General features: G+C 49.1%; 4 protein-coding genes and 1 pseudogene across 6 annotated transcripts in view; 3 read left to right on the top strand and 2 right to left on the bottom strand.

Annotated features, from left to right (window-relative positions):
• Window positions 1–28,811: 28,811 nt before the first annotated feature.
• sapcd2 (suppressor APC domain containing 2) lies at window positions 28,812–43,790 on the bottom strand. Of its 3 annotated transcripts, none has more exons than XM_052037293.1 (7): window positions 43,093–43,790; window positions 38,975–39,253; window positions 37,000–37,127; window positions 33,399–33,545; window positions 32,265–32,366; window positions 30,758–30,883; window positions 28,812–29,214 (listed from the first exon to the last, which is right to left on the bottom strand). In XM_052037293.1, the coding sequence occupies exons 1-7, from the start codon at window positions 43,391–43,393 to the stop codon at window positions 29,086–29,088; spliced, it is 1,212 nt and encodes a 403-aa protein (XP_051893253.1). In that variant the 5' UTR covers window positions 43,394–43,790; the 3' UTR covers window positions 28,812–29,085. The 3 variants fall into 3 exon arrangements, with proteins under 3 accessions (XP_051893253.1, XP_051893254.1, XP_051893255.1); XM_052037294.1 differs by having other exon boundaries at window positions 39,017–39,253; XM_052037295.1 differs by lacking the exon at window positions 38,975–39,253 and having other exon boundaries at window positions 43,093–43,787.
• Window positions 43,791–54,012: 10,222 nt separating this feature from the next.
• On the top strand, window positions 54,013–73,992 carry uap1l1 (UDP-N-acetylglucosamine pyrophosphorylase 1, like 1). The gene is made up of 9 exons (XM_052037279.1): window positions 54,013–54,400; window positions 56,840–57,044; window positions 57,529–57,704; window positions 59,399–59,571; window positions 60,385–60,578; window positions 65,057–65,197; window positions 66,358–66,546; window positions 67,280–67,346; window positions 72,734–73,992. The coding sequence occupies exons 1-9, from the start codon at window positions 54,127–54,129 to the stop codon at window positions 72,791–72,793; spliced, it is 1,479 nt and encodes a 492-aa protein (XP_051893239.1). The 5' UTR covers window positions 54,013–54,126; the 3' UTR covers window positions 72,794–73,992.
• A 12,990-nt stretch (window positions 73,993–86,982) lies between these two features.
• On the top strand, window positions 86,983–103,566 carry edf1 (endothelial differentiation-related factor 1). Its single transcript, XM_052037306.1, has 5 exons — window positions 86,983–87,098; window positions 96,512–96,563; window positions 99,091–99,251; window positions 100,703–100,796; window positions 103,148–103,566. The coding sequence occupies exons 1-5, from the start codon at window positions 87,021–87,023 to the stop codon at window positions 103,207–103,209; spliced, it is 447 nt and encodes a 148-aa protein (XP_051893266.1). The 5' UTR covers window positions 86,983–87,020; the 3' UTR covers window positions 103,210–103,566.
• LOC127582265 (eukaryotic initiation factor 4A-II-like) lies at window positions 89,184–93,583 on the bottom strand (annotated as a pseudogene).
• Window positions 103,567–124,322: 20,756 nt separating the features above from the next.
• The window catches only part of LOC127582305 (tigger transposable element-derived protein 1-like), a 21,387-nt gene continuing 2,087 nt past the window's right edge, over window positions 124,323–143,622 (top strand). The window contains 6 exon segments of the mRNA XM_052037484.1: window positions 124,323–124,375; window positions 132,822–133,042; window positions 137,561–137,709; window positions 138,846–138,981; window positions 140,102–140,196; window positions 141,189–141,297. Coding sequence (XP_051893444.1) covers window positions 124,323–124,375; window positions 132,822–133,042; window positions 137,561–137,709; window positions 138,846–138,981; window positions 140,102–140,196; window positions 141,189–141,297 — 763 coding nt within the window.

The following is a 143,622-nucleotide window of genomic DNA, read 5'->3' as shown; positions in this document are numbered from 1 at the left end:
ATGAAAACCTGCCTCCCCTCCATGGACTCTGACTACACTTCTCACCGCCTCGGGAAAGCAGCCGACATAATCAAGGACCCCTCCCACTCCGGTCATTCTCACTTCTCCCCCCTCCCATCGGGCAGAAGATACAAACACATGAGAACACGCACCACCAGGCTCAATGACACCTTCTACTCCGCTGTTATAAGAGTCTCGAACGGACCTCCATATGATAAAGATGAGCTCTTGATCTCTCAATCTACCTCATCGCAGCCCTTCACCTTTATCTGTTTACCTGCACTTTCTCTGTAACTGTAACATTATATTCTACATTCTGTTTTTCCTTTTTACTGGCTCGCTGCACCTATGTATGGAACAACAAGGACGGCACGCAGACAAAAGCCTTTCACTGTATCTCGGTACATGTGACAAGAATAAACCAATTACCAAGCCTGGATTAATTATCTGACTCACAAATCAAGTCGGAACAACTGTACCCTCTGGGGATGGCTTTTCCTTTGAATTCCATCTGCTTGCTCCAGAGGTGGTGTCAGTAATTCCTGTTAAGGGAGGGACACTGCTCCACCTCCCCATATTGATTCTCTAAAGAGAAGATTAGATGTCTTTCTGCATCATGCTACATTATAGGTTGTGTGTGACCAATCAGACTCAGGACTTCTCTTTGCTGCCTTTTTCTTTCAGGTTTAACTAATTGATGTTGAACCATTTAATTCACTTTGGTAACTAGACTGCCCTCTCCATTGGGCCTTGCCTACTCCACAGTAAGGCCCCTTGTACAGGGGTCTAACACACGCACCCTCACACAGTCCGTCCCATTACCCTTGCTGCCACATGGCTTGGCTCAGACAGGGACACTGGGTTTTTCCCAGGCTCTGGGTGTCCCTGAGTGTCTCTGGTTTAACATTCCCCACAACTCTCTCACGTGCTTGTCTCAACTTACCTCCTTTGCCTGTTTCTGGGGCAATGTGTCCCCCTGTTACCAGCTCCAGTGGAGAGGACCCAGTATCCTCCGAGTTGTTGCTTCTGCTTCCCGTGAGGACGAGAGGGAGCACCTTGTTCCGTTCAGTGGATCATTCCACCAACTCCTCACAGAGGGCTGACTTCAAAGTCCAGTCCATTCTCTGCACAACTCCTGATGACCGCAGGTTATGGGTCACATGTCCGTCCCCTTTGACATCAGGCTGGTCTGTAAAATGGCCTAAAATAAAACACAAAATGGTGGAATGAGAAACAGATAATGTGTCAGGTTTGGACAAAGGGTCTTGGAGCAGAAACGTTGGCCATTATTGCTGCTTCCTTCTCTCATACACAACCCAAATGTTTCCGCACTGTTCTGCTGGTTTCCACCCAGATCCCACTTTCACAGCCCATGCTTTGTCTCCTCCCTTCTCTTCCTCAACCTCACTACTGCTGGGCCCAGTTACAACTAGTACCTGCCACAAGCCCAGTCACCCACAGCCATCCTGACTACACATCCTCTCACCCTGTTTCCCACAAGGACTCCATTCCGTTCTCCCAGAATCTCCAGCTTCATTCTCTACCTTTCTGGCAACACCATCGTCCACTCCAGCCCTTCCAGCGAGCTTTGATCCTCAGCCGTGGGCTCCCCTGCTGTAAGGTCGGGGCTCTTCCCTTTCCCACGCCTCTGCTCTCACACCTTCCTCTCCTTCACAGGGCAAGGTAAAGCTCCCTGGCCCTCAGCTTCCCATCCACCACCTTCCGTGTTCATTCAGACAGAGCTCGCCATTTCCAACGGCGTCACTGTGACACAGTTTCCAACGCATTCTCCCCTCCCTCCACTTCCAGTGTTCCAAGGGGAGCAACTCCCGGGCTCCTCTTCTGTTCTCACCAGCACCCACTCCCCCTCCTCCAGCTCGAGCACCCATTCACTTGCTCTCCTTCCAACCTACAGGGCCCACTATCCAGCTTCCTCTACACTGGAGAAGCCAAATGCTTTGGAAAACACCTCCATTCACTCCTGAGCTCCGAGTTGCCAGGCACCTTATTCCTCTGTCCCACTCACACTCTGATCCCTCTGTGGCTTCTTGCTGTGAGTGGGGATGTGGCAGATGTAATGTAGGCTATGTGTGTTCAGCGGACCAGGGAGACCTTGGACATAAGACAGGATAAGATTTCTTTATTAGTCACATGTACATTGAAACACACAGTGAAATGCACCTTTTGTGTAGTGTTCTGGGGGCAGCCCGCAAGTGTCGCCACACTTCCGGCACCAACATAGCGTGCCCACAACTTTCTAACCTGTACATCTTTGGAATGTGGGAGGAAACCGGAGTACCCGGAGGAAACCCACGCAGACACAGGGAGAACGTACAAACTCCTTACAGACAGTGGCCGGATTTGAACCCGGGTCACTGGCACTGTAAAGCATCACAGTAACCGCTACACTACCACGCATGAGAGTTTTCATGCAAATACAGCATGCAGTTAGGAAGGCAAATGATATGTTGGCACATATTGTGAGAGGATTTGAGTACAGGAGTAGAGACGTCTTGCCCCAGTGATATTGGGCCCTGGTGAGACTGTGTCTGGAACACTGTATACAGACCCAGTCTCCCTACTAACACGAAGGTTCTCCAGACTGATTCCAGGGATGGTGGGCTTTCCATGGGGGGAGAGACTAAGCTGACCAGGCCTGTACTGTCCAGAGTTTAGAAGAATGAAAAGTAAAATGTTGATGCTGGAGGAGTAGATGTTCCCCTGGCTGGGGTGTTTAGAACCAGGGATCACTGTCTTAAAATAAGGGGCTCCACCGTTCAAGGCAGAGATGAGAAATTTCTTCACTAAGAGTGTAATGAATGTTTGGAATTCTTTATGCCAAGAGGGAAGCGAGGGCTCGGCGACTGAGACTACTCAAGACAGAGACCTGGTAGATTCTTGGATATGAAGAGAATGCAGGAATACGGGGTTAGAGCAGGAAAGTGGTGCTGAGGGAGAGATCAGTCACGATCCAACCAAATCACGGAACAGGTGCGAGCGGCCACACCGTCTACTTTTATGTTCTTATGCTGTGTACCGACCAAGTTCAAGGTAAGCTCAAGGAACAGAACCTTATCTTCTGCACAGGCGCGTTATGGCCTTCGGGACTCGTTCAACAGTTTCAGGAGAGGATTCTACTTCTCCCCTTTGCACCTCCCTTAACCCCCACCTCTGCCTTCATCACTTCTCTGGCTCCCACCACCACCCCTTACACCACCTTGTCTCTCATGCCTTCTGTCAATCACTGAGCTGCCTCTGTAGCTCCTTCAGCTCTGCCGCTGCGTTTTACAGTTGGTTTCTAACTTCTCCCAGACCTGATGGATCTCCTCCCACCTGGAATCCATCAGCCGGGAAGGTGACAGTAGCCACCCGTTGTTCCAAATAAAGTGCTCAAACTTACCCAGCAGATCCCAGCAATTCCAAGGCGTTGGCCTTGTAGGCCTGAAGTGAACCTATCGACACCTCCACTCCAAGGTAGAGCAGAGGAGCAGGAGATCCATGGACCCTGTTCACTTAGAGTCACAGAGATACAACACGGAAACAGGCCCTTCAACCCATCGTGTCCATGCCGACCATCAACTGTCCATTTACACAAAACTAGTCAAGTCAAAGTGAGCTTATTGCCACGTGCACAAGTACGGTGAGGTACAGGTACAGTGAAAATTTTGCTTGCAGCAGCATCTCAAGCATGTAGATTCAGGCAACAACATACAGAACATCAATTATACAAAACAGTGAAGAGAAAAAAGAAACTAGTGCAAAACAAAAACACAACCAGAGACAAGTCCATGGCAGTGCAAGAGGTGGTCCGTAGTGTTCCGTTGCTGAGGTAGGGCTAGGGTTGTGCAGTTCTGCTCAAGAACCTGATGGCTGTAGGGAAGTAGCTGTTCCTGAACCTGGTGGTGTGGGACTTCAGGCTTCTGTACCTCCTGCCTGACGGTAGCAGTGAGAAGAGGGCGTGGCCTGGTTGTGGGGATCCTTGACGATAGATGCCACCATCTTAAAACAGCGCCTCCTGTAGATGTAGTCAGTGGTGGGGAGGGCTGTGCCTGTGATGGACTGGGACTGTGTCCACAACTCTCTGCAGCCTCTTGGGTTTCTGTGCATTGGAACTGCTGCACCAGGCCATGATGCAACCAGTCAGGATACTTGCAACAGTGCATCTGTAGACATTCGTTGGAGTATTTGGTGACAAGCCATATCTCTTTAAGTTTCTAAGAAAGTAGAGGCGATGACATGCCTTCTTCGTGATTGCATCTCTGTGCCGGGCCCAGGACAGGACATCTGAGACGTTAACAATCAAGAATTTGAAGCTGCTGACCATCTCCACCTCTGATCCACCAACAAGAACCGGCTTATTGTCTCCCCACTTCCCCTTTCTGAAGTCAACGATTAGCTCCTTGGTTTTGTCAATGCTGAGTGTGAGGTTTCCATTGTGGCATCGCTCAACCACGTGTTCTATCTCAGTCCTGTCGCTGACTCATCATAACTCGGGATTCGGCTGACATTCACAAAAATGATTGGTTTTTTAAATCCTACACTAATCCTGTTTGATATTCTCCCACATTCTCAGCGACTCCTGCAGACTCAACCCCTCACCTACACACCAGTGGGGCCGATTAACCTGCCAACCCTCACCTCCATGGGATGTGGGAGGAAACTGGAGCACCCGGGAAAACCCACACGGTCACAGGGAGAACGTGCAAACTCCACACAGACAGCGCCCAAGGTCAGGATCGAACCCGGGTCTCTGGCACTGTGAGGTAGTGGTTTTACCCACTGTCTGACAGCTGAATGGGAATTACAGGGCTGGACAAAGGCATTGTCAGAATAAGACTATTTTAGCTATTCTTGTTTACTGTAATATTTATTGTTATTCAAAACTGTTCCTAAAGATTTTTAGGTGATTTTTATTTTTAATATGTTTAGTTTTTTACTTGTTTTATTTGAACTTTGATAACTTTCTTGAAGCATTGAGTAAACAGCAGGGACCATTGTCAAAGCTGGTCCACAGTGTGACTGCCAGGACAGGGTTCCGACAGGGTTGTGGGCAGGGTTTGCCTCAACCACACGCCTCCAGCACTGGGCACCACCCATGGCCTCATCCACCAGCTCCGGGGGATTTCATCAGCAGTCAGCCCGTTGCGTACCTCAGGGGTAAGTGGACAGTCAGCCTGCTCCCACTCCCTGCTCTGCTTCTCCCCACAGCTGCGACCACATCTGCTGGGTGTATCCAGCAGTTACTGCTTTTAATTCAGATTTCCAGCATCCAGACTATTATTTATATCTGTACACCATCCATAGGCTTGGGAGTTTCCACAAACTCTTCCTGCTAGTTAAAGAAGGGTCCTCAATCTATTTCCCACAAAATCTCACCGAGGCTTCCTTCAGGAAGCTGTTGTTTGGTTTTCCTGGCCTGAAGGTTTTGCCTCTCCGTGTTGGGCCAGGTAAGCTTCTCAATGTCAGTGCCGTGTCCTTTTACACGGCAGTGGAAAGATACTCCTGGTATTTTTTGCATCCTTGAATTGACTGGGATTAATTGTTTAACTTTTCTGTGGAGAGAATTAGTCTGAAAGTTTCTCGATCGATATAGTTCCATTAACAAGCCATTAGGATACAAATAGTAACAATCAGCTCCATCAGTTACAAAGGCTCAGGGGCTGGACCTTGCATTAGTCTGCAGGTCATATTCCAGAAACGGCAAAGGGAAGGTGTGGCAGAGGCTTTGTGCCAAGAGGGAGGTTGTTCTTCCCGGACAAGATTTATTCCTCAACAACTCAGTTTGATTGCACTAAGCTTCGCCAGATGACTAGTTATTTCTTCCTTGATTATAGGCCCCAGCATATCACCAACAACAGATGTTAAGCTAACGGGCCTATTAGTTACCCACTTTTTGTCTCCCTCCCTCTTGAACAATGGAGTCACACCAGCGGTTTACCAACCAGCTAACGTCCTCCTGGAACTCGATGAGTTTTGGACAACTTCCAGCAATGGTTCCACTATCCCCTGTAGCCACTTCCTTTAAAATCCTCGGGTGCAGGCTGTCGGGTCCTGGTGACGACTGGCTTTAGTCCCATCACTTTTTCCAACACTGGGTCTCTCGTTCCAAGTTTTACATGCTTTCCGAAACTAGCCCATCTGTTACTTTTGGGTGACTGCAGTGTTCCGCACCCTGGTGAATGACGCAAAGCATTGTTTAAATTAATTACCATTTCCTTGTTTCTTGTTATTAATCAGAATCAGAATCAGGTTTATTATCACTGACATATGTCATGAAATTTGTTGTTTTGCGGCAGCAGTAGAGTACAAGATTACCATGCTACCAAAAAATAAATAAATAGTGCAAAAGAGGAATAACGAGGTAGTGTTCATGGGTTCGTGGACCGTTCAGAAATCTGATGGCGGAGGGGAAGAAGCTGTTCCTAAAATGTTGAGTGTGGGTCTTCAGGCTCCTGTACCTCCTCCCCAATGGTATTAACGGGAAGAGGGCATGTCCCGGATGGTGAGGTCCTTCATGATGGATGCCGCCTTCTTGAGGCACCACCTCTTGAAGATGTCCTCGATGGTGGGGTGGGTTGTGCCCGTGATGGAGCTGGCTGAGTCTACAACCCTCTGCAGCCTCTTTCGATCCTGTGCATTGGAGCCTCCATACCAGGCGGTGGTACAACCAGTCAGGATGTACTCCACTGTACATCTGTAGAAATTTGCAAGAGTTTTTGGTGACGTACCAAATCTCCTCAAACTCCTAATGAAGTAGAGCTGCTGGCGTGCCTTCTTCATGATTGCATCAAGATGAGATCTCTTTATTAGTCACATGTACATCGAAACACATGGTGAAATGCATCTTTTGCATAGAGTGTTCTGGGGGCAGCCCGCAAGTGTCGCCAAGCTTCTGGCCCAGGATAGACCCTCTGAGATGTTGATGTCCAGGAATTTGCAGCTGCTCACTCCTTCCACTGCTGACCCCTCAGTGAGGACTGGTATGTGTCTTACTGATTTCTTCTTCCTGAAGTCCACAATCAGTTCCTTGGTCTTGCTGACGTTGAATGTGAGGTTGTTGTTGCGACACCACTCACCCAGCCGATCTATCTCACTCCTGTACGCCTCCTCATTGCCATCTGAGATTCTGCCATCAACAGTGGCGTCGTTGGCGAATTTTTAGATGGTGTGTACCTAGCCACACAGTCATAAGTGTAGAGAGAGTAGGGCAGTGGGCTAAACAGGTATCCTTGAGGTGTGCCTGTGTTGATTGTCAGCGAGGAGGAGATGTTACTACCGATCCGCACTGACTGTGATCTCCTGATGAGGACCCAGTTGCTGAGGGAGGTACAGAGGCCCAGGTTTTGAAGCTTGTTGATTAATACTGAGGGAAGGTGGTGTTGAACGCCGAGCTGTAATCAATAAACAGCAGCCTGACGTATGTTTTGCTGTTGTCTAGGTGCTCCAAAGCCCAGTGCAGAGCCAGTGAGAATGTGTCTGCTGTAGACCTGTCGTGGCGATAGGCAAATTGCAGTGGGTCCAGGTCCTTGCTCAGGCAGGAGTTAATTCTGGCCATAACCAACCTCTCAAAGCACTTCATCACAGTAGATGTGAATGCTGCTGGGTTAGTTCCCCAGTCTCAGCCGCCAGGGCTCCCACCCTTGCCTTAGCTACCCTCTTCTACTTCATACCTTCACAGACGCTCCAGATGTTTGTTTTGATGTCATCAGTTTTCTCTCGTAATCACTTTTTTCTGTCCTCATTATCTTTCCTGTCTCCAGTTGCTGGTTTCTGAAACATTCCAGTCTACCGCTGATCCTTGTCGCTGTGTGCTCTGGTTTTGGTTTTAATACTTTCCTCGACCTCTGCTGTAAACCACGGTTAGTTCATCCCTCTCAAGGGATCCCACTTTTTAATTGGGATGAAATCGCTGCTTCCCTATCTGCCACTGCTCACCCATTGGCTTCCCTTCAGCCTACTTTCCCAGTCCACAGCACAACTCCACCTTCATACCTTTCTAATTGCCCTTATTTAGATTGAGAGCGCTGGTTTTAGACCTGAGGTATCCGCCCTCAAACTGAATCAGGAATCCTACCATGCAGTAGGCATTTACTCCCTCAGGGATCCTTAACTACAAAATCTCTTATCAATTCCCCCTCGTCACACATAACTACATCTTCAATCACCTGTCCCTGGGTAGTCTCTGTAACATTCTGCTCGACAAGCCCTGACACACTCCACAAATTCCTCCTGCATGGTACACTTCCCAGTTTGATTACTCCAACAGGTCTACAGCGGACCCAATCTCACTGGCTCTCCATTCAGCTTTGGAGCACTGAGACAACAGCAAAACATACGTCAGGCTGCTGTTTATCCATTACAGCTCAGCGTTCAATATGCAGATTAAAATCACCCGTGATAGTTGCTCTTCCCTTCTGACACGCCTTTGGTGTTCCTCCATTTATGCTTTTACCAAACTTATGGCAACATTGTGGGGCCCACAGACCACTCCTGCCTGTGTCTGCTATCCCCTGCCAATCCTTGTTTCCACCCAAACCGATTTCACATTGTGACCCACTACATGCATCTCACTACTCAGCACTGCACTGATACCTTCTGTATTTAACGTCACTACCCCACTTCCTTTCCCTCCTGGAACATAGGATACCTTGGAATCTTGGGTTCCAGGTTACTGTTTCTCAGGGCAAGAGAGAAGAGCCTGCGCGAAGTTCAAGTTTGTCGTCATACACCTATATCCCTGGAGCACAGACGTCATGAAAGTTCATTTTTGCGGCAGCAGCACATACGTTACCGGCATGACAAACAGAAGTTAACACAGACTTAAATTAACATAAGTTACACGTAACCTACGTGACAAAATAAGCTAAAATAAACACAATGAAATTAGTGCAAGTTGAGAGAAAAACTGTCCGAGGTAGTGTTGGGGTTTTTCAGGTCGGTTCAAGAACCTGACGGCAGTGGAGAAGAAGCTGTTGTTGAACCTTGAGGTGTGGGTCTTCAGGCCCCTGTACCTCCTGCCTGATGGCAGCATCGAGAAGAGGGCATGGCCCAGATGGTGGGGGTCCCTGATGATGGATGTCGCCTTCCTCTTGTAGATGCCCTCGATGGTGGGGAGAGCTGTACCTGTGATGGAACTGGCTGAGGCCACCACTCTCTGTAGGCTCTTGCATTCCTGTGCACTGGAGCTTCCATACCAGGTCCTGATGCAGCCAGTCAGAAAGGTTTCTACTGTACAGCTGCAGAAGTGTGTCAGAGTCCTCGATGACATACGGAATCTCCTTAATCTTCAAAGAAAGTAGAGACGCTAGTGTGCCGCCTTCACGATTACATCTCTGTGCTGAGCCCGGGATGGGTCATCTGAGATGTTGACACCCAGGCACTCGAAGCTGCTCACCCTTTCCACCGCAGTCCCTTCAGTGAGGATGGTGCGTGCTCACCTGGCTTCCCTTTCGTGAAGTGCACAATCAGTCCCTTGGTCCTGCTGATGCTGAGCACAAGGTTGTTCCTGAAACACGACTCAAGCAGCTGACCTACCTCGCTCCTGTACACCACCTCGTCACCATCCATGATTCTGCCAACAACAGTGGTGTCGTTGGGGAATTTGTAGATGGTGTTGGAACTATCCTTATTCACACAGTCATAGGTATGGAGAGAGTGGAGCAGGGGCTAAGCACGCAGGCCTGAGGTGCACCTGTGTTGATGGTCAGTGAGGAGGAGATGATGTTTCCCATCCGCACTGATCGTGGTCTCTCAGTTTGGAAGTCAAGGATCCAATTGCAGAGGGAGGTGCAGAGGCCCAGATCTTGGAGTTTAACGATAAGTTTTGAGGGGATGATGGTGTTGAACACCGAGCTGTAGTCAATCAACCTCAGCCTGATGTAGTGTTCCGGTTGTCCAGGTGGTCCAGAACAGAGTGGAGAGCCAGAGGGATAGTGTCTGCTGTAGACCTATTGTGGCAATTGGTGAATTGAAGTGGGTCCAGTCCTTACTGAGGCAGGAGTTGATTCCTGAGCCAAAACCAACTTCTCAAGCAGTTCACTACAGTGGGTGTAAGCACTACTGGCTGGTAACCATTGAGGCAGGTCGCCCTGCTCTTCTGGGGCGCCGGTGTAATCAATGGCATCTTGAAGCAGGAGGGAACCTCAGACCGCAGAACAAGAGGTTGAAGATGTCCCTGAACACTCCAGCCCATTGGTCAGCACAGATTTTCAGTACCCTGCCAGGTACACCGGTGGGGCCTGATACCTTGCGAGGGTTCATCCTCCTGAAGGATGTTCTGACGTCAGCCTCTGAGACTGAGATCACAGGGTGGCCGGGTGCTGTCTGGACCCATGCTGGTGTGTCTCTGTTCTCCCTCTCAAAGCGTGCACAGAAGGCACAAGGCTCATCAGGGAGTGATGCATCATTGCCGTTTATGCGTTTCGATTTCAACTGGTGGGAACCAGAGTGACAGGTCATCAAGTGGAGCGGCTGTGGAGAAAGTAAACATAAAGTCTGCAAGCAGAGACAGAAATCGGCTGGTCGATGAGCTGGTGGGACTAATGTTCTGAGATGCATCTATTTCAATGCAAGGAGTACTGTAGGTAAGGCAGATGAACTCAGAGCATGGATCGGCACATGGAAATATGATGTTGTAGTCATTAGTGAGACTTGGTTGCAGGGGGGCAGGACTGGCAGCTCAATGTTCTGGGTTTCTGATGTTTTAGACATGATGGAGAAGGAGGTATTAAAGGGGGAGGGGTGGCATTACTCATCAGGGAAAATGTCACGGCAGTTCTCAGAGAGAACATACTGGAGGGCTCATCTACAATATGGGTGGAACTGAGGAATAAGAAAGGGGTGACCACATTAATGGGAATATATTATAGACCTCCCAATCGTCAGCGGGATTTAGAGGAACAAATTTGTAGAGAGATAGCAGACAGTTGCAAGAAAAATAAGGTTGTGATAGCAGGTGATTTTAACTTCCCACATATCAACTGGAACTCCCATACTATAAAGGGATTGGATGGGATAGAGTTTGTCAAATGTGTTCAGGAAAGTTTCCTCAATCAATATGTAGAGGTCCCAACTAGAGAGAGGGCAATACTGGATCTCCTCTTAGGGAACGAGACAGGACAGGTGACAGAAGTGTGTGTAGAGGTACTAGTGATCATAATTCCATTAGCTTCAAGATAATTATGGAGTAGGATAGGACTTGTCCTTGTGTTGAGATTCTGAACTGGAGTAAGGCCAAATTTTGATGGCATCGTAAGGGATCTGGCAGGCATGGATTGGGAGAGGCTGTTTTCTGGCAAAGAGATGCATGGTAAGTGGGAGGCTTTCAAAAGTCAAATATTGAGAGTACAGAATCTGTATGTTCCTGTTAGGATAAAAGGCAAGGCTCGCAGGTTTAAGGAACCTTGGTTATCGAGGGATATTGAGGCCCCGGTAAAGAAAAAGAAGGAGGTGCATATCAGGTATGGGCAGTTAGGGTCAAATGAGGTGCTTGAGGAGTGTAAGAAATGCAAGAGAACACTTAAGAGAAAAATCAAGAGGGCAAAAAGAGGACATGAGGTTGCTCTGGCAGACAAGGTGAAAGAGAATCCGGAGAGTTTCTAAAGCTATATTAAGAGCAAAAGGGTAACAAGGGATAAAATTGGTCCTCTTGAAGATGAACATGGTCATCTATGCATGGAACTGAAGAGATGGGGAGATGTTAAATGAATTTTTTGCATCCATATTTACTCTGGAAACAGACACAGAGACTGTAAAACTGAAGCAAAAGAGTAGTGAAGTCATGGAGCGTATCCGGATTACGGAAGAGGAGGTGCTGGCTGTCTTGAAGTGAATGAAGGTGGATAAATGAAGGTGGATTAATCCCCAGGGCCGGACAAGGTGTCCCCTCGGACCTTGTGAGAGGCTCGTGCAGAAATAGCAGGGGCCCTGGCAGAGATATTTAAAATGTCCTTAGCCACGGGTGGCGTGCCGGAGGACTGGAGGAGAGCTGATGTTGTTCTGTTGTTCAAGAAAGGCTCTAAGAGTAAATTGGGGAATTATAGGCCGGTGAGCCTGACATCAGCCGTGGGTAAATTACTGGAAGGTATTCTGAGGGACAGGATATATAAGTATTTGGATAGACAGGGCCCGATTAGGGATAGTCAACATGGCTTTGTGCGTGGTAGGTCATGCCTAACCGATCTAATAGAGTTCTTCGAGGAGGTTACTAAGAAAGTCGATGAGGGAAAAGCAGTGGACATTGTCTACATGGACTTTAGCAAGGCCATCGGCAAAGTCCTGCATGGAAGGCTGCTCCAGAAGGTTAAGTCGCTTGGATAAGGATGAGGATAAGGTAGCCAATTGGATTCAACGTTGGCTTAGCAGGAGAAGCCAGAGAGTGGTAATGGTAGATGGTTGTGTCTCTGATTGGAGGCCTATGACTAGTGGTGTGCCGCAGGGATCGATGCTGGGTCCGCTGTTGTTTATCATCTATATTCATGATTTAGATGATAATGTGGTAAACTGGTTCAGCAAATTTGCTGATGTCACCAAGATTGGGGGCGTAGTGAACAGCGAGGAAGGCTATCAAAGCTTGCGGTGTGATCTTGACCAGCTGGGAAAATGGTCTGAAAAATGGTAGATGGAATTTAATGCAGACAAGCGTGAGGTGATGCGCTTTGGGAGGACGAACCAGGGTAAGACTCACACAGTGAATGGTAGGGCACTGAGGTGTGCAGTAGAACAAAGGATCCTGGGAAGACAGATCCATAGTTCCTTGAAAGTGCTGTCACAGGTAGACAGGGTCGTAAAGAGAGCTTTTGGCACTTTGGCCTTCATAAATCAGGACATCGAGCACAGGAGTTGGGATGTTATGTTGAAGTTGTACAAGACGTTGGTGAGGCTGAATTTAGAGTTTTTTCAAGGTTGGTTCAAGCGTTGGCTGTGTTGCTCTTGGCTCGCTGAGCAACTTCAGAGAAATTCTACTAATCACTGTTGAAGTCAAAATTCTTCCTCACAAATACTGTCCTGACAAGTCATTCCACCTCTCCACCCTGCCGTCTGCTTCCTTCTCTCCCACCTCCAGCTTTTACACCCCACCTTCAGTTTCCCCTCCTCTGCCCCCACCCCCTCCCCTGAGTCCCCCTCCCCCTGAGTCTCCCTCCCCTGTCCCCCTCCCCTGAGTCCCCCTCCCCCTGTCTCCCTCCCCCTGTGATCCTCCCCTGAGTGCCCCTCCCCCTGAGTGCCCCTCCCCCTGAGTCCCCTCCCCCTGGGTGCCCCTCCATTGCCTCTATGCCCCTCTACCTGCCCCTGACAGGTTCTCCCCCTTTTGTCAGCACCTCCCTCCCTCCCACACTTTCCGAGAAGTCGTGTGAAGAGGAACCAATGGAACAGCCTCCAGGAACTTCTCCAACCGGAACTGTCTGACCAAATCAGAACTTGCCCACCGTGCCTTGGGCTTCTCCCGTACTTCAGTCAGGCAACAGGGTGTCCCAGTGTGGGAATGGTGGTGTGTCCGGTGTGGGAGTGGTGGTGTGTCCGGTATGGGATTGGTGGTGTGTCCGTGTGGGAATGGTGGTGTGTCCGGTGTGGGATTGGTGGTGTGTCCGGTGTGGGATTGGTGGTGTGTCCGTGCCTGAGCTGGGGGTCTGGGGTCAGTGACCACTGATTTCTGGGCCCCATCCTGTCTCTGGGTTCCATCCCCACCGCAATGCTCGTGAGCTCAGCCTGAGCCCATCACTGACAGATCCGGTGAGAGGGAGATCTCGGGCTAACACATTGCTCTCTATGTTTCGCCCATCTCCCTGCGCCCAACACCAGGCTCGTGATGTTTCTGGTCTGCGTGAGGGGCCCATGTGGAGAGATTGCCAGAGCCTTTGTTCTGGTGACTCACACAGGCCATTGACTGAGCAGCCTGTGGCAAGGACCTGTCGTGTGTCGGAGCAATCTTGGTCTAATTGCCCAGCCTGCCTTTGTGCCGCTCACACTGCTCCCTGTGTTGTAGGGGCTGCTTCAGTTCCCTGTGTAAGGAGTCAGGAATGCATTGGCTGGGTGGAGACCACAGGGCATGGATTGGAGCAGCAGTCACTCGGCCTCACTTTAATTCCGGAATTATTCCATGGACTTCAAACCCCAGACGTTAGGGGTCAGTGGTGAGCCCACACTGCCGCACTCTGGGGGACAGAGCCAACCCCCATGGCCGGGGACACCAGCTGCCTGTCCCACCTCCCCACAGATCAGCGCCAGGCTGAGGGGCCACAATATTCACCCACATTGTGTGACCTCCCCCAACCCCAAACCATCTCTTCACTTCGGCCCACCCAACTGATATGTTCATTTGACACCCAGCTCCCCGTCCCCCCCTCCCTGTGTGAACCCCTCTGCCGTCCCCCTCCCTGTGTGACCCTTCACGTCCTCCTCCCTGTGTGACCATCCCCCCGTCCCCCCTCCCCTCACTCTGAAACACTCGGCTCCAACCTCACGGTTTGGCAGCTGTTGGAAACACTCAGCAGGTCGGCAGCCCCTGTGGAGAGAGACACAGTTGAGAGATCTTTCATCAGACTGGTTCCATGTGGATGCTCCATCGAGCAATGAAAAGCTGAGCAGTTGGCTGGGTTCCCTTCTCCAGGCGAGTCTGACGCGTACTGCAGGACCGTGCCGGGGATGTCAGCACTGGCCACGTGATTTACAGTCGCTCCAGCAACCCGCTGAACACCCAGCGGTTAACAGGATTCTGTGCTGGGAGTGAGCTGAGCAATTTGGTACTGAGCCCAATACTCCGGCTGTGGTGTAACCAATGTTTCATAACGTTGTACCACAACCACCTTGCTCTTGTGGCCTTGCTTTAGTCCCCATCTAGTTCCCTGTGTTACTGACATGTACATCAAGGTCCCTCTGTTCCTCAAAACTCCCCAGGGCCCTTCCATTCACTGTGCATGTCCAACCCTTATTAATCCTCCCAAATTGCATCACCTTGCACCTATCAGAATTAAACTCCATCTGCCATCGCTCTGCCCAATCTATCAACTCATCAACATCATTCAGTAGCAAAAACTAACCTCCTCACCATCACCATCACCACCAACTTCCAGTGAACCTACTAATCACAGCTTCTACATTTACAACAAATCATTAATGTATCCAACAGACACAAAGCTTCCAGCACTGAGCCCTGTGCTACACCACTGGTCAATCACAGGAGCAACGCTCCACCATCACCCGCTGCCTCTTATTACTAAGCTCATTTTGGATCCAATTTGCTAAATTGCCCGGGATCCCATATTTTTACCATGTGGGAGGGACCTTGTTAAAGGTCTTTACTGAAGTCCATGTAGATGACATCAACCGTACCACCCTCATCGATAAACTCACAGTCACCTCCTTGAAAAGTTAAATCAAACAGGTCAGGCAGGATCTCTGCTTGACAAAGCCATGTTAATTATTATAGTCATAGCGAGAGATAGCACAAAATGGGCCCTTCAGCCCATCGAGTCTGTGCTGACCATCAAGCACCCATTCTTGCAGTTGTCCTACCCCTTTCTTTCTTTCCACATTCTCTTCAACTCCCCCCAGATTCTACCACTCACCTACACACTGGGGGTGATCTACAGCAGCCAATTAACCCACCATCCCGTACGTCTTTGGGATGTGGGAGGAAATTGGAGCACCCGGAGGAAACCCACTGGGTCACAGGGGGAATGTGCAAACTCCACACAGACAGCACCGGAGATCAGGATCGAACGCGGGTCCCTGGAGCTGCGAGGCAGCAACTCCACTTGCTTGATTAACTGCTACCTCTCCAAGTGCAGATTAATCTCGTCCCTCAGAACTGTTTCCAGTGATTTCCCAACCACTGACGTTAGACTCACTGCCCTGTGATGACCCGGCTCATCCCTCTGTCCTTCTTGTGTAAAGGTAACACATCCAGTGCCCTCAGGTCACCCGGCATCTCTTCTGTGGACAGAGAAGATTTGAAAATGTCTGTCAGAGCCCCGGCAATCTCTTCCCTTTCCTCTACAGCAGCCTCAGATACATCTCCTTGGACCCTGGGATTTATCCATTTTTAGTTCCCCAAGACATCTAACACCTACTCCTTTTCAATGGTAACATGTTCTAGAATCCCACCACCCCCCTCCCTGAACCGTCCAGCTATAATGTCTTCCTCCTTTGTGAATACAGATGAGAAATGGTCATTTAAATCCTTGCCCACATCCTCTGACTCTACACACAGATTGTCAGACCTGCTCTTTCCCTGATCACCCTCTTGCTCTCACTACGAAATGCTTTGGAATTAACCTTCAAAGTCAAAGTGGAGTTTATTGTCATCTGCACAAGTACATGTGCGCACAGGTGCAATGAAAAACTTACTTGCAGCAACATCAGAGGAATACAGCAGGAGATACACAACATACACAAGAAAAATATAAAATATACAAAATTATACAAGAAAGAACACAATTAGAACAAAATAACAAAGTCCATCGTAGTGCAAAGTGGTCACAGTGTTGCTGTACTGAGGCAGTGATTAGGGTTGTGTCAGTTGGTTCAAGAACTGAATAGTTGAAGGGAAGTAGCTGTTCCTGAACCTGGTGGTGTGGGACTTCAGGCTTCTGTACCTCCTGCCCGATGGGAGCTGCGAGAAGACGGCACGGCCCGGATGGTGGGGATCTTTGATGATGGATGTTGCCTTCTTGAGGCAGCGTCTCATGTAGATACTGCTGATGGTATCAGTATGAGATGAGATGTGCTGTGATGTATTGGGCAGAGTCCTCTCCTCTCTGCAGCTTCCTACGTTCCTGCACATTCAAGTTGCTGTACCAGACCGTGATGCAACCTTGCCCACCAGTGTCATATGTGCCCCCTCTTCACTCTCCTAATTACTCATTAAGCATCCGTCTACACTCTATCCTGGTTTAGTTCTCCGCACCGGCCATAATTCCCTCACCCGTCACCCATCCCTGGTATCCCCTGACCTCCAGGGTACCTTGGACTTGTTGACCTTACCTTCCACCCTGACAAAAACACGCTGGTGTGGAACCCTCTCTATTTCAATCCCACCGGTCGCATGTGGCCTTATCTACAAGTAGCTGCTCCCAGTCTACTTTTTGCCAGGTCTTGTCTTACATTTTGAAATCAGCCTTCCCCCAATTCAGGGCCTCAATTTCCAGTCCTTTCCCATCACAACCTTAAAACTTGCAAAGTTATGGTCACTGTCTCCAACTTCTCTCCCACTGACACTCCCTCCACTTGCCTCAATACATTCCCTGAGATCAGGTCTAGTACTGTAGGTACTGGCTCAACAAGCTTTCCTGAACGGACTTTAAAAATTCTGCCCCTACAGCGATCCCAGTTACTATCGGGGAAGTAGAAATCTCCCTACATTACCACCATTACACCCCTCTGTGATTTGCCTACATTTCTGCTCCTCCATAATCCACTGACTAATTGGAAGTCCGTGGTACTCCCTCAGTAAAGTGAACACCTGCTTTTGTTTCTAAGCTCCAACCACATGACCTAATTTGAAGAACCTACTAGAATATCCTCCCACCTTACTTCAGTCATAGATTCTTTGGTTAATATTGCAATGTTATGTGCTCCTGTCATGCTGAAGATTCTACACCCTGGAATGCTAAGTTGTCAGTCCTGTTCCCCTTTCAACCACATCTCCACAGTAGTTACAACATCATATCCCCATGTGTTAAACAACATCCTCAAAGAGAACACAGAAGATAGATCAGTAGAGACCAGGAACAGACCCTTCGACCCACAATGTCTGTGCCAACCACTATGCCAATTTAAACTAATCTCACCTGACTGTGCACGGTCAGTATCCCTCCGTTCCCTGCCTGTTCCCATGTCTGTTTAAATGCCTCTTAAACATCGTTATTAGATCTGTTTCCACCACCTCTCCTGGCATCTACTGCTCTCTGTGTAAAAGTACTTGCCTGATAGATCTCCTTTAAAGTTTCCCCCTCTCACCTTAAACCTCTGCCCTCGAGTATTTGGCATTTCTACCATGGGGAAAAGTCTCTGACGATCTATTTGTGCCCCTCATCATTTTCTATACTTCTATCAGGTCTCCTCTCAGCCTCCGACACTTCTCAGAGGTTTGTCAAACTTCTCCTTATAAGAACAGCTTTCAGTTACAACTTTGCTACTGAAGGCATTTGGATGCACGGGTTCCTTATTTATTATGTCACAGGAGGCTGCCATTCAGCCCTCAGGGTCTATGCCGGCGATTGGAATTCATCCCTTTGCCCACGTCTCAAGCCACGTTTTCCATTTCTACTTCTGTGATCCGTGTTCTCTTACAGACAACGCTCCCTAATGCAGGCAACATCCTCTTCTGCCCTCTCACCACAGTCTGCACATCTTTCCTTTGATGCAGCAACCAGAACTGCACACAGTACTCCAAATGTGGCCTGAACCAAAGTTTTATACAGCTGCAACGTGACCTCCCGACTTTTATACTCAGTGCCCCCAGTAATAAATGCAAGCATGCCGGACACCTTCGTTACCACCCTACCTACTTGTATTGCCACTTTCAGGGAGCTATGGACTTGCACCCGAGATCCCTCTGTACATCAGCACTCCTGAGGGTCCTGCAATTTACCTCACTTTCCTCTTGCATTTGATCTCCCAAAATGCAACACCTCACACTTGTCCAGAATAATCTCCGTCCACCATTTCTCCGCCCAAATTTTCGACCGATCCACCCTGCTGAATCCTTTGACAACCTTCCGCACCACCCACAACTCCACCAGTTCTTGTGTCACCCACAAACTTACCAATCACACCCACCCACACTTTGGTCCAGTTCATTTACACATATCGCAGACAGCAGAGGTCCCACCACTGATCCCTGCGGAACACCACTGGTCACAGACCTCCAGTCAGAGAAACACCCCTCCACCACTACCCTCTGTCTTCTATGGCCAAGTGGGACAGTGCAGAGGGAGCTTTACTCTGTACCTAACGTGCTGTCCCTGTTCTGGAATTGTGATTGGGACAGTGTGGAGGGAGCTTTACTCCATTACTTTTCTCTGTTTTAACCCACGCTGTCTCTGCCCCCTCAGTGAGTTTACCTCTCGATGGACTGAAGGGCCTGTTTCTGTGCTGTATCTCTCTCCAACTGTACCCGGCCTGAGCTGTAGAAATGCAGAGTCCAGCAGCCCTGATGTGCCGTTCAGAAGCAGGAGGGTTTGATTTTAATGCCACAACTGAGGAGGTGCAGAGCAAGTCACAGCTGCGGTCAGAGTGATGGCCCCCACAGTGACTGTCCAAGGGCAGGCTCTGGCCTGGTCAACACTGCCTGCCTCCCCCACCATCACCACAGCTGCCCCTCAACCCCGCCGGCCCAGGATGGCCAGTCTGGGAGAAAAAGAGCCAGAGCATTGGCCACCGAGGACATCTTCAAGAGGCGGTGCCTCAAGAAGGCGGCATCCATCACTGAGGACCCTCTGCACCCGGGACACACCCTCTTCATGTTACCACCATCGGGGAGGAGGTACAGGAGCCTGAAGACCCGCACTCAACATCTCCCCTCCGTCATCAGATTTCTGAACAGTCCATGAACCCATAAGATAAGATTTCTTTATTAGTCACATGTACATTGAAACGCACAGTGAAATGCATCTTTTGCATAGAGTGTTCTGGGGGCAGCCTGCAAGTGTCACCACACTTCAGACGCCAACATAGCACGCCCACAACTTCCTAACCTGTACATCTTTGGAATGTGGGAGGAAACCAGAGCACCCGGAGGAAACCCATGCAGACACGGGTAGGACGTACAAACTCCTTACAGACAGCGGCGGGAATTGAACCCGGGTCGCTGGCGCTGTAATAGCATTGCGCTAACCACTACACTATGAACACTACCTCATTATTCCTCTTTTGCAGTTTATTTATTTTTGTAACTTATACTAATCTTTACGTCTTGCACAGTACTGCTGCCGCAAAACAACAAATTTCACGACGTGTCGGTGATAATAAACCTGATCCTGGTTCTCGGTCTCCCCGCCTTCTGTGGGAAGCAGCTGTTGCCTTCAGCTCCGAGCAACACTCAAAGTAAACCTTTTGTTTGCTGAAGCGTTGCCTGGCAACGTGGTGAAGTTGTGTGTCACTGCTCACTGGTGTGTGAAGGGGAATGTGGGTGAGCAGCGGCAGAGGGGGGCAGCGATGGTTTGGGGGGAGCAGGGGTGGGGAGGAGAGGGGAGGGGAGGAGGGAGGGAAGGAAGGGGAGGGGTTGCCCCACACACCACACATACTGGGCTCTCACGGGTTAAGGGCATCCACAATGCTGAAACAGAAACAAGCTCTGGCAGGCAGGCTGAGGGAGGCTGTGGTTAGAGGAACAAAACAACAACCAAGGAGGCAGCAGGATAAAAGCCAAGAAAAATAGATGTTCCAGGATGTGAGTAATTTGAAAAACAAACCATCGATCTTGTGAGACTTCAGAGATAAACAAAGGGAGCTGGGATTCCCACCAAACATTAGTCTGGGCACTGGCCGCTTAACACTGAGGGTTGCTGAGCTGCCCCAGTGACTGGTCTGAGGATGACTCGGTCCTGTCTGGGGCAGGTGCTGGGTCAGTCTGACCACAAACTGGGTGCAGGGCACCCGTGACCACCCGGATCCAGAGTCAGCTGCCAATCAGTGAAGGCCAAGCTGATGGATGGCTCGTCCCAAGCCAATCAGCCGGTATGTCCTGCCGGGAGTCACCTGGTCCACTCACAAGGTTGTTCCCCTTGATTCGCTCTCCAGTTCCACTGAACAACTGCGATTTTACCTCTGGCTTGTGGTTGAAAATGGACAGGGTGCCAGAGATGACACTGGCAGTGCCCACCATCACTGCACACTCCACTGGCTGTGCCCACCATCACTGTACACTCCACTGGCAGTGCCTGCCATCACTGTACACTCCACTGGCAGTGACCACCATCACTGTACACTCCACTGGCAGTGCCCGCCATCACTGTACACTCCACTGGCAGTGACCACCATCACTGCACACTCCACTGGCAGTGCCTGTGCTCACTGCACACTCAACTGGCAGCGCCTGCATCATGGGGCACAGTCCACTGGCAGTGCCACAATTTTCCTCACCCAGTGGCCAAGCTGCCTGAGCCCTGGGAGCCTGCCCACTTCCCTGGTCCAGCATGGATCTGACACCCAGTGTCCCGCCAGTGCGCTGGGCGCTCGCTCCTCCTGGCCCCTCTGCCGCTGATGACACCAGGCAGTATTGCCATGACGGAGGACAGCCATGTTGTACATTTGTACGTAGCTCAGAAATAATCTTCCAAAATGACCAACAACCCAGAGAATGAGACAAGGAGTACTTTATCTTAAAAGAAAAGAAAAGCTGCAGGGGAGATCATAATGCAACAATGCAACGTTTTTATGATTCACTGTCTACTATTTACTATTTATACTGGGGCACTGAAGGAGGTGGCAAATCCGGGTTTGCCGATACAATGATAAAAAGTGGAAGGGCAAGTGACTGGGCAAAATCTTGGCAAATGGAGTTTAGTGCTTTAATGCGCTCCTGGAAGATGAATCAAAATGCAGATTAGTATCTATGTGGAAAGAAACTGCAAATGAGTGAAGTACAGAGGGATCGAGGTGTTCCAAAGCAAGAGTCACAAACAGTTAGCAGGGAAGTGCAGCAAGTAGTTAAGAGGGCAAATGATATATTGACCTTTATTACAAAGGGGTTGGAGTTTAAAAATGAGGGAGTTTTGTTACAATTATGCAGGATGTTGGTGAGGCCACACCTGGAGTACTGTGCACAGTTTTGGTCTCCTTACCTGGAGCACTGGAGGCAGTCCAAGGGTGATTCACCAGTCAAATTCTTGGAATGAGAGGTTTAAGGTGAAAGGGGAAAGGTTTAAAGGGGATCCGAGGGGCAAGTTTCTCACACAGAGGGTAGTGGGTATATGGAAAGTGTCGCGAGAGAAGGTGGTCGAGGCAGGTGTAGTTGCAAAGTTTAAAAGACATTTGGCCAATTACATGGCAAGGAAAGATTTAGAGAGATATGGGCCAAATGCAGGCAACTGAGATTAGCGTAGATAGGCGTCTTGATTGGCATGGATGAGCTGGGCCGAAGGGCCTGTTTCCTGCTCCTACAGCAGCCTGACAGTCGCTCATTGCTGCTCAGTGTTCACACTCACCACGTGAGCTGCTGGTTGACATTGACAGTGGGACAGTCGTGTTGTAACAAACACCAGCGCCAGAATGGGGAGGGCGTGTGTGTGTGAGGTGCGTGTATATGTGTGTGTGCGTGTGCGTATGTGTGAGGTATGTGTGCTCATGCACGTGTGAGCGTGCATGTGCGTGAGGCATGTGTGTGTGTGTGTGTATCAGCCTGGGTGTTAATTACCAGATGAGCATGTTCCTCCTGTTTATCAGCAGCTCAGAGACTGCGCTGAGAGCTGACACACAGGGACCTGTTACCACTAAAAAACTGCAAGCAGCAGGAATAAACCTGCAGAGACAACAGGTGTAGGTAGAAGGGAGCCAGCATCTCACTGGAGGCACAGGACAACAAGAAAATAAAATGCACCAGCAGGAACTGGGCCAAGAACTGTAAACAAAGTTGGTACTGCACCCCAGGCTGCAGGCTGGGCTGAGGGAGCAGTCGAGAGGCGCCAGGATCCCATCGCTGACATCACCCGACAGCCTCAAAGACTCAAGGAGGGCAAGAAAAAAGTCCTGTACATTCCAGAGATCAGAGCTCAGGGTTCAGAGGGGTCAGAGGGACTAGGGTCAGAGGGACTAGGGTCAGAGGGACAGGGATCAGAGGGACCGTGGTCAGAGGGACTAGGGTCAGAGGGAATGGGGTCAGAGGAGAGTAGGTGACCACCCCACCCACAGGGACCTGCCGCTCCAGCAGTGAGTGCTTCCCCCCTCGCTCTATCCTGGGCGTTTGCTGCCCCCCACTGGTGACTCCCATCGTATGCACAGAGCTCCCGCAGCAGAAACCACAAACTCCCTCACCGACAGTCTCCCAGGGTGGGCACTTCCACTGACCGATGGCAGGGCGTCAGGGCAAATACCAGTCATGTGTCTTGAGCCATGCCCATCAGTGGGGAACACTCAGGGGTTAAGCTGTGGCGCCGTTAACTGAAGAAGACAAGGTCTTACACTCAACACAAGACCAAGGTCCTTCCTTGACCAACCAGACCCCGACTCCCCTCTTGCTGCACAATAGAGGTTCAACTGGAAAACATGGACCACTTCCCATATCAGGAGCCACCCCCACGACGAGAGTGGACATCAAGGAAGTCATTCACCACCAGATTCAATGCGCTGGCACCGACTTTGATGGACTGAGATTAAAGGAGTTTGAAAATCAAGACCCCCGAACCCAGCACAAGAAATGTGGAGGTCCATGACCAGCGGTGTTCTGCAGGGATCAGTGCTGGGACCTCTGTTGGACTGATTTACATATAAAAGAAAATGTAGTTGGTCCGATTAGTAGGTTTGCAGACAAGAAAATTGATGGAGTTGTGAAGTGAGGAAGTGTTGTCAAAGGATACAGCAGGATATAGAACAGTTGGGAATTTGGACGGAGAAATGGGACATGGAGTTTCATCCGGACAAGTGTGAGGTGTTGCACTTTGGTGCACTATTGGTTAGGTGTTGCACTCAAATGTAAGAGGAAAATATACAGTGAATGGCAGGACTCTTTACAGCTTTGATGTACAGAGGGACCTTGGGGTGCAGGTCCATAGCTCCCTGAATGTGGTAACACAAGATATGGTGGTAAAGAAGGCATACAGCATGCTTGCCTTCATCGGTCGGGGCACTGAGTATAAAAGTTTGGAGTATCCTGTGCAGTTCTGGTTGCCCCATTACAGGAAGGATGTGGAGGTTTTGGAGAGGGAGCAGAAGAGGTTCATCGGGATGTCGTCTGGATTAGGCTATTGGCTACAAGGAGAGGTTGGACAAACTTGAATTGTTTTCTCTGGAGTGTCGGAGGCTGAGGGGGTGACCTGATCAAAGTAAAGGCAGTCCTGGCCGGAAGGGAGAAGTGATCCCAGAGTATGGTCCATGTCACGACTTTCCATCAGATGAAGCCACACCATCAGCACCTGCTTCAGGAGATGTGATTGGGAATAAAAAACTGTGATTTACTTTGTTCACATAAATTCTGTGAGACTGAATTTTATTCCATATCTCACATTTTTGGGGAGTGATTTGTGAATTCTGTAAGGGCGAATTTCTTTTACCCAAACACCCATAACACAGGTTCACCTCACATATAAAACTAGAAGAGGCAGCAATAGGATAGACTGTCAGATTCCTCTTCCCAGGTGAAATGTGAAATACTCGAGGGCAGAGGTTTAAGGTGCGAGGGGGAAAGTTTAAAGGAGATTTATGAGGCAAGTTTTTTTCCACACAGAGCGATGGGTGTCTGGACCTCTGGACTTGCCAGGTGGAAGCAGAGACTATCGCAATGTTTGAGGCATTTAGTCAGACATGTGAACAGGCAGGGAGTGGACAATACAGACTCTGTGTAGCCAGGTGGGGTTAGTTTAGATTGGCATCACAGTCAGTACAGACATGGTGGGCTGACGGGCCTGTTCCTGTGCTGTACTGTTCTATGTTCCAAAACTCATGGTCTACAGGGCACCAGTTACCCCACCACCTGAGACCTGGATCCCTACAGGGGCACGTCCCAGCACTGGGGAGAGATCACCAACACCACCTCTGCTGGCTGCTCCAATTCCACTGTTGGTCTGGGGGAGGACAAGGTGTCCTCCCCCAGACCAACACCCCCAGTGCTGAGGCCTGGAAGGCACTGACATTGAGTCACTTATCCAGGTCACACGACCTGGGCAGCCACCTTGTTCTTGTGCCAGGAACCAGACTCCCTATTCCAATGGGAAATGATCACTGGGCAGACGGAGGACAAGATTCAAGGCTGTGCTCAAAACATCCTTGAAGGCAATGTAACACCCCCACCAACTCCTGGGGGTCTCTGGCCCCCAAACCACTTAGAGCAGAACAGCATTAGTTGCTGTTGCAGTTATAGAAAACGTTGGTTAGGGATGGTGTTGAGAACCTCCAGGCTGGTGCATCAGGAACACACAGAATCTTGGTGAAAGTGAACCACCTCTGAAAAGGCCCACCCACCCCATCACCCCCTGCCCCATCTGTAGCAGAGTCTGTGGGTCCCACCTCAGAATGCACAGAACCGGAGTGGGAGCAAGCCACCCCCAGTAGAGCGCAGAAGACATGGAAACTGGTGGTGCTAATTGTGAAGATAGTCTATGGAACAGAATGAGATGGATCAGCTGATGAGTGGGGCAGAGCAGTGGCAGATGGAGTTTAATCCTGATAGGTGTGAAGCAATGCATCTCCTGGGGTCCCTGAGGGTAGGATATACACAATGATGGTACAGCCCAAGTACTGAGGAACAGAGGGACCTCAGCGTACAAGTCCAAAGATCCCTGAAGGTGGCAGCACATAATGGTGAATACTTGCCTTCAGTAGCCAGGGCACCAAATGTAAAAGCCAGGAGATCTTGGCCCAACTTTATCAAGCATTGGTTTGGCCACAGCTGGAACACTGGGTTCAGTCCTGATCACCACACTACAGGAAGGATGTGATTGCACTGGAGAGGGTGCAGACGAGATTTACCCTGATGTTGCCTGGGATGGGATGATTCCTTTCAATTGAGAGGCTGGGCTTGTTTCCCTTTGAGAAAAGGGCATGGCCTGGATGGAGGGGACCAAGGCTGATCTGACAGAGGTGTATAAAATCATGAGACAAGGATAGCGTAGACAGCAAGATTCTCTTCCCCACAGTCTAAGACCACAGGGCATGGCTTAAAGAGGATCAGAGGATGTATTTTTTCACCCAGACAGTGACTGTAATCTGGGTCACTCCAAGGTAGTGGAGACAGGGACTCTCGCTACATTTAACACGAGCCTGGACAAAGCATGGTTGGCTATTAAATGGGATTATTAGGCAAAGGTGTTTGATGGGCAGCATGGACAGAGTGGGCCAAAGGGCCTGTTCCTGTGCTGTGTGACTCCACCCCCCCTGCACTGGCTGAGAAGACACTGAAATCACCCAGAATGGGGGGGGGGGGAAGAAATTGTTGTGGACACGGATCAGGGAGAGGGAGTCGGTTGGGAATCTGGGAGACAGCGTCCCGAGAAGTCACGAACACCAACACCCAGGGTCCCAGCAGTGACTGGACGACCAGTTCCCCAGGGTCCAGAGACTAGGAACAGTGTCCTGATCACCAGCTGCCCAGGAGCCAGGCACTGATCCCTGAGCACCAGAGGCTGAGGGCTGCAGCAGTAACATTGCTGCATTGGTTCAACCAGTGGGCAGGCACAGGGCACCACTGCAACCCCTGCAGTGGGATGGACAGCTTTCTGCTGCCGCTGACCATGGTCAGCGTGTCCCCAACCTCCAGGGCAGGAAGCCCCCCCACTACCCCACCCCGTGTGTCACCACCTTTGTTTGAACCACTACTCCCCTTCCCTACTGAAGAAGAGGACTGCTGCACACAAATCTAGTGATCCTGATCTGTACAAGGAATTGAGGTATGACCTTCGGAAAGCTATCAGGGATGCCAAGAGGCAATACCAACTCAAAATAGAGTCCCTGACCAGCCGTCAGTTATGGCAGGGCTTACATGCCATAACAGGCTACAAGACGAAGTCGGGCTGCATAGCGAACAACAGCGCATCCCTTCCGGATGAATTTAACGCATTCTATGCACATTTTGAACAGAGGGGAAATGGATCGTCACCATCCACCCTGACAGCCACCAACGCAGCTGAACCTGTGATCACAGTGGAGGACATAAGATCAGTCTTCCGGAGAGTGAACACGAGGAAAGCACCTGGCCCAGATGATGTCCTGGGCCACGTGCTCAGATCTTGTGCTGATCAGCTGGCAGAAGTATTTGCGGACATATTCAACCTCTCCCTGCTTCAATCTCAGGTTCCCTCCTGTTTTAAGAAGATCACCACCATCCTGGTACCGAAGAAAAGCAAGGTATCATGCCTCAATGACTACCGACCAGTGGCTCTGACATCCACCACCATGAAGTGCTTTGAGAGGTTGGTCATGGCACACATCAACCCCAGCCTCCCAGACAACCTGGACCCATTGCAATTTGCCTATTGCCAAAACAGGTCTACAGCAGATGCCATCTCCCTGGCCCTACACTCAGCTCTGGAGCATCTGGACAGTGAAGACACATACATTAGACTATTGTTTATTGACTACAGCTCTGCCTTCAATACAATAATCCCAAGCAAGCTTGTCACCAAACTCCGAGACCTAGGACTCAACACCTCCCTCTGTAACTGGATCCTTGACTTTCTAACAAACAGACCGCAATCAGTGAGGATAGGCAGCAATACCTCCGGCACGATTATTCTCAGCACTGGTGCCCCACAAGGCTGTGTCCTCAGTCCTCTACTCTACTCCCTATACACTCATGACTGTGTGGCCAGATTCCGCTCTAACTCCATCTACAAGTTTGCAGATGATACCACCATTGTAGGCCATATTTCAGACAGCAATGAGTCAGAGTACAGGAAGGAGACAGAGCTTAGTGGAATGGTGTCATGACAACAACCTTGCCCTCAATGTAAACAAAAGAGCTGGTCATTGACTTCAGGAAAGGGGGTGGTGTACATGCACCTGTCTACATCAATGGTGCTGAGGTCAAGAGGGCTGAGAGCTTCAAGTTCCTGGGAGTGAACATCACCAACAGCCTGTCCTGGTCAAATCACGTAGAACCCACAGCCAAGAAGGCTCACCAGCAACTCTACTTCCTCAGGAGGCTCAAGAAATTTGGTTTGTCCCCTTTGACTTTCACCAACTTTTACCGATGCACCATAGAAAGCATCCTATCTGGATGTATCAAGGCTTGGCATGGCAACTGCTCTGCCCACAACCGCAAGAAACTGCAGAGAGTTGTGGACACAGCCCAGCGCATTACAGACACCAGCCTCCCCTCCTTGGACTGTCTTTACCTTTTGTTGTCCTGGTGAAGCAGCCAGCATAATCAAAGACCCCACCCACCCAGGACATTCTCCCTTCTCTCCTCTTCCATCGGGTAGAAGATACAGGAGCCTGAGGGCACGTACCACCAGACTTAAGGACAGCTTCTACCCCACTGTGATAAGACTATTGAACAGTGCCCTCATACAATGAGATGGACTATGACCTCATGATCTACCTTGTTGCGACCTCACACCTTATTGCACTGTTCTTTCTCTGTAGCTGTGACACTACCCTGTACTGTTATTGTTTTTACCTGTACTACATCAATGCACCCTGTACTGACTCAGTGTAACTGCACTGTGCAATGAATTGACCTGTATGATCGGTTTGTAAGACAAGTTTTTCACTGTACCTCAGTACAAGTGACAATAATAAACCAACACCAGTTTCCCCATCAGTAAGTGGTCACCCTCAGCTCCAGCTGGGGTCAGGGGTCAGGCTGCTCACAGCACCCCCATTAAATGTCACATCCAGGGTCAGGGCTGATGCAGCCCCCACTGGAATGCAGCTGGGTGTGGGGCCAAGGACCCAGTCACCCCCATAGCTCAGCCCCAACCTCCCCTTCGAAAGGCTCACATCGAAACACAGACAGAGGCTGGGAGTTTTATTATTAAAAGGCAGTGTGCAATGAAGCAGGCATGCTTCGTCCTAGTGGTCAGTGCTGTGCTCCCTCCGTGTGGGTGATTGGGGGGGGGGGGGGGGGGGGGGGGGGGGGGGGGGGTGTCCAGTACCATCTGACAGCAAGTCCCTACTGTAAAAAAATGTAAACAGACTGAGGGATGTGTGTGGGGGGGGGGGGGGGGGGGGGGGGGGGGGGGGTCTCCAGCAGCAAGTAAACAAGGAACGGAGTGCGGGCCACTCCCTGCTCTCCCGCTGTATCGAGGTCTGCAGCCCAGGTACAGACACCCAGCCCACCACGAGTCCAAGGAGTCAGGAGTGGAGGGGGCACGCGAGGTGCAGGCTGCTCCTCCTCTGTGCGGGGGCAGAGACCGGGAGCGAGGAGTGTCGGATGTTCTGGCTGCGGAGTGTCCGAGCCACAGGGTGCGGCTCCGACCCGAGCACGCTCGGGCCTCAGATGAAGGTGGAGTCAAGCTGGCTGTTCTCCGGCTGGGCTCGCGAGCGGGCGGCGAAGAGCTGCTTGATGAGGGCCGACTTCTCCTGCTCCAGCTGGGTGATCCGCTCGCTCTTGGTGGTCACCTCCTGCCAGGACACGGCGGTTAGACCTCGCCACACCACCCTCGGCCAGCTCCTCCACTGTCTCCCCCCCCCCCCCCCCCCCCCCCCCACCCACCCACCCCCAGCCCTTCCTCTCATCTCCTGAATGCCCCCCTTGACCAGTCTCCCAACCTTCATCCACACACGACCCAGGGGTGAAAGGCAATGAAATTCTGGGCTTGTTCATTGAACGCCAGTTGTGGGGAAGTTGCTCCTTATTAGGGAATGGATAAATATCAGCCAATCAGAGCCAGCAAGGCAAAGGAAAGGCTCATCACTCCCAGCAAACCCAGCTCTGGTTTCTGAGACAATAACTAATGGCAGATAAAGGCCACATCTCACTGCAATTATACAGGCCCTGGCAAGGACACATCATCAATAGAGCAATACAGCATGGATACAGGCCCTTCGGCCCAACCAGTCCATGCCGGCCACGGCGCCCACCCATTTAGTCCCACTTTCCTGCGTTCGGCCCATAACCCTCCAAGCCCCGCCCCTCCACGTACCTATCCAAGTGCTGCTTAACTGACACTGTTGTACCTGCCTCATCCACTTCCTCCGGTAGCTCATTCCATATACTTACCACCCTCTGCATGAAAAAGTTGCCCCTTTTAGATCTTTCCCCTCTCACCCTAAACCCCTGCTCCCAAGTTTCGGACTCCCCTACCCTGGGGAAAAGACTGTTACCGTCCGCCTTACCTGTGCCCCTCATGATTTTATAAACCTCCATAAGATCGCCCCTCATTCTCCTACGCTCCAAGGAATAAAGACCCAGACTGGCCAACCTCCCCCATAACTCGAGCCCTCTAGCCTTGGCAACATCCTTGTAAATCTTTTCTGCACATTTTCCAATTTAACCACATCTTTCCCACAACAGGATGACCAAACAGTGGTTGTCGGAAGTTGGAAAGATCGATGTTCATGCCATCAGGTTGGAGACTACCAAGGCGGAATATTAGGTGACTTCTAACTTCAGGTAACCCTTCCCCTCTGTGCCTCCCCCTTTGTTTTCCCTTACCCCACTGGCCCCATCACCCCTTCTCTTTCCCCTCCCCCACCCTCAGTCTGCCCATCACCCACACGTTCTTCCCTCCGGTTCCCCCCACCTCCTTCCCTTTATTCCAGGCTCCACTCTCCTCTCCTATCAGATTCCATCTTGTTCAGCCCTTTGTCACTTCCACCTATCACCTCCCAGCTTCTGACATCGTTCACCACCCTCCCCTCGCCAACCGATCACCCCCCCCCCCCACACCTGGATTCACCTACCCACCCCCTCCCCCCACCTGTTATTCTGGCTTCTGCCCTCTTCCTGATGAGGAGTCTCGACCTGAAACGTCGACTGTCAATTTTTCTTCATAGATGCTGCCTGACCCGCTGAGTCTCTGCAGCTTTTCGCGTGTTGCTAAAAGATCCAGGACAAGATTTTTTGTTGGGAAGGTTTCTCCAGGAACCACAGATGGAGTTGGGATACACCCAGCTGGGCATGGGTGACAGGCTCGAGGGTTTGAACACGTTGCGTCTCCCTCACCTTGGTGAGCTGCCGGTTTTGCTCCTTCAGCATGCTGACCACCTGTGCGTTGTTCCCGAGTCCTGGAACGCTCGCTTGGTTGGACGGGTCTGAGCCATTCACCGGGTTGGACGATCTGGCCAGCGGCTGTGGGGCAGGAGAGCAGAGCAGCGTTTGAAGCCACTCGACAGAGATCACAGTTCGCGTCCAGCCGTCAGAGAGAAGCAGACATGAGCCGGACATGCCCACAGCTAAGTGCTGAGCTCTCCTCACTGTGAATTACTGCAGGGATACAGGGATCAGTAGGAAGGAGGGGCTTGGTCATCCAATGGGCCTAGGCAGGTTCAGGTTAGGTACAGAACAAAGCACAACAGAGGAGATAATTCCCACTGCAGCTTGTCCCATGAAACCCATCGACTTGCTCCCGACCACAGAACGGGCACCAACTGCAGCCTCCCTCTGCAGGGACACATTTTCCAAGTGTCTCAACCCCAGGGCTACGGAAAGCACTTTGTAGGCAGTGGGTTATTAAATGTCGTCACTGCTGTCCTGTGGGAATGCAAGACACAGCGTGCACACAGCAAGAGCAGGGTGGCACAGCTGGCAGAGCTGCTGCCCCACTGTGCCAGAGACCCTGACCTCCGCTGCTGTCTGTGTGGTTTGCACGTTCTCCTCCTGAGTTTCCTCCAGATTCCACATCACAAAGATGTGCCGGTGGGTGGGTTAATTGGTCACAGGAAATTGCACCCAGTGGGAGATTCTGGGGGAACTTGGTGGGAATAAAACAAAAATGGGAACGATGGCAGATAAGTGTAAATGGGTGATTGATGGTCAGCATTGACTTAGTGGGCCAAAGGGACTGTTTCCGTGCTGTGTGACTCTAAGGGTTAACACGTCCCCCAGAGAGGGTGTGGGCGATGATGGTGGTTGGCCATCGGCTGGGACACTGGTAGAACCACTGCCCCAGTGGTGGTGAGGATGTTGTTCACCCCTCCCCTTCCTCCCCACGAGCAGACGGGGCCAGGGTCAGAGTGTATGTTGGCTGAGCTGTAGCCCACCGGAGGGATGGGCTGAGTTGGGTTCCGGACCCTCAGACCTGACAGTCCTGAGCCCCCCCCCCCCCCACCACCTCACTCAGTGCAACACAGGCACACGCAAGGGTTCGGAGTCTGGAACCAAAGGGGGTCCCAGAAGGAATCGCAGCCACCAGGTAAGCAGGCAACAACGGTGCACACAGCAGCAGCCCTCACACCCCAAGCTCACCGTGACCCCTGGGGACGAGCAGCACCCCCTCATGGTGCCCCCCACACACAGAAAATGCCAGGTTGCTGGGACATTCCCATGGCTGTGGGACCCAGGGCCCAGTGAGGTCAGCGGGGAGTTGTTGCAGGCAGTGGGTTAGGTCTGGCATAGGTGTCGGCTGGGGAATGGGGTGGGAAACGTGAGGACACGGGGAGGGTGGGGCAGGGGGAGCAGTGGGGGGGGGGGAAAGAGAGGGGAAGGGGGGGGGCAATTTGCTGGATCAGACCTTTGCCGAACAGGAAATAAGGTCAGCGAGGCAGCGACTGACAAGCTGGAGTTTGGGCAGCAGCTGGTCCAACCTCCCCGAGCTTCTCACGGCAGCTTCACCCTGCAGGGGGAGAACCAACAGTCAGAACCTGTGGGACCACCCTCCAACCCTGGGACCCCCAGGCCCTCTCGCAGCCATCCCTGCTCAGCAGCAACATTGACGCGGCCCCCACCTTGCACCCAGCACCTCGCGCACACTCCCAGCAGGAGAACACAGCTGGGAGCACGGCCCCAGGGCACAGCAGTGGCCCCGGGCCCCAGGGGTGCAGTGTTCCCTCTGCACCGTCCTGACAAACACTCCCAGGCAGGTGAAGCACAAACATTCACTGACTGAGATGAAGCCTCCATGTGGTCAATACAAGTGCAGCTCCCCCACTTCCGGGCAAGGATCTGGGGACCAACCACTTTACCTGTCACCTTCAGCTGAAACTTTCCCCTCCTGTGAATGCTGCCGTTTATCGCCCATTCCCTGGCCCTGTTTGAAAGCTTTCAAACTCCTCCCCAGTTCACAAGGAAGCTGAGCATTGTACATCAGTGAAACGTGGGAGTGGCTCTGTAGGTTTACACAGCCCTTCACAGACTGGTTTAAGTGTGAACTGATACTGGTTAAAAGTGCTCACAGAACAGTACAGCACAGGAACAGGCCCTTTGGCCCACGATGTCTGTGCCAAATTAAACTAGATCTCTTCTGCCTGCACGTGATCCACATCCCTCCATCCCTGCACATTCATGTGCCTGTCTGAAAGCCTCTTAAATGTCAATATTGTATCTGCTGTCACCACTACCTCCGGCAGCCCGTTCCAGGCACTCACCACTCTCTGTTTAAAACAAAACTTTCCCCCTCTCACCTTACATGCATGTCCTGTAGTATCTGACATTTCCACACTGAGAGAAAGATTCTGACTGTCTACCCTATCTGTGCCTCACATAATTTTATAAACTTCTTTGCTCATTTAGTTTTGAAACAAACCCACTTCCAGCTATGAAGCTAAATGAGGAACCACTCCACAATGCGGCAGGGAACTCGTTTGGAGCAGTCGAGATGCTGCAAATCGCCGAGAGGCAGAGGCCAGGAGAAGCCCTGCCCACTCACACTGTCAGCAGACGATTGGCCGATGCTCCTCTGATGGTCCTGGATGGCCTGGATGTGATGGAGGTACCAGTCACGGGCACAATCGATCATCTCCAGTCCCTGCAGCAAAGCATCCTTCTCCTGCTCCAGCTCCTTCATCCACTTGAGCTGCAAACACAAAGACAGAGTTGACACACACCGGCCAATGTCACCACAGTCCAAGAAAACAAAGGCAAACTGGACAAAGTGTAGGGCAGGAACCAAGCCATGGACCGGCCGCTTACAGCGCAGACCACGGAACCAAGCCATGGACCGGCCGCTTACAGCGCAGACCACGGAACCAAGCCATGGACCGGCCGCTTACAGCGCAGACCACGGAACCAAGCCATGGACCGGCCGCTTACAGCGCAGACCACGGAACCAAGCCATGGACCGGCCGCTTACAGCGCAGACCACGGAACCAAGCCATGGACCGGCCGCTTACAGCGCAGACCACGGAACCAAGCCATGGACCGGCCGCTTACAGCGCAGACCACGGAACCAAGCCATGGACCGGCCGCTTACAGCGCAGACCACGGAACCAAGCCATGGACCGGCCGCTTACAGCGCAGACCACGGAACCAAGCCATGGACCGGCCGCTTACAGCGCAGACCACGGAACCAAGCCATGGACCGGCCGCTTACAGCGCAGACCACGGAACCAAGCCATGGACCGGCCGCTTACAGCGCAGACCACGGAACCAAGCCATGGACCGGCCGCTTACAGCGCAGACCACGGAACCAAGCCATGGACCGGCCGCTTACAGCGCAGACCACGGAACCAAGCCATGGACCGGCCGCTTACAGCGCAGACCACGGAACCAAGCCATGGACCGGCCGCTTACAGCGCAGACCACGGAACCAAGCCATGGACCGGCCGCTTACAGCGCAGACCACGGAACCAAGCCATGGACCGGCCGCTTACAGCGCAGACCACGGAACCAAGCCATGGACCGGCCGCTTACAGCGCAGACCACGGAACCAAGCCATGGACCGGCCGCTTACAGCGCAGACCACGGAACCAAGCCATGGACCGGCCGCTTACAGCGCAGACCACGGAACCAAGCCATGGACCGGCCGCTTACAGCGCAGACCACGGAACCAAGCCATAGACCGGCCACTTACAGCGCAGACCACGAAACCAAGCCATAGACTGGCTAATTACAGCTCAGACCAGGGGATCCTGTCACAAACCAGCTAATTGTAACTCACATTGGGAACCCTGCCACAAACCAGCCGAAGCACTGAACAGAGGCCGTACCCAAAACTACGCCACAATCTGCCCAACCACAGACACAAGAAATAGGACCAGGAGCTGGATGTGGAGGCTCTTGGCTCAGCTCCACTCAATGATATCAGGTCAGACCTGGGTGGTTTTGTCTGACCCCACTGACACTCCTCCAGATCAAAAGGCCACGTTGGATATATTCAACGATCTACCTCTCAGAGTTAGAGAACTCCAATGATCTCCAAGAAATTCCTCACCATCACCATCTTAAATGGGTGACCTTATGAAGCAACATCTCCTGGCCCTTCTAAACTCCATTGATCGGGGCCCAACCTCACAAGATGACCCTTTCACCCCAGGAACTACCCGACTGAACCCTCCCGGAGCTGCCTCCAATGCAGGTGAAGGAGGCCAAACTTACACACAGTACTCCAGGTATGGTCTCAACAACACCCTGGACAGTTGCAGCAAGACTTCCCTGCTGTTATATTCCAGCCTTTTGCAATAAAGCCCGACGTTGCCTTTGCCTGCCTCGTTACTCACCTGCCGACATGCTCAGTTCTGTCCTTCACGTGCGAGGACCCCACACCCTCCTCTACTCAGATGGTCCCCAACCTCTCCCCATTCAACCCGCCAGTTCTCCACCCTCCCCCTCACATTCCCCCCTCGTGCTCCACCTGCCACCTTACTCACCCACTTCACCTCCTGATATCCTCCTCACCGTGCCGTCCCACCCACCTGTGTATCATCACCAGACTTGGCTACAGTAACCCTTCACCCAAGTACTAGCACCCATTATAAACCATTGAGGTCGCAGGCCAGTACTGAGGTGCAGTTCTTAGGAGGTGTTGTTCCAGTGATCCAGGTTCAATCCCGACCTCGGGTGCTGTCTGTGAGGAGTCCGCACACTCTCCGTGACGGTGTGGGTTCCCTCCCGGTGCTCTGGTTTCCCCCCACATCCCAAAGATATGCAGGTTGGTAGGTTAGTTGGCCAATGGAAATTGCCCCTAGTGGGCAGGTAAGGGGCAGATTCGGGGGTGGAGAGTTGATGGGAACGGGAGAATAAAATGGGCTTAGTCTAAAGGGATGGTTGGAGGTTGGCACGAACTGAACCAAGAGCACAGCCTGAACGTCAGCAGGTTCACCTCAGCTACTCTTCCTTTTTTTTTAAAAACACTCCTTGCTAGCTCATTCTCATAATTCTTTCCTGATTTTGTTGGTCATCTTGTTATAATTACTCTTCCCCAAGGGATCCTTTACTCCGAGATCATTAATGAATCCTACCTTATTACACATGACCAGATCTAAAATAGACTCTCCCAGCCTGAATCAGTCCCTGTACCACGGAGCTCTGGTCAGTTTGCTCATTCATCCTACAGCCTCTGCTCTCATCCACAGACTGCAAGAACCTCATTACTGTGGGCAAGTGCACGGTCTATTCTCTGGATCCCTGTACCTCCCTCACTTGCAGTCACACCTTTGGATCACTGACCATTTACATCTTAAGAGGCAGGACTACCTCCTGTAATAAAGTGTCCAGCTCACTTTCTTCCCCCCGATGAATCACTGGTGTCTGAAGCTCAGTCACCAGACCATCAACGGAGTCTAACTTCCACAGCTGCCATGTGGGAGCTTAACTCTGATCTCTGGTCCGTCAGTCTCAGCCGCTGGGTGGGAAGCCCAATGTTTTAACCGCTCCATCACCGCTGCTCCCACTTCCCAATCAACACTCTACTCTGCTCAAAATGCACTCGGATAAGACGTGCCCGCACAACGGCAAGGAGTACCCGAGCCCAGCCTACTCCCACCTGGGGTACCTGATTACAGTGGCTTGCGGTGACAGAGTACAGGGGCGGTGCCACGAACCGGCGACACGAGAACGGCGACAATAACATTGGCACGACTCAGGCAGGTCAGATGCTGAATCTGTCATCTAATCACAGCACAAGCCTGACCCCACAATCTACCTCATCATGGCCCTCGCACCTTATTGTCTGCCTGCGCTGCACTCTCTCTGTGAATGTGACACTTTATTCTGCATTGTTATTGTCTTCCCTTGTACTACCTCCATGTACTGATGGGATGAAATGCTCCGTATGCATGGCATGCAAAACAGTTTTTCACTGTACCTTGCTATACAGGTGACAATAATAAAAAATTTAAATTTACCTTGGGAAGACCCAAGCAAAGTTAATGTTCTGCACCCCCCCCCCCCCACCCCCACCAATGTAGAAAGGCCCCTTCCCTCCCACCCCCACAGCCCATGGAACACAGGCCTGGTTAGAGACATGGCTGTACCTCCCTCCTCCCCGCAGCCCCCCTCACGTTACTGCCCCCGACAGTGAGACCACTCACCGCGCTGTAGTCCGCCCCACTGGTGATGGTGTGGCGCCGCAGCTCGCTGCGGTCACGTCCCTGACGCCGGCCGTAAGCTATTCCACTGCAGGCAGCCTCGCTCTGGCAGCGGGTCATGTGCCTCCTGTCTGCAGAGAGAGCAGCAGAGAGGGTCAGCTAAGGTAGCAGCCCCCAGCTATACTGACAGACTCCCCCCACCCCACCTCCTAACACATTGGGGGGTAACCGAGCCACACAGGCCCTCGACTCAGCGGAAGGAACAACCTGGTTCGTGAAGCCCTCTCTTGTTCCTGATCACCATACAGTGACCCCCCCCCCGCCCCAGCCAACCCCATGTGGGAGGGTTGGGGGGTGTGTGTGGGAAAGAAGGGCAGAGACCCCCTCAGCCACTGCTCTGCAGGTCGTGAACCCCACATAGACCGATGCCTGTCTTTTTTTTGGCGGGGGGGGGGGGGGCTGCAAACGGTTCAGGGAAGTCCAGGCAAGTCCAGGCAAAAACAAACTTCAAACAGGGCAGGGGGAAGAGGGGAGGTCAGGTGGAGACTAGAGCTGTTGGGGGGTGGGGGGGGGGGGAGGGGGTGGGTGCGAGGTCAGGTCCATGAGGGGGGTGAGGAGACTACATCTGCGGGGAAGGAAGTCATAAAAGGGCAATGAAGACAAGAGGTGGCAGGAGCTCGCTGAGGGGGGTGGGCGGTAGGGTGAAACGGGAGTTGTTGCGTTCTGTTCCGCAACGGTGATTGGGGAAAGAGGGAAGACGAGCCACAGGAGACGACGGATGGCAGAGTGGAGGAGGGAAGCGGTGACACTGAGAGCAGCAACAACTGCCCTGCGGGCAGGGACCTGGGCGCTGAAGATTCGGAGGAGCTGGCCCAGGGCCCAGGCACCCTGTGTAATTCCGCTCAGTGTGGAGGTCTCTGGGCGGCCAGCCTAAGGGCCTCGGACATGCTGCTCACACGGTGATGCCCATTGGCTCGTCCCGAGCTGGACAGGTTGCTGGGCAATGACCCGGGCTGACCCCAAGGTTCCATCAGAGGGGACACACGACAAGGCCCCAACCTGAGGAACATCGGCAGGTCCCACAGGTACGAATTAGTCAACGACAGGCCGGATGGTGAAAGGTCACTTCAGGGCTAACTTGGGCAAAGTGAGTCGCCCCAAGGAAGGGGGGGGGGGCGTCAGGACCCACGGGCGCCACCCCAGGCCCAGGTGGGGGGGGGGGGGGGGTGCAGAACAATAAACGACATTGAAGTCACAGACAAATGAACATAACAAGCAGGCAGGATTAGATCTGCATCACGCGGGAAAACCAGGGATTTTTGGGTGGAAGGAGGAACATTGGCTGAAACGGCTGTCTGACCCGTGGGCCCCAGAGCAGGGCATTCCTTCCCATTCAGGGTTGAATAAAAATCAGCACAGAAAACAAAAGAAAAATCAGAAGAGGAAATAGTAAAAAAAAAAGTAAATGAAGCCACATTTGAGTGAAGGTTCGGTACATTAAAATCATGACACAGATCCACCAGCGGGGAACCAGGTCCAGGATCCGGTGGTTGTGGCTCTGATCTTCCCCCCTTTCAGCAGAAAATGGAATCCGACCTGAACCGAACTTTTAAACAGAAATCACAACACAAAGCCCAGGCGACTGGGACAGTTCTTGTCAACTTACAGACGTACTCACACTGTCCCCCCCCACCCCCACTGTGCTCACCTCCCCACCCACAACCAGTTCCAGCAGACACCTGCTGAACGACTTGTCCAAGAAACAGCTGAACTCCAGGGAAGAAAACCCTGCCTGAAACTCGTGCTGTTTCCTTTATTAAAATCTGCAGTAATCAGTGGGAATGTTTGATCCTGGGACTGGGGGAAGGGGGGGGGGGGGGGGGGGGGAAGGTTGCATAGTACTGATGGCCTGGAGCCCTAATACCGCTAAAATCACCACGTGGGCCAGGCCCACAGCCCCTCCCCTCCCCTCTCTCACCGGCCCTCAGGTGCTTCTGTTCCTCCAGCGCCCATTGCTCACCGACATCCCGCCAGGGCGCCACCCTCGCCTCCCTCCGCTCTGCGCGCTGCTCCCTGTCCCCCGCCAGGGCCCGGTGCTGCCCCAGGCAGCCGTCGGGGACGTTCGTGGACCGCACCCCGAGGGGGGGTTTCTGTCTCTCCCCACCGCCGCCACACAGACTGGTGATCAGCTGGAGCTGCCCGGCGAGCCGGGAGCCCGCCGGCCAGGGCTGCTCCCTGCCAACGGGCCTCTTCCACTCTGCAAAACATCACCGAAAGTCACAGATGGGACGGGAGCCCCTCCACCCGTCCTGGGACACTGGGCACACGGGTAGGACAACCTCTCCCCCCACCAACCCAGACCCACAGAAACAAAATTACTGCCCTCACCCACTGGCAGAGGGGCTCATCCAGATGTTCAGTCATGGGACATCCCCATCCCCCCCCCCCCCACCAGATGTGGCACAATGGATGGGGCACCGCCAGATGTTGCTGTGAATGGGGCAAAGGTTGTCCGGCCGGAGGGCAGCGCCACAGATGTTGACAATCAGCCCACCCCTGGCCGGGTGTGGGGGGGAGGGGCGGTGCCACGGACACGGGATTGGGAGACCTCGTCACTCGGCACCCTCCCCTCTCCTCCCCCCCTCCCCTTCCCCTCTCCTCCCCCCCTCCCCTTCCCTACTCCTCCCCCCCTCCCCTTCCCTACTCCTCCCCCCCTCCCCCCTTCCCCACTCCTCCCCCCCCACTCCTCCACCCTTCCCCACTCCTCCCCCCTTCCCCACTCCTCTCCCCCTCCCCTTCCCCACTCCTCCTCCCCCCCTCCCCTTCCCCACTCCTCCTCCCCCCCTCCCCCCCACTCCTCCTCCCCCCTCCCCCCCACTACTCCTCCCCCCTCCCCACTCCTCCCACACTCCTCCTCCCTCCCCCCTTCCCCACTCCTCCTCCCCCCCTCCCCACTCCCCCCACACTCCTCCTCCCTCCCCCCTTCCCCACTCCTCCCCCCTTCCCCACTCCTCCCCCCTCCTCCCCCCTCCCCCACTCCTCTCCCCCTCCCCTTCCCCACTCCTCCTCCCCCCCTCCCCTTCCCCACTCCTCCTCCCCCCTCCCCTTCCCCACTCCTCCTCCCCCCCACTCCTCCTCCCCCCTCCCCTTCCCCACTCCTCCTCCCCCCCTCCCCTTCCCCACTCCTCCTCCCCCCCACTCCTCCTCCTCCCCCTCCTCTCCTCCTCCTCCCCCCTCCCCCTCTCCCCACTCCTCCTCCCCCCCTCCCCACTCCCCCCACACTCCTCCTCCCCCTCCCCCCTCCTCCTCCCCCCCTCCCCACTCCTCCTCCCCCCCTCCTCCTCCCCCCCTCCCCCACTCCTCCTCCCCCCCTCCCCCACTCCCCCCCCACTCCTCCTCCACCTCCCCCCCCACTCCCCCCCACTCCTCCTCCCCCTCCCCCCTCCCCACCCCTCCTCCCCCCACTCCTCCACCCCCCTCCCCCCCCACTCCTCCACCCCCCTCCCCCTCCCCCTCCCACCCCACTCCTCCTCCCCCCCTCCCCACTCCTCCTCCCCCTCACTCCTCCCCCCTCCTCCCCCACTCCTCCTCCCCCTCCCCCCCCACTCCTCCTCCCCCTCCCCCCCCACTCCTCCTCCCCCTCCCCCCCCACTCCTCCTCCCCCCCCTCCTCCTCCCCCTCCCCCCCACTCCTCCTCCCCCCCTCCCCTCCTCCCCCTCCCCCCCCACCCCCCCTCCCCCCCACTCCTCCTCCCCCCTCCCCCCCACTCCTCCTCCCCCCCTCCCCACTCCTCCTCACTCCTCCTCCCCACTCCTCCTCACTCCTCCCCACTCCTCCTCCCCCCTCCCCTTCCCCACTCCTCCCCCCTTCCCCACTCCTCTCCCCCTCCCCTTCCCCACTCCTCCTCCCCCCCACCCCCTCCCCTCCTCCCCCTCCCCCCCCCCACTCCTCCTCCCCCCCCTCCACCCCCCCTCCCCCCCACTCCTCCTCCCCCCTCCCCCCCACTCCTCCTCCCCCCTCCCCACTCCTCCTCCCCCCCTCCCCACTCCTCCTCACTCCTCCTCCCCCCCTCCCCACTCCTCCTCACTCCTCCCCACTCCTCCTCCCCCCTCCCCTTCCCCACTCCTCCCCCCTTCCCCACTCCTCCTCCCCCCCTCCCCTTCCCCACTCCTCCTCCCCCCCTCCCCTTCCCCACTCCTCCTCCCCCCCTCCACTCCTCCTCCCCCCTCCCCTTCCCCACTCCTCCTCCCCCCTCCACTCCTCCTCCCCCCTCCCCCCCACTCCTCCTCCCCCCCACTCCTCCTCCCCCCCTCCCCACTCCCCCCACACTCCTCCTCCCCCCCTCCCCACTCCCCCCACACTCCTCCTCCCCCCCACTCCTCCTCCCCCCCTCCCCACTCCCCCCACACTCCTCCTCCCCACTCCCCTTCCCCACTCCTCCTCCCCCCCTCCCCTTCCCCACTCCTCCCCCCACTCCTCCCCCCACTCCTCCCCCCTCCCCACTCCTCCTCCCCCCCTCCCCTTCCCCACTCCTCCCCCCCTCCTCTCCTCCTCCTCCCCCCTCCTCTCCTCCTCCTCCCCCTCCCCCTCCTCCCCCCCTCCCCCCCACTCCTCCTCCCCCCCTCCCCCCCACTCCTCCTCCCCCCCTCCCCACTCCCCCCACACTCCTCCTCCCCACTCCTCCTCCCCCCCTCCCCCACTCCTCCCCCCCCACTCCTCCTCCCCCTCCCCACTCCTCCTCCCCCCCTCCCCACTCCCCCCACTCCTCCTCCCCCTCCCCCCTCCCCACCCCTCCTCCCCCTCCTCCACCCCCCCTCCCCCCTCCTCCTCCCCCTCCCACCCCACCTCCCCCCCTCCCCACTCCTCCTCCCCCTCCCCCCTCCTCCCCTCCACTCCTCCTCCTCCCCCCCACTCCTCCTCCTCCCCCCCACTCCTCCTCCCCCCCTCCTCCTCCCCCCCTCCTCCTCCCCCCCTCTCCTCCTCCCCCTCCCCCCCCACTCCTCCTCCCCTCCTCCCCCTCCCCCCCCACTCCTCCCCACTCCTCCTCCCCCCTCTCCTCCTCCCCCTCCCCCCCACTCCTCCTCCCCCTCCCCCCCCACTCCTCCTCCCCCCTCTCCTCCTCCCCCTCCCCCCACTCCTCCCCACTCCTCCTCCCCCCTCCCCCCCTCCCCCACCCCCCCCACTCCTCCTCCCCCCTCTCCCCCTCCCCACTCCCCTTCCCCACTCCTCCTCCCCCCCTCTCCTCCTCCCCCTCCCCCCCCACTCCTCCTCCCCCCTTCTCCTCCTCCCCCTCCCCCCCACTCCTCCTCCCCCCCTCTCCTCCTCCCCCTCCCCCCCCACTCCTCCTCCCCCCCTCTCCTCCTCCCCCTCCCCCCCCACTCCTCCTCCCCCCTTCTCCTCCTCCCCCTCCCCCCCACTCCTCCTCCCCCCCCACTCCTCCTCCCCCTCCCCCCCCACTCCTCCTCCCCCCCACTCCTCCTCCCCCTCCCCCCCCACTCCTCCTCCCCCCCTCTCCTCCTCCTCCTCCTCCCCCCCCACTCCTCCTCCCCCCCCTCTCCTCCCCCCCCCCTCTCCTCCTCCCCCCCCTCTCCTCCCCCTCCTCCCCCCCCTCCCCCCACTCCTCCCCCCCCTCCCCCCACTCCTCCCCCTCTCCTCCTCCCCCCCCTCTCCTCCCCCCCCTCCTCCTCCCCCTCCCCCCTCCTCCCCCTCCCCCCCCTCCTCCTCCCCCTCCCCCCCCCTCCTCCTCCTCCTCCCCCCTCCCCCCCCACTCCTCCCCACTCCTCCTCCCCCCTCCTCCTCCCCCCTCCTCCTCCTCACTCCTCCTCCCCCCTCCCCTTCCCCACTCCTCCTCCCCCCCTCCCCTTCCCCACTCCTCCTCCCCCCCTCCCCTTCCCCACTCCTCCTCCCCGCCCCCCCTTCCCTCCTCCTCACCCCCTCCCCTTCCCTCCTCCTCCCCCCCTCCCCGTCCCCACTCCTCCTCCCCCCCTCCCCTTCCCTCCTCCTCCCCCCTTCACTCCTCCTCCCCCCCGCCCCTTCCCCACTCCTCCTCCCCCCCTCCCCTTCCCCACTCCTCCCCCCTCAACTCCCCACTCTCACCGCCGCTGTGGCCGGGCTCTGGCCCACCGCCGGGCCCGGGGCTGAGCAGCGCCGAGCGGAGGCCGGCCACCAACCTCTCGAAGGTGAGGTAACCGGAGGCCGGCGCCGCCCTCCGCAGGCACTGCAGCACCCCCGGGGGCAGGGCCTGGCCGGCGCCGCCCCGGCGCCAGCGGGACTCGATCTCCAGGACGTGCACCGACCCCCGCCGCTCGTCGTCCAGGATGTCAAAGAGTGTCCGCAGACTCTGCAAGAACCCGCGGGGCAGCTCCGGCGGCTCGGCGCCCGGGACAGGCGGCTCCATCAGTCCGCCGCCGGCTACCCGGTCCCGGGATAGTGTGGACCCGGTCCTGCCCCGGATCACTCTCCGCTGGGTCTCGGACTCGGTCCTGGATCCGGATCACTCTGCGCCTGGTCCTGGACCCGGGCCACTTTGTGTTGCTGTTCTGTTCCAATTGTTACCTTCAATTTCCGGTGAGATTCACTTTGTAACAAAAACTTTTCCCGCCTTCGCCACTTCCCCTGTGATTGGCTGCGGGGAAAATCCTGCAACCTGAATGGCCGAGTCCGATCGGGGAGAGAGAGAGAGAGAGAGAGAGAGAGAGGAAACGGGCCAGGATAAAGTATTGCGGGGAAGATATCCCAACAATATAAAAACAGGAGCAGGAGTCGGTCGTTCGACTGATGTTGTCACGGCTGATCTCCCACCACAGTATCATTTTCCTGCCCATCCCCTCGTTCCTCTCCAGATTCTCAACATCTGCAGTCTCTTGTGTCTCTATCAAAGTTTTGGGAAACCCAAACACCAAGGTTGGGACCTAGCACAGCCCACCAGGGCGTGACTCCCCAATCACTTTGGCTTGTGGCAGATCAGTAAAAGTCACATCTCTGTCAAAGCCACCTGGCAGAATGCCTCGTTTCCAGAACTCACCAACAAGCACCCCCTTGCTGCCTGGCAGTGAACAGGTAACTTGGTTTATTATTGTCACATGTACCGAGGTACAGTGAAAAACTTTGTTTTGCATGCCATCCAGACAGATAATTTTATCACGTCAATACATTGAGGTAGTAGAAAGGAAAACTATAACAGAACGCAGAATAAGGTGTTACAGAGAAAGTGCACTGCGGGCAGACGATAAGGTGCAAGGCCATACAACGTAGATTGTGTGGTCAAGAGCCCATCTTATCGTACTAGGGGACTGTTCAATAGCCTTATAACAGCGGGAGAGAAGCTGTCCTTGAGCCTGGTGGTACGCGCTTTCAGACTTCTGTATCTTGTGCCTGATGAGAGGGGGAGGGGAGAGGATGCCCAGGGTGGGTGGGGTCTTTGATTATGTTGGCTGTTTTACCGAGGCAGTGAGAAGTGTAGACAGAGTCCATGGAGGGGAGGCTGGTTTTCATGATGTGCTGGGCTGTGTCCACAACTCTGAAGTTTCTTGCGGTCCCAGGCAGAGCAGTCTCCATACCAAGCCATGATGCATCCAGATAGGATGCTTTCTATGGTGCATCGATAACAATGGGGTGAGGCCTCTCCCCATCAGATCCTTCCTGCGTGGTCAGAGTCACTCTCCCAATGCACACTGCCCTCAGGACAGTTGCAGTGCAGATGAGACGATCGTCCACCTTTGTGTGAACTGTGCTTTTGCCAAGAAGGTCTGGAGAAGGATGAATGTTCCTTGTGAAGGTTCATCCCAGGCAGCTAAGTAACAGAGGACTCTCTGATCTACAGGCTGTTCCCAGGGACACATACTTAGACAAAGAGCTAGAAGTTCATCAACTGGGTGAAAGATGCACTTTAGTCTGCCTGAAACTTGTTGGTCTTCCAGAACAACGAGGTGGCTGTAAGTGAATGCTGCTGACTGGCAGATTTCAGGGTCAGGACTGCACTGAATCTCAGAGCAGCACCATAACGGCTCCTTGGGGAAGGACCAAAGTCTAAGGTCCTGCCGCCACTGGACAGGGGCTGCGTCCTGTGTAACAGCCTCTCGTCACTTCATGGGTGTATTGTTGAAAGAGAAAAGATGAGTGGTATTGGTGCTTTGTAAATAGAATGGATTGACTTGATGGGTCAATGAAGGTAAAGAAAGACATGTAATGGTTGTATTTTACTGCCTGTATATATTTTTATGAGTAAAGTTTGTTTTTGAAATGAAAAAAGTCTCACATTCACGTCCTACCTTTCATCACCCAGGGCACCCCAGCACACCTGCTGAAGGAAACAGCCAGCAATGTGCACACCAAACTCCCACACAGAGCAACAGCAGAAAGTATTGGCAAGAATGCCAAGGATGATTTTCCCGCAATGCCTCCTAATAATGAAGATCATCTAAACCTATTGGGAATAAAAATCCTATCCAAGTTTAACATCCCGCCCGAGGCATCAGCTCTGGCACTGCCAAGCTCTCGTCACTCTGGGTTCGTGTGCTGAAGTTTGAGGAGCGGACCTGGGCCCAAAACCTGGGAGCGAGAGGTGAGAGGGCACCTGCTGGCACTAGGGGAGGGGTCCGTGGCTGAGCAGTGGCAGACTGTTGGGGGAGGAGTTTGCTTAGGACCGCAGCGGTAGCCTGGGAGCTGTGGCCCGAGCACTTGTTTGCATCCACAGACTTCCAGCAGGAACTTTCACCCAACAAAACTTGCTCAGGAACAGCGTTGGGCTTCACTGCGACACTCGCCCCCCCCCCCCCCCCATGTCAAATAGACCACTCACTGTCTGCATTTAGACCTAAAGAACACTCCTGTGCTTGAGTGGGGCCAAGGGTGGGGATGTGTATCCCAGAAAAAGTGCTCCCAGAAAGACCTTGGACCACCACGGTATCACCTCTCACCCTTGAGTCTGTTAGAAAGAAAACTGAAAACAATACCTTTGTTGTTGATATAAAAGCATCAAATCAAGCAGGCCGTCAGGAACTTTCTGACGTTGACGTATCCAAAATCAAACTTGGGCTGATGGTGAGCAGAAAATCTAACTCAAAAGACAAAAATGCTGGAAAACCTCAGCAGGTCAGGCAGCATCTGTGGAGAGAGCAACAGTCAACGTCTGGGGCCTGTGACCCTTCATCAGACCCAAAACCTTGCTTGTTTCTCTCTTCACAGATGCTGCCTGACCTGCTGAGTTTTTCCAGCGTTTTCCGTTTTATTTCAGACTTCCAGCAGCCGCAGTTTTTTCACCTCATCCAGACTGCGATGCATTGGGTGAGGCGATAAGGTTGACATCGAATAACCTGTTTTCAAGAAGATCTGTACGAAACATTCCACAGATGTTTAAAAGACAAAACCAAGTGCAAGTACTGTTGGAGGAAAGGGGAGGTTGGAGGCTGGGATGTTACAGAGGTGGGCTCTTTCCACCGTCAGCTCTGAGACTCGTAACGCTGGGAGGTTCTGGAATGAGCCTGTGTTTGCTTTTGCTGAACAGGCGCCCCCCCCCCCCCCCCCCCCCCCCCCCCCCAGCTTTCCTCCGAGACAAGCAGACCTTTCAGTAGCAGGTGGGAGTGGGCATACCTAAGGATTACCTCGCTCCAGCTGACTCAGGGATGAGCACAGCCAGGGCATCCCACTCCATACTACCACCACCCCGAGCCCACCCGGGCCGGCTGAACAAACCACTGGGCTCGGTCACCAAAGACCAGACCTTGCAACTCCAGCCTTCGATGCCAGCCCTGTGTTCCGTGGCGAGCACAGCCTGCGTTGGTTATTGACGTCACAGGCTGTGAAGGGTGGTTATTGTAACTGCCGAGGTTTAGCATTCTCGTCCTCGGTCAGAAGTAGGCTGGACTGAACCGAGGAGGACTCAGCTGTCCCTGAGATGTAAACTGAAAGCAGAGCCCAGCCTTTCCCATCGGGGATGGAAGAAATCCTTGGGGACACAAGATATTTTGACCACTTTGCACTAAAAGGGACTTTTTTTGTTTTAATTGTGTTCTTTCTTGTAAAAATTGTGTTTACGTTTAATTTATATTTTTCTTGTGAATGCTGCTTCTCTGATGCTATGTGCCTGTGATGCTGCTGGAAGTAAGTTTTTCATTGCACCTGTGCACATGTGTACTCCTGCACATGACAATAAACTCGATTTTGACGTTGATACTGCAAATGTTGGTACTGGAGTGAAAAGCAAACTGCTGGGGGAACCCAGTGGGTCAGGCAGCATCTGTAAAGGGAAATCAGACTCTGTACAGAGACCACCGTTCCCTAGTACGACCAAATAGACTCTTGACCTCACAATCTACCTCATTATGACCTTGTACCTTATTGTCTGCCTGCACTGCACTTTCTCTGTAGCGGTTACACTTTACTCTGCATTCTGTGCTGTTTTACCCTGTACTACCTCAATGCACCATGTCGTGAATTGATCTGTACGAACAGTATGCAGAACAGGTTTTTCACTGTACCTCGGTACAAGTGACAGTAATAAACCAATTCCAATTCCAACAGTCAATGTTTCAGATCGAGACCCTTCACCTGGACTGGCACTACTCCTGGCACTGTTGTGAAGGAGGGTGGAGAGTCCTCCCAAATCCAGGCCAGCACCAATGCACTGGAAGAGTTGCCTGGTCAGAACACTGTCTGTGGGAGTTCATGCAGAAATTACAACATGCCACAAAGGAAATTGTTCTGTGATGTCACTAAGTAATGGAAAGGGATAATATAAATGCAAGTGACCTTTGTTGTATTTAAGTTATTTCATCTAGGAGTACAGGATATGAGAAATAGGAGCAGGCAGGACATTCAGTGCCTTGGGCCTGTTCCACCATCCCACACCATCACATACCTCAACACCATCCCCACATCCCTTGATTCCTACAATACCCATCGATTTTTTTCAGTGCAGTCAAAGACTGGGCCTCCAAAGCCCTCCACTTAGAGAAATCCACCACCCTCTGAGTGAAGAAATCTCTCCTCCTCTCAGTCCTGAATGGCCTGCCCCTTATTTGGACACCATGACCCCTCAGCCAGTGACAACCTGTCGAGCCCTGTAAGAATTTTGTACATTCCAGTGAGGTCACTTCACATTCTTGTGAACGCTACAGAATAGAACTGAGTCTATCCTTATTCAACAGACCCGACATCCCTGGAACCAGGTTTTTTTTTGATTATAATAAACACATCACAGGCCTGTTGTTACCTGGCTTATTCCTTGATGGGCAGGTTCTTGATGGGCAGGGTACTGGATCTTCCTGTGTTGCAGTGGGAAAGGCCTGGGGGTTAGCAAGTGATGTTCTAATGGGCAGGGTATAGTGCTACAAGTTCTCTCATGGGCGAAACCCAGCGCGTCAGTGCTCAGTAAGCTGGTGCAGGAAGTTAGAGCCCAAGGCAAGCTGGCAAATTGGATCCAAAATTGGCTTGGTAATAGGACGTAGAGGGTGGTGGTGGAAGTTGGTTCTGATTGGAAGTCTGTGACTGGTGGTGCACCATACGGATTGATGCTGAGATCCTGGATGTTTGTGAATTACATTAAGGATGTGAATGTACAAGTTATGATAAATAAGTTTGCAGATGATATAAAAATTGTTGGTGTTGTTGATAGCAAGCAAGGTTGTTAAAGGCTACGGCACGAGACAGATCAGCTGGAAAGTTGAGCAGAGCAGTGGAAAATTAAATTCAATCCTGACCAGTGCAAGGTGATGATTTTGGGAAAGCAAACAACGGTAGGATGTACACAGTAAATGGGTTGGTCCTATGGTGTGTTGAAGAACAGAGGGATCGTGGGTACAAGTCCATAGATCCCTTGAAAGTGCCAGCATAGGTGGCTAAGGTGGTGAAGAAGGTATGTGGAATCCTTGCCTTCGTTAGACTTGGCACAGAATATAAGAGCTGGGATGTCATGTTACAGCTTTATAAAACATTGGGGTATTGTGAGCAGTTCTGGTCACCACACTATAGGACAGATGTGATTGCACTGGAGAGGGTGCAGAGGGGATTCACCAGGACATTGCATGGTTATAAGGAGAGACTGGACAAGCTGAATTTATTTTCCCTAGAGGGGGAGCTTTTTCACACAGGGTGGTTGGAGTCTGGGATGCCCTCCCTGAGCAGATGGTAGAGACAGAGACTCTGACAACATTTAAGAAGTATCGAAACAAGTACTTGAATCGTCAAGGCAGAGAGGGTAATGGACCTAATGAGGTGAATGGGATTAGTGTGGGTGGGTACAATGGGAGGCATGGATGTAGTGGGCTGAAGGGCCTGTTCCTGTGCCGTGCAGCTCTGTGACTCCATGTGATCAGAAGGAACAGAAGCAAGAGTGGACCATCTGCCCCCTCAGATCCCCTCTGAACCTCCTACTTCTCACCTTAAGCCTACTGCCTCTTGCCTTTGACAAGCTCCCCCTTGGGAAAAGACTTATTATCTGTCTGATTAATCATAATTTTATATACCTCTGTCAGGTCATCCATCAGCCTCCTCTGCTCTAGGGAAAACAAGCCCAGCCCATCCAGTCTCTGCTTATAACTATAAGCTCCAGTCCATGCAACATCCAGGTGAATCTCTTCTGCACCTTCTCCAGTGCAGCCACATCCTTCCTAACAGTGGGGCGACCAGAACTGTGCCAATTTAACAGGATCACAGCTGACCTTTTACCTCAGCACCACCTTCCTGTCCTGAAGAAGGGTCCTGACCTGAAATGTTGACCGTCTGCTTTTCTCCACAGATGCTGCCTGGCCTGTTGAGTTCCTCCAGCATCACAGTGTTTTTCATCTCACCTCATATTGCTTGATGTCCTGCAAATCGAAATGTCTTGAATATACTCAGTGAATGAGCCACCACCCCCCTCCCCCAGCAATCTCAGGATAGAGAATTCCAGAGATTCACTGTCCACTCTCAGCTCAGTCCCCTTACGTTGAAACGGTGACATCTGTTTGCAGATGTCTCTGCCAGGCGACATGTCAATTCAACATCTACCCCGCTAGGCCCCTTAAGAACTTTGTCCCTTTCAATCTCTCTCTTGTCGCTTTTGATCTCATTCATCTAAACTCTAAAGAGTATAGGGGAAGTTTGTTTAATCTCTCATTTGACAAACGGGCCATCCTCGGAACCAATCAGGTGAATCTTTGCTGCGCCCCCTCTACCGCACGCATACTCTTCCTTAGATAGAGAGACCAGACCTAGACACAATATTCTGGACACAGTCTCACCAGGGTCCTCCATACGTATGCTCAAATCCTCTTACAATTGAGGCCAATATGTTGTTTGCCCTCCTAACTCCTTGCTGTACCCACATGTTAATATTTCTTCTACTCAAATACTCTTCCAATGAAGGCCGATATACCATTTATCTTCCTCATCAACAGCTGTCCTCGCAAGTTAACTTACAATGATTTGTCTAAAGGGCACCCAGTTCTCATGAACACCAACGCCTTTCAGTCTCTCACTGTCAACAAAATACTCTGCCTTTCGATTCTGTAACCAAAGTGGGTGCTCTCACATTTTTTCATGTTCTATTTCATCTTTAAGACCCTTGCCCATTCAGGGGGCCAGTCTAATTTCTCGATCCCTGTGGCACTCCTCTAGGCACAGCCCCACATCGTGTTGGGACCTGTTTACTCCACTCTTTGTTTTCTTTCCATTAACTAATCCTCAAATCAGGCCAGTTTTTACCTCATTACCAAGCACTCTAATCCTCTTCTGTAATTTCTTGCATATTACCCAAGACCTACTGAAACTCCAAACATTGCACGTATTTTCTGAGACTAACAGCCTTAAATATTCCAAGAGATTTGTCAAACAAGCTTTTCTTCTCATAGACCCGTGTAGACTCTCCCCAGTCCTATAATTGTTTTCTAAGTGGCCGGTACCACTTTCTTAATTATAGATGCCAGCATTATCCTGTGACTCTCTCCCTCCTTGCTTAGATAGTGGGGTTACATTTGCTATCTTCCAAACCCTTCAACAGTTAGTGGAATTTGGGAGATCACCTTCACTTATTTAAACTCTAAAGAGCACATGCCCAAGTTACTTAATCTCTTCTCACATGACACACCCATACCTAAGGATCCAGTGAACCAATCTATCCACTAACTCCATAGCTGCCTGCTTCAAAAAGCCAGTATGCAGATCATCAGGTCCTGGAGACTTCTTTCTGTCTCATGAATCTCTTTGTACAAGACATTTTCCTAATGCTGATTTCTTTAAGCTTCTCATTCACTCTAGACCTATTTCCAGGAGATTTTCTGTGAAGACAGACACAATATATTTGTCTAATTTTCCTGCTATTATCTTCACCAATATGATTTCTCTTGTCTCCGATTGTAATCTACATTAACTTTAATATTTTTACATACCTATAGAAGACTACAGTCTGTTATTATGTTTCTTGCTACACTCTGCGTACACCGGCTCTTCTCTTGCATCAACTTCTTGGTCCTTTGCTGAATATTAACATTTTTTCAGTTCTCATGCTTACTTCTTCTTGCAGCAAACTTTATAAGCTTTTTTCTTTGATTTAATACTATCTTCACCTTCTCCTGATAGCCAAGGCTGGACCACTTTCCTACTGTGGGCTGCATTAAAATGATGAATAGCACTTGTATTCTGTGTTTTAAATCCTTAAATGTTATCCTTTGTTGTCATATCTTTGAATGTAGTTGCAATACCTCATTGAAACTCGTGGCCCCACCTACTAGAGCAACAGGCTCCGCCCACGATATTTTAAACAGGGCCCCGTGCAGTTTATTTGTAATGAAATGATGTGTATGGATGGCATGCAAAACAAGCTTTTCACTGTACCTCGGTACATGTGACAATAATACACCAATTCAATTCAATCTGATTCATTCCCTGCCCACCCTTGGTCTCCATTGTCCATTCCCAACTCTGGCCCATCCGGGCCCTCTCACGCCAACCTGGCCACATCCTCACTGTCCCAGCCAGTTCTGGCCCCGGCCATGTTGTTTTGGCTCATCCCATGCCTGGCCCATCCACACCCCAAGATGCCCCGCCCACTCCAGGCACACCCATGTTGGACCAGTGCTAGCCCCGCCCACTCCTGGCCACACACTCACCCACTCAGATCTGTCAGTCAATGATGAGTTTATTGTCATATGCACTTTCATGTGTGCACAGGTGCAATGAAAAGCTTACCTGCAGCAGCGTCACAGGCACATAGCATCAGATAAGCAGCATTCACAAGAAAAACATAAATTATAGATAAAAAGCACAATTAGAACAAAAAAAAACAAAGTCCATTTTAGTGTAAAGTGATCAGAATGGTCATAGTGCTGCTAAACTATAGTGATTAGGGTTGTGCAGGTTAATTCAAGAACCAAATGGTTGAAGGGAAGTAGCTGTTCTTGAATTTGGTGGTGTGGGACCTCAGGTACCTCCTGCCCAATGGTAGCTGTGAGAAGATGGCATGGCCCAGATGGTGGGGATCTTTGATGATAAATGTTGCCTTCTTGAGGCAGCGCCTCCTGTAGATACTCCTGATGGTGGGGAGGGATGTGCCCGTGATGTATTGGGCAGAGTCCACTACTCTCTGCAGCTTCCTACGTTCTGGCGCATTCCAATTGCCATACCAGACCATGATGCAACCAGTCAGGATACTTTCAACAGTACATCTGTTGAAGTTTGTTAGAGTGTTCGGTGACAAGCCGAACCTCCTTCGAAAGTAAAGACGCTGGCGTGCTTTCCTTATGGTGCAGGGCTTCAACAATTTCTTTCCTCCCACAGATGCTGCTCGACCCGCTGAGTTCCTCCAGCATATTGTTTGTTGCTCCAAATTCCAGCATTTGCCATCTCTTGCGTCTCCTCGCTCAGCTCTAGCCTTGTTCACTGGAGAAACAAAGGACTGCAGATGCTGGAATCTAGATGAAAAACACTATGATGCTGGAGGAACTCAACAGGCCAGGCAGCATCTGTGGAGAAAAGCAGGTGGTTAACGTTTTGGGTCAGGACCCTTCTTCAGGACTGAAGATAGGAAAAGGGGAAGCCCAATATATAGGAGGGAAAAACAGAGCAGTGATAGGTGGACAAAAGAGGGGAGGTGCGGTGGGCACAAGGTGGTGATAGGTAGATGCAGGTAAGAGATTGTAAGAAATAAGAGATGCGGGGGAGGAGGGGAGAGCAGATCCACCGGGGGATGGGTCAAAGGTGAGGAGAGAAAGGAAAAAAAAGGTAGAAAAAAGAGATAGACTAGGAAAGGGGAGAAGAAGCATGGTGGAGGGGGGGGGGTTTGTGGGGAATGGGGGGTGGGGATTACCTAAAGTGGGAGAATTCAATGTCCATGCCGTTAGGCTGCAAGGTTCCAAGACAGAAAATGAGGAGCTGTTCCTCCAGTTTGCGCTTGGAATTCTCCCGGCAGTGGAGGAGGCCGAGGACTGACATGTCAGTGATGGGGTGGGAGGGGGGCGTTGAAGTGACTGGCACCGGGGAGATGCAGATCGTGGTTATGGACAGAGGGCAGGTGTTCTGTGAAACAGTCACCTAGTCTACGTTTGGTCTCACCAATGTAGAGGAGGCCACACTTGGAGCACCGAGTGCAGTAGATGATATTAGGGGAGGTGCAGGTGAATCTCTGTCTCACCTGAAGGAACAGTTGGGGTCCCTGGACGGAGGTGGTGCAGTCTGGTTCACTCCCGACCCCGCCCATCCCAGAACACTCGTAGCCCCGCCCACTCCAGGCCACGCCCGCGCCAGCGCTGCGTTTGGCCCTGTTCACTCCCGGCCCCGCCCATTCGGACCAGTCCTAGCCCCGCCCACTCCAGGCTCCACCTCCCCACCAAGTGCGCTTTAGGCTCCGCCCTCTTGATCTGGTACAGGCCCCGCTCACTGGAGGCTTCTCCTGCTATTGGTCCGTTCCAAGTTCCGCCCACCTTGGGTCCCGCCTCCTCTCCAGCCCCGCCCACCTGGGTTATAGCCCCGCCCACACCGGGCCCCGCCTCCCCTCCAGCCCCGCCCGCCCGGACTGGTTGTAGCCCCGCCCACCCTGGGTCCCGCCTCCTCTCCAGCCCCGCCCACTTCGGGCCCCGCCGCGCTCCGCTCCGGCCGCCGGGGGGTCGCTGACTGCGCGCTGCCGGCCGCTGGCGGGACTCTCTCCCCGGAGCTGCGATGTTTGCGGCGGCGGAGCGGCGGCTGGCGGAGGCCGGGCAGCCGGAGGTGTTGAGGTTCTGGGCGCAGCTGTCGGAGGATGAGCGCGGGGCGCTGGCGGCCACGGTGGAGCAGCAGGACCCGGCCGAGCTGCGGGCTCACTGCCAGGCGGCCGCCCGGGCCCGGCTCGCCGGCCAGGCGCCGCTCTCCGGCCTGATGGAGCCGTTGCCCGAGGAGGTGATCGGCGGGGTGTCCCGGACGGAGGCCGAGACCCTGAGGAGGTGGCGGGAGCGCGGTAAAGAGAGGGTGGGAGGAGGGGGAGCGGGAGATGGTGCTGGGGAGTGGGTGTCTGGAGCACTGGGGGAGGGGGGGAAGGAGGTCTGGGGGAGGAGGGAGGGGGGATGGAGGTCTGGGGGAGGAGGGAGGGAGGGGGGATGGAGGTCTTGGGGGGGTGGGAGGGAGGGGGGATGGGGGGCTAGGGGGGATGGAGGGCTGGAGGGCTGGGGGGCTGGGTGGGAGGGAGGGGGGGATGGAGGGCTGGGTGGGAGGGAGGGGGGATGGAGGGCTGGGGGGCTGGGTGGGAGGGGGGGATGGGGGGCAAGAGGGGTGGGAGGGAGGTGGGGGATGGAGGTCTGGAGGGGTGGGAGGGCGGGAGAGGGGATGGGGGGATGGAGGTCTGGAGAGTGGTAGGGAGGGGGGATGGAGGTCTGGGGGTGGGAGGGGGAATGGATGTCTGGGGGTAGGGGGGATGGAGGTCTGTAGGATGGAGGGAGGGGTGATGGTCTGTGGGGACAGGTGGGGGAGGGGTGGGTAGGGGTGAGGTGGGAAGGTGTTCTGAGGAGTGGGAGGGGGTGGGAAGGAGATTGGGAGTTAGTGGGAGATGTTAGGACATCTGTGGGACAGGTGGGGGTTTGGAGGGGAGACAGATGGCGACTCGGTGTCTTGGGGTGAGAGGGGAAATGCCGTCGACGGGGGGATGGTGTCTAGGGGATTGGGTGGTGGTGTTGGGGGGGTGGACAGTGTGGGTGTGACGGGGATCGGGGGTGTTACTGTGACCTGCCCCATGCTGAGGCATGTGGTGCCTGCACATCGATGGGCTGGAGCTGTTCATCCTGTGATTCTCTCGTGACCGGGAAAGTCAACAGGAAGCTGCACCATTCCAGCACATTACACAGAACCTCTGTCAGGCCGACGTGGCAGGCTGCTGATCCCAGCACCAGACCACAACCTGTGTGCATACTCAGCGTTCAGCAAGACCTCCTCCACCATCGCCAGCAATGATTGCTGAAAATCACGTATGGGTGGTTTCAACTCTGTTGTTGATGCCGCTACTTCAGTGTGTGAGTGTTACCCGAGAGGTATCAGCCCATGCCTGAATGTTGTTTGGAATTTGCTAAGTGCAGGTATAGGTGGCTTCATTCACTGAGGGATTGTGAGTGGAACTGAACATTGTGCAATCCTCAGTGAGCACGATAGACTGTGAAGGATTTTGTTATTCTGAAATGCTCTCTTCTACCTTCTCTGCTCCAATAATAGACCCCTATTCATAAAAGTACAGACCTTTCTAAAAAAAAATTACTTTGTCAACTTGGCCTGAGTGTTAAATGGGTCTTTATTTAACCCTGAGGGACCACACTGCCACTCGATATGTTGCTGTCTTAATGTTTCCATTACAAGTGTGTGTGAGTGGGGCACAGCTAGTCGAGCTGAACATCAAAAACAAACCCTGCAGATACCAGAAATCTAAAACACAAGCAGAAAATGCTGGCAATACCCAGCAGGTCAGGCAGCATCTGTGGGAAGAGCAACCGAGTCAACGTTTCAGGCCAGAGACCCTTCGTCAGAAGTGAACAGGAGAGGGAAGAAGCCGCAGGGAGGGTTGGGGGGGTGTCTCTGACGGGGTGAAACTGGGATGACCGTAGGGGTAAGCTGTAAACAAGGTGATCTGGTCAGTGAATAAATGGGAACATGGACAAAAGAATGTGGGAGTTGTGAAATGCAGAGCGGGATGTTGGGCCTGGCAGGTCAGGCTGGGCACATCCTCCACTCCCGGAGGGAGCTAATGTTGCAGATGGACGATGGCTACAGACCAAGAAATCAAGTTGTAGAATTCAGTGTGGAGTTCAGAAGGCTGCATTGTGCCCATGCAGGTGAGGTGCTGTCCCTCGAGCTTGCGTTGGGCCTCGTGGAGATAGTGCAGGGGACTGATAGATCAGAGTGGGACGGGGAATTAAAGTTGCAAGCAACAGGAGAAGGAAGCTGGTGGTGATGCTGCCTCACTGTGCAACAACCCAAGTTCACTCCTCACTGCCGCCTCTGACCACGTGGAGTTTGCTCTGACCACGTGGGGTTCCTTCCGCGTGTCAAAGATATGCAGGGTGGTTGACTTATCGGTTACTGTAAACTCTCCCGTAGTGTGTGGGTGAGCGGTAGAACCTGGGGGCGGAGGGGTGACGGAGTGGAAGGGATTGTGGGGAGAATGAAATGCGGTTAGTGTTGGATTATAGTAACTGGGTGCTTAATGGTGGGCCGAATGGTCTGTTTTGGTGCTACCTCTCTACAGCAAAGGTGATCTGATGCTGTAAGGCTCACTACTGAATATACTGTACTGGGGAGGTTGTGTATATACAGCCAGCAGAGCCAGGAACTGCTCAGTCTGGGAGTTGGGAGAAGTGGGTCGTGTCTCTGACTTCCTGTTTTACCTGCTGATTCATGCCTTGACCTTGTGCTCCAGGTTTTCAAGAGATCTCTAAAGGCCACGTTGCTGTGCTGTTGTTGGCTGGCGGACAAGGTACCCGGTTAGGTGTCCCGTATCCGAAGGGCATGTACAACGTTGGGCTGCCGAGTGGGAAGACACTTTATCAAATTCAGGCTGAACGAATTCGCAAAATAAAGCAGCTGGCCGAGGAGATGCTGGGCGGGAAATGCACGCTACCTTGGTGAGATTCTGTTCTCCAATCGCTCTCCAACAGGAGGGTGTCTGGACAGGAGGGCACCAGCCTCCAATAATGCAAAGCAACACTAACTTTGTCTGGACACCCATTACAGCACGGTTAGCATGTGTGTGAAAGTGGGTACCAGCGGCAGCGCGGTTAGTGTGTTGTGGGTACCAGCGGCAGCGCGGTTAGTGTGTTGTGGGTACCAGCGGCAGAGCAGTTAGTGTGTGTGGGTTCCAACTGCAGCGCGGTTTGTGTGTGTGGGTTCCAACTGCAGCGCGGTTAGTGTGTGTAGGTACCAGTTGTAGCATGGTTAATGTGTAGATACCAATATCACATGGTTAGCATGTGTACGATGGGGCTGGGGATACCTGTCGAACCTGTTATCCTTTCTGGTTTCTGAGACCAGTGTGTAGTGCCTACTCCTGGTTTGTGAATTGCTTTACAAATGAGAGCTGTTGGTGCTGTTACTGCCTTTGTTCTGAAGGTACATCATGACCAGTGAGTTCACACTGGAACCCACAGAGAGGTTCTTTGCCCGGCACCAGTACTTCGGTCTGCCTCAGTCCGACGTGGTCATGTTTGAGCAGAGGATGCTGCCTGCTGTTGGATTTGATGGGAAGATCATCTTGGAAGGGAAGGGCCGGATTGCCATGGCTCCAGGTTGGTGCACTTGATTTTTATTTAAGTTGCTTGATGCTTGTCTTCTTCCCCTGCCCTCTCCAGTGTGACCGTTGCCCCAGCTGTGTGCTGAGAGGAGGTGTGATCACAACTCATCCCGATTCTTTGTTCCTCCTCCTCTTGCCTACCTCTGGACCAGGATCCCACTGAGGATCATCAGGTTGTTGTCTCCCACACCATCACTGACCTCATCACCCCTGGGGATCTCCCCTCCACAGCCTCCAACCTCGTTGTTCCCTACCCCGGACTGGCTATCTCTACCGCCTGCCCAAGCTTCACCAATGACTGCTACTTTCCTGATTCTTTGCTCACCTGTGATGGAAGTGGGTTAGGATAGTGCCGTGCCCGATGAGTGTGATTGACTGTCCACTGTACGTGCCATGCCCAACCAGTCGTCTGTAGACTGAGACCGGTTCTGATGCCCTGAGTGCTCCTGTGTCCAAGACCAGTTCCTGCTGCGGAGAGCCTGTGCCACACTTGGAGCTGTGCTTTAATCTGGCCAGCAGCGCCTGCTTCCAGTGGGACTGGCCGAGAGGGGTTGCTGGGTAGATGTGAGGAGGGACGATGCTCCGGGAGGTTCAACAAATGAGGCCACGCAGGTTGAAAGGAGGATCAAGGCATTGCTGGGAGTTTACTAACTACTTTCAAACACTCAACAGGAGATAGAAGAGCAAATAAGAGTGAAACTCTGATCATCCGCTATCCTATTGTTTGGAAATCCGGTGCTTGGCATGTGGTTCCTCTGGTTCTCTTTCCTGCACTTCCTTTAATCTCACCAGGTTTTCCCTCCTAGTGCTCCCTTTAAACTCACTGGCTTCACTGTAGAATTTATTATGCTATTGTGTAACATCTGAAATATCTGTTGGTGTATTAATAGTAATAATATCCTACAGTCTGGAAAATCTGCCAGTCTGGCACCACCAGAGTCCCAAGGGTGCTGCATTACTGAGTTTTACTTTAGTTGGCTTATTTCTGAGGCAAGAAAATAACACGGCAGGAGGGTCTAACTGTGATAGAACAAAAAGAGCAGAATTCTTCAAATGCATTCAGAGAACTTCATTAATCAGTGTGCACCTTCCAAGGCCGAGTGTTGCACGGATTAGATGTTGAGTAAAGTTCACCCTCTACCCTCTGTGCCTCTGTTTCCAGGCACCATGGGGTACTGAGCCCTTGGTGGTGCGTGTCCATGGCACTGGCTGGATCAGTGAAAGCTGACGCTCGACAGTAACTGAACACTTTACACAGGGGCAAGGCAGCGATCCTCTCATTGTCTGCAGCTACCTTCCCACACCCGGAGGAAACTGCAGAGGTCATTGGAGGTCACCTTGTGAAATGATCCTGTCACTGGTTCAGACCACAGAGTGGGGGTGAAGAGTGAATGTGCTCGTTGCTGTGATGTGGCTTTCCCCATGCATCGTTACTGGGGCCTCGGCCTCACTATATATCAGTGGCTGGGCAGGAGGAACGGGGAGCTGTGCGGCAGGTCAGCAGATACTGTGAGAGGCAGGGAGGAGCAGCTAGTTACTGAGAGACACGAGTGGGCAGTGTGAGGGGTGTGATGTAGGCCTTGAGTCCAGGGGAAATGGCAGTGGTCCCGCAGTGTGCGGCCGGGAACTGGGGCTGAGGACGTTTCAGGCTGCCCTTGCTGACAGGATCCTGTGTTTGCTGTGCTACAGACGGAAATGGTGGCCTGTACCGAGCTCTGACAGACAACAAGATCCTGGAGGACATGGACCGGCGAGGTGTTCGTGTCGTTCACGTGTACTGTGTGGACAACATCTTGGTGAAGATGGCAGACCCAGTCTTCATCGGTTTCTGTGTGGAGCGCGGAGCGGACTGTGGGGCCAAGGTGAGTTCGGCAGCCACAGCAACCCCACTCCTGAGACAGCCAGGCGGAGGTTGGTGGTCACCCTGGGGCACACCCAGCACCAGGCCCAACATCTGCCCACCCCTCTCCAGCTCCACCACTCCTTCCTAGCCAGGTCCCACTTCCAATAACATACCACGTGCTCCCTGTCACCAGTCCACACTCCACTACCGAGGCCTCCCTTCTCCCACCACCAGTGTCCGTGTATCCCCTTCCTCCCCCCCCCCCCCCCCCCCCCCCCCCCCCCGCGCTCCCCAACCAGTGCCTCCCACCAACCAAGCCTTCCACAGGACAGGCCCTGAATCCACACCCACCACCACCCACCGCACCTCCCCCCCGCCACCATCTGTGGTGTGGACATCCTCACCCCCAGCTCTATGCTGGGAGTGGTGGGCTCTCATCTATAGGGCTGAGCAGCTGCAGTCTACCTTCTCCGGGCGCCTACAGTGCACCAACCTGGAGCCATGGCAATCCGGCCCTTCCCTTCCAAAATGATCTTCCTGTAAAATCCAACAGCATGCAGCATCCTCTGCTCAAACATGACCGTGGCAGACTGAAGTACTGGTGTTGGGCAAAGAATCTCTCTGTGCTGTGCCCAGATGGTGTTCACTTTCCTAACAGAGGCCCGGGCAAAGGCCTCCCCCAGGCCCCGATGCTGCTGCAGGCTTGGGTGGACATCTATGGGTTCAGAATTTCCAGGCAGACCCTGGTTTGTGGTCGGCCCTCTCACTGGGACAGAGGGAACGATTGTTGTCCCTCCATGCCCCTGACGCAGTGCTTGTGTTGTGTCCCCAGGTGGTTGGGAAGGCTTACCCCACGGAGCCGGTGGGCGTGGTGTGTCGAGTGAACGGCATCTACCAGGTTGTGGAGTACAGTGAGGTGAGCCAGGAGACGGTGGAGAGAAGGAACCCTGACGGCCAACTCACCTTCAACGCTGGCAACATCTGCAACCACTTCTTCACTGTGGAGTTCCTCAAGTCCGTGACAGAGTAAGTCTTGTCTACATGATATCTGAAGCTGTGTATGTGCAAGGAGCAGCCACGCCTGCTTCCTCATGGGCAAGGTGACCATTCCCTGTTTCCTCTCCCCTCTTCTCCTTCGCTAGACTGTTGCTGCCTCACCCGAGCCACCATTGCACTCGTTATTTTTGCTTCCCCATCACCCTCTGTACCACTCCCCCATCCCTGCTATCCCCTACACCCCCACCATCTCTCTTGGCCCAGTCGTCCAATCAAATCACTAAATCATCATGGCACAGAGAGAGTCAAGGTTTGCTCTGGGGAGTGGCCCAGACAGACCATTCCCTACGTTTCCCAAGGGTGTATCTCCATCTTCCCTTTTGAAAGCCCTCACTGCTGATGGGCCAAGGCTAGCAGGTCATCACCACCCTCTGTGCTTAAACAGTGAACGGATTTCCTCCTGCAGCTTTGATTCATCTCTTGGTTCCGAATTCTGTCTGACCTCACCACAATCCCGTATTGGATGAGTAGAAATTCCCTCCAAGCAAGTGACACGAGTAAAGAATTTCTCCCATAGCAGGTGGTTGGGATTCAGATCACACTGCCTGGGGAATGGTGGTAGCATTCAAAAGGAGCTGGGTGATAGCTAAGAATTTGCAGGGTTATGGGGAGGGGGTGAGTGGGACTAGCTGAATCGATCTTGCATAGAGACTGTCCAAACTCAGTGGGCTCAGTGGCCTCCTTTGTACTGTAACCAGTCTGTGATTCAGTGAATCTAACCTTTGTCCTCATTAATCATGTCCAAATTTATTGGTCTATGTACGTGATTTTACTTTGTCTCTCTGCCTTGTACCATGTTATAAATTCAATGTCATCTTACCGCATAAGGAGATTCGAGTAATATAAAATGTTGTATAAAGTTCATTTTCTGCTGCCTTTGTGTTAAATTAATTGGACCACATTTTTCCTTCCCTCAATGCAAATACTGATCTATGATATACTGCCTTTTTCCCGTCCACTCCCCCCACACACCCACATCAAAATATGACTGTTGCCTGCTTAATATATGTGAAGCAAATAAAATGGATGTTTGTGTGTTTGAAATCTTCTCCAATGTCTTCAGACTTAGTCCTGCTTGAAAACCATCTTGTTTTTCCTACGTCCTCCAAGTAACTTTTCATTCTCCTCTGCAGTTTCTCAGTAACTTCTCTGGGTGAGTGAGCTGATTCCTTTCTCTCTGCTGCATTCTCTCTGGTCTCCTTTGCTGAAGGTTGGTATTAAGCCTCAGGTACTTGTCATTCGCAAATGTTGCTAAGTTCCTTTGCTTTGCTTTCTTTGTTTGTTTTCCATCTGCTTGCAGGTTCTGTGTTTGTGTTATCTTTACTTGCAATCTTGCTCTTTTTCATTTATTTTGCTCATTTATTTTCTATCCCGCTGTTATAAGACTATTGAACGGTTCCCCAGTACAATAAAATGGACTCTTGACCTCACAATCTACCTCGTTATGACCTTGCACCTTATTGTCTGCCTGCACTTTCTCTGTAGCTGTTACACTTTATTCTGCATTCTGTTATTGTTTTACCTTGTACTACCTCAATGCACTGTGTAATGAATTCATCTGTATGGATGGTATGTGAGACAGGTTCTTCACTGTACCTCGGTAATAGTGACAATAATAAACCAATTCCAAAATAAGGTCATGTATTATGAATTTGCTATTGAGTTTTTGTTTTGAGGTGATGGAGATGTTCAATGAGGGTAGGGCAGTCGATGTTGTCTATGTGGACTTTAGTTAAGCACTTGACAAGGTTCTTCATGGTAGGCTGATCCAGAAGATTAAGGCACATGGGATCCCATGGAGCCTTGTAAATTGGATTCAATACTGGCTTGGCCATAAAAGACAGAAGGTAGTGGTGGAGGGGTGTTTCTCTGACTGGAGGTCTGTGACCAGTGGTGTTCCGCAGGGATTGTTACTAGATCATTACCTCTGTTGATTGTGATATATGTAAACGTTTGGGACGAAAATGTAGGCGGACTGATTAGTAAGTTTGCAGACAGCACAAAAATTGGTGGAGTTTGTGGATAATGAGGAAGATTGTCAAAGGATACAGCAGGATATAGATCAGCTGGGAATATAGGCGGAGAAATGGTAGATGGAGTTTGATCCAGACAGGTGTGAGGTTTTGCATTTTGGGAGGTCAGATATAAGAGGAAAGGATATAGTAAATGGCAGAACCCTTCAGAGCATTCATGTACAGAGGGGTCTTGGGGAGCAAGTCCATAGCTCCCTGGAAATGGCTTCACAAGTGGTGAAGAAGGCATGCGGCATGCTTGCCTGTGGCAGTCAGGGCATTGAGTATAAAAGTTGGCACGTCGTGTTGCAGCCGTATAAAACTTTGGTTAGGCCACATTTCGAGTATTGTGTGCTGTTCTGGTTGTCATGTTACAGGAAAGATGAGGCAGCTTTGGAGAGGATGCAGAATAGGTTCACCAGGATGCTGCCTGGAATAGAGAGTATTAGTTATTAGAGAGGTTGGACAAACTTGGATTGTTTTCTCTAGAGCGTCAGAAGATGAGGGGTGACTTGACAGAAGTTTATAAAATTATGAGAGGCAGAGATAGATTGTTTTTTCCAGGGTGGAAATATCAAATACTAGAGGGCATAGGTTTAAAGTGAGGGGGGGGGGAACGTTTAAAGAAGATATATGAGACAAGTCTTGTTACAGAAAATGGTATGTGCCTGGAATGTGCTACCAGGGAAAGTGGTGAAATTAGATCCAATAGCCAATTTTAAGAGGCATTTAGACAGACACGTGAACAGGCAGGGAGTGGAGGGAGATGGGCAATATGCAGATCGATAGGATTAGTTTAATTTGGCATCATGGTCAGCACAGACATTGTGGGCCGAAGGGCCTGTTCCTGTGCTGTATTGTTCTATGTTCCTTACTGTGAAACTCTGCCTCCTTCCATGAAAAGAAACATCCTCTCAGCTAGCCCCTCTCTAAATATTCCAAACAGAAAATGCTGGAACTGTTCAATGGGTCAGGCAAAGCTGATGTTCCAGGTAGGTGACCATTCACCTGGTAAGCTGGTCCAGAAAGTTTAGGCACCGGATCTGAGGCATGTTGGCAAACTGGATCAAAGATTGGCCTGGTGATAGGGGGCAGAGGGTTGGTGGATGGGTGCGTTTCTGACTGGAAGTCTGTAACAAATGACGTACTGCAGGGATTGTTGCTGGAACCTTTGTCGTTTGTATAAATGACTTGGATGAGAAGTTCGGGGTCTGATTAGCAAGTTTGCAGACAGCAGGAAAGTTAGGCAGATGGAATTTAATCCAGACAAATGTGAGTTAATGCATCTTGGGAGGTCAAATTCTGGCAGGACATGTAGAGTAAATGACAGAGACCTTAAAAGTGTTGATGTACAGAGAGACCTTCGGGTGCAGGTCCTTAGCTCCCTGAAAGTGGCGACACAAGTGGATAGGGTGGCGAGAAAGGCATTTGGTATGCTTGCCTTCATAGGCCGAGGCATTGAGCACAAGAGATGGGATGTCATATTGTTGTACAAAAGATTGGTTAGACCGCAACTTTGTGGACTATTGTGTATAAATCTGGTCTCCACATTACAGAAAAGATGTGGTAGCAACAGAGAGAGTGCAGAAGAGATTCACCAGGATGTTGCCTGGAACGGAGGGCTGTAGTTATAAGAAGAGATTGGATAGGTTGGTTTTGTTCTCACTGGAATGTAGGAGGTTGAGGGGTGACCTTATAGAGGTTTAAAAAATTATGAGGGGCATAGAGAGTATAGTCTTTTTGGCAGGGTAGGGAAGTCTGCTAGAGATCAAGTTTAAGACGAGAGGGGAGAAATTTAAAGGAGATCTGAGGGGTAAGTTTTTCTCACAGAGGCTGGTGAATATCTGGAATGACCTGCCAGAGGAGGCAGATGCAATTAGTGTTTAAAAGGTACTTAGACAGGTACTTGAATAGTAACAGCATGGAGGGATATAGGCCTAATGTAGGCAAGTGGGATTAGCGTAGACTGGTTTCATGGTCAACGTGGATGAGGTGGGCCATTTTTGTGCAGTATGTTTTTTTGGTTCCATGAGTGTCTTTTGGAAATCCAAATACGCCACATCCAAGATTTCCCCTATCGTCAACTGAAAGAACTCGACTAAATTTGTTCAGCCTAATTTCTCTCTCATGACACTAACATTATCATCCTGTTACTAGTTTCTTCATAATAGATCCCAGCATTTTGCCTGTTTCCTGTCTCCATCTTTGCCTGATTAGTGCTGTTCCATTTGTAGTTTTCTCATTTGTTGGAAGGTTTATAGAATCCGGGAACTTTCAGATGATGATGACCACTTAGAATCCTCGGTACCAGAGTCCTGGGGATTGTCAGTGCACAGCCTCGTTAGTTTGCCTGGTACCTTTGGTTTTAAGTTCCTCTCTCCCTTCTGCCTCCTAATTTGCACTGACTCCATTACATTCTCCTGTTATTCCCTGCAGAGAGTTTGAACCTAAGCTGAAGCCTCATGTGGCTGTTAAGAAGATTCCCTATGTCGACGAGGAGGGAAACTATGTGAAGCCAGAGAAGGCCAATGGCATTAAGATGGAGAAGTTTGTCTTTGATGTTTTCCAGTTTTCCACGTAAGTTGAGTGGGAGGATCCGGTCACACCTGGGCTGCTGCTTCCGCTGGCTTTGTCCATCTGCAACCACGTTCCAGTTGGCAATCCCGTTCCTCCCTCTGTTTGCTCCAGGTCGTTGGGTCAGTGGGTGCTGGAATATGCCAACGAGCAGACAACTGGTTATAAATGTCAAAGGCCAGACTGCAGAGGGGGAGGGGAGTGCTGTAATTTATGAGAAAACAAAATCACAGATGCTGGAAATCCAAAATAACAGCAGAAAAAATTGGTTTTGAATTGTGGAGATAAGGAGTAGGTAGGGGAGGGGTAGGTAGGATGAAGAGCCAAAGGGGATATCTGTAATGGGGCGAGGCTGGAGCTGCTGCGGGGATAAGCAGTGGTTAGCAGGGCAGTTTGAAGTAACACAAATGAGAAGTACAATGTTGTGGATGGCAGCAGGTCAGGCTATACTACTGGAGGGGGGAAAGCTGTGCCAATGTCAGAGAAGGATGATGTGGTGAAAGCAGCCAGTTCTGACACGGAAGGTAAGTTACCTGAAGTTGCAGAAGTCGATGCTGAGTGCAGAGGCTGCCGAGGCACCAGGACGAAAGATGAGATGCTGGTCTCAAGCATACTTTGGACCTTTTTCTGATAGTGCAGGAGGTCACAACAGAAAGTGCAGGTTGTGATGGAGAATTGAAGTAGTAAAGCAGCAGGAAGCTCAGGGTCACCCTCGTGGACAGAACACGGGTGTCCCACGAAGCGATCACCCAACCTGCGTATGGTTTCTCCAATGTGGAGGTGACCACGTGATGAATACTGAAGGTAGTATACCTGGAAAGACTTTGGCTTTCTATTCTGTGCCCAGGTTAAACCATGCTTGCCCTACGCTGTACCCACTATAAAGCAGTGTACCCTGCTCTGTACCCACTGTGATCCATGTTCTCTCACTCTGTACCCACAGTAAACTAGTGTCCCCCACTCTACCCACCGTGGACCATGTCCCCCCTGCTCTGTGCCCTCTGGGAGCTGGTGTCCTCCCCCCACTGCCCTGTGCCTGCGTGTCATCGTTCCCTCCCCACCCCCCCCACTCTGTGCCCGCCCCGAGCCAGCGTTCTCTCCACACACCACCCACCCCCCCCCCCCCCCGCTCGGTCTGATGATGTGTCCCTGTTTCCGTACAGGAGGTTTGCTGTGTTTGAGGTGCTGAGGGAGGATGAGTTCTCCCCCCTGAAGAATGCGGAGAGCACTGGCGGCAAGGACATGCCCTCCACTGCCCGCCGCGCCCTGCTTTGGCAGCACTATCGCTGGGCGGTGCAAGCTGGCGCCCACTTCCTGGACAGCAAGAATAACCGCGTGCCTGTTCTCAGCCAGTAAGTTGTTGCATTACCTCCTGTCTCTTGGGCTCAGTAACTCCAGCTGGGGACAGGTCTCGGTCCAGGAACTGGCTGGGTCTGCAACGTCAGCTGGGGTTGTGTGAACGGGCAGTGCCTGGCTGTGGTGGGGTGAGAGATTATAAAACCATTTTTCTCCTCTTGTTTGTGGTACCATTTTTAGAATGAAGATGAAAACTGAAAGGAAATAGTCTGAGGCTATTCTGCGCTGATTGCAAATCTCCAGGAGGGCTGGTGTGGAGGCTTCATGCTGGATCCAGCTCTGGGAGTGTGTGTGCAGTCGGGTCAGGTCTGCAGTGAAGCTGGCTGAGGTTCATCCGCCGATGCAGCTGGTCTGTAAGTCCCTGCCAGGGGCTCAAGCCTCAGCCCAGCAGCTGAGCAGCAAACACGTCCAAGCTACGGCCAGGTCAGGGAGAAGGGCATCAGGGGCAGAAACAGGGCAGCCTGGAGTGGTCGTGGGTGTAAGTGGTCGACGGAGGAAGGGAGCTGAAATGTTCCCAGTTCTGGGTTTATTTGAATCCATCCCTGACCCCACTCCCCAATGTCCTGCAGCTCCGGCTTCAACAGACTGATGTTACAGTCTCCTCTGGTGTTGGGTTGGAGCTGGGGGTCACCAGATCCAAATCCGAGAGGAAATCTCAGGCCGACTGAGAATTGAGGCATGTCTGAACCCAAAAGGCCATTCTTGCTGAAGATCTTGTGTTCTCTGCAGGCTGCAGGAAATGGAGGATCCCCCTGTTGTGTGTGAGATCTCGCCACTCATCTCTTGTGAAGGGGAGGTAGGTGAAGAAAGATGCTTTATCACCAGCATTGTGATGTGCAGGCAGCACCAGGCTTCTGTACATCTTTTAGTCACTTGAACAGTTCCAGGAGTCCCTCCCATTATAACATGGGTACTAGTCAGTCTTTGTATAACATCAGGGTTACAGTACTGATGGAGTCAGGACTGTCTATAATGGGTACAGTACTGGTGGGGACAGGTCTGTCTCTGTAGAACACTGGGGTACAGTACCAGGTGGATGTGGTCACTCTTTGTATAATACTGGGGTACAGTATTGGTGGGGAGTGGTCTGTCTCTGCAGAACACTAGGATACGGTACTGATGGGAAGAGGTCTGTCTCTGTCGAACACTGGGGTACAGCATCGATGTGGACATGGTCACTTTTTGTATATCACTGGGGTACAGTACTGATGGAGACAGGTATGTCTCTATGACACGGGTATAGTACTGGTGGGGACGTGTATAACAATGGGGCATTGTTGTTAATATGCAACACAAAAGCATCACTGAACCCAGCAGGACTCCTATCAGCTGCCATCTTCCCTTCTGGCCACTGAGCCAATTTTGGATCTTGAGAGCTTTTATTTTTCTGTAGAATCTGCCGCATAGGACTCTGTCAAATGACTGGCTAAAATCTATCCAGACTATGAATGGCAAGCCCCCAGGGTGTTCCTTATTACCTCAAATTTTAATTTGTCAGGCTCAACTTGCTGGCAGCACACTCTGTGCTGCGATCACCTCCTGAGGCATGCCATCCACACAGCTGTCAACCTCGGAGTTCCCCGCAGTGACGGCAGGTGCCAGTAAAGCTCCAAAACCTCGACCTTGAGATCCTCCAATCAGCACAAATCCTACACTTTAATGTTTAACAGATACCCTGTCCTACTGTCCTAAATGAATATTTTGGCAGCATTCTTTAAAAATAGTTGCAGTGTAGCTGTAAAGATATTGGACAAGATGAATTAGATTGAAGGGATCTTTAATGGTTGGCATTTCTCAAATGTTTAAAAAGTCACCCAGGTTGATGGTCATAGACGTACAGCATGGAAATGGGCCCTTCGGCCCGTCGAGGCTGTGTTGACCTACAAGCACCCATTTACACTATTCCTACATTAATCCCACTTTTTATTCTCATATTCCCATCAACTACACCCCCCATGCAGGTGGTCAATTAACCTGTGCAACAGCCTACATGTCTGTGGGAGGAAACCCTTGCAGTCAGAGGGAAAACGTGCAAACTCCACACGGACAGCACCCGAGGTCAGGATTGAACCTGGGACTGTGAGGCAGCAGTTCTGCTAGCTGTGCCATGTGCTGCCCCCTTGTGGGAAGTAAGGATGAAAATTATAAAAGCTTCAGCACTTCAAATTATCCTCAGATGGTGCCCGAGAATTGAAGGATTGCAAATACAAAAGAACTGGAGAGAGACCCAGCAACTACAGAGCAAGCGGTCCAAAGTCAGTGGGGGGAATCATGTGGAATCAATAATCCAGGACAAAATCGGCATTCTTAAACAAATGGGATAATGAAAGAAAGTCGTCATGGATTTGTTGAAGGAAATTTGGATTTGACTTATTTCTTTAATGAAGTTCTGAAGTAGCTGGGGGGACATGCACGCAACCAATGTGTGTGTGGATTTTAAAAAGGTGATTGATGAAATGCCCAATAGTAGGCCAGTTAGCAGAATTAAATCCATGGGTTTAAACTGATGGTGGCAGCTTGGATACAGGAGACAGAATTATACAGAGGTTCATCAGGAGTCAGAATTTGAACCATTGCCCTTTTTGCTTTAAAGGGTCTGGATTTGTCAACTAAAGTTTGTAATTGGAAAGTAACAAAGTGGTTATATCATTAAAACAATAATACAGAAACCTGGACAAACATTCAAATCCCCCATCGTGGAAATTTTAATTCATTTAATTAACTAAATCTGAAATAAAAAGCCAGTAAGGCTATCGTGACGTGAATTTATCATCAAAAACCTGAACAACTCACTTGTGTCATTAAGGAAAGATGTGAAGAAGAACATTTGGTTTAGAGACATCAGGAAATCTACTATCCTTGGTCATCTTGGCCAAAATGAACTCCAGACTCAAGCTGTGTGCGGATTCTCAGTTGCCTTCTGATATGGACAAACAAGTCACACGGCTGTATGAGAAATCAAACTGGATGTAATGGGCATGACAAAGGTCCACCCAGACCTCCCACCCTGCAAGATCCTCCCTGTTGTGACTGTGACTGTGACCAAGTCACTGGAGAAACTGGTGGATATGAAAGTCTTTATTCATCACGACAGGAAGACATTCTCTTGGAGACTCTCTCGGTAGAGGCTCCTGAACTCAAAGTACATCAAGATTTTATGCTCTTCAGGAAAATGGTAACAGCAAGTGGTTCAATGCAATTTCAATAACTACAATGACATAGTTTACTTCAATATTTGGTCTCCCAAATGGTTTCACTGAAGTACATATTTACAGTGGGAGCACATTGTAACTGGTAAGATACCTCTGAACGATCAAACACCTTTGTAGGGACAGACTGATTCACATGGAAGGTCTGAAAGCTTTTCAGGACAGAGAACCAGATGCCCTTGAATAATGTTGTGAGGGCTGACTCTCTGAGTACACAAATATCCCAGTTATTGAAAGAAGAAAATATGCCCATGACCATGTTTGATGTGCTTAGTGACAAAATTTAGTCTGGTCTGGCAGCCCTCCTTGATCTCTGGAAGAAGGGTGCAAAATAACTTAGCTGTAGGTGCCTTGTTTAATGTAGGCCAATTAACATAGCCCATTGCCTTGTGTTAGGCTGATGTAGATGGAAACGTCTCTTGGTTACATCATTTTACAAACCGTATCTCCTGAGCAGCCAGCCCCCTGCTGTGGGCTAGCAGCCTCTGCTCTGTAGATAATTTTAATTTCAAAACTGAATACTGCTCGTATTTTACATTTCAACAGGTTTATTTTTGAAGACTGGTTGGTTCTTGTTTGTATTAATACCTGCTACCCCTATTCTGTAACCCCGAAAAGATGTCCTTTGTCTTACAATTCCCTAACAGGCACCCCTTTTGGCCCCTGGACAGAAATCTGTCCCAGGAAGGCCAAACTTTAAGGAGATTATAATTAGGTAGAGCTGCAAAGTGCTCTTTGCTAAGGATCCCCTCCCCAATTACCAGCCTACTATGTCCCTATGTGGACCTACATCTAAACTACCTGTCGTTCCTAACAGGCTATTTGCAGTGATGGCGATAAACTGTTGCTCCATTAAACTGTTGCTCCGGGCATCTGACCACATCCTCTTCTTGGATACATTGTGTTACACAATTCCCTAACACTTCCGACTAACGTCTGTGGATGTGCCAGAATTGGAAAACCTCCACAGACTAAACAACAGGACACGGTGGTAAGGAAAGTATTGTAGTGACCACTGCACAGTCTTGTGGAGATTAAAGATAGTCTTCCCTCTATCCTAGGGCATTGTTGTCATGTTACAAGAGATGGACTCAGAACAGATGTGGGCAGCTCAAATCTGAGCAACCATGAGAGGCAGTGATTTAGCAGCATCAGAAATGCACACACCACAATACCTAACCTCGAATCCCAGCATATTTCTCACTCTGCCATTCCCTTCAACCCAGGCCACAAGAGGGGTGGAGAGGAAACACTAGGAGCACCAGTTACAAATGAGAGGCCACTTTGCTAAAGTGGTATCACTGGGCAACATGTTAAATGTCAAGGCAGCAGACAGAACTGAGTGATCCCACGGTAAATGGATGAAGTCAAAGCTTTGCAGCCCTGCTGTATAACAATCGTACCGTTAATCAGAGAAGAAGCTCCATGAACATCTCTATCTTCACGAATGATGTGGCCCGCAGCCGAGTGTGAAAGGCATCTTCAGCCAGAGTGTCCAGTGGATGATCCATCTCAGTCTCTGCCCAAGGTTCCTATCGTGACCTTATCCAGCCAATTCAATCGACTCTATGGTATCAATAAGCTGCTGAAAGTATTGGTTAGCAATGCCTATGACACTCAGTGATATGTCAGCTGTAGTGCTGAAAATGTGATCCAGAACTAGCACACCTCTATCAAGCTTTCTAGTAAAATTCCACCACAGGAGAACTGCCCAGATATGTCCTTTCCACAAAATGCAAGTCCAGTCCTACCGATTACCTTCCCTGCAGTCTATTCTGTGATGGAAGGTGTCATCAAATAAGGGGTGGGCCATTTAGGACTATGCTTTATGCAGAACATGGTGAATCTTTGTAATCCTCTGTTACAGAGGGCTGTTGAGGCTTAGTCATTGAGTTCATTCAAACCGAGAATGATAGACTTGTGGATATCAAGGTAACCAAGGAATGTGTGGATCATGCTGGGAAATGGTGCTCAGTCAGATCAGCCACAATCTTGATAAATGGCAGACCAGGATCAAAGGATTCCTGTTCCTCCTATTAATCAAGTAGCACTTACTCACCCATGCTCAGTTTGAGTTTTGCCAAGAACATTCATCTCCAGGTTCATCCCAGCCACGGTCCAAACACGGAGCAAACAGCTGAATCCCAGAGGTGGAAGTGACAGCAAGACAGCACTTGACTGAATGTGACATCAAGGAGCCCCGGTAAAATCTAAAGTCAATGGTCTCTGAGGGGGAAGCTCTCCGACTGTTGGAGTTGTATCTCACACAGAGGAAGATGGTTGTGGCTGGTGGATGTCAGTCGTTCCAGTCCCAGAACATCACTCCAACGTTCCTCGGTATAAGTTCTGCCATCTTCAGCTGTGCTATCAGTCTCCTTCCCTTCCATCACGAAGCCCATTCCATCTACAGCTCCTCAGTAAATGAAGCAGCCCATGTCTGCATGCAAGAAGACCAAGACAACATTCTCTTTGCCTTAGGCTGATGCGGCAAGTAATATTCATACAACTTGAGTGCCAGGGAATGTCCATATTCAGCACAATGGAGTATAATCCTCTCCCCTTAATGTTCAGTGGTATTTAATGAACCCTTGAAGGGCAGGTTTTCAGGGCTTTGAAGAAAGGTTAGGGGCTTAGGACAGTTCTTCCAACATACTGACAATTCAGACATGATGGGCTGAATGTCCTCCTTTGCATGGGATTTGTTGGAGTGTTGGTGGGAACATGTCTGTATGCTTGGCTTGTGTTCTGCCCAGCTGATGAGTTGCCAGGGGCCGGGTGGTATCTGCCACCCCACATAATCCACTGTGGAGCTTTGTGTGGGTCAGCTGGTTTGTCCCCCTTTTACATGTCTGCACCTCCAACTTGTTAGGGGAAGTGTTACAGCAAGAGTGAAGGGCTGGGTTGGGTCCTGTGGGGGCCAGGGTCCTCCTGTGGAACAACGTGGTGATCTGCTGTGTTTGTCTTCGTTTTGCAGGGCCTGGAAGAGCGCCTGAAGGATCAGGAGTTCCATTCCCCACTGCTTCTAACAGAGTGACTGGAAGGAGCTGGTCAGGCAGTGGACAGACCTCACACACAGGGCTGGAGTTGATGACTTCATTTTGACACTGCTGATTTATAAAAAGATTTTTGATTTTTACTGACTTTTAAAGTGTGGCTGGTGGGTTTATCTGTTCCATGAGGCTGGGTCTTCCCTGGATCTGCACAACACCAAGGTCCTTGGGTGAAGGTGACCACCTGCTGTCCAGCCACCTGGAGTGCGTGTAGTCTGTGCGCTCGACAGGGTTGGTCAGTGGAACACGTCACCCCAATGACCCCAACGTGACGGATTCTGGGGTCATTGACTCTCACTAAATCCCAGCAGATGGGTTCAGGGGTCTCTGCTGCTCCACTCCTGGTAAACACCAGCAAACTGGATTGAAGGGTCATTGACTGTTGCGAAGCTCCAGAGGTTGAGTTCAGGTGTAGCCCCTGGCTTTCCCAGGCAACCTCACCTCCAACCAGCTCGCAGGATTCAGTAGAGATGGCCCTCAACTCTGAGTAACCTTACCCCATGTGGGAAAGTTAGGATAATGCAAGATACCCCTCACTATTAATTTATGCATAGTAAAGGAATTACTTTCTATGCATGGGAAATGTGGGGTGCTAGTTTGTCAAATATGCTGACTAATCAAGAGTTAAATATGTTTTCACATGCTCAATACCAAAGGTTATATAAGGGAACTGAAATTCAGTTTCCTCCACTCTTCCAATGAGCTGACAATCAGTATTAGGCAGCAGGCAGGAAAACAGAAGTGATATGCAGATCCAGGGGATATCTGGACCCTCCCTCCTCAGCCCCACAGTGTCAGCCTGGGTGCTGGTCTGAAGGGCTGGTTACTGGAGACTGTTGGTTAGTGATGTTCTGGAGAACTGAGCTTTTACCATATCAAGACATGGCTCCAGGCACCAAGTGTACTCCTGGACAGAGCCTGATGCCAGGTACACTCCACTCCCAATGCTGCAACTTCTCTTTAAATATTGTTTACAAGTCCTACTTCTGTACCTCCTTCCTTCTGTCTCCCTGGTTATTCTGATAATTAGAATGCTTCCTCCTCTGTCACCTGCCTGTGAGAGATGTGTGGGTGGGATGACCCAGCCTTTTGTGTGAGGGTTTAACACCAACAGTGGGACTGATGAGCTTTATAAATCACATATCTCCATTACTAACAATAAAGTGCTTTTCTGGCTCTGGCAGTCGTCTCATCCCCATCATTTACCCAACTCCTTATCACCTGATGCTCAGTTCCGTGCTTCTACAAGGTTGTGAAGTTATTTTCAAACCTTAAACAACACCTTACCACATGAAGAAATGCAGGAAAGGTGGTATGTTGTGTGAGTCCTAGATTAGTAACCTGGAGACTGGGATTACCCACCAAGAGACAGAAGGTCAGATCCAAACAGAGCAGCTGGGGGCAGCATCAGGTGTACTCAGAAATGTAGTGCCAACCTAGCAAAGCTCAACAGTGAAACCAGCATGCGATAGACCACTGTTACACAACATTCTTTTGTGGTGAGAGTCAGTGTTACAATCCAAACCACTTGATATTTTTAGTCACATGTAAGGTCACGAGCACCATGGTGATTGTAGCTCCAGTCATCACATATAGAGTGCTTCTTCCCACCTACTGTGACTGACCCTCATACTGCCACATCCCAAAGACATGCAGGTTGGTACGTTACTTGAAAATCAAAAAAGAACTGCAGATGTTGGAAATGTTCTTTTGTCTGCATTCTCTCTCTCTCTCTAATTGCTTTCATTGACCAGATAACCTCATTTAAAGTTTACTCCCATGGTCATCCTGGTTTCACCCTATCAGAGACATCCCCTCTCCTCCACCCTCCCTACAGCCTTAAGTTTCTATTGTCTCCTTTCCAGCTCTGACAAAGGGTCTTCAAAATGAAACGTTAACTCTGTGTGTCTCTTTCCACAAATGCATTCTGACCTGAGTACTTCAAGCATTTTCTATTTTTGTATTATTGCTAGGTTACTTGCCTTCTGTAAATTGTAAGTGAGTGGTACAGGCTGGGTGGGGTCGATGTAAGTGGGTACTTGATGGTCGGGGTAGACTCTGGGCTGAAGGACCTTTTCCCGTGCTGGATGGTTCTATGCACAGTGGCTGCCCTGCACATTGAGGATGGGATCTACCATGACTTGTAGTTGTGGGCGTGTGATGAAAGATCAGAAGTTGTTGCTGAAAACAAACAGAGCATTTAGAAAAAAATAAGGATAATCAGACAAAACCAACGTGGTTTAGTGAAGGGGAAAGCGTGTTTGACCAAGTTATCAGTGGTCTTTGAAGAAGTAATGTGCTGCGGAGAAATTAGTGCATGTACGTAGATTTCCAGCAGGCTTTTGATAAGGTAAAATGCTAGAAACACTTGGAAGATCAGGCAGCATCTGTGGAAGGAGAAACAGTTAACATTTCAGGTTGAAGGCTTCATGTTCTTTAGGGACAGGTCTTTGATCTGAAATTTTAACACTGTTTCTCTTTCCACAGATGTTGTTTGACCTCCTGAGTATTTCCAGCATCTTCTGTTTGCAATTTGGATTTCCATCATTGGCAGTTTTCTAATTTGCATTTGACAGGTGCTGCATCAAAGATTATAACGGAAGATAAAAGCTCCGTTATAATTGCATGAGCAAACAATTGGTTGGGTAACAAGAAATGAAGAGTGGACACACATGGGTCAAGCTATGCCTGTCTTTTTGTGGGATATGGGGAATGGCTTTTGTTTCAGTCCTGGACACACAGGAGACTGCAGATGCCAGAATCTGGAGCAAAAAACAAACTGCTGGAGGAACTCAGCAGATCAGGCAGCGTCTGTGGAGGGAAATAGACAGTTGATGTTTTGGGTCGAGATCCTTCATCTGGACTGAAAGGTGGAGGGGAGGTGGTATAAAAAGGTGAGGGAAGAGGAGGGGCAAGAACTGGCAAGCGATAGGTGGATCCAGATGTGGAGGGGTGATTGGCAGATCGTCAGGTGGGGGAGGGAAGGGTGGAGATACTGGGAGGTGGAGGCCACAGAGGGCTGCAGATGGTGGAAACTGATAGGAGAGGAAGGTGGAGAATGGGACCAAATAAAGGAGGTGGGGAGGGCGGAGGGGATCAGTAGGGGGAGGGGACCCAGTGGGAGGAGGTGGGGGAGGGGATAGAGTGCTGGGGGGGGGGATTGGGTAGGATAGAAGGAGAGCAAAGGGAATGGGGGAGCAGGTTACGTGATATTGGAGAGTTCAATGTTCATGCCTTTGGGTTGTTTCAGTCCTACACGGGTCCATTTCCTCAACTCTCTCAGTGTATCGATAACTCCACTGGTGCTGCTGTGCTCGTGTAGAATTCAACAACTTCATTACTTTTGCTGCCAATTTCCCCCCTGATCTCACCTTCGTATGATCAATCCCTTCCTTTTCTGGATCTCTCTGGATTTATTTCAGGAAATAGGCTACCTAATAACATCCATTATAAGTGCACCAATTTCCACAGCTATCTTGAATATTCTTGTTGCCAATTTAAATGCAGCACACAATAAAAACACCAGACAGTGACTTTACCTAACAACTATATTAATCACGATCGATTCAAAGATCCACTACGTAGTTTCAAACAAGATTCACTAACTCTTTAGTTTCACAGCTTTTTTAGTTACTTGCACAACTCTTTAGTTTACTTTCACAACTTCCAAACCCCACTACCTGTATTAAGATATTACCCACTTTTGATGAACCTGGCTGGGGTTTGATCATGGCGAGTTCTCAGAGCCCCTGACTAGGGTCGTCTTCAGTGGTTGGTCGCTGGGGTCACTGCTGCTGGTCATCCTGTAGGGCACCCTCTTTGTACAGTTTTTTCACATACCTCCCAAACATTGCTTAGTTCCTTATTGCCTTGACACAGCCTTAATTCCAATCCTTGGCCATATGAGTATGCGTTTCCTTAACCTCTTCAAACTGCTGCTGGTACCTTCCTACAATTATTTTAACCATTTGGTTCCTAAATTATCAGTTTATTTGAGATTTGTAATCAAATGTCCTTTTCCACAAGACGTCAGATCCCAAACACCCTCCTCTGCTTGTCCTGTCTTCCGGATAGCTCACAGTGGGATGTTTACAATGGGATAGTTCACAGGGCTGTTAAGCTGTCACAGCTCTGTTCTCAATTGATACTGACCAGGTGTCGATTATGTGACCTTCCTTCACTGTGGCTCTTTGTGGGTTACAACATCTCTTCCTCAGCAGCAGAGTATCCTCCTAAAGCCTGATGGGATACTTGACAGTGCTCTGACTGCTTGTAAGGAGAGAATTAAATTTTCCAAAATGTCACATTTGATTTCTTCTTGGTAAGTGCAAAAATGTGTTAACACAAAATGGTGTCAGCTTGGAATGTGGCAATGCTTTGAGAATGTACAGGAGTACACAGCCTTGGAGATTAGATGACGGTGAAAAATGTTTTATTCTGCAAAACATGCTGTCCCTGTCTTTAAGTCATGTGTCCAGGCCAAAGATCACGAGATAAGAAGGTACAGACTGGCAACTTTACTGAATGGAAAAGTACTAGGGTAGAGGTTTTGAAAGGTATAAAAAGGGGCTACTCCTTTCTGCAACCGGGGAATCTCGCCTTAGGCTGGGGTCGCAACCATTGCTAAGGGGGAAACTGACACAAGGCAGAGAGACAGCTGCAGAAGAGGCTGCCGGACACCTGGGGTTCCCTCCAGCATTGTATCAGATTGTTGATAAGTATTTTAAGCATTCTTTACATAACTCGAATAGTTTTTTTATATAACCTTTAACATGTGTACAGTGTGTCTTTTGGTTTGCGAATACTTCTTGCTGCTGAATCAGGAAAGAACAAGAAATGAATTTTTAAATACTTTGTTACAAAATTGGCATAGTCAGGATTCAGCACAACATTTCGCAAATGAAAGGACGTTCCTGCCGGTGGGACTGAGTTTAGGGCACCGGGGTGGACTAAAAACACCCATGGTTTTGGAGTAGTGGCCAACACATTGTCCATATATTGCTCTCCCATGTGTTGGAGAACCAAGATGGAAAGCAACTGTGGCGACCTCCCGGGGACTAATCACTCTGTTAAATAAGGCAGGGTTTCCCAAACAAAAGGGGAGTAAGGGTACAGCCTCATGGATCTTGCTGTGCACCTGGAAAATGCTACGACTCGTGTCAGGTGGCAGAGCAACGAGTGGCCACCCTTACTGGGGAAGTGGTAACCCTGGAACAGCAAAGTCACTTTTGGCACTAAGGCACTGAGCCAGGGACGTGGGAATAGATTAGTCCGACATGCGCCCACCTGGGGTTCCTTCCGACATTGACAAGCAGCATTGGAACTTTTTCTACAGATCTATAATGGTGCCTGTGGAGGCAGGGAAAAGATAAAAGGTTCTAGACCATTTCATGATGAGGCCTTTGTACAGCAATGTGTTGGGCAACTTTGTGAATTTCTAGGGAATTGGAATTGGTTTATTATTGTCGCATGTACCGAGGGACAGTGAAAAATTTGTATTGCATATCGTTCATATAGATCAATTCATTACACAATGCATTGAGGGAGTACAGGGTAAAACGGTAACAATGCAGAATAAGTGTAACAGCTGCAGAGAAAGTGTAGTGCAGGTAGACAATAAGGTGCAAGGCCATAACGAGGTAGATTGTGAGGTCGAGAACATCTTATCGTACTCGTGGACCATTCAATAGTCTTATAACAGCAGGATAGAAGTTGTCCTTGAGCCTGGTGGTATGTGCTCTCAGGCTTTTGTATCTTCTGCCCAATGGGAGAGGGGAGAAGAGAGAATGGGGTGGGTAGGGTCATTGATTATGTTGGCTGCTTTACTTGGGCAGCGAGAAGTATAGACAAAGTTCATGGAGGGGAGGCTGGTTTCTGTGATGTGCTGAGCTGTGTCCACAACTCTGCAGTTTCTTTTGGTCACAGGCAGAGCAGTTGCCATGCAAAGCCGTGATGCATCCAAATCCGATGCTTTCTATGGTTATTGATAAAAGTTGGTGAGTGTCAAAGGGGATGTGCCAAATTTCTTTAACCTCTTGAAGTAGAGGCTTTCTTGGCCGTGGTGTCTACATGGTTGGACCAGGACAGGCTATTGGTGATGTTCACTCCTAGGAACTTAAAGTTCTCAACCCTCTTGACCTCAGCACCGTTGATGTAGTCAATGACTAGCTCTTCTGTTGATATTGAGGGAAAGGTTGTTGTCATGACACCATGTCACTAAGCTCTCCATCTCCTTCCTGTACTCTGACTCATCATTATTTGAGATATGGCCCATATCTCAAATGGTGTTAGAGCAGAAGCTGGCCACGTAGTCATGAATGTATAGGGAGTAGAGGGCTGAGGACGCAGCCTTGTGGGGCACCAGTGTTGAGAATAATCGTGCTGGAGGTGTTGCTACCTATCCTCACTGATGGCGGTCTGTTGGTCAGCAAGAAAAAGATCCAGTTGCTAAGGGAGGTGTTGAGTCCCACGTCTTGGAGTTTGGTGATGAGTTTGCTTGGAATTATATTATTGAAGGGGGAGCCGTAGATGTCTTTACTGTTCCGATACTCCAGAGCTGAGTGTAGAGCCAGGGAGATGACGTCTGCCATAGACCTGTTTTGGCAGTAGGCAAATTGCAGTGGGTCGAGGTTTTCAGGGAAGCTGGATTTAATGCGTGCCATGACCAGCCTCTTGAAGCACTCTGTGATGGTAGATGTCATTAAGGCACATTACCTTGTTTTTCTAAGGTACCGGGATGATAGTGGTCGTCTTAAAACAGGTGGGAACCTCAGATTGAAGCAGGGTGTGATTAAAAATGTCTGCAAATACCCCCACAGCTGATCTGCACAGGATCTGAGGACACGGCCAGGGACACCATTCAGGCCAGATGCTTTCCGTGGGTTCACTCTCTGGAAGACTGATCTTACGTCCTCAGCAGTGACCATAGGTTCAGGTGCATTGGAGGCTGTTGGGGTGGGTGGTGACATACCAATCCCCTTCTATTCAAAACGTGCATAGAAGGCATTAAGCTCATCGGGAAGTGATGCGCTGTTGTCGGTGATGCCCAATTTCGTTTTGTAGCCTGTAAAACACGTAAGCCCTGCCACAACTGACGGCTGGTCTGGGACTCTATTTTGGACTGCTGGTGTCTCTTGGCATCTCTGTTAGCTTTACGGAGGTCGTATCTCGATTTCTTGTGCAGGTCAGGGTCACCTGATTTCAATGCTGTAGTCCTAGACTTCAGTAGGGAGTGGATCTCCTGGTTCATCCATGGTTTCTGGTTTAGGAACACCTGGATTGTCCTCTCTGGTACACACTTCTCAACACACTTGCTGATAAAGTCTGTGATGGTGGTGACATACTCATCTGGGCTGAGTCTTTGAACATGGACCAGTCTACCGACTAAAAGCAGTCATGTAGAAGCTCATCTATTTCCTCAGACCAGCACTGTACAACTTCCTGTACTGGATCCTCCCGTTTCAGCTTCTGTTTCTATGCAGGGAGGAGGAGCACAGCCTGGTGGTCTGACTTACCAAAGTGAGGGTGAGGGGTGGCTTGGTAGGCATCTTTGGTTGTATAGCAATGGGCAAGGGTGTTTGGGTCCCTGGTGGGACAGGAGACGTGCTGGTAGTATTTTGGTAACGTACTCTTGAAGTTGGCCTGGTTGAAGTCACCTGCAATGATGAAGAGGGCCTCGAGGTATCCTGTCTCAAGGCTGTTGACTGCAGAGTATAGTTCACTGAGTGCAGACTTCACATCCATCTGGGGTGGAATGTAGACTGCTGTCAGGACAGCTGAAGTGAACTCCCATGGCAGGTAGTATGGGCGACAGTTCACCGTTAGATATTCCAGGCTGGGTGAGCAGGAACTCACTAGGACCATCACGTCCGATCACGAGTTGATTAAGAAGCAGTCCCCTCTGCCTCTTTGCCCGAGGACGTACAGTCCATCCGGTGAATTGAGAAGCCCTCAGGTTGTATGGTGCAGTCAGGTGAAGCAGGTGTAAGCCAAGTTTCGGTGAGACATAGCACACAGCAGTCCCTCGGTTCTCTTCGGTAGGTCAGTCTTGCCCTTAGTTCATCAACTTTGTTCTTGATGACCTGGACATTAGCTGGTAGTATGCTGGAGATTGGGGTTTGAACCCATGCGGTTTCAGTCTCATCTACAGCCCAGCCCTCTTACCGAGGTATGTGACTGCATTTGGTTGGTCCTGGAGTGGAGCCACCTGGACGGGAAGGTAAGTGACTGCTAAAGGACAGATCTGGAAGACCTGGAGTGGATTCATCTGGACTGGAAGGTAAGTAATTTCTTCTGGGTGGCACACTCAGCAGGTCAGGCAGCATCTATGGAGAGAAATAAACAGTCAACGTTTTGGGTCAAGACCCTTCGTCAGGACTGGAAGAGGGCAGATGCCAGAATAGGAAGGTGGACAGAGGGGGAGGGGCACAGGCAGGCAGGGGATAGGTGAGTTCAGGTGATAGGCAAGTTCAGGTGAGAGAGAGATGGTAGTTGGGAGGGGGAGAAGATGTAATAAGCTGAGAGGCGATAGGTAGAAGAGGCAAAGGGCTGAAGGAGGAGGAATCTGATAGGAGAGGGCAGTGGAACATGGAATAAAGGGAAGGAGGTGGGGAATAGGTGGGCAGGGGGAAGTGAGAGCGGGGGAAGGATGCGCAGGTCATGAGGGCAGGGGAAGGTGAAAGGGAAGGGGGCCTCAGGAATGAGACAAAACGGAGAAAAAAAGAAGGGGAGAAGACTTTATAAATGACTTGGATGAGGACGTGGAAGGGTGGGTTCATAAGTTTGCAGATAACACAAAAATTGGTGGTGGTATGGATAGTGTAGAAGGTTGCTGTAGGTTACAGCAGGACATTGATAGGATGCAGAGCTGGGCTGAGAAATGGCAGATAGAGTTCAACCTGGAAAAGTGTGAAGTGATACACTTTGGAAGATCGAATTTGAAGGCAGAATACCAGGTTAATGGCAGGACTTAGCAGTGTGGAGGAACAGAGGGATTTTGGGGTCCACGTCTATAGATCCCTCAAGATTGAGTGAGATAGGCCTTTTCTCTTTGGAGAGGGGGAGGATGAGAGGTGACTTGATAAAGGTGTACAAGATGATGATAAGCATAGGTCAAGTGGACAGTCAGAGACTTTTTCCCAGGGTGAAGTTGGCTAACGTGAGGGGGCATAATTTTAAGGTGATTGGAGTAAAGTATAGGAGGGATGTCAGAGGTGAGTTTTTTTTATACAAAGAGTGGTGGATGCGTGGAATGCACTGCCAGCAGAGGTGGTGGAGGCAGATACCTTAGGGATACTTAAGAGACTCTTAGATAGCCACATGAATGATAGAAAAATGGAGGGCTATGTGGGAGGGAAGGGTTAGATAGATCTTAGAGCAGGATAAAATGTCAGCACAACATCGTGGGACGAAGGGCCTGTACTGTGCTGTAATGTTCTATGAGAAGAGGGGAGAGGTTTCCAGAAGTTAGAGAAATTGATGTTGAGGCTGTCAGGTTGGAGACTACTAAGGTGAAATGAGGTGTTGTTCCTCCAACTTGCGTCTGGCCTCACCATGGCAGTAGAGGAGACCATGGATAGACATGTTGGTATGGGAGGGGGATATGGAATTGAAGTGGATGGCCACTGGGAAATCCTTGCTTTTGTGGTGGACGGAACGAAGGTGCTTGACGAAGTGGTCACCCAATCTGCATTGGGTCTCATGGATGTAGAGGAGGCTGCACCAGGAGCACCGGATGCAATAAGTGACACCCTTGGATTCACAGGTGAAGCGCTGTCTCACCTGGAAGAACTGTCTAGGGCCCTGAATGGTGGTGAGGGAGGATGTATAGGGACAAGTGTAGAACTTAGTGTGGTTGCAGGGATAAGTGCTGGGATGGCCATCTGTGGGGAGGGATGAGTGGACAAGGGAGTTGCAGAGAGAGTGATCCTTATGGAAAGCGGAGAGGGGGAGGGAAGGGGAATATAGTGGGATCTTCCCCCCCCCCCCCGCTTTCCATAGGGAAGTTGCGGAGAATGATGTGTTGGATGCAGAGGCTCGTGGGGTGGTAGGTGAGGACAAGGGGAACCTTGTTCCTGTTATGTCAAGTTAGGGATGGGGTGAGGGCAGACATGAGGGAAGTGGAGGAGATGCGGGTGAGGGCAGCATTGATGGTGGTGGAAAGGAAACCCCGTTTACTGAAGGAGGACATCTCAGATGTCCTGCAGTGGAAAGCCTCATCATGGGAACAGATGTGGCAGAGGAACTGGGAGAAGGGGATGGAATCCTTGCAAGTGAGAGGGTGGGATGAGGTGTAGTCAAGGTAACTGTGGGAGTCCCTGGGTTTGTAAAAGATGTCTATGGTTCATCTGTCTGTGGAGATGGAGGCAGAGATCCAGAAAGGGGAGAGAGGTGTCGGAGATGGACCAAGTGAATCTGAGGGCAGGGTGGAAGTTGGAGGCAAAGTTGATGAAATTGCCAAGCTCAGCACGGGTGCAGGAAGCAGCCCCAATGCAGTCATCAATGTAGCGGAGAAAGAGTTGGGGAGCGTTACCGGTGTAGGCCTGGAACGTGGACTGCTCCACGTAGCTGATGAAAAGGCCGGCATAGCTGGTGCCCATGTGAGTGCCCATGGCTACACCTCTGGTTTGGAGAAAGTGGGAGGTGCCAAAAGAGAAGTTGTTGAGGGTGAGTACCAGTTCTGCCAGATGTGGCGGTGGAGGGGAACTGGTTGGGTCTGTTGTCCAGAAAGTGGAGAGCCCGAAGGCCTTCCTGATGGGGGATGGAAGTGTGCAGGGATTCAACGTCCATAGTGAAAATGAGGCTGTCAGGGCCAGGGAACTGGAAGTTGAAGTGATGGAGGGCATACAAAGTGTCACGGACGTAGGTGGGAAGGGACTGGACCAAGGGGGACAAAATGTAGTCAAGATATGAAGACACAAGTTCAGTGGGGCAGGAGTAGGCAGAAACAATGGGCCTACTGGGTCAGTTGGGTTTGTGGGTCTTTGGTAGGAGGTAGAAATGGGCAGTGCAGGGTAGGGGAACTGAGGTTGGAGGCATTAGAGGGGAGATCTCTGGAGGTGATCAGGTCAGTGATAGTGCAGGAGACAATGGCCTAATGCTCCCTGGTGGGAAGACCTGGATTGGATTCACTTGAACTGGAAGGTAAGTGACTGCTTAAGGACAGACCTAGAGTGGATTCAGCTGGCCTGTAGGGTAAATTGTTGTTCCCATACAGGGCTGAAGGTCCTGAAGAGAAGTGGGCTCCCCCAGCAGGTAAGTGGGGTCATCTAGAGCAGCCTTGGCGTTTGGACTTGGCCCCAGGTGCTCCGCAGGGTTGGGCTTCCGACCTAGAGGGGCCCTGGTGTCGGGCAACCCTGCAGGTCAGGCGTCGGGTCGGGCCCCAGCCCCTGCTGCCTCCGATGGTCAGGCCTCATGTCGAGTTGACAGTGGTTATCCACGATCTATTTCAATAACCTCTTTGCAGTCACCCATATCTAAGGTCTTTCTGAAGATTTTCTCCTATGTGTACAACTTAATTGATCTATCTTATCCACCACCTGACAAAGTTTCTGCTCTAACCCCATCGTAGTGGGCCATATCTCAAATAATGATGAGCTGGAGTATAGGAAGGAGATACAGAGCTTAGTGACATGGTGTCATGACAGCAACCTTTCCCTCAATGTCAGCAAAAGCTGGTCACTGACTTCAGGAAGAGGGGTGGTGAAAATGCTCCTGTCTACATCGGTGCTGAGGTCAAAAGGGTTGAAAGCTTCAAGTTCCGAGGAGTGAACATCACCAATAGCCTGTCCTAGTCTAACCATGTAGATGCCATGGCCAAGAAAGCTCACCAGCACTTCTACTTCCTCAGGAGGCTAATTTGGCATGTCCCCTTTGATCCTCACCAATTTTTATCGATGCATAGAGAAATAACGGACTGGAGATGCTGGAATCCAGTTGGAAAAACACAATGATGTGGTGGACTAGTGGTGTGCCGCAGGGATTGGTGCTGGGTCTGTTGTTGTTTATCATCTATATTCATGATTTAGATGATAATGTGGTAAACTGGATCAGCAAATTTGCAGATGACACCAAGATTGGGGGCGTAGTGAACAGCGAGGAAGATTATCAAAGCTTGCAAAGTGATCTGGACCATCTGGGAAAATGGGCTGAAAAATGGCAGATGGAAATTAATGCAGACAAGTGTGAGTTGATGCAGTTTGGGAGGACGAACCAGGGTAAGTTGCACATTGAATAGCAGGGCACTGAGGTGTGCAGTAGAACAAAGCAATCTAGGAATACAGATCCATAATTCCTTGAAAGCGGCATTGCAAGATGGGGTCATAAAGAGAGCTTTTGGCACAATGGCCTTCATAAATTAGGGCATTGAATACAGGAGTTGGGATGTTATGTTGAAGTTGTATAAGATGTTAGTGAGGCCGAATTTAGAGTATTGGGTGCAGTTCTGGTCACCTACCAACAGGAAGGATATCAATAAGCTTGAAAGAGTGCAGAGAAAATTTACACGAATGTTGCTGGGACTTGAGGGCCTGAGTTACAGGGATAGGTTGAATAGGACTTTATCCCTTGGACCGCAGGAGAATGAGGGGAGATCTTAGAGGTATACAAAATTGAGGGGTGAATGCATGCAGGCTTTTTCACCTCAGGTTGGATGAGGCTACAACTGGCAGTCATAGGTTTAGGGTGAAAGGTGAAACATTTAAGGGCAGCTGAGAGGGAACTACTTCATTCAGAGGGTGGTGCGAGTGTGGAATGAGCTGCCAGCAGAAGTAGTGGATGCGGGTTGAATTGTAACATTTAAGAGAAGTTTGGATAGGTACGTGAATGAGAGAAGTATGGAGGGCTATGGGACTGGGTGCAGGTAGATAAGACTAGGCAGAAAACCAGGCTGGCATGGACTAGATGGGCCGAAGGGCCTGTTTCTGTGCTGTAGTGCTCTATGACTCTAACCCTGCCGTAACCTGGGGGCAACTTGTAATAGAAAAGCTAACAGAATGTTACCATTTATTGTGAGGATGAAATACAGAAGTAGGGATTTGATAAGGCCATATCTGTACAGTATTGGTCTCCTTATTTAAGGAAGGTTGTAAATGCATTGGAAGCAGTTCAGAAAAGATTATACCATTGCCTGAAATAGCTGCATTGCCTTACAAGGACGGGCTAGGCTGCATCTTCTGGAGTTTAGAAAAGTGGGAGGGAACTTGATTGAAATAAATATGATTGTGCAGAGTGTTGATAGGGCAGCTGTGGAGAGGACAGTTCCTCTTTTGGGACAATCTAGAACAGGTGGGGATGGGGGTTGGGTCACTGTTTCTAAAAAGAATAATGGCTCATCCATTTAAGACAGATGAGACAAAATGTTTACTCTGACGATCTTGAGCCTTTGGAACTCTCTCCCCTGAAAGGATGTTGGAAAGCAGAGTCTTTGAACAAAGAATCTTAGGGCAAAGGTGGACAGATTGTTGATAAGCAAGGTGGGGTGAGAGGAGTGTGGAGCTGAGCCTACAGTCAGATCAGGCGTGTATTTGTGTGTGTGATGAGGGAGGCGAGGTCAGGGTGGGGGAGGCTCAGCTTCCAGCCCATGGGGACGAGGGCAGAGACTGAGGTGTGGGTGACCAAACGGGCCACAGCACTGTGGTGCGGGGGATTTCCGGACTGGGAGGGTGGGCAGGGAGGCAGTACTCAAACAGGAGCAGGCCACTCGGCCCCTCCAGCCTAATCCCGCCATCCAGTAGGATGATGGCTGGTTTACCCCAGTTCTGTGCCAGCCCCCTGTTGTACCTCCCTCCACTTTACCGACCGCGTCCCCACAACTGTGGGGCAGGATCCCGGAGCCCCAGCACCCTCGGCCGGGGAGGGGCGGCTCCTGCTCCCTGCCGCCGTCAGGGTGGAGCCCGAGGGTGGTGTTGCCTCAGGACGTCTCCCCGGGGCCAGGCTGGTCGGTGTGGACGGGTGGTCAGCAGAGACACGACGGGCCGAAGGACCTGATTCCGCGGGCTGGGACCCACCGGCAGCGGCTTCCAGCCCGGGGAGGGCGGCCGCCGGATCCGCGGGTCGTCGTCCGCCGCCGACGGCCTTCCCGCACTTTCTGCCCGGCGCCGCCTCTGATTGGTCGCCCGGGCTTTGTTTCAATAAAGTTATCGGCCCGTGTTGTGTTGGATAAAGTTTGGTTGAAGCGGGCGGTGACGCGGCTGCGCAGTCGGGCGGCTGAAGATGGCGGAGAGTGACTGGGACACGGTGACGGTTCTGCGCAAGAAGGGCCCGAGCGCGGCGCAGGCCAAGTCCAAGCAGGTAGCGGGCGGCGGGGGGCGGCGGGGGCTGGGGTCCCGGCCCCGCCGTGTGGGCGCCGTCCCTCCCTGCTGGCACGTTGGGCGACATCGGGCCCCGTGATGCTGGGCGCTGCCCACAGATGGGCCTGAAGGCGCTGATCGTGTCCCCGCCCCCCCCCCCCCCCACCCCCCCCAGTCCTGTCGGGTCCCGCTGCCCCGGTCCCCTCCCCATGTCCAGCCCTCCCCCCACCGTCCCTGTTCCCCCCTCCAATGTTCAGCCCTTCCCCCCTTCCCCCTCCACACACACACCCCCGTTCCTGCCCCCTCCCCTCCCGCCCCCACCCCGTTCGCTGCCCCCTCCCTCTCCTCTCCTGCCCCCTCCCTCTCCTCTCCTGTCCCCTCCTCTCTCCACCCTCCCCTCACACGTCCTGTCCTGTCCTGTCCCACTAACCCCCTGTCTCCACCCCCGGCCACATTCCCCTCCTGTGCTCCCTCCCCCTCCTCCCCCACCGTTCCTGTCCCACTGCCTACGATCCCCTCCTCTCTCCACCCCCACCTCCCATCAACGTTCCTCACCTTCCTGGTAGAGTGCACAGGAAAGGAGCCTCGGCTGCACCCTCTCCCCAGATGAACAGACACGAAGGGACTCCTTTCCCCCACCTCCACCTGCCTTGTCCAGGATACTGAGGTCAACTATAACCCCATGTTCTCTGGCACCACCCCATCCCCTCACACCGATCAAACCTGGACTGGTGATTTCCTCTGCACTTGCACTGTTGTCACTTTGAACCAGTATCTTTCTGGTACTTTGGAAATAACAGCTGTGAGCATTTGCAAATTCATGTGGTGGTGTCTCTTGCTGAATGTTGCTCACTTTTCTGAGATCTGGCTGTGGTAGTTGGTTGATAGTGGTAGTTATTGGAACACAGCACCAGGAATAAGGACAAAATGTAGATCAAATCTACAAACTTGAGTTGACACGTGTCTTATTTATGCACTTTCTGACTTAAGTACAATGGAAGCAAAAAGAATTCTTTGATTTCCACACATTTGTCGTAGCACCAGGCTTATTAGGTAAACGTTTCAAATTGAGGTCTTTCTGATGTGAGTGATGAAGATTCAAATACTTGTCACATGACATCAGTGAGCTATCATTGATATCAAAACAACCTGGACAGTTACAGTATGGGATAGACATAGTGTAAAGCGAACTTTATCCTATGAAATGTTCCCTAGCATGAAGAGCACAGGTTAGATACAAATTAAAACTTCTCATGAGGGAGTGTCAACTTTGTATCTCGATGCATAAGATGTATCCTTTTGTGACATGTTTCCTTTGTTTAGAGATATGTGTGTGAGTGAGATCATGAACTGAAGAGTTTACAAAGGAAAAATGGAAGTAGGAATAGGATAAATGTTCTTCCGACTGTGCTCCCCTATTCAATGAGATTGTGATTGATCCTCTCTCTCCAATTCTTATTGTTGCCCACAGTTCCACATACTGAGACTGCCTTGGACATGTGTGATTCCAGCCCTGACTGGCATTACATGCACATATTTCTAGCTTAATACTGTAGAATGTTTTGAAGTGCTGCTGTGTCTGTTTGTACACCAACTCCCCAGTGTTTGACAAGTGCAGATTTATGTGTTTTTATATTTGTGGATGTTGTTGCCTGTGGTGAATTGCTGCAGTCCTCGAATCTGATGTAAAGGTATGCTGACAGTGCTGTTGGGGAGGGAGTTCCAGGATTTGGACCGAGTGATGATGAAGGACTGGCGATGTACTTTGAAGTCAGGATGATGCATGACCTGGAATGGAGCCAGTAGGCATTTTCCCATGCACCTGCTGCCCTTGTCCGTCTTGGTGACGGGTTGTGGACTCCAGCTGAGCAGATTTTCCAGACCATTGGATGTCACAGAGTTGTACAGCATAAAAAACTGGTCCTTTGGCCCACCTTTATCTTCCTCAGTTACAAAATTAATTGCAACAACCTTCCTTCCGAAGCAACCAACACATTTACATTCTGTAAATGTAGTTCTCGTGATCTGTTGGCAAGTCATAATTAACTACTGGAGACGCCTGTTGCACAACAGTTCCACGAGCCAGTCAGTCAGTAGTGATTAGCATGGCACTGGTTCCTGAACAGAATTCTCTCACGGTCACATCATGTTCCTTTGATCCGTATCTCCATGTAGCACAGAGACTGTAAAGTCCCTTGCGTGCATTTTTCTGTCAGCCACTCGACCTTCCTCCTTGAGTTAAGAAAAATCACAGCTTGCATTAATTGTTAGAGTTTCATACAAGTCATACGGTGTGTCCAATTTCCTTTCCTCTCTTTCTACATTGATGTACAACTGCTTGATACCCTCGAGTGAGGTTTTTCTTAACAAGGATTCAAACTGGATCTCACACAAACTTTTTAGTCACCAATATATTTGGCACTGTAACAGATAACAGAACAACCTGTGCTAAGCTTGTGCTTAGCTTCTGAAAAATCTTATGAATTTGATCTTTGAATACACAACTCAACCTTTCAGCAGCTTCATCTAAAACAAACAAGTTGATCTGTCTGGAAGATGTTTATCCCCTGTTCAACATGTCAAACACTCTTCCTGGAGTTCCTACAGCAATGTTGGGAGCTTCACTCGCCCTTTCCAGCTGAATCACGTCATTCTTGGAGTATGGTGACCAGAACTGCAACAATGCTCAAGTGTGGCCTGACCAACATTTTGTACGACTGTAATATGGTGTCCCAACTCTTGAACTCAGTGTCTCAGCTGATGAAGGCAAATGCCTTCCTCACTACCCTGTCTGCTTGTGTTGCCGCTTTCAGGGAATAATGCACTAGCTCTCTCTGTTCAGCAATGCTCCCCAGGACCTTGCCATTCACTGTGTACTCCCTGCCCTAGTTTAACTTCCCGAAATCCATCTCTTCACACTTGTCTTAGTTAAGTTCCATCTGCATTTCCTTTGCCCACTTTCCCAGTTGATCAGTATCCTGTTGTAACCTTAGACAACCTTCTTGTTGTCGTCTGCACACTTAATAACCATGCCACCTACATTCTCATCCAAATCATTAACCTACATGACAAACAGAGGACCCAGTACTGATCCCTGTGGCACACCGCTGTTCATAGTTCTCCAATCTGATAAACAACCCTCCTCTACCACCCTCTGCCTCCCAATACCAAGCCAATTTTGTTTCCAGTTGATTATCTCACTCTGGATCCCATGTGTTCTACCCTTCTGGACCAGCCTACCATTTGGGACCCTGTCAAAGGCCTTGCTGAAGTCCACGTAGACAACGTCTACTGCCCTGCCCTCATCATTTATCTTGGTCACCTCTTCAAAACAAAAATCAAATTTGTGAGATGTGATCTCCCACGAACGAAGCCATGTTGACTCCCTAATCAGTCCTTGTCTTTCAAAATGCAAATAAATCCTGTCTCTCAGAATCCCTTTAATAAACTTCCTATCACTGATGTAAAACTCACAGGCTGTAGTTCCCTCGCTTGTCCCTGCTGCCCTCTGATCTTCCGGTATCTCACCTGTGGCTGACAAAGTTACAAAAATCTCTGATTAAAGTCCCAGTAATCTCTCTTACTTTCCACAACATCCTAGGATACACTTGATCAGGTCCTGGGGATTTATGCAACTTTATGCATTTTAGGACCTCCTTTTATAATGTTGACATGTGCCAGGATATCACTGTTACCCTCCCTGAACCGACTAGCTTCCACGTTGTTCTCCACAGTAAATACAGATGAGAAGTATTTATTTAAGACCTAATCTATTTGAATCCCCCCACATTCTCATCAACTCCCCAGACTCTGCTGTTCACCTACACCAGGTGCAGTTTACAGTTGCAATCAACTAACCTACTAACCTGCATGTTTTTGTTACACTTGTGTTGCTTGCTCCTTGTCAGCCCAAGCCTGAATGTTGTAGAGGATGGGTGCATTATAGATAGGGATTACTTCATTTTCTGCAAAGTTGCAAATGAAATTGAACTTTGGAATGTTGACGGATCAGTGCACACTTCTGGAAGGAAGGTCACTAATGAGGCAGCTGAAGGTGGTTGGACTTTGAAGGATTGGGACTTGGAGCTGGGATGATTGACCTCCAACAACTACAAACATCTTCCTTTATACAGGGTATGACTCCAACCATTGGAATGTTTTCCCCTTGATGCCCCTTGAGTCATGTGCCCCAGTATCATAATGGCAACTGCACCCACTTGTGTTGTATCCATGATGTAGTGTCTTAATTGTACACATTTCTAGTGCACCTAAGCTCTATAATAACACATCTTGCCCCACCTGGAGTATCTGGACTCTACAATTTCTGAGCTTTTCTCACCTATACAGCATTCAATGTGATATGAGGGATGAAACTAAATGCAATTTGTCCCAACATTATAAATTGACAGACCTGTAGCCACGTGTCTGATGGTTATAGACTTGCACTCCAGGTTTATACGAGTTATCTGGAGGATTAGAATTTTAGGAACCAGCAACCAGTGACCAAATTATAGAAGATAACAAAATATGTGAATAAATTCTCAAGAAATATAACAAAAAGTAAAAGCTTCTGCATGTACGTGAAAAGGCAGACTGTAGCAAAAGAAAGCGTGGGTTCTTTAGAGGCAGGAGGAATTAGAATGGTAAGTAAATCAGTGGCTGTGATGTGAAAGAGTATTTTGGGTCTGTGTACACTGCAGAAGACTCAGTTAAATTAATAGTTAGCCAATAGCTGAAGTGTAAACAACTTAATTGAATCAGCACCAGAGACAGGTGATAAACTGGTGTTGATCTTCGAAAATTCCAAAGATTCGGGGAGGGGGGGTGGTGGTGCGTGGGGTCAATGATTCAACCTGACACCAGTATAATATGAGCCGTTAGCTTTATTTCAACCACACATAGTTTCTTTGCACCGTTGTTAAATTGATAGGTATCAACAGTCTAGCAGGCCATACTACAAATTCCAGTGCTGGGCAGATCATTAGTAATATTTATCAAAATTGAAGTTACTGAACATGCCCCACTGGACCACGGGGAGGTTTCCCAACTTGCATCAATCCCTCTCACAGGTACCAATGTGCTGTTCACTTCTCAACTCCCAACAGGCTGTGGTTTGACTATAATTTCACTCTAAAATAGCTAATTGTCAAGTTAAAACATGTTCCTTTGCTTGGCTCTTTAGGGGTGAGGTGTTTTCCCCCCAGCTGTCTCAGCGTTGATCACATTGTCAACAATGTCACTTTCCCTTGCACCGTAAACGTGTTTTCAGCAGCTGTTGAAAGTGTTTATGAAAACAATTCCTTCCTTGAGGATTGTCCCACTATTTGCAATCTTTGGCATGTCCTTTCTGCGTTAACATTTCAAACTTAGCTTTTCCATCAGCACATGTTCTAGCCGTCTTGTTTTCATGGATTTTATCTTGCCAACATACGCTTAAGGCAGCAAATGTAACAGTATTGTTTGAGAAAGTGGAGAAAATGGTGCAATAGATTAGTTTGATATCAGTTGTCAGCAAAATTCTGGAATGCTTTATTAAAGATCCAGTAACAGCACCCTTGGAAGGTCAGAGAGGTCCAGAATTTGCGTGGTGTGGAGCCTTGGCTCTCCACTGACCTACAAACACAAAACCCACTTCCTGTGTAGGTCTCCAGAGGGCAATTTGCTGGACAAAGGCGCCTCCAGCCTTGGTGGCAGGGCTCTGCTCAGTGATGGGGCCTTCTGAGATTGATATGCCTGAAGTACAGCATACGGTTGTAGCAGCAGGAGGAGGATATACCTGCCCTGGAGTTATGCAACGTTGGGCACTGGGCAGATTCCTGGGATGAAGGTGTCCTGTGAAGAAAGATTGAGCAGGACAGGTGTGTATTCAGTGGAGTTCAGGAAAATGAGACAGAATTTTCTTGAGAGATGGGATACTTGGAGGGATTGACACGGCAGCTCTTTTGGCTGATAAATCTAAAATTCAGAATCGGGCTGGACACTTACACAGAGGGTGGGAGCTCCCTACCCCAAAGACTACAAATGCCATTAAATATCTTTGTGGCTATAATTGATAGCATTTTTCAACATTAAGGGAATTGTGGAAAAAGAGGAAAGTGGACTTGGTAGGGAGTTGGCTGTGATTTTATATACTGTGAAGCAGAATTGAGGATCAGGGGTTAATGCTGCCCCTTTCATCGTTGTGCAGTGGCAGTCCTGCATTCATCAGTGCAGTATTCCACTGCTGTATACGACCTGTACCCACGTGTACAATGAGTGTGTTTAAATAGACAGAAACCTGTCACCGGGTATAGACCAGTGACTGATGACATTGTCTTCCAGGATCATGGGGAGGTGCTGATACCTGCAGCTGCTTACCTCAGTGCCATCTGTTGTCAGACCTGTACCCACCTACAATGTATTGCAGTACAATACAGTGACAGGTGGGCTAATGGGTCCATTACCCCTGTATCCGTTGGTGTGATAGCCCAGCTTATACAATGACATTGTGGCGTAGCACAGTAACACGGCCAGGAGAGCTGCTGCCTCACAGCTCCAGCGCCACAGGTTCAATGCTGACCTTGGGTGGCACAGGTGTGGAGGTTGCACGTTCTCCCTGTAACCACATGGATTTTCTCCGGGTGCTCTGGTTTTTCCCCCACATCCCAAAAAACGTGCAGGTTGGTAGGTTAATTGGCCACTAAACTGTCCCCAGTGTGCAGGTGAATGGTAGACTCTGGAGGGAGTTGGTGGGAATGTGGGGAGAATAAAAATGGGGTGAGTGTAAATCTGTGGTTGATGGTTGTCACGGACTTGATGGGCTGAAGGGCCTGTCTCCATTCTGTATCATTTTGTGACTCCACAACTCTGACTGTTGCCAGCCAGCAATATCCAGCAGCCTGTTTGTATCTGTATCTCCGCATTAGCAATGTATCAAATGCCTTCTGGAATTCTAAGTGTAGCAGATCCATTGATTTCCTTTCATCCACGGCCTGTGTTACTTCAAAGAACTCCAACAAATTGGTGAAATGTGTTTTCTTTCCTTTCACCTAAACCACGTTGACTTTGTCCTGATTACCTGAAATTTTCTAAGTGCTCTGCTATACCTTCTTTAATAATAGCTTGTAACAATTTCCCTATGGCATATTCAGCTAACTGGCCCGTAGTTTCCTGCTTTTTGTCTCCCTTTTTGAATTAAAGCATTACATTTCTTTCTTTTTCAATCTTTTTATTAATTTTCAAATTAGTACAAAATAATATCTACCATTAGTAATTATATATGGTGCAGAGAGATCAGGATAGCAGTCATAACAGTTAAAATATATAATCACAAGGAGTAAAAAAAAGTAATCTAGACCTCCCGCTCTCTTATTAAGTGAACAAATACAAAAGGAAAGATTGAAAAGAAATGAAATTTAATTATATGAAAGAAGAACCCCCAAATCAAAAAAATATTGATAATAAACCAAAATAAACCAAGAACTTCAAAAAAAAAAACTGGACTGATATTTCTTCAATTAAAAAGAAAATGAAACATTATTATGTCGTCAACTCCACTCCTCTGTATTCAAGGGTTATTGAAAGGGATCTGTAAAAGGTCAGCTTATATCATATGGAAATATTGAATAAATGGACTCCAAACTTCCTCAAACTTAAGCGAAGGATCAACAGTACCACTCCTAATTTTTTCCAAGTTTAAACATGATATAGTTTGAGAAAACCACTGAAAAGTGGTGGGAGGTATTGGATCCTTCCATTTGAACAAAATGGATCGCTTGGCCATTAATGTGACAAATGCAATCATACGACAAGCAGAAGCAGATAAATGGCCAGATTCCATCATTGGTAACCCAAAAATTGCAGTAATAGGATGAGGTTGTAAATCAATGTTCAATACAGATGGAATAATGTTAAAAATATCTTTCCAATATTTTTCCAAAAGGGGACAGGACCAAAACGTGTGTCAGGGAAGCCACCTTCGAATTACATCTGTCACATATAGGATTTATATGATGATAAAAACGGGCTAACTTGTCCTTGGACATATGGGTCCTGTGAACCACCTTAAACTGTATCAAAGAGTGTCTGGCACACATTGAAGATGTATTAACTAATTGAAGAATTTTCTTCCATGTCTCTGTGGGTAACAGTATCTGCAGTTCTCCTTCCCATTCATTCTTAATTTTATCAAGTTCCTCTGGATATATTTTCATAATTAGATCATAAAGTATTGCTATCAGGCCCTTCTGATAAGGATTAAAACCTAAATTTTTTTCTGTAATTTCAATTTTATATGGTGTTGGAAAAGAAGGTAAAGTAACTTTTAAAAAATTTCTTATCTGTAAATATCGGAAAAAAATGTGATCTAGGCAGATTGTTTACTAGACAACTGTTCAAAGGATAAAAAACAGTTATCAATGAATAAATCTCAAAAACATATTACACCCTTCATTTTAAAGCATTACATTTCTAATCTAACGTAATTTTCCCCAACTTTCTGACCAGCCATTTCTTTTGAGACACTAGAAGAGGTCCATTGAGACGCAGAGACTTGTTGGCTGTAATTTGCTCACTACCTCTCCCCCAATGGCCGTAACTTTCCTTCCTTCCAATTCCTGACTTACAACTATTTCTGGGATGTTAGTTGTATCCTCCATAATGAAAACTGATGCCCAAGATACCCGTTTAATGAATCAGTCATCTTGTCATTTTCTGTATGAATTCCCAGATTCATTCACTATTAGGGCCAATGCTCACTTTGTTAACTTTTTTCCTTTCTAAGTATGTGACCTCTCTCTGTCTGTTATTTCTGGTTCATTTTGTATTACATTCTAATCTTTCCTTCCTTGCTAATCTTTAAGTCATTCATTTGCTGTTTTTCATCATCTGCCCAATCTTCTGACCTGTCACCCACCTTCTCACAATTATGTGTTTTTTAAGCTTAATGCTATATATTTGGTTAACTGGGGATGGTAGATTCAGCCCTTTGAATTTTTATTTATTGTAGGATTCAATTTATTTTGAAAGAGAGCTCCTTAAATGTCTGCCACTGCATCTCAGCTGACCGATTCCTTAACTCAATGCACCAGGTTATTTAAGCTGCCGCTATAGTCATATCCTCATAACTGCCTTTATTTAATTTGATAGTCACGTGTAGTGTTCTAGTTGTCATATTATTAAAAGGATACAAAGACACAGGAGAGGGTGTAGTGAAGATTTATAAGGATGATACCAGAAATGTGAGGGAGGCTTCTTTGTGGGATAAACACTGCTGTAAGGTTCTAGTCCGTGACCTTCAGTGTGAGTCCCCTGCAGGTGTAAGTTGAATTAACTGATGGTTGATGGTGACAGGATTGTGTGTTCCCCATGTTGCAAGAATCCATCCAGGAGTGAATCTTAACTTGACTTTTGTATTTTCTTCTTCTTCTTCCCCAGGCAATCACATCCGCCCAGCGCAGAGGAGAAGATGTGGAGACTACAAAGAAATGTAAGCATTCTTTATGCATTGCACCTCGCTGTCCTAGGGCTATGGGAGTGGGGAGCATTTTTACTCCCTCAAGAAAGTCCTGTTCATCTTTTATTATGGTGCCTTTGATTTTTTTTGAGACTATGCCCTCTGAGTCTTGAATGGTAGTTTCTCTTTACCCTACCCATTTCCTTTACTAATCCTAAAGTTTCTTTCAAATCTCCCCTCATGAGATTGATTTCTCCTTTTAAGTTACTGCATGGGGTCCAGGCATTGTTCTGATAAATGAACATTGCACTCCCTCCACTGGTGTAGTGCCCAGAACCATTGTAGATGTGGTCTAACTGGGGCTTTGTACAACTGTAGCACAAATACTGTGCTTTTATGTTCTAGGCCCTAAATATGAGAACTATTCCATTAGTCTTTTCGATTATTTTCTGTAGCTCATTGATATTTTACATACATAAACCAAAAGGTCTGTATGCAACTTCACTGTTTCTAGTTTTTCCACTTTTTAATAAGTTTTTTGCTTTATCTTTTTGGGCCCCAAAGGAAATGACTTCAAATTTTTGTACACTGAAATCCATCTTCCACAGTGTCCCTCGTTCACATAGTCTCTTCAATCCCTCTTTCTAATTAAATGTCCAAGACCACAAGAAATTGCAGAGAGTCGTGAACGCAGCCCAGTGTATCACGCAAACCAGCCTCCCCTGCATTGACTCTGTCTACATTTCCCACTGTCTTGGGAAAGCAGCCAACGTAGTCAAGGACCCCTCCCACCCAGGCCATTCTCTCTTCTCCCCTCTCCCGTCGGGCAGAAGATATGAAAGCCTGAGAGGACGAACCGCCAGACTCGAGCTTCTATCCTGCTGTTATCAGACTCTTGAATGGACCTCTCATGTGCTAAAGATGAACTCTCGATCTCCCAATCTGCCTTGTCATGGCCCTTGCACTTTATTTATTGCCTGCACTGCACTTTCTCTGGAACTGCAGCACTTTATTCTACATTCTGTTTTCCTTTTTACTATCTCTGTGTAATTATTTATGGCATGATCTGTCTGCTTGGCATGCAAAACAAATGCTTTTCACTCTATCTTGGTACATGTGACAATAATAAACCAATACCCTTGCCAGATTCTTACTTCAGAACTGCTAACTGACACGTACATACATCATTTAAGAGTGGAGCTCCCTCTACAGTGTCCTGTCAAACATTCCCAGATCAGATACAGAACAAAGTTCCTTCCGCATCCTCCAGTAAAATGCTCACAGGGCAGGCACACTTGGATATGACACTTGGAAAAGACTGTGACACTTAGCTATGTGACCGTTTATAAGTAGTGTGAATCATCATAGCCTTAACACATGTTGTGAAACACCAATATCGAATCCTGCCAATAGGGATGCAAAAGCATTAACTCTGCACTTTCTTGCCACTCAGCCAATCAGTTCCATAATGTGCCATCAGTTCCATGAGCTTCAACCTTAGGCAAGAGGTTTTAACAGAGCAATTTGAACAAATGTCTTCTGATAGTCCATGTAGTTAATGTTCATATATATCTGCTGTCCACTACCTTAGTCACTTTCAAGGCCATTATGTTTTCTTGTTGGGTGTGATTCAATCTTGGTTTATCAGGTAGAATGTATCTGCTAATAATCTAAGATGACTCATGTCAAACAACAAACTTTCATGGTGTTTGTCAGCTTTATCTGCAATTTTGGGTTGTTGTGATTCTCAACAGATAATAAGCTCATTGGTCCACAAATTTCAGCATTCCCCTCGATTGCCTTTCTCTGCGCAGCCATCTCTTGCCCCACGATGTTTATGAACAGGCAAATCCAAATAATCACAAAGTAATAGGCGTGTCTTAATAATCATGGGCGATCTCAACTGAAGAGGTGGTGAAAGCAATTCAGGGACTGGAGGTTTTGAGTGTTCAGGATGCTTTCCTTAACCAAACTGTGGGAAACAAACAGAGAATGAAAATTAAAAATAAACTGCAAATGCTGGAAATTTGAACTAAAAACTCAGCTGGTCAGGCAGCCCCCATGGAAAGAGATTCCACATTTGTTGCCGGGCATGTTGATGTGTCCAGCATTTTCTAACTGAATAGAGAAGGCTTGCTGTCAGATCTAGCAATGTTCTAATGATGGGAAATAAGCCGCAGCAGGTAAGTATAGGGAAGCATTTAAGCTCTAGGAATGACAGCAATATTTAAGATAACTACTGAACTGAAACATGGGCAAGACAATGATACATAGAAAGTTAATTATAGGATTTTATTTCGATTTGCAGCATCTGTAGTTTTTTGCTTGGGATGTGCCTGCCCTGTGAGCATTTTACTGGAGGATGCGTAAGGAACTTTGCTCTGTATCTGACCCTCGCTGTATCGGCCCTGGGAATGTTTGACAGGACACTGTAGGAATCGATGGGCACCAAGCAGTGATGATTGTTAGTAGATGGTTTCACTGGATGGGATCACACTGTTGAGAACAGAGTGGATGCTGTGACTGGCTGAAGGATATCTCTGCTTTGTGTTGTGCTCAGGGGCTGCAGGACAAAACAAGCAACACACTATAACGAAGAACACTGCAAAACTGGACCGGGAAACAGAGGAGCTTCACCACGAGCGAGTGTCACTCACTGTTGGCAAACTGATCCAGCAGGGCCGGCAAAATATGGGAATGAATCAGAAGGACTTGGCCACAGTGAGTACATAGTACTGCTGACGTCTGAGGTTATCTTTATTGCGTTGTGTGGTGCTGGTGAAGGCAGGTGGGGAGAGCACGCTGTGCAGGGTGGGTGATTTGGGAGGCATGGTGTAAGGTGGGGCTGGTGGAGGGTGTGCCTCTTCTGCATCCGAGTAATGGGGTGGATGTGTGAGGGCGAGGGAAGGGTTCGCTACTTGGGATATGGAATCATAGAGTTATACAGCACGGAATCAGGCCCTTCGGCCCAATTCATCTGTGCCGACCAAGGTGCCTACCTGAGCTAGTCCCATTTGCCTGTGTTTGGCCAACATCCCTCCAAACCTTCCCTATCCATGTACCTGTCCAAGTATCTTTTAAACATTGCAATTGTACCCGCCTCTGCCACTTCCTCTGGCAGCTCGTTCCACATCTCCGCCACCCTCTGTGTGAAAAACTTACCCCTAAGGTCCCCTTTAAATCTTTTCCCTCTCACCTTAAACTTATGCCTCTAGTTTTAGACTCCCCTCCCCTGGGAAAAAGACTAACTATCCACCTTATCTACACCCCTCATGATTTTACTTACCTCTTTAAGGTCACCCATCAGCCTCCTACACGCCAGGGAAAAAAGCCCCAGCTTCCAGTCCCAGTAACATCCCTGTGAATCATTTCTGCACCCTTTCCAGAGCTCAGTGACCACAATACTCCCAAGTGTGGTCTCACCAGCATCACGTGCAGTTGTAGCATGACATCCCAACTCTTGTACTCCTGACTGATCAAGGCCTTCTTCACCATCCTGTCCACCTGTGTCACCACTTTCAGGGAACAATGTACTTGTATCCCAAGGTCTTTCTGTTCTACACTCTCCAGGATCCTGCCATTTATTGTGCAAGTCCTACACTGGTTTAACTTACCAAAGTGCAACATTTCGCATTTGTCTGAGTTAAATTGCATCAACCATTCCTTGGCTCACTTTCCTTGTTCCTGATACTGTTGTCATCTTGTAGAGTCTCTCAGGGCTCTCCTTTACCTTATCTGCCAAAGCCATCTCATGTCCTCTTTTAGTCCTCCTGAATTCCCTCGTAGTCCTACATCCTCAAGCAATTGGCTTGAGACAGGTTGTCTATATCTGATATATGCCTCCTTTTTCCTGGCAAGAACTTCACCAACCAAGGTTCCCTAACCACGCAGGCCTTGCCCTTTGCTCTAACAGGAACACGCTAGCCCTGAATTCTCCCTATCTCACTTTTAAAAGCCTCCCACTTGCCAGACATCCCTTTACCTGCCAACAGCCTCTCCCCATCAACCATTGCAAGTCCCTGTCTGTTGCCATCAAAATTAGCCTTGCCCCAATTTAGCACTTGGAGGCTGTATTTTCACAGCCATTACCCATACTTGGCATGATTTAAAAACGCTGTGGTGCCAGAAGTAAAATCTTTCAGTCTAACCCATGTTGCTTGTTTTCTCTTCAGCGGATTAGTGAGAAGCCTCAAGTCATTGCTGACTACGAGTGTGGAAAAGCTATTCCTAACAACCAGGTTCTTGGCAAGGTTGAAAGAGTTATCGGTGAGTCCACAAGTCCCTATTAGAGCGGTGAGGAACACCCAGCCCTCTGCTTGCAGCCCCTACCTCTCCTCATTCAGCTGATCTCGCTGTTGGCACCAGTTCAATTGTAGCCATGTTCTGCTCCTGATCCGGATCATCCTGAGCTTTCCTTCGCACTTCTGTTGTGCTTTGTTTTGTAACCAGTGGGTGCACACTAGTGCGGCAGGTGGTGCTGCTGCCGCGTTGTTCCAGTGCTCCAGGTTGGATCCTGATCTGGGGTGCCTGTTCTCAGGAGCCCCAGTTTCCTCCCACATCCCGAAGATGCCACGGTAGGTTCATTGGCTGCGGTCAAACATTCACCCTTATGGAGGTAAGTGGTTGGAGAATTGGGGTTGGGGAGAGTTGAAGAGCTAGAGAGACAACAGGTTATAGGGAAGTAGGGGAATGGGATTGGTGGGAATTTCTGGGAGCCATCATAGAGTTGATGGGCCAAACAGCCTTCCATGTCATCATAGGAAAATGTAAGAGCTTCAGGTAAGGTAGTGTAATGTTGACCTAAGCATCTGATTTGGAGGTGACAGTGGTTGACAGTCCAGACGACCCAACAAAGCTCTCACTGGTGACATCTGGGGATGTGCAAGGATTGGGTTGCTGAGCCAATAGCCTAAAAGTTGGACCTTTCAAGCATTGCCCAAAATTGTCCCATCACCACCCCTGGGTGTGTTCTGTCCTACTGGCAAGACAGACCCATCAGTGTACAGCATAGTGGTGTGCAGTCAGGAGGGGTGTGCCTGGCAGCCTGAAACGTTTGTCAAGCCAGGGAAATAACTCTGATTCAACTATGAGCACAGGAGGAGCATCGCCATCGACGTGTGCAAACCTTGTGAAGCCACAACACAGTTTGGCGTGCTAACCGGTGGAAGCAACAAACTGTAGATGGCCATCTCATCATTCAAAACTCTGCTCCCCAATCATGAATGGCGGTCGATAATTAACCGATCATGGAGACCAGGAAGCTTCAAGAACACCCTTGTATTCAACAAAGTGAAGCCCTGTTTGGAGGCAAAAGACAAGACTGAAGAGTTCATAATCCTCTCTAGCCTGAAGTGCCAAGTACGTGATGCATCTTTGATTCCTTCTGAGGACCCGCCATCACTGATGCCATTCCTTGGTCATTGATTCACTCCATGTGATGTCAAGTCACATTTGAACCCACTTGTTACGGGTCCCAACACCTTCTCAGCTGCAGTGATCCTGAACCAGCTGTGTTTCTGAGATAAGCTGATCCAGTGCATCTGCCATGACAATGATGTTACACCTGATAAATCCTATCCAATCCGGCCTGTTGATCTACCCCATCAGCTCAATGATGGACAGCATCTTTGTGTTGTTCAGCTCCACTTGGCTCACCAGCAACCCACTCACCACTGCACAGTTTGGGTTGCACAAGGGCAACTCTGCTTCTGACTGCATCACAGCCTTGTCTGAGCATAAGTAAGTGGGGAATGGGTGAGGTGAGTGTGACTTGCCTGAACAGCCAAGAAAAAATTCCTACTGCTTGGAGTTTGGCCAAGCATGGATATGGTTAAAGGTCCAACTTCTCAGCCTCACAGATCGTTGCAGGAGTTTGTAAGTGTCGTGTCCTAGGCCCAACATTTCCTGCTGTTTCATCAATGATCTCTCCATCATAAGTTCAGCAGTGGGCACATTTGCCAATGAAAAGACTATTCAAATCACAATTCCAGCAACAATCTGCTCAATATTTCAGACAGACTGGGAATAGGGTTTGTATCAATGACCATATCTATCAAGAGAGTCTAATCATGTCTCCTTGACTTTCGAAAGCATTGCCCTCACCAGATACTCCAGCTTCAAGGTTCTGGGGCTGGGTCAGAGGCTGGGTATTTCCCCACCAAACATCAGTGTGTGTGCTGGAATACTCCACACTTCCCTAGATGAGCTGAAATGCCACTTGAAGCTCAATATCAACCTGGTCAAAGCAGCCTCCATCCACCAACAGACATTCCCTCTGACACGGCACAGTGGCTGGGCTCTGTACCATTTTCAACTCTGCTCCCCAAACATGCATTCTGCATTTGTATGTTTCCTTACAGACCCCACATCATCCAGATTTGGAAATCTATTGCTTCATGTTGTTGCTGGGTTAAAATCCTGAACATCTATAAACGAAGAGAGAAAGCCTTTGTCACACGGTGCAGTGGTTCGAGGAGGGGCTCTGCCGAGGGCAGTAAGGGGCCTTGCTGTGGTACACATTCTTCACCGTCTTCTATTGCACTGAGTTCAGCCAGCAAGTTTGATTGTCCTGTGTGGACTCGCTTGGTATTAACTAAACTTTCTTTTTCTTTTAAAAGGCCTCAAGTTGCGTGGGAAGGATATTGGACAACCCCTGGAGAAGGGACCCAAGAAAAAATGAGAACAAAGCCTCGAAATCAGTTCTTTCTATGGAACTGGTCTCCCCTGGCTTTTTCAGAAGTCAGATTGACATTATTGCCAAGCTGAATTCGGGAGGGATTATGGGCTGCCACAGCTGAGTTACTGACCTATCTGCTGGTATTGTACTTCACCCAAAGAAAAGCTTACTGTCTGATATTCTGTCTGATTCCCAGGCATGGTTCTGAATGCGATTAATCTCTAACCAGGGACAGAAGTGTGAAAACTTTATTTGTGTTAAATCTCCATTTTCCAAACTGTGCCACCTCCAGGGAGGCAGATATGATTTCCTCTCACTTTCCCTGTAAGTTTCTGTAGAAATAAAGTTTAAGCCTTTGGACTTGGTGTCTGATGGTTTTGTGTGCATTGCACTGAGGATTGCTGCATCAGAGACCTGGGCAATGAACTCTCTAACTTAAGGCCTCATCTCGACTGTTGGGACCAACCTGCCTTTTCAACATTGTTTTCCAGCAACGCGAGTGCCTTGGATGAGCTTTGACTGCCAGCACACATGGGATGATGTGCCTCACCTTGACAGCAGGAACTCTCCACAGGCTGTTTCTCTGCACCATTCAATAGTTCAAACAGACGTGCAGCAAAACTGCAAGTTGTTGGAAGAAGAAAGTTCTCGTGGCTGAAGATGGGAGTGCCTGGGGAATCATTCAGGCTTGGCTTTGGCCAAGGGTGGTCTCGCGTGACTGTTCAATGTGATCCCAAGGGTAAGGTCCCAACACTCAACAGGTTCTCTCCCACCCACCCTCAGTGTAAGATCCAAACTCCATTCCTCAGGGCAACACCCCAAATCCCAGGACAATGTCTCAACTCACTGCAGCACGCTTGGATCTGGAGAATACTCCAACTCAGTGCAGTGTCCCTAACATCTTGAGACTCTATCCTAACTCATTGTACTGCACTGATCCTAACCTTGTTTCAGGACAGCAGCCCAACTTGTGACTGTGGATGGTGGATCTCCCACCTGCTCTGAATTCAGCCTGAACTTATCCAGGGTTAGGTAAAACTAGCTGAGCTTACAGAGCCACACAACCTGGAATTACTGAAACTTTTATTAAAGATGAGTAAATGGTGCAATAGAAATAATATTACCTAGAATAGTACAAGAAACTATGTAGTGATGTATGACAAAATGCCGTGCACTGTTGGGATCTTTTACACTTGCAGAGCTTTAACTCTCAACTGTAGCTGTAGTTTAGCTCTCACACTTGTGGTTATAGACCGAACAACCCTGTATCTCCCAGAGCATGGTGCAGTTCTCCAACCACCCCCACCCCACCGCTTCCAGAGAATCATCTACAGATCCTTCATGGTTGTGAAGCCTGCGGGGGCAGACCACTGTTTCCCTTGCTGACCAGCTCTGTGGAAAGCCACCTTGCCAATCCACTTGCAGAGATGTTATAAATCACCTGAGGAGCATTATCTCAAAGTTCCATTGTTTGTATCCCATTTAATATGTATTCACTTTAAACAGGGACATCCGTGGTGAGGAAATCTTGATACCACTGCTTGTATCCTTTCATTGGGAGGATAATTATGTGTGTGATAGGCTACCTGAGCTTTGATTAACCTTCATTTACACTGGCTCATCAGGTAAAATGTGAAACTCTGTTAATTGTGTTAAATATGCATGACTAATCCACTCAGGTGCATATCCCTCCTCCAATTTCTCTAAAATGTTTGCTCTGTCAATGACAAATGATGTCCGTACATCATTCTGGGCTGCCCTGAACTGACATTGCGATCCTCCTTGATAACTTGATCCATCTTTTTAACGTATCTAAAATAGGATTAGAAGGCTTTGTACGGGTCTCCATGTGGTTGCCACTGTGTTAAACTATTTTTGTTGTGGTGTATTATTAATCTGTTGTTTTCCTTTCTTTTAGTTTATTATTCATTGTTATTAATGTTATTCTAAGCCATTCCAGCATGTTAAATCCTGTCACTGCAATTAACCAACCCCTCTCCTGCCGGGGTCTTTGGTCATGACCACAGTACTCAGTGTCTGTATGATAGCAGGTGGATATATCTCTCTCACAGTATCTCCATCAGAACCACAGTATCTGTATCACACCTGCAAAGTCCATATCTCACTATGGGGTGTGCTTATCACACCCAAGTGTTGGTGTAGCAATCTAAGTGCGTGTATCACGCCTGCAATGTCTGCAGTTCATTGAGTTACCAGTGTCGATATTATCCAGTGTCAGTTCAGTATTGTCCTTTGGGAGGGTGGAGGGGGGAGCTTCCAATCATACCCTGGTCTTTGTGACTCCAGACCTGTAACAGTGTGGTTGACTGTTAACTGCCCTCTGAAATGGCCCAGAGATCCACTCACTTGGACTGCTGCACCAAAAAAAAAACTGGACAAACACCTGGCATCAACCTGGCAGCAAATTTGGACATGGCAAAGTCACCCTTTGCCCAGTTGACCTTGCAACATCCTGCCCACAAACATCTGGGGACTGGTGTACAACTGGGAGAGCTGTCCTACAGATAGTCAAAGGCCTGACACAGAATCAGGTAAGGTGCCAGACTCTTCTGTCATCATCCCTGGGTACATCCTGTCCCACTGGCAGGTGGCAGGACAGAGTAGCCCTGATGGTCTTCAACATTCACTCCAGACCCCATGAAGTTTCATGGCATCAGATTAAACACGGGCAAGGAAACTTCGTCCTGATTCCCACTTCCCGAGCTCCCTCAGCTGATGAATCAGTGTTCCTCCATGTTGATCAACACCTGGAGGAAGCACCAAGGGCACAGAATGGACTCTGGGTGGGGAAGTTCAACAGGCATCACCAAGAGTGGTTTGTTGGCACCACCACTGAGTGAGTTGGCTGAGTCCTGAGGGATCAGCCAGACTGGGTTTGCAGCAGGTAGTGAAGCAATATGAGGGATAAACCTACCTGACCTTATCCTCGCCAATCTACCTGTGACAGGTGCTTCTGTCCATTGACAGCATTGATGTAAGTGAGCACTGCCTTGTGGAGACAAAGTCCTGTCTTCACATCGAGGATGCTCTCCATCATGTTGTCTGGCACCACAGTCATACTTAAGGGATGGACTCAGGACAGATATGGTAGCTCAGAACTGGCTTCCATGAGACGCTGTGGACCATCAGCAGCAGAAGAAATGTTCACCATCGCAATGTGTAAGCTCATGGCTGGGCATAGCCCTCAGTCACCATCACTGTCAACCCAGGAGATCAACCCTGGTTCAATGAGGGGTGCAGAGGGCCATGTGGGAGCAGCACCAGGTGGACCTCTCCCACTCCCACTCCCACAGTCCACTTCCCTTCCCTCGCTCCTACACGGCAGCTGCAATGTCTGTTGCTGCTGTCTGGCTGCCCCATGGAGTGTCCCTTTTAAGCTCTAGCAGCCTTCTCAGAATGCAAAGTATTGACAGCTGCATGACATGGGTGAGAAGTGTCACCAAGGATTGCACAGGTCCTGTCTTGGCATAGTTGCTGGGTGTGAACCAAACCCTGCTTTAAACGTCTTGGCCAGTTTTTCATTTTTTCTACAGACCTGGGTCTAAGTGCTAGACACAACTAAGCTTTAAAACACCTGAACTAGGTGAAATCCAATTTCTAGGCAGCAAACTGGAATAATTTCTCAACAGCTGATACCAGGTAACTGGTCTCAGTTTGGCTCACTCTTCTTTCTTAAATAGCAGAATGACTTGTACATTCTCCAGCTGAAAGGAACAATTTCTGCAACAATAGAACTTCAGGTCCTGTTTCAGACATCCACAGTTTTCCACACACTTCAAACTCTGGGCTGGAAAGTATTTATCCCTGGAGACTGAGCACTCTTTGCCACTCCTTTTTTCATTATTGTTTACTTTCTTATATTAATTTTGGAAGTCCTTCAGATCCAACAACAGTTTCTTTGGGATGACCAAAAATGTAAACACTGGCACAAATTATTTATCATTGTTGCTGATTGCTCATTTTCACTTGTGCTATCATTTTTGAAACCTTTCTAAATAAATTATCCTACATTGATTTCCAAAATGGTTCCAGGTCTCTTTCCACGGTCCCTTGTTGTAGCGCTTACTGCATCTCGTCACCTCTCACTGGTCTCTTTATCTCCTTTTCACAGGGGTCCTGCCTTACCTGCTCTTCCACTTCATTTGATCTTGTCCCTTATTGTAGAAGTTGTTGGCCCCTTCATTCAATGATGTCTCTGCAGCAACCTCAGAGACCTGATTGAAGTGATTTTTGAAGTTCTTGTACCAAAGTTGATGCTGGCAGCCACGGGAATCCTTTGCTCATCCCTGCAAAGATCCTGTGCTTGTTATAGAGTCATAGAGTAATACAGCACAGATACAGACCCTTCAGCCCAACTTGTCCATGCTGACCATCAAACTAGTCCCATTTGCTGGCATTTGGCCCATATCCCTCCAAACCCCTCCTATCCATGTACTTATTAACATGTCCTCTGAATGTTGTTACTGTACCTGCTTCAACCACTTCTTCTGGCAGTTCATTCCATATACAGTACATATCACCCTCTGCATGAAGAAGTTGCCCCTCAAGTCCCTCTTAAGTCTTTCATCTCTCACAAACCTACGCCATCTAGTTTTTAATTCCCCTTCCCTGGGAAAAAGTCTGTGTGTGTTCACCCTATCTATACCCCTCATGATTTTATACACCTCTATAAGGTCACTCCTCAATCTACATTCCAAGGAATAAAGTCCTAGTCTGCTCAACCTCAGCCTATAACTCAGGCCCTCAAGTCCTGGCAGCAGCATCCTAAATCTCTGCACTCTTTCCAGTTTAATGATGTCTTTCTTACAACCGGGCGACCAATATTGTACACAATACTCCAAGTGTGGGCTCACCAACCTCTTGTACAACTGTAACGTAACATCCCACTCCTGTACTCAGTACCCTGACCGATGAAGGCCAGTGTACCAAATGCCTTCTTCACCACCCCCCTGTCTACCTTTGATGCTGCTTTCAGCGAATTATGTACTTGTATTCCTAGGTCCCTCTGTTCCATAACACTCCCCAGGGCCTGACCACTCACTATCTGGTCCTACCCTGGTTTGACTTCCCAAAATGCAAAACTTTGTATGTATCCAAATTGAAAGCCATTTGCCAATCCTCGGCCCACTTACCCAGCTGATCAAGATCCCCCTGTAATTTTGGATAACCTTCACTGTCTATGATACCAGCTATTTTAGTATCATCCACAAACTTAATGTGCCTTGTACATGTACATCCAAATTGTTTATATAAATAATGAACAACAAAGGTCCCGGCCCTGACCCCTGTGGCACACCACTGGTCCAAGAAACAACCTTCCACCATCACCCTCTGCTTCCTACCTTGGACCCAATTACGAATCCAATTTGCCAGCTGTCCCTAGATCCCATGCAATGTAACCTTCCAGACTAGCAGGACCTTGTCAAAGGCCTTGCTAAAGTCCTCACGTTAAATCCTGGATTGCTGAATGCTTTATTGTCATTGCACAGAAACAGGCTCTTTGGCCCATTGCGTCCGTGGTGACCATCACCCATTTACAACAATCCCATTAAAAAAATTTCTCCCCACATTCTCATCAACTCCCCCTGGATTCTACCACTCACCTACACACCAGGGGTAATTTACAGCAGCCAATTAACCCACCAACCTTCACACCCTTGGAATGAGAGAGGAAACTGGAGCACCCGGAGGAAACCCAGGCGATCACAGGGAGAATGTGCAAATCCACACAGACGGCACCAGGGGTCGGCATTGAAGCCGGGTCTCCAGAGCTGTGAGGAAGCAGCTCCACCAGCTGCACTACTCTGTTACCCAGTTATGTTTTTGTAATCCGGGATGTACCTGAGGACGCCACCTAACCTAATAAACCATCAATAATCACGCCAGTGTAACCAGCTGCATAAATGTCACTGGTAAACATATTTCCATATAAATACTGCTCTCTGAGGTCAAATAAATGATGCTGCAATTCCCCTTTCTAACTGTCCTTTGAATTGATGAATCCCATACTCACTGAACACACCTCCTGGTAACTAACCAAACAGAAAGATGCCAGTCAGAGACTCATTTTGGCTGCTGCTGATCTTTATTGTGTCTCCCGTTGGATGTTAAGGGAGAGTCACTGTTGGCAAAGCATCATCTCCACGCCCCAGGTTCGAGCACTTTGCTGGGAGTATCCATGTTGACTTCCCTGAAAAATAATGAACAGAGGTTATGTTACAGTTTCTAGTAGGTCAGTTATCTGCAGTCTTTACAGTAGATCCTAGTGTGCACAAGTCATGTCATCAGTGCTGCCGAAGGAGAGCTGGGGTCAGAGCTCCGTCTGTTACAGGCACCCTGTCACCACACCGCAGCACTGCCGGAACTGTATCTAATGTCTGGTGTGAACTGTCTGATAGAGAGGAGGTGCAGGGATCTTCGTGTCCTAGTGTGGGGCTGAGGGAAAGAGCAGGGTCCCAGTTCAGAGAGTGAGGCAGGAAGTCACCACTGAAACCCCTGCTGAAACTGAGCTCATCTGCGCAGGAGGGACCTCAGAGCATGGATGGAGTGTACACACTCACACTGGCACACACTCACACCGGCACACACTCACACCAACACTCGCACCGGCACACACACTCACACCGGCACACACACTGACACACACTCACACCGGCACACACTCACACCGGCACACACACTGACACACACTCACACCGGCACACACACCGACACATACTCACACCGACACACACCAACACATACACAGTCAAATCAACACATACACACCAACTCACATGACACTCACACCAACATATATCACATCAATACACATAATCACATCAACTCAATAACACACAATCCAACCAACACACACACTCAACACCAACACACACACCAACACACACACACAAACACCAACTCCCGTCCTCACCGATGGTGGGGTCTGACAGTGGGCTGAAGTATGTTCAGCCAGAGCTGCCGAGTGGATGACCCATCTCGACTCCCCCGAGGTCCCCACCGTCACTGAAGCTGGTCTCCAGACAATTCAATTCACTCCATGTGATAAAAGGCAACAGCTGAGATCACTGGATGCAGCAAGGGCTCCAGGACCAGACAACGTCCCAGCTGCAGTACTGAAGACCTGTTCTCCAGAACCAGCTGCACCTCTTGTCAAGCTGTTCCATTAAAGTTACAACCCTGACGTCTACACGACAATGGACATCCTGTTCACAAAAAGCAGGACATATCGAATCTAATCCAACCAGTCACTCAATCATGAGCAATGTGATGAAACGATTCTCAATAATCCTGGTAAACAGCACTCACTCACCAATAATCTGCTCACCAATGAGTCTACTGGGGCCCTAGACCCCATCACACCCTTAGTCCAAAAATGAACCAAAGAGCTGAATTCCAGAAGTGAGATGAGGGTGACTGCCCTTGACAATGAAGGCAGCATTTGACTGAGTGTACCAGTGAGTTCCCCATGTCCATATCTTGGGGGGTCACCACTGACCAGAAACAAACCTGGACCAGCCACATAAATGCTGAGGCAATAAGAGCAGGTCAGAGGCTGGGCATCCTAGCTATCCTACCCAAAAGCCTTTCCACCATCTACAAGGCACAAATCAGGAGTGTGATGGGATACAAAAACCCTGCAGCTGCTGGAAATCTGAAACAAAACTGGAAAGTGCTGGACGCACTCAGCAGGTCAGGCAGCATCTGCAGGAAGAGAAACAGAGTTAACGTTTCAGGTCAAAGAGCCTTTGTCAGGACTGGGAAAGAGAGAAAAACAAGTTTATGTTTTGGCTTAATTCTCTCCACCACCAGCACACAGTGCCTGCAGTGTGTACCATCTACAAAATGCACTGCAGTTACTCATGTCACTGACTCCAACTGCACCTCCCAAAACTGCGATCTCTACCACCAGGAAGGACGAGAGTAGCGGGAGCATGGAAACACCACCTCCTGCAGCGTCCCCTCCAAGTCACACACCATCCTGCACTGGAAATATATCGCCGGTCCTCCATCATCACTGGGTCTCAATCCTGGAACTCCCTCCCCAACTGCACAGCGGGAGCCCCTTCACTGGAAGGACTGCAGTGGTTCAAGAGGGCAGCTCACCCCCAGCTTCTCAAGGACTGTTGGGGATGAGCAGTAAATGCTGGCTGTACCAGTGATGCCCAGATGCTGGAAGTAAATTTAAATATAAAAGTAACCAGTACAGAGATTCAAAGCCACAGAATGGGCATACAGAACACATATCTTCAGAATGTCTTTCCAGTAAAAGGTTAACTGTTCATTTCAGCCATGAGGTGAAATCCTCATAGAGCTATACAGCACAGAAACAGGCCCTTCAGCCCATCTTGTCCTTGCCGACCAAGTTGCCCCACTGAACTGGTCCCATTTGCCTGCATCGCTGGGTCTAAATCTGGAACAGTTCGTTGTTTGACAGGGAATTGAAATGTGTTACTGGGAGTGGTTGACCTCCTCTGTCGGTTCAGTCTTTTACACTTGTTGTATGGAATACAGAGACCAGCCTATATTTGGAAAACAGATACCTGAGGGTGTTCAGGGTCCTGTGATCTCCCTTAATTCCACCCCTTGCACCAGGGGCCCAGGGATTGCCTCCCTGAAATGATACGCCAACATTACTTTGACAGAAGGATCACATTTCCTACCTTGCTGGTCCCTCCAGTAAGAGATGTCTCTGAATTCGGTGGTGCACCTTTATAGTTGAGCAGTTGATGTGGTGACAAAACTGCACAGTCTGAAGTGTTTCAGCAGAGAGTGTCTCCAGTCCTCCCAGCTTGACCAGTGCTTGGACAGACAATGATGTTGGTGGACTTCTGGCAAAGGTTGAGCCCCCTGGTGCAAGGTTCCTGATGCAACAGATGACAGTGGAGCTGTAGGGCTCCCTCAGAGCACCGCAGACACTAAACTCACACCTTGAGGACCCTGTAGTACTCCCCACTCCCACTGGTCCCAACACTCCGACTGCAGTGGTTGGAGTACACTGGATGGATAAGCCACTTCCAGCCTCCTTGTGGATCTGGGGCTAAAATGTGACAGGAGGCACAGACTGCCCAAGGAAAAATGAATCATGTGAACTCCTTGAGTACATGGCAGTGACCATGAGAAACTCAGTCTCTCAAGTTGTATGTTCAGGGATTGGTGGCTCCATGGAGAGCTCCAGGTACTGTGGGGGAGACCAAGGTGGTCGGAGAGTGGTCTCCCACTGAGCCTCGGGAAGCCCACAGTCATCACAGGTCAGTGTGCCCGCTCTGCCCGACCGCCTCTGCGGGAAGGACAGGAGGCAGCTTCCTTCTCCATCAGGAAGGAACACGAGTGAGCAGCAAACCAGGAAAGGTCAGAGGTCAGCAACTGCCACCAGGAGAGCTCACTGTCTTCGAGGGTCGGGGTCTGAGTGTCCCAACTTTGATGGGCACAGGTTTGGGGGTGTGGCTGGAACTCTACTCATCTAAGGTCCATGCCACCACTGGGCAAACAGCTCCCGGTACATGGTCCCATGGAGAGCCAGAGCTGGGGCTCCCTGAGCAAGGGTCAAGCCGAATCTCACAAACTGACAGATTTTGCTGTTCACTCCTCGACATATTGAAGAGCACAGTGCTCTACAATCCAATGTCAAGGCATGTTTCACCAACTAAAGACTGGGCAGACAAAATCCATCGTATTCGGTCCCCATTGTAAACTCTGTTCATAGCCACCGACTCTCAAGAACATAAGAAACAGCAACAGGCCATTCAGCCCTCATGTTTTCTCTGTTGTTCAATAAGACCTGTTGCTGATCTTTGACCTCAGTGCCACACTCCTGCATTAACCCCGTATCCCTGGATTCCCCATCCAAAAGTCACGATCTGGAATATACCCGGCAAGTGAACGTCCATCACCCCCACAGCCACTCGGACCAAGAGTTCCACAATTCACCAGCCTTGGGGTAGGGAATGTTTTTCTCATCAGAGTCCTGAATACCTGACTGTGACCCCTGGTTCTAGCCTGGGGAAACATCATCCTTACATCTACCTTGCCATGTACCATATGAATTTTGTACCTTTCACTAAGGTCACTTCTCATTTTTCCAAACACAAGACAGCATTGGCCCAGTCTGGTTAAACCCATCACTCCCTGGATCAGGACGAGAGCTGGTCACAGCCGATGTGGACATCTGATGACAAGTGACACCCTGAAACTTCACCTGGCCTCAAAGCAGGGGCACAAAGTAACACCCTGCCCCAACACAAGCTCCAGGGCAACAGTGGATCAAATTTTCCCTCCAGGAGGGCATTGGACAGGTTAGGTGACTTGAAATTAAACTGGCAATAAGAGTCTGTTAGAGAGGCAGCCTTTCTCTGCACACTTCCCCAGTGAAGTCCTGCTCGAGGTACTTGGCAGCAGAGCTCGTGTGTGACTTCGATTCCGGAATGTGGTGTGCGCGAACCGTTCCCCTGCCCCAGATGGAGGACCCTGTGTGGATCCCACCTCTAGATCTAACCTTGACCTTAGCTGAAGTGTTTGCACGTACATCAGAAGAGATTGTGTAATGTGAGGAGAGTGGGATGTGAATGGGAGGGGTACGTGTGAGGATACCATTGTTTCCATATGCTTCTAGCCATCACTCCATTCATGGCCAGGACCCTGTCTTCTGGGAGGGAGGTGACGAAGCCACACCTGGTCCCACTGGTTGGCTCCTGCTCCCTGCCTGCTGTGCAAGCATTTGGGTAAATTGTGTGTCCTGGTTTAACAGCTGGCAATGTGACCAAACTGTCGGGTATGGGATAGGTCTGAGAGCAGGTTTAAAGCTGTGAGGCTGCCTGTTGGGAGCCTGTAATAGTGGAGACTGCCAATAGGTTAGTGATGAGGGTGTGATGTAGTATGTGGGGTTAGTAGTGCAGCTGATGGACCTTGACAGAACATGTGAAGTCATTGAAGTTGTTCAGGCAATGCCCCCAGGCTCTAGTCTTACTGTAGGCACTGATTGCCACTGCCTCTGGAGCACGTGCCCTGGGAGCTCCAGACCCTCCTCACGTACAGAACATCTCTCCATCTCTGTGGCTGCATCTGCAGCGACTGAAGATCATGGGTCCAGTTCGCTCCCTTGTTGAGAAGCTGTAATCCCCTCTCGGTGACTGCCCCTTGTGAAGCCACAGAAATGCACCACCCTGTCAGCTAGCTTGGAACGGTTCTAGCCCCTCACCTTGCTGGGGTGGTAACAGCACATTCAGATCAGAGCAATCAGCAGGCAGCAGGAGCTGGTGCCTTGCCTGTAAAGGGTCAAATGAGCTCCATGATTCACATCCCCTTCTCCAGCTCCTGTGGAATTTAATGGTGCAGTGCACCCCTCCACCCTATCTCTGCCCTGGCAGTGCCAGCATCTGAGCTGGTGACTCACAGAGCAGACACAATGATGCAGGGTGCCATTTGGTCAGCACATATCACAGGGTCTTCCTCACAGTGCTGCCCCTCCTCCCCCAGGGTAGGGCCTCTACTGGAGGAGGGGGCAGGTGGCACTGACGATGAAGAGGACACAAGCAATGCGTGGAGGTACTGCATGCACGCTTCCTTGTAGAAAGTGCCCAGAGTGAGTGATGTGGAAGGAACAGCCGTGAGGAGCACAGACACCACAGACCGAGCATGGACTCTGCTCTGTCTTCCCCACTTGGCCCAGTCGTCACATCAGTCCAAACTGGGCCCTGTCCACTGTGGTAGCAGTTCCCTCCCAGCGTGACCTGTGAGGGAAAGAGGGGAAAGAGGTAAATTATGGAGCTGGCCCCATGAAATGGATGATTTACTTGATTAATGTGTGTGTTTGTGTGTGTGTGTGTGTGTGTGTGTGTGTGTGTGTGTGTGTGTGTGTGTGTTTGTGTGTGTTTGTGTGTGTTTGTGAGATCTGGTGCCTGTACTGCAGATAAAAGCAATTGATGCCTGTAGCAATGGTGGGGTGTGGAACTCAGATACTTCCTACTGCATTGCTCCATATTTCACTGTGGGACAGCTCTGGACTATCTCCTGCTGGCACACCGGGCTGTTGCCCTAGACACTGTTGCCCCAGACAACAGGCCTCCTGGACCTTTAAAGGCAGGAACGTGGACGTCACCGGCAATGCCAGCATTTATTGTCTATCCTTAATTGCTCTTGAATTGAGGAAACGATTAAATAAGGCGGACGTGGAGACACATAGTAGGCCAGACCTGAAGGACATTCATGTACCTGCTGAGTTTTTATGACGATCTAGTATCTAACACTGGTTCTGTTTCCAACACTCACTTTAACTTTGGCATCATTTAAGTACTTGAATTGGAATTTCCTGGTTGCTGTGGTCCAGAACTCTGGCTCTGAGTCCAGTATCCTCACCGTGTCCATTCCCTCTCTGCATGTGGCTCTCCTCCACCCAAACGTTGAGGTCTTGCTCAGTGATGCAGGGAGATCAGTGGCAGGGGGACTAACCCCCCTCACTGCCCTTTGGGGATTATTGCCAGTTACAGCAGTGGTGTGTGTGAGTTGTGTGGGTCCATTAAGGGCTGGAGCTACATCGCAGCTGCACAGGAAATGCCAGCGGACTTTGAAAAATGCCATTGGAGACTTTTATAATGCACAGAACTTTCCAAATAAGAAATCGTTTAAAAAAGTCATATCTGTGCTGTTTTAGGAGGATCCTGATAGATTACACTGCTTAGAACTTTGAAAATCAGTGGTAGGGCAAGGTGCAATTTGAGGGCACATGAATTTCGAGGCCCCACTGTAGGCCCTTGCCCCACAGGCTCTAAAGTAGTGGAATGAGATAACTCACTGATAGTGCAGAGTGAAGAGAGATGTGGAGTGGGGACTTGATTCGGACACCTTCATTCAATGGGGTGAAAGACAAAGTTGGGACTTCCAGGGTCAGATTGGGCATCAGGGGTTAGGCACAATTGGCGAGGGGTGGGGTACAGGATGGGATTGGGTTGGGATCCCGTGGTGGGAAATTTGCAGTTAGGGTTTGGAGCAACAGGTAAGTAGCAATCTTAAAGGAAATGTCACCATAGGATTATCCATGTGACAGACTCAAAGGCTATGGCCAAAGACTGGTCCCCTTTCACTAACCCAGGAGCAGGCACTGGTACACTTCCTTCTGTGTGAGAGGTCCCACCACTAGGGAGCCATGAACACACAGGTGAGTTTTGAGTGAGTAATGTCATACTGACGGCTCCGAACATTGCTGATGCCTCCAGGGCGTGTGGCAAGCACATGGAGGAGCTAGAACAAAGGTATCTGCCTCCATCACCTGAATAGAAGGGCGATTATGTTGGAGTGTGTTCTCCATGAAGTCCAAACATCAAACACATACACCTGAGACATAAGGAGCTCAAACAAGGCATGCTGTCTTCTTCACGGACCACCTCTCTGGAACCTTCCCTGACCATTGGTGCAGGCCAGAGGGAAGTCAGTCATGTGACAATATCCTTAAAGAAGTAACAGCCTTCAAGCAACAATTATTGTCCACAAACAATATTTCACATATTACACTTCGTCTGAATCTAGGTACCTGTGATGCTGCTGCAAGCAAGTTTTTCAATGTACCTGTCCTCACTGTACTTGTGCACATGACAATAAACTCCACTTAACTTGATTGGACTCCATTCTTTATAAAGAACAAACATTCAAACTGAATTTTAAACATTTACAGGGGTAATAAATGTTGCAGGTTTAATGAGTCACTGAGCTGCGTGTCCTCCGTGATCTCAGCCACACTGGTGCTACCTACAGTGAGCTCTCGGATTCCCCAGATGTTTCGGGGTATCGGCTAGCTCTGGACTAAGCACTGTTGTCCCGTCATGGATGTCATCAGCAGGATTAGGGGTCAGTTCCCCTTGCAATCAGTTGCAGGAAAATGTTCATTAAGTAAAATTCTGTAAATGGACATTATGGATATTTCAATACCATGTGTTCTTACATGGAGAGGGCAGTGTGCTATTTGTTACAGTAAAAAATAGCTTCCTAAGTCCAAAACTTACCCCAAAAATTCAATGGCATTGTAGCAAAGATTTGTAAATCAAATGTTTGTAAATTTAGGAATTATTGTGTATCTTGTTCAAACTGCACCTCTCACATTGCTCACCCAGCTCAGTGTTGTGTCAGCTCCTTCTGGTGCCCATTGGTCAGTTCACTGCACTCACACTAACAGAACGCACTGGTCAGAACTCCTTTGCATCTTTAGAGGCAATTTTCACCAGAATGGCTGTCCTGCCTGCCTGCTGCAATGCTGCAATGTTTAGTGCCAGATTTATGTTCAGTGATTGGTCCACTCACCATCTGTCAGCCTGATCCAAAAACACACCAAACTTACAAAACACCAAAACAGGCTTTTCAGAACAACTGTGTAGTCACTGGTTGTTCCCAGACATCTGACGGCTGCTCCTGCACTCATTGCTCTCGGTGATACCTGGGTCAAAGAGGTTTTGCAGCTTCTCTACTACTTTGTTACAGGGCAGATTCATCATTCAACAAGCAGGATTAAGGCATCGTAAAAACATCTGTTCTGCTAACAAGATCACCTTCTTGCATTCATTATGATGAGTCTCAATCTCACCCTCTATTTCAATAATGTTACTCTCCTGTAAAAACTTCTCCATTCTCTCAGTGCATGAACTGAAGGGCTCTTCTGCTTATGTGGCCTCCAAGATTTCCATGCACCTGTTTTGGGAATGGCCTGCCTATATTCACTCCCATTTTCCCTGTGTTCAGCTTCACCTGTGAGTGTCCTAGACTCACCCTACCAATGCAGAACAACTTTGTAACTTATGATGGATGTGACTCTTCACTGTCCCACCCTTACTGCCAGTGTGGGGTCCGCATCCTCTGTGGATTCCCAACATCCAACAAAATCCGCTTCCAGAGTGTGCGGACAAATGTATGTGAGCTGCGCTAAGCTCAAGTCAGGCGTGCCCTCTTCATTCAAGGTCCGATCATAGACCGACTCTCTGGAACTTTCTATGAATGTAACTGCAACATACGGAGCAGTTAGTCACGTGACGCAATCCTCAAAGAAGCGACAACCTTAAAGCAACAAATGTTGTTCACAACCAATAGTACATCCACCAGAGTATAGGTTTCAGTGACTGGGAATTTGTCCCTTAGTCATTTGTGTGATGTCCATGATTTTGTATTTGATGTGCCTTGTACTGGATAGTGAATGGTCACTGTCAGTAGGGTTTGAGATAAAAACTTCAATTTTCAAAAACAAATTACCACTTACGCCTTGGACCCAAGCAGGTTTCTGATGGCCACAACCAGCCACAACCATACATTTGGCTAGACCACATCTCCACACTATCATTTTGAAAAGATGGTTACACTGGCTAGATGGTTAGTTAGAGAGTATCAGAACTTACCAGTGTTTCAGATTCTTTTTCCTCTTTGTTGTTGCAAGCAGGAAGAAGAGGTTCACAGGACTACCCAGGAGGGGACTTGGTGACTTGGGTTAGCTGGCTGAGAAACAAGCAGATAATTATTGGGCTTGTGGGAAATTGAATGATAAAGTGATAGAGATGTTAATCTGTCAATGGGTCAAACAGTCATTGAGCCAATGTTTCAGACACTGTCCTATCACTGGGTACTTGGGTCAATGGGTCAGACACTGTCCTATCACTGGGTACTTGGGTCAGTGGGTCAGACACTGTCTTACCACTGGGTACTTGGGTCAGTGGGTCAGACACTGTCCTACCACTGGACACCTGGGTCAGTGGGTCAGTGGGAGGTGACATACTGTCAGAGCAGCACGTGCTTCAGTGGGGCAGGTACTGTCCGGTCAGGTGTGTATGGGTCAGTGCAAACATTGCCCCTTCAGAGCATGAACATGGGTCAGATGCTGTAGTCTCAGCTGGGTCAGAAGATCAGACACAGTTCCATCTGTGTCTGGGTGGAGTATGGAGAGGGTTACATTTGTACTGTCAGGGTTTTGGGTTCAGCTAATGAGTCAGTCAGTGGTTCAGTGATCACGGACTGCCCTGTTGAGGGGTGGGAAAAGTGTGGGGAGAATGGAGGGTGTCAGTCACTCTCTGTTCTGGGTGGGTCAGTAGGTCAGACAAGTAAGGCCCTGTCAAGAGGTTGGGAGGTTTATTGGGCCAGACGTTGTCCTGTCACTAAAATATAACAACACAAGGATATAAAAAGGAGCAAGAGTCGGCCATTCAGCATGTCAACCCTGCTCCACTGTTCAGTGAGGTCATGGCTGGTCTGTCCTTAGCCTCAGCTCCATTTTCCTGTCCACTCCCCATAACCCTCTACTTCCCTAAGCACTGAAAATCTGTCTGTCTCATCCTTGAACTTATCAATGACTTCACCTCTGCAGCTCCCTGAAGTAAAGAATTTTAAAGAGTCAAAACCTCTGGAAGAATCAAATCCTTCTCGCTTATCTTAACTGGGAGATTTCTTATCTTGAAACAATGCCCCCTACTTCCAGATCAATGGTGCTGAGGTCAAGAGGGTTGAAAGCTTCAAATTCCTAGGAGTGAACCAATAGCCTGTCCTGGTCCAACCACATAGATGCCACGGCCAAGAAAGCTCACCAGCTCCTCTACTTCCTCGGGCAACTAAAGAAATTTGGCATGCCCCCTTTGATTCTCACCAACTTTTATCAGTGCACCATAGAAAGCATCCTATCCGGACGCATCACGGCTTGGTATGGCAACTGCTCTGCCCAAGACGACAAGAAACTGCAGAGAGTTGTGGACACAGCTCAGCACATCACAGAAACCAGTCTCCCCTCCATGGACTCTCTCTACACTTCTCGCTGCCTTAGTAAAGCAGCCAGCATAATCAAAGAGCCCACCTACCCCAGATATTCTCTCTTCTCCCCCCTTCCATCGGGCAGAAGGTACAAAAGCCTGAAAGCACGTACCACCAGGCTCAAAGACAGCTTCTATTCCACTGTTATTGGATTATTGAACATTCCCCTAGTATGATAAGATGGACTCTTGACCTCACAATCTACCTCGTCATGGCATTGCACCTTATTGTCTACCTACACTGCACATTCTCTGTATCTGTAACACTTTATTCTGCATTCTGTTGTTTTCCCTTGTACTACCTCAATGCACTGTTATAATGAAATGATCTGTATGCAAAACAAAGTTTTTCACTGTACCTTGGTACATGTGACAATAATAAACCAATTTACATCCTCTCAACATCCTCCCTGTCAAGCTCCCTCAGAACCTTTTCTGTTTCAATAAGATCACCTGTCATTGTTCTGCAGTGAATGGGGGTGGCACAGCGGTGCAGCTGGTATTGACTCAATCCTGACCTCAGGTGCTGTCTGTGTGGAGTTTACACGTTCTCCCTGTAACCATGTGGGTTTCCACCCAGTGCTCTGGTAAGTTAATTGGCCATTGTAAATTGCCCCTAGTGTGTAGGTGGGTGGTAGATCCTGGGGGAAGTTGATGGGAACACGGGGAGAATAAAACGGGATTAGTGTAAATGGGTGGTGATGGAGGGAACCAACAGTGGGCTGAAGGGTCTGTTTCCGTGCCGTACCTCTCTACGACTCTGTGACTATATGCCACTTGGTCAACCTCTCCCACAAAATAACCATTCTGTCCCAGGAATCAACTCAGTGCATCTTCTCTGAACTGCCAAGTATATCCCTCTGTAAAAATGGAAGCCAAAACTACACATTACTCAGGTCTGGTTTTAACAATCTTGCATTTTACCAAGACTTCCTTACTTTTATGGTCCATCCTCTTTGCAAAGAAGGTCAATATTTTATTTATCTTCCAAGGAGCTTGTTGTACTTGCATGGTAACTTTGTCTATTTAGTGACTAGGACACCCAGGTTCCTTTGTACTGCAGCATTCTGAAGATCTCTCCATTTAAACAACATTCTTTCTACCTGCAATGACCACACAGGGCACCAGGACACAGTGTGTACAAAACATAAACAACTGCAGATGCTGGACATCTGAAATAAAAACAGAAAGTGCTGGAAATGTTCAGCAGATCAGGCAGCATTTGTGGAGAGAGAGGAACAGAGTTAACATTTCACGTCAATGACCTTGCATCAGAACTCAGAAAAGTTAGAAGATAGGTGTGTTTTAAATTGAACTAAGGTAACAGGGTGGAGGGAACAAAGGGATTGTTGGTGACAGGGCTGAGATGAAGGGAGGTTGGACGTTACAGATTGGTGCTGGCTGAGAGGCTGTGAGCTTTGGCGTTGGAGTGAGATGCTCAGAGCAACGTGCAACCACTGGACTGGTGTTTCCAGCCCCTTCTTGGGAAAACAACAGTGGACAGTGAACACTGGAGCCACAAGGACAGGACCATCAGCTCAGCCCAAGTACCCAGCACCATCCTGGACAGGGCTCTCACATCCTGGCCTCAGGCAGCCAAACCCAGGTAAATAGTGAAAACAAGGGCAAACCTGCTCTGGGAGTCTGCGGATGTCACAGGGAGACACAGCCACTGGCCCTGGGACACTGCTCTCACTGCCATAGGGATGTACAGCTTAATGCCACCCTGCTACTTAATCCCCTCCAACCGAGTGTCTTATTGTGCCAGCTCACCTCTCCCCCCCGGCCACCCATCACAGTCCCATGATGGCAGGATGTCACCAGCAGTGCAGCCTTCCCCATTCACAGGGCAGGAACGTCAAAGTTATGTTTCAAATCACACTTGCCATTCTGAGAAACAGCAGCCAACATCTGTGCTGCAGGCTCAGACCATTATCCAGCTGGAAGGGATCGTGGGACACGCAGAGTGCAGGGAAGCTTAGCTCCCAGCCTGCAGCAGAGGCCCCAGCTCTGCCCTCCCACGGAGACAGAACCCACACGCCCACTGCTTCACCACTGGGAGACTCTTAATGACCCAAACCATGGACCATAGCACAGCAACACTGCCCACCCAGGTCTCACCTCTTCATAGCACCTCAGGAGGGCAGGAACTGACTGGACCTCTGAGTGTGAGGCTTACATTATACAACAGAAGGGAATTGAACAGTGTCCTGTCAGAGGTGTCAGTGGGCCAGAAAGTGTGCATTCAGTGGGTTAGGACAGGAAAACATCATTAGGAAACCCAGTTGCTATGACAACTGGAGTCATTTATTGGAGGGGACAACTCACCCCATGAGCTCTCGATCACATTCACTTTATGATGTCAAAGTTGCTTCCAAGTGATATCATAAAACAATTCATAAAATGTGAGATTTCACTCAGCAGCAGTCTAACCCAATGCATTGGGAGATCTTCCCACTGAACCCAACCTTCAGTGTCCACCTTACGGCTGCACGTGACTGGAACGGTATGTAAGTTCTCAGTGAGGAAGGGGATTTGACTAAGGGCCCCTTTGTAAAAGAACAAACACATTCTGCTGATTGAGTGTGGATAATGTTCCAAAGCTGTGGCAGCACATGGGAAGTGTGTCGTGCCCAATGCTGAACTTTAGCCAGACAGGATGAAGGATGATTCTGTGTCAGGTCAGGGGCTTGAAGACTCAGATTCTATTCAGTAAAGGGTTAACCCAGGCTGGTTACACTCAATATCACAACTATCAACCTAAATAGACAAATAATTCTTCAGAATTACACTTTTTTAAAAAGAGTAATTTTTCTTCTAAGGAAGTGTATTTACCTGGTGATCGTGTTTCAGTTCTCTGCTGGTTCATTGGCAGATGCTTCTGGCTCTTCTGCTAGTTGACTGGGAGAATTTTCCAAGGTCTCTATGGGTTCTATGGGAGCGGTGTCTGCCTCCTCTGCTGGTTCTGGGGAAGCAGTGTCTGCTTCCTCTGCTGGTTCTGTGGGAGCTGTATCCGCCTCTTCTGCTGGTTCTGTGGGAGCTGTGTCTGCCTTTTCTGCTGGTTCTGTGTCTGCCTTTTCTGCTGGTTCTGTGGGAGCTGTGTCTGCCTCTTCTGCTGATTCTGCGGGAGCTGTGTCTGCCTCTTCTGCTGATTCTGCGGGAGCTGTGTCTGCCTCCTTTGCTGGTTCTATGGGAGCTGTGTCTGCCTCTTCTGCTGGTTCTGCAGGAGCTGTGTCTGCCTCCTCTGCTGGTTCAGGGGAAGCCACATCAGGCTCCTCTGCTGGTTCGGTGGGAGCTGTGTCGATCTGTTCTGCTGCTTCATTGAGAACTGTGTCAGTCTGCTCTGTTGATTCTGCTGGAGCAGTGTCAGTATCCTCTGCTGGTTCTGTGGGAGCTGTGTCAGCCTGCTCTGCTGGCTCAGTGGGTTCTATCTCCTGCTGATCTTGTTCTGGAGCTGTTGCTAATTCACCTTCCTTCAGTTTCTTACAAGGGCAGTAGGTCAAAGTTATCATCTCACATGGACATTGTGGCTGAAATCCTGGTATTGGCGACTTTGTGGTGTCTGGGCAGATCGATGACCCAAAGGCAAACCCTCCAGTTGCTCGCAGGCAATGTCTTAGATCACGCGTCACACAGTAATCCGGGGCCTGAATGGTTACTGCCTGCTGGTCTTCAGGGGCCTGAGCTGTTGCTGTTCCTTGGCCATCCTGGGCAGCTTCCTCTTGGCCTCCCTGGCTGGCTGGCTGTGCTCCCTGGGCCTGCTCAGCCACTTTGCCTGTGGCAGCTGCTGATGAGGGCCCCGCTCCAGTTCCTTGACGGGCTTCTTCCAGAGCTCTCTGCTCTGCTGGGGATGGGATGTGTGTCCCCACACACTCCAGGCCAGCCTGTGCCATTGCCCTCGCCTCATACTGAGCAAGAAGGGTTAGAAAGGCTTGGCTGCCATGAGGGAAATACTTCTCCTTCATGAAACGGTGGCGAGGTGGATGAATGGGAGCTTTCTTGCCATAGGCTGGCTTGTGGGATATTGGATAGCCCATGTTATACTGGCCTACGGTCACCGGTGTTACTTTGAGGAAACGGCCGTGGCTATCTACACCTACTTTTGGCCAGTGGGACCGGAACGGGATTGAAGAGCCCATCATTTTTCCTGCACAAACAGTGTTCTTTGATATCAAGCAGCAAGTTGAGGATCTGCTGACTGGTAGTGGTGCCAATGCTGTTGTCATGGACACTGTCAGCTGGTTGCTTAGTAACTACTTGACACTGACAGTAGGAAAGGGGTTGTGCCCCTGAGTCTCCAAGAGTTAGTAACATACCTACATTAGGAGGATGACTACAAAGAAACACCATCTCTTCACTCCAGAACCACATTATATACCTGGGTAAGTGACTTGCTCAGACTATTAATAGAAGTGTGTCCTTGTTGAATAAAACAAGAAACTATATCGTTACACCTTGACACTGAGTTAGTCTATCAAAGCTACCTGACCTTGCTGAGTATTTCCTACATTTTCTGTTTATATTTCAGATTTCCATCATCTGCGGTGTTTTGCCATCAGTCCACTGCACCTTCTCTCCAGTGCCCATCACTGCCCCTGTCTTGGTCCATCTTATTGCTGGGGCCTCCTACCTACCCTTGTCTCCTGCAGACATGATGACTTATACACTCAGCTGGACTCTCTTTACATCCTTCTCTAAATTCCGCTCATCCAAAGCCTTCAGCTTGTATGCTCTTCTGCACATGTCAACTGGCACCGACTCTCTCCCCTGACACTTACTTGAGGTTAAATATCTTCATGGCCTCTTCCTCTCCATCTCAGTCCTACCTCAATGCACAGAAGAATGTTAGTTCAGACCTCCTGTACCCCCTCCATTCTCTCCCTCACACCACTGCCATCCTCAGGTGATTACGTGTTGAGTTCTGGAATTCCCTTCCTGGACTTTTCTCTCTCTCTCTGCGTCCTCTGAAAATCACACCTCTTTGGTTCAGATTATGGTCAGCACCCTACCCCCCTCACCCCATGACTCCCCCACCCCTCTAAATGTCTTCTTTGATTATGCTCCTGCGTAAAATGCTGGAATGTACTTCTCTTCCTCTCAGCTTCTCAAAACCTCAGCACTGGGACTTTGTTATCGGATAGTTTGCTTCCCAATATTTCTTCCTTCAGGAAGCATTAGGATTGGAAATTGGCCATTCTTCTCTTAAATATGTACAATTTTAAATGCTGTTTGTGCTATTCAATACATATAACTATTAGTGATGTAATATATACCACACAGTGCATTTACTCTGTGTGTGTGTGTGTGTGTGTGTGTGTGTGTGTGTGTGTGTGTGTGTGTGTGTGTGTGTGTCTATGCGCAAGCACATCATTGAATGAGTATCTATTCATGGTTATGTGTACTTTTCAGTGTATATACTGATTTGGGAGAGTGCGTAACATTGAGTTTGTATATTTACCAGGCTATGTGTGTGCCCGGCAGGTTAAAGGCAGCTGGGAGCTGACGGAGGTTGCGTGATGTGAAACTGAGTGCTATCACCATTGGTTTTCGGGTGATGAGATAAAGGAGGGTGGCAAGGATACTTACTTAGTGGGGGTGCCAGCAGTACTGCTTCAGGAGTGGGAGCTCATTTCAGATTCTTGGGCTCTAACTGCTTAGGAACTGTGCTAGTACGGCCCACCCAGCTGGCCTGGAGTGGAGGGGCATTTGGGAGGGTAGTATGTACAACAATGCCAGGGCTCCAAAGGCGAGGAGGGATAAATTTTACCTGTCATGTGACTTCAAAACTCATAATTTTGGCATTGTGGAAGGGGAGAAACCTGAGTCACATGTGGAACTCTGAGGAAGATAAGTCTGACTTTGAGGAGGGGAGATTGAAGGGCCACAGGGGCCATTGTGATGGTGCTGGTGTTTGTGACACCGTTTGTGATATTGCTGCTATTAACATGTTTTAGCCCAGGGCTGCATTGATGTTTATATTTCAGATATCCATCTTCTGCAGTTTTCCTCTCTCTGATTCTTTGGTTGATTATTGTATAGCCAGTGTAGATGGATCTGCAAAGCAGCACCTGAAGGCTGGCCACATGCACCTGGACTGCCCAGCTTGATTACTGTCACCCACTTTTGTTGGTAACCATTGGAGCGTGAACTGTTTCAGGGTTTGCACTGGGGAACTTTAGGGAGATGAAAATCATATGGTCGGGAGCTGGACAAAGCCAGTCTCTCCACTCCTCTGGGAGATGAAGCTGTGGGTGTTAAACAGTGCATCCCCTGACAGCTGCCCTCTTCTTCCTGCCCTCTCTCCCTGCCCTCTTCCTCCTCCCCTCTCCCCCTGCCCCTCTCCTGGCTCAGCCTCACAGCCCCCAGGTTCCAGGTCTCCTTGCCGTTCCTCCTCTGGCACCAGCTGCTGTTCATGAGGTTGAGCAGCGTGCAGCCCATCGCGAAGTCTCCACATCTGCTGGGAACGGTAGGTCACCCCAGGACTTAGTAAACCAATGGATGTTACTATAATCCTTCAGGGTTTTGGTGCTTCCTCAAGTTCTTTACAGTTGCTAAATCTACTGAGGAAAGATGTGTTTCCATATAACACTTTTCACAATGCCCCAAAGCATTTCACAATAAATGCAGTAGATTCACCTGTATAATATAGGTAACACAGCAGCCAACAGCATTTCCCACAAACTGCAATGTGATAATGGTGAGATAAGGTGTTTCAGTAATGTTGAGTGAGGGATAAATTTTCACCAGGATACACGAGAACACAAGAACACATGCAGGAATAGGCCATGTGGCCTCTCAAGGCTGCTCCACTATTTAATAAGACCTTGGCTGACCTGACCCTGGATTCAGCTCCACTTTCCTGCCTGTTCCCCATGACACATCCTTCCCGAGAGTCTAGAAATCTGTTCCCCCCCACCCCACCCCCTCGTCCCCCCACTGACTAACTTCAATGATTCTGTCACCACAGCTCTGGAGGAGATAATTCCAAAGATTCACAATTCACAACCCTCTGAGAGAAGAAATTCCTCCTTATCACCATCTTAAATTATCCTGAGGCCATGCTGGCTAATTCTGGATACTCCATCAGATTAAACATCTACTCAGCATCCACCCTGTAAACCCCATCAGAATCTTACATTTTTAAATAAAGTTACCTTCTAAACTCAGATTATAGACCCAGTCTGCTCAATCTTTCCTACTAAATGAATGCTCTCATTCCAGAAACCAACCCAATAAACAGCCTCCAATACAAGTACATAGCTCCATAATTAAGATGAAAATTTGTACACAGAACTCCTGGGGTGGTGGTACCAATGCTCCGCGCAGGTGCTGAAAGATTCCCTTACTTTTATATTCTACCCCGTTTGCAGGTGTACTGGCATCCTCACTTTCTGTTTTCACAAACAAGGAGACACCCCCAACCCCACCTCCCCACCAAACCCTCGGTACAGCAGCATCCTGTACTGTCTCTCCATTCCAACAAGATTCTGCATTTCTATTCTTCCTCCCAAAGTGGATAATGTCACATTTTCCCACATTATACTACATCTGCCATCTTTCTGCCCCTTCACTTCACCTATCTATATCCCTTTGCAGACTCGTCATGTCCTCCTCACAACCTGTTTTCCCACCTATGTTTGTATTGTCAGCAAATCTCAACACAATATGTCCTTCAGCTGAGCCATAAATGTAGACTGAAAATTGCTGAGGTACCAACACTGTGACAACCCATTTGGTGCAATCCATCTATGTGAAAATGACCCTAATTTTCTATTTCTGTTATTATATTACCTTCCCTACTATGATCTCTTACACAGAGTAACCTTCATTATGGCTCTATATCAAATGCTTTTCAGGAATCCGAATACACTGAATCTACCATTTTCCAATGTTCATCTATTGGTTACATGCTCAAAAAAGCCACAGAGTCATAGAGCACAGAAACAGGCCCTTTGGCCCATCATGTCCATGCTGACCATCATGTCCCCATCTCTACTTAACCTATTTTCCTGCACTTGGTCTGTAGCCTTCTGAGCCTTGGCAATTCAAATGCTCATCCAGATGTTTCCTAAATGTTGTGAGAGTTCCTGTCTCCATCACCTTCTCAGGTAGTGTCTTCCAGATTGCAACCTCTGGGTGAAAAAATTCTTCTCAGATCCTCTCTAGACCTCTTACTCACCTCTCACTCCTTACCCTTAACCTTCAAGTTTTAGACACCTCCTGCTATCATTGCTCTCTATGCCCCTTTGTATACCCCTATCAAGTCTCCCCTCAGCCTTCTCCATTTCAAGGAAAACAAGCCTAGCCTATTTGTCTCTTCTCACAACTGAAACACTCCATCCCAGGCAACATTCTGGTGAATCTCCTCTGCACCCTCTCCACCGCAATCACATCCTTCCTATAATATGACATCCAGAAGTGTACAATATATTCCAGTTTGGCCAAGCCAATGTTTTATTTCTCTGCTCTTATATTCTAAGCAAATATCCTCTTCGCCTTCTTCACCATCCTATCTCCCTGTTCTGACATTCCTGGACTTGTACATTAAGGCTCCTCTGTTCCTCAATAGTCCCTGTGTACGTCCTTCCCTTATTTATCTCCCAAAGTACATCACTCATACTTATCAGGATTAAATTCTATCTGCCATTACGCTACCCATCTTATGAACTGATCAATATCACCCTGTAGCCTCCTTTTAAATTTTTAAATTAAAGTGACTTTAAAATCTTCTGAATTTGTCATTGTTTCACTTTCCTCATAACATAGGAGGCCCTTCAGCCCTTCCAGACTATCAGCTCTTGGAGCAGTCCCATTCCCCCTGCTATTTCTTCATGTACCCATCAACTACACCTGTTTCTTCTGCCACAAGGGGTAACTCACACTGACCAATGAACCTACCAGCCAGCCCATCTTTGGGATTTAGGAGGAAATCAGAGCAGCTGGAGAAAAGCCATGCGGTCACAGGGAGAATATGCACACTCCACACAGGTAGCACCAGAGATCAGGGCCGAACCCGAGTCTCGGGACCTGAGAGGCTCCAGTATTACTTGCTATGCCACTGCAATAGCCTATTTGTCTAATGTGATTTTCCTTTCATGAAACCATGTTGAATCTGTTTAATTATATAACAATTTTCTAAGTACCCTGTTACCTCTTCCATATTAGTAGTTTCCAACATTTTCCCAAAAGCAGATATTGCCAGGGATAACTTGCCAACACTTTTTCAAATTGTTCCTGCAATTAAACACATTAGCAGGCAGCATGAAGTAGGAAGTAATGGCACAGGTTAGTCCTGACTGTAAAGCTCACGGCCATATTCAAAAGCTACTGAATTCATTTAGGTGCAAATACATTGGAGTCAGTGTGTACCATTGAACGTACACATTTGAAAGAGGCTGGTGCATCATCCAGTGTGAATATCCATTGTGGGCTGTGTGTGCAGTTAAGTGTGCTCATATGATAACTTCAGTGCATCATAAAGTGCATACCTATTTTAGACTGCATATACCACTGAGTGTCATCTATTAGACTCTATGCATACCATTGATTAAAAACATGAGAAACAGAAGAAGGAGGTGGCCATCCAGCCCCTCATGCCTGCTCCTCATTCTTTAAGACCATGGTTTTTGCTGCAGTACCACTTTCCTGCACTAATCCCATATCCATTAATTCCCCTAACATTTAAAAACCTATTGAGATATATAATTTGGGACTATGCTTACCATTCAGTTTATATATTAAATAGGCTATACATACCATTCAGTATGTTTATATTATGATCTGTGTGCACCATTCAATGATTAGCAATAATGAGTTGTAACATATTGTTCAGTGTGCATATATTATGGGATGTGCGTACCACATTGTTTATATCTGCTATGGACTGTATGTACTGTTCAATGTGTATACATTGTGGGCTATGTGTGTCGTTCTGTGTACGTCTATCATAAGTTATGTTCAGATGATTACGTTAGGGTTGTGAGTAACATTCATTGTAAATGTATCGGGACTGTGTATACTTATCAGTGTGTGCGTACGCACTGGGATGGCTTGGTGGCATGGTGGTTAGACCTACTGCCTAAGGTCCAGCAATCCTGGTTTGATCCTGACCTCTGGTGCAATCGCTGTGAAGCTTGCATCTTCTGCCTGTGACCCTGTGGATTTCCTTTGAGTGCTCTGGTTTCCTCCCACATCCCTAAGACATGCTGGTTGCTATTTTAATAATGACGATGGAAGAGGAAAACTGGCATTAGTGTAAATGGGTGCTTGATTGTTGGCATGGATGCAGTGGGCTCACCCTCCACACATTCTCCACTCTCCCTGCGCACACCAACCCCACTCACTGTGCACATGGTCACCTCCGCTCTCCCTGTGCAAACTAACCCCATTTACTGTGCACACACTCATCTTCATAGACATCTTGGTGTCCTCACTTATCAAAATTCTCTCTTGCGGTGGGGAAAGGGGGAGGCCAGATTTCCACATCTTTCTGGGTGAAGAAAATCCTGCTGCCAGCACCCCTGAATGAGCAACCTCCAATTCTAATGTTATGCCCCTTTGTAGACGTTAGAATAGTTTCTCTTCATCCACCCTCACAAATCCTTCAGATATCTTAATTACCTCCATTCGATCACTTTGAGTGACTTCCAGCCTAGTCAATGGGACCTGCCCCAATAACCTAATGCTGCAAGCCCCAGTAATATGCTGGTGATTCCATGCAGCACGCCTTCAAAGCCCTGTATATCCTTCCTGAAGAACAGTGCAGTGCCTTGAACGGGATCCAATCAAAGCCTTATACAACCAGCATTAAGTTTTAGCCCTTTGTACTTCTTCCTCTTAAGTTGAAGGACAGATTTCCTCACCCAAAGGATGACCACTCAGTTTTCTCATCCCTCACAGTCTTTACTTAACAGGCTACATCCCTCAAAAGTTATTCAACTTTGGTGGGAGCTACTACAAGGAGACCCTTGAGTCAGGACTGGATTTACAGAGATGCCAGATGGAATACATGCAGATACAGGCCCTTCGGCCCACCTTGTGTATGCCGACTATCATGCCACTCTACAGTAATCCCACTTGCCTGCATTAATTCCATATCCCTCTATGCCTTGCTCATCCAAATACCCAAACAGATGCCTCTTAAATGTTGTTACTGTTCCTTCCTCCACCACCTCCTCTGGCAGCTCATTCCATATACCAACTACTCTATGTGTGACAAATTTCCCCTTCAGATTCCCTTTAAACCTCTTCCCTCTCACTTTAAACCTATCCCTTTAGACACCCCTACCGTGGAGAGCAGACACTGGCTATGCTCTCTCTCTATGCCTCTCATAATTTTACATACCTCTATCATGTCACCTTTCAGCCTCCTTTGCTCCAGTGAAATAGACCTAGCCTTTTCAATCTCTCCTTATAACTCAGGCCCTCCAATCCAGGCCATATCCTTGTGAAGGTTTTCTGCACCATTCCTAGCTTAATCACATCTTTCCTGTAGTATGGCAACCAGAACTGCACACAATACTCCAACTATGGCCTAACCAATATTTTGTACAACTGTAACATGACATCCCTAATCTTGTACTCGCCGCCTCGGCCAATGAAGGCAAGCATGCCAAATGCCTTCTTCACCCTCCTGGCTACCTGTGTTGCCACTTTTTGGCAACTATGTGTTTGTACCCCCAGGTCTCTCTGTTCAACAACACTCCCCAGCTCCTTACATTCACTGTGTATATCCTGCTTGGCGTGTCCTAATGTTTTGGTCCCTTACACATCAGGGCAAGCCAAAAGCAAACAACTTTTAACCTTTGCATTAAGGAAAAAGAAATCAAAAGCTTTAATTTTTGGAGCTTTAGTCAAATCATAATTCTATTTCTATATGTTTCCATAATGAGGACGGCTTGCAACACCAAGCACTGTGCTTGTTATTCTTCCACCCTCCATGGCCTAACTTGCACTGCTTGTACTGAGTAAGGCATCTGGCTGCTTTTCCAATGAATTCCTAGAATGACTCAGATGACATTTCCTCACAATCCATTCTTGGAACATCAGGGTAAAAGAGTAAGGAAGATTAATGCACAAGAACTGTAGAGTTCCCTATTTTTTTGGATCTCCACACTGTGTGCTAGCATTACGTAAGGTGTTAAAAAAAATCATATCTACTCAGAAATATAGACCACAAATCATGTTCTGAGGGGTTGGGAAGTGAGGGGAAAGGGGAGGAGCATAGGTAATGGGAAGAAATGAGAATTACAGGCCATCTGGATTCCCCCGTCCCTTCAGCATCACATTCTAACAAGTCACTGCTAACCAATACAGGGACACTTTTGCTCTGGGTGACAAATACAAGTCACTGGGTTTGTTTTTCTTTAAGTGCAGGAGGCTGAGGGGGACCTGATTAAGTTATATATAATTATAAGGGGCATAGATAGGACTGAAGGCTACAAGGAAAGTTCTCCCCAGAGCAGAGGTGTCTGAGACTTGAAGACATAGGTTTAGAGTAAGAGGTAGAAGGCTTAGAGGAGATCTGAAGAATTTTTCCATGAAGAAGGTGGTTGGAATCTGGACCACACTGCCTGAGTGGATGGGGAGAGGCAGCTACTACTCTTACAACATTTAAGAAGTATCCAGACAAGCACTTGAATCACAAGGCATAGAAGGCTACAGACCATGTGCTGGTAAATGGGATTAGTAAAATGGGTAGTTGACGACTGGTTATTAACATGGTAGACCAAAGGGACTGTTTATTTGCCCTGTACTTCTAGAACTCTGTAGTTCAGGAGCTGTTTTCTGCAGGCTGTGAAATGACATTTATTTTTGTCTCCCATCCAGATATGGAGGATACTCCCAGACATTCCCATTCCGGTTTGGCAAGACTTATGGAAAGACTACTCACGATATCCTGAAGGACCCTAAAAAGTCAAAAGCTGACCAATCCATCCTGTCACCAATGACTGGACCTCCAGATGAGTGTCTTCCAGAATATGAAGAATACTGTATGCCTGATGTGTCAGACCAGATCCATCCACAGAAACTTATTCCAGGTTACACTGGTGAGTCGCACCTGACAGAACAGAGATGCAATGCTTGACGATGCTCCACAGCTCTGGGTCATCAATAGTTGCTCAATCTTCCCAGACACCTAATTCTTCTCCTCTCAGTTAGTAAGCAATGATGAACAATTGCCACCAGACCCTCCTTCCCTTAGGTGGGTTTAACAGTAGGTGACAGACAACAGAACAAAAAACTAGATGTTGGTGCAAAAATATTAACCCCAGTCTGACAGGCTGAGGGGTAGAAAGGGATGGAAGTTCAGCAATCTGAAACTTGATCCAATCTGCTTTAAAACCCAGAACTACATCTCACTTATCCCGTACTCACTAGTCCTGTTCACACTTGCCTGGTGCACACATACCCTGTACACATCTACCGTATATTCTCATCTGGTTGCACATATTACTACCAACCTTTGTCTACCCGTCCCTCATACTACCATATACAAGCAATCTTTCCTTTTCCCTCTCAGTCCTGATTCAGGGTCTCGACCTGAAACATAGACTTACACCTTTTGTCTGCACAGATGCTGCTTGACCCACTGAATTCTTCTAGCATTCTGTTTTTAGTTCCAGATTCCAGCATCTGCAGTCTCCTGTGTTTGCTCTGAACACATTCACTTCCACTCATAGTATACCAGGTTGCCCATACACTCACCAAGTACACATTCAGCTTCATTACCACTGTATACTGCCAGGTAGCTGCAGGCCAGTGAGTCTTACATTAGTGGTGGGGAAATTATTGGAGAAAATTCTAAGCGACAGAGTTTATTCACATTTGGAAAAGCAGGACAGATTAGGGAGAGTCAGGATTGCTTTGTGCAGGGGAATTCCTGATTCACTAATTTGATTGTGTTTTTGATGAGGTATTAAAGGAGATTAATGAAGGCAGGGTGGTAAATGTTATCTAAATGGATTTTAGTAAGACATTTGACAAGGTCCCACACAAATAGGCTGATCGACATGGGATCCAAGGCAAGCTGGTTAATTGGATCCAAAATTGGCTTAGTGATATGAGGCAGAAGGTGATGGTGGAAGGATGCTTTTCTGATTGGAAGTCTGTGACCAGTGGTGTACTGCAGGGATCATTGATGCGTGTGTGATATATAGTAATGACTTGCATGTGAGCGCAGGAGGTATGATTAATAAGTTTACAGATGACTCAAAAATTGGTGGTGCTCTGAAGAGCAAGGAAAGTTGTCTAAGGCTACAGCAGGAAATAGATCAGATGGAAAGCTGAGTGGAGATTGGGCAGATGGAAGTTAATCCCAGCAATTGCAAGATGATACATTTTCTGAAGTCAAATGGAGGTAGTACATACACAGTAAATGGTAGTGTACTAAGGAATGTTGATGTACAGAGAGACCTAGGGGTTCAAGTCCATAGTTCCCTGAAAGTGGCAACATGGGTTGATAGGGTGGTGAAGAAGGCAGACGGCATGTTTTCCTTTATAAATTGGGGCATAGAATAGAGTCAGGTGTAATGTTGCAACCCTACAAAACACTGGTTAGGTTGCACTTGGAGTGTGCGGTTCTGGTTACCACACTATAAGAAGGATGTGATTGCACTGGAGAGAGTGCAGAGGAGATTCCCCAGGATATTGCCAGAACTGGAAGACTTCAGTTATCGGTAGAGATTGGATGGGCTGGGCCTGTTTTCCCTGGAGTGAAGTTGGGGGGGGGGCGTGGGGGAACCTGATAGAGGTATATAAAATTATGAGAGGCAGAGATAGGGTAGATAATCAAAATCTTTTTCCCATGGTAGGGGTATCAAAAACGAGAGCATAGGTTTAAGGTGAGAGGAAGGAGATTTAAAGGGGATCTGAAGGGAAAGTGTTTCCACCACCTCCTCTGGTAGCATACTCCAGATATCAACCACTCTCTACAAAACTTTCCCTTCAGATCCCCTTTAAATCTCCTTCCTCTCACAATGATACAATCACTATGTTAAAGAGACATTTAGACAGACACTTAAATAGGGAAAGCGTAGAAGGATATGGTCCTAATGTGGGCACATGGGATTAGTGTAGGTGGACAAAAGGGTCGGCATGGACGTGAGGGCTGAAGGGCCTGTTTCTGTGCTGTACAACTCTATGACCGTCACCCACACACTCACTATATACATATCACCTTGTACACTGTGCAAACTCACCTCCACTCACACTGCACACAGTCACTTTCTATATGCTCACTTCCCACACTCACCTGTACACACACACATTGTATACACTTGCATCCTTTCACACTGTATATGCTCAGTCTACACACTCGCACTGTACACAGCTGCCTTGAACACACTCACTCTGTACACTCCTACATATTAATTATGCTCAAATTGTGATATCCTTGCCCTCTACACATTTGCCTTGTACACATTCACCTCCCCTTACACTGTAGATGGTAACTTCCTATAACTCACCCTGTATGCACACAGCCTGTACAGATACATTCTGTAGACACACATCTCCACTCACCCTGTACACACACATACTGCACACATACACCTCCATTCACCCTGTACGTGCTCACCTTGTATACACTCATCCTGCCCAGACACGCTCAGTACACATTGTCCTGTACACAGTCAATTCTACACACTGTCTCTGTAAAACTCAACCTGTTCACATGTACATTGCACTCACTCACCTCCATTCATGCTGCACACATTCAGTCTGTCCGCATCCTGTCGGTGTTCAAGGGGGCCTGAGTGTCCCTGTACACAAGTCACTGAAAGCCAACATGCAAGTGGAGCAAGTGATTAGGAAGGCAAATAGTATGTTGGCCTTTATTATGAGAGGATTTGAATATAGGAGGAAAACTATCTTACTGTGACAGCTGGAGTACTGTGTACAGTTCTGGTCTTCTTATTTAAAAAAGATTATACTTGCCATGAGAGACTGCAGGAAAGATTAATTAAACTGGTTCCTGGTAAGAGGTATGCTATTTGAGGAGAGGATGATAGACTGGGCTTTATTCTTTTATTTATCTTTTACTGTCTTTTTATTGTATTTTTTTAATCCTATTTGAGCTTAGAAGAATGAGATCTCATTGAAGCTTACGGGGCTCAGCTCTCTGCATGCAGGGAGGATGTTTCCTCTGCTTGAAGGATCTGGAAGCAGGAGTCACAGTCTCTGAATAAGGGGTGAACCATTTATGACTTGAAGAGAAATATCTTCAATATGTAACCCTCTGTCCCTGTAGGGTTGTGGAGTTCACAAAACAGAGACTGATAGATTTCTGAACATTCTGTGAATTGGGGGACATGGGGATGATGCTGGAAATAGGCACTGAGGTAGGTCAGCCATGATCTTCAAGACAGGCAAAGCAGGCTCAAGAGACTAAATGACCCACTGCTGCTCCTATTTCTTATCTTTAATGGCCTTACCCTGCACATACTTCACCCTGTACAGACTCACTGGCACTGTAGAAACTCACTTACCTTGTACACAATCACCTCAACACATTTGCCCCAAATATGCCTACACACACTCAAATCCACTTACCTTGTACACGCACACCTCTATTTGTCCTGTACATACATCTTCATACCACCTGTACACACCCAGATTCACCTCCATCCCTGGACACTTACACTTCCACCCTGTACACTTTTCTCTCAATCCCTGAATACCTTCTCCACCCTGTACATCATCTCTACCCCTGACCGCTCTACCTCCATCACCTTTACCTCAGTACATTCACTAATCTCACCTTGCACACACTCATCCCCGCTCACCCTGCACGCAGTCACTACACTCATCTTGAACACACTCACCTCCACTCACCTGCCAGACTGATCCTTAGCTGAACATATTTACACCAAACACATTCTGCCACGTTCATCCACAACTCACTTTGCACTCACCCTCTACACATTCTCCACTCTCCCTGTGCACACTAACCCCACTCACACTGCGCCACTCACCCTACGCACACTAACCCCACTCATTGTGCACACGGTCACCTCTGCTCTCCCTGTGCAAACTAACCCCATTTACTGTGCACACACTCATCTTCATAGACATCTTGGTGTCCTCACTTATCAAAATTCTCTCTTGCAGTGGGGAAAGGGGGAGGCCAGATTTCCACATCTTTCTGGGTGAAGAAAATCCTGCTGCCAGCACCCCTGAACGAGCAACCTCCAATTCTAATGTCATGCCTCTTTGTAGATATTAGAATAGCTTCTCTTCATCCACCCTCACAAATTCTTCAAATATTTTAATTACCTCCATTCGATCACTTTGAGTGACTTCCAGCCTAGTCAATGGGACCTGACCCAATAACCTAATGCTGCAAGCCCCAGTAATGTGCTAGTGATTCCATGCAGCACACCTTCAAAGCCCTGTATATCCTCTTGAAGAACAGTGCACAACACTGAAAGCAGTGACTTGAATGGGGTCCAAACAAAGCTTTATACAACTGCAGCATAAATCTTAGCCCTTTGCAGATTTCCTCATCTAAAGGATGGAGCAGTGATGACCACTCAGTTTTCTCATCCCTCACGGTCTTTACTTAACAGGCTACATCCCTCAAAAGTTATTCAACTTTGGTGGGAGCTACTACAAGGAGACCCTCGAGTCAGGACTGGATTTACGGAGACGCCAGATGGAATACATGCAAAAACTTAAAGAGCCTGTGCTCATAACCTATGTGGATGGGAGAAGAAAGGTAAGCACTGTGGGATGCCTGGGGAAGCAGCAAAGCTCATCCTTTCCACTTACCTTGTCAGCTGCACTGCTGCATGGGCTGTGGAAGAAGTGCTTTGACCTTTCATAAAACATTATAGAGGACAACTTGAATTCAACCGAATGGGATAAATATTTAATTATGGAGATTAATTGAAGAGACCTGGGTCCAATTCCAGGTATGACTGAGAGAATCAATGCCTCCTTAGCTACAGGAGTCCAAGGTGAAGTGAGTTTAAGCAACCATGGTTTACCTGCTGCTGGACAGGGCCAACAGTGGGAGACTAATTCCTAAGCCCAATGAAAATGGAGAAGCATCACATCACTTCTTCCAAGATTGAGGCTACAGGCCACTGTTGGGGCTGCTGCAGAGTTTTAGGCTGTAACTATACATTCTATACCTAACCTGGATGTGCTTGAGGCTGGCACAAGGTGGCTGAAATCAGAAGGTGGTGTATCCCCAATATCTCATCCAGATTAGCATTAAAGTACATAGGAAAATGTATTACACTACAGTAAAGGATAAACACTCTGATATGAAAACATTGGCTGTGGGGCCTTCTATACAGGGGAGCACCAATACAAGAACATAAAAAATATAGTTGTACTAAGCTATTTTGCCCCACAAGCCTGCTCTGGCATTCAGCAAGATCATGGATGACTTTCTACATCATAACTACTTTCCTGCCCTGTCCCCACATCCTTGATTCATCTAGTACCCAGAAACCCATCAAACTCTATTTGAATGCAATCAATGACTGAGCCTCTGCAGCCCTCCAGGATAGAGAATTCCTAAGACTAACCACCCCCTGTAAAGAAATTTCTCTCCATCTCTGTCCTAAGTGACCTACTCTTTATTGTGAGACTATGGTCCCTAGTTCTAAACTGCTCAGCCAAGGAAAACACCCTCCCTATATCCACCCTGTTGAGCCCTTGAAGAATTTTGTATGATTAATGTTCACACTTGATCTGCAGAACAGGGAGAGGGGCAACAGAAAAGCACAGTGATCAATTGCATCCACAGTCACCTCTGCACAGAGGGAGTGAGCACTGACACTCACATCTGTAATGTAGATGAGAAGTTAGTTCTGCCTAATGAGGTGACTTTCCCTTCCGTAGTTGGTGGCTGCCAATGAGAACAGGCCACTGAAACCTGTAGCTGCAAATGTGGATCCAATAACCTGGACTCATCTATACAAGGACAAGCACCTTTTTGCCACCCAACCTTCTGAACTCCAGAGGAGGGGTATCTCAGGTAGGTGAAAGGAGCAATCTTGAAAAAGCACTTAGATGGAAAGGTGACAAGTCCACAATAACCAGAGCATATTCCTTGGAATATGTGAAACAGTTACATTCCAGTTAAAGCAACAAGCAAATTTTCATGCTTATGTTTAAACATAATCAAATCACATTGCATGATTTAAACCTAGTCCAATGTGATTTAATTCAAGTGAGCTGAAAGACCTGAGAGGACCTTTTTCACCCAAATGGTGATCGGTGGAATTATTTCTTAGGAAGGAAACTGGAGTGGAGAACAGTAAATATGTAAAGGGTAACTACCTGTGTTTCTGATGACAGGGGTATCAACAGTGGATAGTTAGGTTTGAGGGATAGGGTTAGAGATGAACAGACACTTTGAAGTAATAGTAGGTAGCTGGTGGGTGAGGTTGAAGGTAAATAGGTGGGTTTGAGGGACATAGTGATGGGGAGGAGCTGTGGATTGTTGGAGGGTAGGAGAGGCTGTGGGATGGGAGGTGGGTAGGAGAGGCTGTGGGATGGTGAGGGGGTTGGGTAGGATTTTGTTGAATCTGATGGTCCATTAAAATGTCATTGTTTATTTTAGCATCAAATAGCTGAGTTCCATGTTCAAGCTGAATTATGGGTTATATTCTGATGATGCAAGAAAAAAATTAATTTTAACACAACATTCGTATTACCAGTAAGACTGTAATCCACTGGAGAAGGACCATGGACTATAATCCATAGGAGAGGGGCCAGGGAAGTAATCCACGGGAAGGAGAGTGCAGGAAATGTAATGCATAGAGGAAGAGGCAGGGGGTGTAATGCACAGGTGGAGGGGTCAGAGAGTGTAATTCCACAGAAGACAGAGGCAGAGTATGTAACCAACAGGAAGAGGGGGAGGGGGCAGAGGATGTAATCCATACAAGAGGGGCTAGAGAACGTAATCCATGAGGAAGGCTGGTAAGGCATCAATGAACCCTGTGTCTGTATAAGTACCAGTACAATATACCATGGGTTTCAGTATCATACCTGAGTATCCTGACTCCTCTGTAGTGGACAGGAGGACATGCAGTGCAAGGGGCAGGACATTCTGTACAGTTTCAATATATTCTTTCTTTTTTTGCTTGGTGTAGGTTACACTGGATTTATTCCACGTATTTCCAATGAATTTGCACATCCTTACCAAGAACGGGTGAAAAATGCCATGGACAAGTTTCAGCGCAAACAGGTGAATGCAATTTTCTTACAGAGGTTTTAAACATATGAATTAGGAGCAGACAAAGGCCACTTGGTCCTTCAAACTTGCTCTTCTATTTAATAAGATCATGGCTGATCTGATGTAACCTTAACCTTGCATTCCTTTCACCACCGTGCTTAGGCCTCAACTCAAAAGTCGATTGGGCACATTGTCTTGGAAATTCTGATCCTACATTGGCTTTAAAAAAAGTAGATATTTTTCAGCTATTCAGAAGACAGTATTTCTGACATAGTGTCACCTCCAAAGCAAAGAAGGTGTGAGCTTGGAGGCACGGGCAGAAGGTTGGGAAGGGGTTGGGGCATTTCAAATTTTAGAGTTTGAGTTGTCAAATTAATCTGACCCATCATGGGTAAAGGTACCAGCTTGTAGGTCCTGCAGTCTGCAGGGGTGCCTGGTTGCAATAGTTTCTTATCCAGTCATTGAACCAGAGCCCACTCCCTGGGTATAGTGGTTTTATGTCCAGGAGAAATTCAACCTCTTCTGTGCAGCACCTGAACCACTAGAAGCAGAGGCTTGGAAGCTTAATACAATAACCACATGACTTCTGATCAAATGCACTGGGACAGATTCCTACATTTAGAGACACTTGGTAAGCAAACCACAGGCTGAAATTGAAGAGTTCCCCTACTCCTCTCTAACTGGAGAAGCATGCTGGGCCCAGAATCACTCAATTGGTTTCCAGACAAGTTTGGGACAATCTGGATATCCAGAGCTGAAGAGGCTGAATTTGTGGGACCTAGTGTAGGAGTATTCCAGCTCTTCTCAGGTTCATTTAGATGCCTGCTGCTCTGCAGCTATTCTGACACCAGTGGACCCCCAATAAAATGGTTCAAGCAACGAGGGACCCATCGGGGGTGCCTCGGCCATGCCACGATGGATATAAGTGACATGCCAATAATGGGAAAGGTGAGCCAGGCCCTGAAAGATTTGCCCTGATTACGATTCCTTTTTTCCCTTATCAGTACTTTGTAAGGAACAAGCTCAGAGGCTACCGTGAAGATGATCCTCAACCTAATAGTAAAATTTACCTTAACAAACCGCTGGTTCCGAACTATGGAGGTCATGTGCCAGGTATGTTCTGTTTATGACTGTACAGCCACTGTGCACACCTTCTCTATGCAGCCCACTTATGTATTCACTGCTTCCTGGCTTCTCACAGAACACTTACTGAAGATGCATGTACACTTACTGAATTTCATGCAATTGACAGAAGTTTTATGGAGGAGCTTTTCTAAAATAGCTGTATTGTGCTGGCCACTTGAAGCTGAACACAGGCCATCAGCTATGCTTGTATAAAACTAAATTTCTTTCCAAGTTACTTGACACGATTTGATGAACTCCTCTTGCCAAACAAGTTGCAAGAGACTGAAGAAAATTGGAACTGCAGTAGGCCATTAGACCTCTGATTAACCCGTCAGCCAAATAATTCATGCCTGATCAGCCTCAGTCCCATTTCCCTTATTGCTTTGCCTAAAATTTATCAATTTCAGTTGCAGAAGTTTCAGTTGACCCAACCTCCTACCTCAAAAGAGTTTGGGGAAGGAGTTCCAAGTTGTCACTGTTATTTGTGTGAAAAAGTCCTGAAAGTTCCAGATCTAATTTTATACCTACTTGTTCTGGTCTTCTCCATCAGAGGAAAGAGTTCTCTCTGCCAAACCTGTTATCTCAACCTGGTAACTGTTAAAAAATCTGAGGTTAGACCACTTTTCTCATTGGTCTTCCATCCTCCACTGGCTATTTTTGCAACCATGCCATTGATCATCAGCTCCAGATGATGCCACAGAATACAAATTGAATCCACTTGGGGACAAATATTGACATCATGAAGTTTGTTTCTAGCACCTAAAGCAGACTTAAACCCTTATGGTCTGGAAATTTAGTTGCCTATTTAAATATCTGCATGGAGGCTCAAAGCAGATTGTCTCCGTGTGGAAGCACCAGTCACAATGCTTTCCCCATGAGAACACATTAAGTTCTTGCATGCCTGTTGAAACTAACTTGGGCTAACTGATGCCATCCCAGTTCCCCGTTTCACATACATGGATCTCAACAACCTTGCAGAAGAGGTAGACCCCTGACAACAGATCCAGCACATTTGGGAGACCCAAGAAGCCTCTAGGGGCAAAATGAAACAAAGTGGGAAAAGATAAGTTATGGAGGTGTATGCCTCAAGTAGTATTCCAAGGACGCGACACCACTGTCAGAAAATATTTACCTCAAACACCTGCTCAACTTTGGTGGAAACACCAACAAAATCCATCTACCAACAACTGCACTACGTTGTTCACATAACAACCACTGTGCCAACAATAACACATTCACCTCTAAAGCAGTTTGTAATTCAACAATAGCAAGGATACCATGCACAGATCTAGCTATACACTTAGTTACACGTTTCTACCTTCCTTGCAAAAAGTGACATACAGTCAGACTACAGCAACAGACTGGTGAGGACCCCTACTGTGTCCACAGAAGAAGAGGTGCTAGTGATCATGGGTTCAGTCACAAGACTGCTAGTAAACGGTGCAGGATCAGAGATAATTGAGGATGATGACACCCAATCCTTTTTCTCATATCCCATCTCTCCCCCACCTCAGGATGTATTCTAAGATTCAGATAGTTCACTCCCACATGCACCCTCCCTCTTGTCACAAAACATGTCAGTGAATTCCATTTGTTTTATGTCATCAGATCACTTTTGGATCCAACTTTTCATTGACAAAATGGGGGAAAAATTCTGATGCACAGAATTAATTTTCATTTAGATAGGCATGGATTAATCAAGGACAAAAGCATAGATTTACTAATGGAAGGAGGGGCATGTCTGACTAATACCATAATTTTTAAGGACGTAACATTTAATGAAGTTAGTTCTTTTGATGTAGTCTACGTGAATTTTAGCAAGATGTTTGTCAAGGTTTGACATAGCACACTGGACATTAAAGTCCATGGCATCCAGTGAGAAATGGAAAGTTGGATCTAAAATTGATTTAGCGACAAAATATAGGTATTTGTTGGCATGTTTTGTGATAAGAAGACTACTTCCAATGATGCAGATGGAATCAAATGTGGAGAGGTACCTTAATGCATTTGAGGAGGACAAAGTGAAGGAAATACACCATAAATAAGAGAGTACTGAGAAGTGCAGAGCAACAGAGAGACTTTGGATTGCATGCCCACAGATACTTCAAGATGTCTGGACAGGCAGATAAGGTCATTAGAAAAAAATAGAAGATACTTTATTATTCAAGCCATAGGTATAGAACAGCAAGGCTGTGCTGGAAATGATACTGTCTCTAGTTCCTGGTCACATTACAATATATTTATACGAGGAATTCAAAGGAAATTTCTGAGGATTGTAAAGTTTTAGCTGTGAGGAAACAATGGATAGATTGG

The sequence above is a fragment of the Pristis pectinata genome, chromosome 23, assembly GCF_009764475.1.
Source record: "Pristis pectinata isolate sPriPec2 chromosome 23, sPriPec2.1.pri, whole genome shotgun sequence".
In the NCBI taxonomy this organism is placed as follows: Eukaryota; Metazoa; Chordata; class Chondrichthyes; order Rhinopristiformes; family Pristidae; genus Pristis; species Pristis pectinata.
Note: the sequence above shows the minus strand (reverse complement) of the source record. Positions and strands in the feature narration are given on the sequence as shown.

Excerpts from the sequence above, each read along its gene's own strand:
- sapcd2 (XM_052037293.1), bottom strand. The coding sequence starts at position 43,393 with ATGGAGCCGCCTGTCCCGGGCGCCGAGCCGCCGGAGCTGCCCCGCGGG. Across the intron at positions 33,546-36,999 it reads GTGGGGCGGACTACAGCGCG|CTCAAGTGGATGAAGGAGCT; the intron begins GTGAGTGGTCTC and ends TTGTGTTTGCAG. Across the intron at positions 32,367-33,398 it reads GCCAATCGTCTGCTGACAGT|GGTGAAGCTGCCGTGAGAAG; the intron begins GTGAGTGGGCAG and ends CTCCCCCTGCAG.
- uap1l1 (XM_052037279.1), top strand. The coding sequence starts at position 54,127 with ATGTTTGCGGCGGCGGAGCGGCGGCTGGCGGAGGCCGGGCAGCCGGAG. Across the intron at positions 57,045-57,528 it reads GGGAAATGCACGCTACCTTG|GTACATCATGACCAGTGAGT; the intron begins GTGAGATTCTGT and ends TTTGTTCTGAAG. Across the intron at positions 66,547-67,279 it reads CGCGTGCCTGTTCTCAGCCA|GCTGCAGGAAATGGAGGATC; the intron begins GTAAGTTGTTGC and ends TGTTCTCTGCAG.
- edf1 (XM_052037306.1), top strand. The coding sequence starts at position 87,021 with ATGGCGGAGAGTGACTGGGACACGGTGACGGTTCTGCGCAAGAAGGGC. Across the intron at positions 96,564-99,090 it reads TGTGGAGACTACAAAGAAAT|GGGCTGCAGGACAAAACAAG; the intron begins GTAAGCATTCTT and ends TGTTGTGCTCAG. Across the intron at positions 100,797-103,147 it reads CAAGGTTGAAAGAGTTATCG|GCCTCAAGTTGCGTGGGAAG; the intron begins GTGAGTCCACAA and ends TTCTTTTAAAAG.